The 103326-nt window shown below is 40.4% G+C and overlaps 1 protein-coding gene and 1 long non-coding RNA gene across 4 annotated transcripts; one reads left to right on the top strand and one right to left on the bottom strand.

The window, feature by feature from the left end:
* Positions 1–21050: 21050 nt before the first annotated feature.
* Positions 21051–72030, bottom strand: SAMD13 (sterile alpha motif domain containing 13). Of its 3 annotated transcripts, XM_072648864.1 has the most exons (4): positions 71947–72030; positions 65820–65904; positions 37431–37542; positions 21051–21246 (listed from the first exon to the last, which is right to left on the bottom strand). In XM_072648864.1, exons 1-4 carry the CDS (start codon positions 72002–72004, stop codon positions 21103–21105), a joined length of 399 nt encoding a protein of 132 aa, XP_072504965.1. In that variant the 5' UTR covers positions 72005–72030; the 3' UTR covers positions 21051–21102. The 3 variants fall into 3 exon arrangements, with proteins under 3 accessions (XP_072504965.1, XP_072504966.1, XP_072504964.1); XM_072648865.1 differs by lacking the exons at positions 65820–65904; positions 71947–72030 and adding an exon at positions 49370–49748; XM_072648863.1 differs by lacking the exons at positions 37431–37542; positions 65820–65904; positions 71947–72030 and adding an exon at positions 26712–27846.
* LOC140529877 (uncharacterized) lies at positions 27812–51800 on the top strand. The gene is made up of 4 exons (XR_011975714.1): positions 27812–27900; positions 38024–38087; positions 49098–49345; positions 51576–51800. It is a non-coding gene; the product is annotated as an uncharacterized lncRNA (long non-coding RNA).
* Positions 72031–103326: the final 31296 nt, after the last annotated feature.

Raw genomic sequence — 103326 nt, 5'->3', positions numbered from 1 at the left:
TGGTGAGGATTATATTTGTCTAAGTTGCTGTCTAAGCCTTCCACCATTTCCCATTTAGGTGGTGTTTTTCCTTAGCATATTGGCTACTCTAGAGAAATGAGTCGGAATGGAAGCCACATTTAAAGAGCAAAAGAGGTCTCTCTATGACCTGGGTTATCATTTGATAATCTTTTGTGCCTCAGTTTCTCCACCTAATTAATGGAGTGAAGAGAAGACAATAATATCTGTTGCCTTTCCACATTTTCCTTCATTCTGATGATCTAAAACAGGTAAAATAATTTGATCTCAGCATGAAAAAAAAGGTCATCCAGGGTCTGGGAGTTTTATATATATATATGTATATGTATATGTATATGTATATGTATATGTATATGTATATGTATATGTATATGTATATGTATATCTATCTATCTATCTATCTATCTATCTATCTATCCATATATCTGTTTTGGTCAGATCAGTGATTTCTCTGGTGGAAGAAACTCCCTGCAAAGAGCTTCTAACCAATCTGCAATTTATAGTGGTTGAGAGTTGTCTAGAGGGGGATACTGAGAGGATGCAAGTTAAGTCAAGTCAAGAAGCAATAATTAAACCCTTATTATGTGCCAGGCAGTGGATACAATCAAAGCCTTGTGGATACAATCAAAAAGAAAGACAAACTTTGTTTTCAAGGAATTTACATTCTAATGGGGAGAAGACAACTCATAAGAGGAAGCTGAAAAGGTGGATGGGATTGGTGATGAAGTCTGCAGAATGGCTGGTTTGGGCCCTTCCTCAAAATGGTGTTTCCATGAGCAGCTCCCCATTGGGAGAAAGAGGGGACCAGGGACAGAAGGAGAAGGAAAGGATAAGTGACTTGCTCAGAATGATCTGACCCCCTGGCAGGTCGTCTCCACTATATTGTATTACAATTAAGGGATAAAGGGAAGGCTTATCAGAATTTCATATTTATATTCATATTTGCTAGTTTTAAAAAGATTTATTTAAAACTTAGTAAATATCAACAGAAACGTACATATACAAAGAAAAAGTTCTAAAACGATCGCTTATAAAAACAAGCTATTATTTACAATTTGTTAGCTGGTAGACAAGGCATAATTGATAGAGTATTGATCAATCACTGAAACCCTCTGAGCCTCAGGCAACCTTTTAAGATCTACTCATTAATTTGTAGCAGGGCTGCCCTCACTATCTAGTGGAGCAAGTCCCCATATCATTGGGACAATAACAGTTCATTGATATATATTGGTATAAACTCAATTGTAAACTCCTCAAGGATAGGTATTGCTTCATTTTTGCATTTGTTTTTCCTATTTCTTAGCATCATTCTTGGCACATAGTTAGCACTTGCTTGCTTGCTGCTTGAGTCATTCCTTCCTCATAAATAACTAGCATTTGTTTCATTTATTCTAATACAATATGTCACTGTATTCTGGATGTCAATTACTCTGGATTACTTCCAGTATCCACTGAACTGAGATAGAGGAACTTGTACAATTTTACTGACTGGTAGATTGTAAATTGATGTTATCTAACTTCAACAGGGCCCTCACTGCATCAAGGCAATCTATTTAATCTTCCCTAATTGATTTTGTATTTCACTTCCCACAAAAGATCAACAACCTTTTCTTTTCTCCTCAAGCCTTTCACAACTCCCTCTTCCCTCATGTCGCTGGTTTCTTATTTTACTGAGAAAATTAAGGTCATTTGATGTGAGTTCCTGCTTCTCTCCTTCTCTTCATCTCAAAACCCCTTAGCATTATCTCCCACCCCATTTTCCTTTCTTCCCATCTTTTAAAAAGAGGTCACTGCCCTTACCAAGCCAACTTCTCTATACATTCATTTGATTAATCCACTCCTGTCTTATACAGCAGATTGCAACCTGAATCATATTCCTCGCTACCTCAAAATTTCTATCTTTCCCTACCTACTGGAATCTTCCCTTTTGCCTTTAAAGCTACCTTAGTCTCTTCTATCAAAATAAAACAACAAGGGTGCAGAGCCAAGATGGTGGAGTAGAAAGACGCACATACACTAGCTCTGAACCCACAGCCCATAGAATATCTGTAAAAAAGAACTCCCGGTGAATTCTGGAGCAGCAGAGGCCACAGAACAGTGGAGTGGAGGAGATTTCTGTTCCAGAGAGCCCTACAAACCTCTTGCAAAAGGTCCTTCACACTGCAGACATGAGCCGAGCCCAGCCCTGCCTCGGCCATGTGGCACCAAGAGGAGCGGATCCGAGTGGGCTTTGGGGACGGGATCTCCAGCAGCCACATGGGTCACTCCACCCACAGCTGACAAGGGTCAGTGAGAGGGTCTCTTTGGCGGGTCGAGAGGGGAGTGGGGTGCTCCCATAACTCAGGTCCCCTCGGGAGGCAGCAGCAGAGGCAGGAGCAGACCGGGGCTCCCCAAGCAGGAAGGAGCCCAGATCCATTGTTGAAGGTCTCTGCATAAACCCCCTGAGGGAACTGAGCCCCGTGAGGTGGCCCTGCTCCCACCTGAGCACCTGAACTTGATCTCACACTGAATAGCAGCCCCACCCCCGCCCAAAGCCCTGAGGCTGGGAAGCAGTATTTGAATCTCAGACCCCAAGCGCTGTCTGGGAGGATCTGGAGGCCAAGTGGGTGTGAAGAGAATATTCAGAAGTCAAGTCACTGGCTGGGAAAATGCCCAGAAAAGGGAAAAGAAATAAGACTATAGAAGGTTACTTTCTTGGTGAACAGGTATTCCCTCCCTTCCTTTCTGATGAGGAAGAACAATGCTTACCATCAGGGAAAGACACAGAAGTCAAGGCTTCTGTATCCCAGCCCACCCAATGGGCTCAGGCCATGGAAGAGCTCAAAAAGGATTTTGAAAATCAAGTTAGAGAGGTGGAAGAAAAGCTGGGAAGAGAAATGAGAGACATGCAGGTAAAGCATGAACAGCAGGTCAGCACCCTGCTAAAGGAGACCCAAAAAAATGCTGAAGAAAATAACACCTTGAAAAATAGGCTAACTCAACTGGCAAAAGAGGTTCAAAAAGCCAATGAGGAGAAGAATGCTTTCAAAAGCAGAATTAGCCAAATGGAAAAGGAGGTTCAAAAGCTCACTGAAGAAAATAGTTCTTTCAAAATTAGAATGGAACAGATGGAGGCTAATGACTTTATGAGAAACCAAGAAATCACAAAACAAAACCAAAAGAATGAAAAAAATGGAAGATAATGTGAAATATCTTATTGGAAAAACAACTGACCTGGAAAATAGATCCAGGAGAGACAATTTAAAAATTATGGGACTACCTGAAAGCCATGATCAAAAAAAGAGCCTAGACATCATCTTTCATGAAATTATCAAGGAAAACTGCCCTGAGATTCTAGAACCAGAGGGCAAAATAAATATTCAAGGAATCCACAGAACACCTCCTGAAAGAGATCCAAAAAGAGAAACTCCTAGGAACATTGTGGCCAAATTCCAGAGTTCCCAGGTCAAGGAGAAAATATTTCAAGCAGCTAGAAAGAAACACTTCAAGTATTGTGGAAATAAAATCAGGATAACACAAGATCTAGCAGCTTCTACATTAAGGGATCGAAGGGCATGGAATAGGGTATTCTAGAAGTCAAAGGAACTAGAACTAAAACCAAGAATCACCTACCCAGCAAAACTGAGTACAATACTTCAGGGGAAAAAAATGATCTTTCAATGAAATAGAGGACTTTCAAGCATTCTTGATGAAAAGACCAGAGCTGAAAAGAAAATTTGACTTTCAAACACAAGAATGAAGAGAACCATGAAAAGGTGAACAGCAAAGAGAAGTCATAAGGGACTTACAAAAGTTGAACTGTTTACATTCCTACATGGAAAGACAATATTTGTAACTCTTGAAACTTTTCAGTATCTGGGTACTGGGTGGGATTACACACACACACACACACACACACACACACACAGCACAGAGTGAATTGAAGAGAATGGGATCATATCTTAAAAAAATGAAATCAAGCAGTGAGAGAGAAATATATTGGGAGGAGAAAGAGAGAAATGGAATGGGGCAAATTATCTCTCATAAAAGAGGCAAGCAAAAGACTTATTAGTGGAGGGATAAAGAGGGGAGGTGAGAGAAAAACATGAAGCTTACTCTCATCACATTCCACTAAAGGAAGGAGTAAAATGCACACTCATTTTGGTGTGAAAACCTATCTTACAATACAGGAAAGTGGGGGATAAGGGGATAAGCAGGGTGGGGGGATGATGGAAGGGAGGGCATGGGGAGGAGGGAGCAATTTGAGGTCAACACTCATGGGGAGGGACAGGATCAAAAGAGAGAATAGAAGTAATGGGGAGCAGGATAGGATGGAGGGAATTATAGTTAGTCTTACACAACATGACTATTATGGAAGTCATTTGCAAAACTACACAGATTTGGCCTATATTGAATTGCTTGCCTTCCAAAGGGAAGGGGTGGGGAGGGAGGGAGGTAAAGAAGTTGGAACTCAAAGTTTTAGGAACAACTGTCGAGTACTGTTCTTGCCACTATGAAATAAGAAATACAGGTAAAGGGGTATAGAAAGTTATCTGGCACTACAGGACAAAACAGAAGATGGAGACAAGGGCAGAGAGGGATGACAGAAAAGAGAGCAGATTGGTGATAGGGGCAATTAGAATGCTTGGTGTTTTGGGGTGGGGGGAGGGGACAAAAGGGGAGAAAATTTGGAACCCAAAATTTTGTTAAAATCAATGTTAAAAGTTAAATAAATAAAAAAAAAGAAAAAAGAAAACAACAAAAAACTTTCACTGGACCCTACCATCTCCTCATGCACTTTAAACATCTTTCTCAGATGAACTCCTAGAAAAGCTATCTATGCTCTGTGGCTACTTTGTCTCTCATCTTGCTCACTCCTCATTTTGTCTTCTGACTTTATCCATTCATAAATGCTCTTTCCCCAGTTACTAGTGATCTCTCAATTGCTTAATCTGCTGGCTTCTCTCCCCCTTCCCCCCCTCCCCCCAAGTCCTCAGTCTTCTTTGCTGGACAATCATCAATATATACTGCCCAGTAACTGTGGGTGCTCTCCAAGGTTCTGCTTTATGGTTTTACTATTCTCTCTACACTCTTTTGGTGATCTCATTAGCTCTATGGGTTTCATTGTCATCTTTATACAGATGACTCCCAAATCTATCTATCCAGTCTCAGCCTCTTCCTCAAGCTTCAGTTCTACATCATCAATGGCCTATTAGGCATTTCAAACTGGCTATCAGAGAGACATCTCAAACTCAACACATCCAAAACAGAATTCGCTAACACTCCTCCAAAACCATCCCTATTCCCACACTTCTTTTTTTTTCTATCAGAGACACCACCATTTTCCTAGTCTCCATGGTTCAAAGTCTTATTATTGTTTTTGATTTTTCACTCTGCCTCACCCCATATAGCCAATCAGTTACTATTTCTACCTTCCCTGATTTCTTACATTTTTTACATCTCCCCCCTTTTCTTTCTATTCATAGAGCTGCTCCTTTAGTTTGGGCCCTTACCACCTCTTATGTAAACTATTGCAATGCCCTCCTAATTCATATCCCTGCCTTATCTCTCTCTGCCCCAATATATCATATACACTGCTGCCAAAATAATCTTCCTTAAGCATAAATTTAATTATGTCATTCTCTTGCCAAAAAAAAAAAAAAAAATCTAGTGGCTTCTATTTCTCCTAGAACAAAGGTTCTTAACACTGTTTGTTCATCTGTTTCATGAACCCCTTAGGCAATCTGATGAAACTTATAGACTTTTTAGAATAATGCTTTTAAATGAATAAAATAAAATACATGAGATTACAAAGGAAGCCAATGTAAACATATATTGAAATACAATCATCAAAATATATTCTTTAAAAAAGCAAGTTCACAGACCCCAGGTTAAAGACTCCTTCTTTAAGATTAAGCATAAATTTCTTTATTCAGAAGTTAAGGAACCATTCCAATTTATTGTTCCAACTTCATTACACATGACTCTCCTTTACATACTCTACAAATCAGCCAGACTCTTCTTCTGTCTGTTCCTTGCATGCTCCATCTTTCTTATCTCTTTTCCTTTCCACTGGCTGTCCTTCATCCCTGGAATGCCTTCCCTTTTCACCTTCCCCTCATATGATTCTTACTTCGAAATGCAGCTCAGAATCTACCTTCCACTTGAAACCTTTCATCTTCCTGGCTAATGGCACACTCCCTTTCAAACCAACCTGTATTTAACTACTTTGTATTTATCTGAATTTATTTTCTTTATATTTATTCTGTATCTACATGTCCCAGTCATCTTTCCCTGATGTCATGGTCCTCTTCGAAAACAAAGAACAAACAACAACAACTTGTCTCCCACAATAGACTGTAAGCTACTTGCAAACTGGAATTGTTTCATGCTTTCTTCTTGTATCTCTAGGTCTTGCAAAGTGTGTGGTACATAGGAGTCATTCAATAAATATTTGTTGATTGATTGATTGACTGGAGTGATTATCCTTCCTGATCTGAGTGTAATACAACTTTTCTGGCTAATGATTCCCATGCAGAACGTGCCCAAAAGGATTAAATATTTTGTTTTAATAATAATTTTCCATTCAAGAGTCAGTGTGTTTGGAAAAGGACTTGGCACATTATTGCTGGTATCCAGACTGGGTTGGATTTTAAAAAGGAGAGCATTTGGCCTTTGGGTGTCAGACTCTGCCTCTAGCCTCCCGGGATAGATGGGATTGGGTGCCTCATGCACTCTCCCAAAGGCAGACACTGCTGGTTGCCTGCTGAGTTGCACAGGGTCTGCCACACAATCTGTTTATAATTAGAACAGTTGCAGAAAAGCATTTTCAAATTACATATTTCCCAGCATATTAAGAGAGAATGCAAGCTTTCCCAAAAGGAAATGAAATGCAATTTGCTGAATGAATTTGCTACCATTAACTCTGAGGGAAGATATTTAACTTGAATGCTTCCACATGGATAATGGCAATGGAACTGAATAGCCATAAGCTGGAGTTTCTTCAGTGGATTTGTCTCATTTTCTAGAAAGCTTAAGACCTTTCACCCCAGTGACCAAGCACATAGCCTGGTGGTGTTTGGGCTCTATTCAGGACCATACATATATTCAGGACCAACTCCTGAATCTTATCAGAGCCAAGCTCAGAGACATAGACAGGAAGTATTAAACCTCAGGGCAGCACAAACCATCCCCTGGCAAATGACACACAGTATGTCCTATGTCAACTTTATAAGCCATTGAAAGGGTCTGGGGCAGAGTGTATAGCTTCCAGGGGGAGGAAAGGGGCCATCTGATAGCTTCCTATTTTAACTAATTCTATTTGCTAACAAAGTTCTATTATTTCTCTGCTGCTAAAAGACATGAATGTTTTCAGCACCTTCTAAATTTCAGACCTTGAAGCAAAGCCCTGGTGTCCCATCTCTCCATATGGCTCTAAGCAAAATGCAGCAGTCATGCTCAATGAAAAGCAAATTACTAGAAAGTCATTTAGTTAAGTAACATGGACCCTGGGCTCCTTGACTTACTTACCTCATCTTCTCTGGAATCAGAAAAAAAAAAAAACATTCCAGGGGCTCCCGAATCGTTCCTCTAGAATGAAACCTAAGTTTCTCTGCATTTCTTAGCATGACATCATCCTTCCTTTCCAATGTTTCAAGTCAACAAGCATTTATTAAGTACCTACTATGTGAAAGGCTCTGTGCTAAGTAAACACTGGGGATATGAAGGAAGGCAGGAACAGTCTCTATCTCTCTTCTCAAGGACCTCACAGATTAATAGGAGAGACAACTGTGCACAAACTAGATGTACAGAGGATAAATTGGAGATAACCTCAGAGGGAAAGCATTAGCATTAAGAGAGAATCTTCATCTGCTCATACTTTTGCTTTATGTTTTCACTGTTTGGAGGTAGTTAGGTAGTACAGGAGATAGAGCACTTGGAGGAGTTGAGTTCAAATCCACCCTCAGACATTTATTAGCTATGCAACCGTGGGCAAACCATTTAATCTCTTTGCCTTGGTTTCCCCAACTATGAAACAAGGAAAATAAGAACATCTTGCTTGCAGGGTTGTCAGAAAGACCAAGTAGGATAATAATTCTAAAGAGCTTAGTGCAGTGCCTGACACATGGTAGGACCTATGTAAATGTGTATTTCTTTCCCTTGCCCCTACTGGGTATGACTATATCTCTCTCATCTAGAGCTTGACAAGTTTCCAAGGACTTCAGGAATCAGCATGGTCCAACACAGATGATAGTTATCAAATATACTTCAATTCAGTTCAGTTCTGCTCAGTTCAGTTCAGCAAATTTTGACTAAGCTGGTATTCTGAGTGAGGTACTATGCTAGGTGCTCCAGATATAAAGACAGAAAGAAAACTTCCCCTGATTTCACCTCTGCCTCAGGGGTTCCTAAGTTATTTTTCAACTTCTGGAATCCAGAAAGACAACCTGGGCTATTTAGTCACCTAAAAAACTCCAGGGGGGTGAGCACTAACTTGTACCTCATGAGTGGGCACATTGCCTATTGCCACCTTCCCTTCCTCCCTCCTAGCTCTGTTCAAAAATAGGAATGACAAGTCTCCAACAGAGGTATCACTGAACCAAAGGTATTAGCTCTGTGAGAAGTGAACCTCATAGAATTATAGAACATTGGAGCTTGAGTCTCCTCCACGTACTCCACAATCCAGCAACACTGGTCATCTTGCTCTGGACACGCTATATTGTCTGACTTCGTGCTTTTTCACTAGCTGTGCTCCCATGCCTGGAATGATCTCCCTCCTCATCTCTTTCTCTTGGCTTTCAATCGAGATTTAGCTCAAATTCTAAACTGTGCGAAGGAGGACTTTCCTGTTCAGTGCTAACTCCTTCTATCAGAGACAAGCTCTAATCTGACATACATGTCTAGAGATAGCTAACTATGCATACACATAATGCATGTATACATATATGTGAATATGTACATATTTGAATTGTACATATATACACACAAAAATGGAGGCAATCTCAGATTGTATATACATGCACTCAAATATGCATATATACATTTATATGTAGATATATGCACACATTAAGCTATTATATACAATATACATATATGCATAAATATAGGAAAGATGTAGATGCATATCTTTCGTATGAGATATTATATATATAAACAAGTTAGATGTAATCTTAGATGTATATACACATATGGGTATATACATGTACAGATTCACATGCATTTGACTATGTACATATAAAATATATGCATATGTGTATATAGGAAAGATATAGGTGTATAGCTTTCATATGAGATATTATATATCCTACACATCAAGTGAGATGCAACCTCAGATATAAATACGCACATAGGTGTATTGTCATACAATAATAATGACCATAATAGCTGAAGACTGATAACATGGTACCTGACACTGTGCTAGGCACTTTACAATTATCTCATTCAATCTGCTGTTTCTATCCTCATTTTGCACATAGGGAAACTGAGACAAGCAGAAGTTACTTGTCCATGTCACACAGCTAGTAAGTGTATAAGGCTGGATTTGAACTCAAGTTTTCCTGATGCCAAGCCCAGGACTCCACTCACCTACTATGTGCTGGCTACCGTTTTCAGTGCTTTTTACAAATGTCTCACTGATCCTCCCAATAAGTTCAAAAGGTGGATACTATTATAATCTCTCGGCACCTGTGTTTTACAGTTGAGAAAACTGAGAGAGACCTAGCTGCCTTGTCTATCCCCTGAGCCACCAAATTAACTTTCCTAAAGTGTAGATTTGACCACGTCATCCCCTTACTCAGTAAACTAAAGTATCTCCTTATTATCACAAGGATCAACCACGAAGTCTTCTGTTTGCTTCCTCCATAGAGGCAACTGGTGGTACAGTGCACAGAGTGCTGGGCCTAGAGTCAGGAAGACCTGAGCTCAAATCCAGCCTCAAACATTAGTTTCATGACTCTGGGTGAGTCACTTTAACCTTGGTTTGCCTCAGTTTTCTCAACTATAAAATGGAGAGAATAGCAGCACCTACCTCAAAGAGTTGTCATGAGGATCAAATGAAGTACTGGTAAAAAGCACTTAACACAGGTATATAGTAGGAGCTACATAAATGCTTATTCCCTTTTCATTCCCATCCATACACCTGACAATCGAGTTACACTCAACCAATTCCCATTCCTCATGCATGACACAGTCTTTCACCTCTGTACCTTTGCAGTGGCTATATCTCTGTTCCTAAAATTTTCTGCCTCTTCACCTTTGCTTATTTTCCCAGGCTTCCTTTAAGACTCAGTTCACCCATCCTGGTCTTTCCAGCTGCTAATACCTCTCTTTTCAAGTTACCTTTCATGGACTAGATAGATATATAGATAGATAGACAGACAGACAGATAGACATATATATAGATTAGATAGACAGATAGATAGATAGATAGATGATAGAAGAAAGAAAAGCAGATTCATAGATACATAGACAGACAGATAAAAAGACATATAGACAGACAGATATATAGGTAGATGGAAAGGCAGATAGATACACAGACAGATAGACAGATAGATAGACAGACAAATAGATAGATAGACAGATAGATGGAGCCATATCTACACATAGAAAGCATGAAAGATGCATCTAACTCTATATAGACCTAGACTGATATAGATATAGCTATATAGATAGATATCTAGAAAGATTCATTTATGTGCATATGTATATGTGTGTATATACATGTATGTATATACACACATATATGGAGAGAGAGAGAGAGATCCTTGTATGTGGTAATTTACATGTTCTCTTCTCCATTAGAATGGGACCTTCCTGAGATCAGGGACTGTTTCTGCCTGTCTTTTTATCCCTGGAAATCAGCACAGTGTAAGTGCTTAATCGATGCTTGTTGGTTGATTAAAAGCAACAGAATGTAGGCTCATTCTCTGTATGCTGGCCAAATGCAACTTTGTTATAACTCCAGTAGAAGATGGAGAAGCACCATATACTGTTCCCACATGAATTTGATTTCCTTCACTAGGTCTCTACATTTTAAAGGTTTTTTTTATTCCTCATAACTTGGAGATTACAAGTATTTGGGATGGGGATATCTCTTTAAAAACATTGTTCTTATGTCTTTATGGATGCATGTTATATTTAGGTTACTTATCGTGGGCAATAATTCTGGCTGTGATACTGATATAATTTCAATCGATTGATTTCTCTAGGACAGATGTATCACATGCATAGTCTGTAGGCAACACTCATGCTGCAAGAACCAGATTAAAAGGTAGTTGGGAAATACTTAACAAATAAATACACAATAAAACATAGATAGCATCAGATTTTAAAACTAAGTCAATATGTGTCCCACAGGGAACCTTATTATGGATTAGGGGCCCCTGTTTCTATTTTAGCTTGAGACTATTGATCTAGGACATTTTGAAGTTTATATTCGTAGCAAAGAAATTTGTCATCTGTCAGTCCATACAAGATACTAAACTTCTGATGCATAACTCTAGGATTCAGGGTTGGAGAGCCTATGTCCTTGAGGGTATATGTGTCCTTCTAGGTCCTTGGGTGTGGCCATTTGATAGAGTCCAGGTTTTACCGAACAAATTCTTTTATTAAGGGGATTTGTTCTGTGAAATGTGGATTCAGTCAAAGGACCACACTTGAGGACCTAGAGGAACACACGGCCTTGAGGCCCCAGGTTCCCCACCCCTGCTCTAAGTCATGGCTTATTATGTACCAGGTAAGTGATAACTTACAGTCTATGGTGATATCTTAAATGGCTTCTACCCTTTCCTTGCACAATTTACATTGATTTAGGCTTCTTAAAGATAACCTTGCATAATTTCATATATCAATAACTAGATCCTGATTTGCGATTACAAATTCCTTCACTTCCATCAATTTTCAGATTTGAACGCAAGTCTTCCTGACTCCCAGACTGGCCCTCTATCCACTATGCCACCTCGCTGTTCCTTGGGCATTTTTACAGGTGGCTACTTTTTTGCAATTGAATAAGAATAATGAGATTTAAACTCATCTTTTATAGATTTCCTGAAAGTAAATTTGGGACAGCTCTAAAAACAGTATGACAGGGAGGACAGGTACATACCTCATCCTGTCCCCATATAATATTAATTACTCCAATCACCAAATAACAAACATTTAAGTCCTTGTTACATGTCAAGCACTACGATTATTAATTCCAATTGCCTTAGATTTTGTTTGATGCTGAGTTCATTCAGATATCTCCCATGAAGGACCTTCTAATTCTATTGTTGGATCTTAGCTCATAGACCATTTCTCATAATCTATTTGACAAATCTGAGGGTATTTACCTATTATTAACCTTAACTATAAGTTAATGAAGGGATAATGTCTGCTTATTCCAAAAGCATTTTCTGTAGGCTTTCTAAAAAAATTTTTCTCAATGTATTCTAATACTGTCTATAAATTCTCCTCCTCCTCCTTTGTGGTGACAAAGTATTAATCTTCCTTGAGCTGCTTTACTGAAATGGGACCTATGTTTTATTAATGTTACAAAGGCTTTTGTTAGGATACTTTTAAAATTTGTTATAGTTTGTTTTATAGTTCTTTAGAGTACATTAAATCTAGTATTGTGTAGGTGTTAATTGCTTTAAACATATTCTTTCTATTCAGTTTTGATTTCAAGATGCAAATAAGTCTCAATGCACTCAGCCCCATCCTTCTCTCAGTGTATCTTGTCTGGAGGAGACCAAGGCATGAGTAGATACTGCCATCAGCTATGGTTCAATGTAACTTCTTGATTCAAGTTTGAAGCTTTCAGTCTCTATATTTCTTGGACATATGTTAAGAATTGTACACTTATTAAATCCAAATGACGTATAGATATTACTGAAGAAAGATTCCATGAAATGATGAAAATAACAATAATCACAGAATCCCAAATTTTTTTAGGTAGAAGGGACCCTACCAGCCATTTAATCAACTTATCTATGAAAGGAATCTCCACTATAACATAATCAACAAGTATTTATCCAATTTCTGCTTGAAGACCTCTCATGAAGGGCAACCCAACACATCTTGAGGCATTTCAACTTTTGGACATTTCTAATTGTTAGGAAGTTTTTCCTGAAATCAATTCTAAATTTCCCTCTCTGTAGATAATCCCCATTGTTTCTGATTCTGCCTTCTTGGGCCAAACAGAGTCAGTGTAATCTCTCTTCCACATGACAATTCTTCAAATATTTTAAGATAGTGATTGTAATTGTACACCTTTCCTCCCCCCAAGTATCCTCCAAGCTAAACAGTGCTTTTGTTCCTTCAATTGATTCTGATATAACTTTTCTCATCATCCTGGATGACCTCCTCTGTTTCCTCTCTAGCTTATCAAAGCTAAACTGTGGTTCCCCAAACTGAACACAATACTCTAGCTGAAATCAGTCTGGGGCAGGGTACAGTAGCACAACCATGTCTCTATACCTGGAAGTTATGTCTCTCAATGCAGCCCTAAATCACATGAGTTTTCTGGCTGCCACATCGTACTGCCAAGCCACATTCAACTGACAATCCACTAAAATCCCTAGATCTTTTTCAGATTAAACTTCACCCCACCTCACCCCATGTAGCCATGCCTCATATTTTGTACCAGTGAAGATGATTTTTTCAATCCAAGTGTAAGACTTGACATTTATCTTATCCAATTTAGCCACATGTTCGGATCTAACCCATTAACATCCTTTGGAATCCTGACTGTTTTCCAGTGTGTTAGCTATCCCTTCCAGCTTTGTGCCATCTGTGAATTTGATGACCATATCATCTCTGCCTTTTATCCAAGATACATTGACAAAATTGTTAAACATCACAAGGTCAAGTACATGCACTTGGGTTCTCTACTAGAGATTTCTTGCCTTGTTGACTTTCAACAATTAACTCTTTGATTTCAGCTGTCCAACCAGTCCTGAATTCATTATATTACATTCAGATAGAAATTGAGTTCAGTATTGGCACGTCATTATCTTGTTATTATTCTTATATATTTAGAGGTTTTTAGACTCTCATTGTTGTTCAGTTCTTTCAATTATGACCAACTCTTCCTGCCCCTGAGAGGTTTTCTTGGCAGAGATATTGGAGTAGTCTTCCATTTCCTTCTCCAGTTCATTTGACATATGAGGAAACTCAGGCAAACAGGGTTAAGTTACCCGCCCAGGGTCACATAACTAATAAGTGTCTTGAGTCCACATTTGAACTCAGGTCTTCCGAATTTTAGGCCTGGCCTCTGACACCACCTCTCTGCCCCTTGGACCCTTCTATGGGTGGATAAAATGGCTGCTTTTTTGTAACTGAATAAAAATATTGAGATTTAAACTCATCTTCCATAGATTCACTGAAAGCAAATTTGAGACAATTCTAAAAACAGTATGATGGGGAGGACATGCACTTACCTCATCTTATTCCCACATAGTTTTAATTACTTCAATCAAGCAAACAGCAAACATTCAAGTCCTCTTTACATTCCAAGAGCTGTGTTAAGTAAGCACTAGGGATACAAAGAAAAAGTGAAAACAGTCCCTGACCTGAAGAAGCTTATGTTCTAGTGAGGAGACAGCACTTACATAGAGAGGGATGTATAAAAACTTAGGAGGATAGGAAGGGCTCCCTGCCTTTTCCTTTTGCTTTATCTTTTCATTCCTTAGAGTTTAGAGATGATAAGTATTGTGCTAATCATCTCACTTGTGCCTTGGAGGTTTTATTTTTTTCATTTTCAGATCTTTTGTCCTTGATTCCCTTTCTCTTGCCCTGATTCATGACTGCCCCACCTGACTCATCTCTGAAGAAGGCCCCATCCACGCTTTAGTCCCTGGCCACCTTCTCACTCACCTGGAGCTTCTCCTTTTTATCCTTCTTACAGTTCCGTAACTATGGTCAAATCAGCTCTGCATGGTTTCTGGAAAAGGCTTGTCAATCAACTGTTCTGTGACTTCACTCATCATGCCAGTCACTTTCCAAACCAAAGTCTCCCTCCCTGGCTATCCCTCTCTTATGCAGACTACTCAGCTTCTTGAGGAGAAGGATAGCCTTTGCTTTGGTATTTGTAATTTCAGCACTTAGCACAATGCTTATGGGAGAGCTTGGTTAGAAGATGACTCACAAGTGGGGAGTATGTATCTAATAAAACTTTGTTAAATTCATTTATTCTTAAATTTTTATAGATCAAATGTTTTTCCTGGGGAATTGGGAGCATCTGTGATGTCCATCATGATGCTCTGATTCTAATACGTTTTATTGATTGAATAATGATAGAGATAGTGACCACACTTGGCATTTCACTAATACAGGGAACTTTCTGGGTCAGGGAATCCTCCCTCTCAATGCAGGCTGACCACTTGGAGTCTTGGATCTGTTTAGAGCACTGTGTTGTGTGGTTATAGTTTGTCCTTGGTTCTCAAAGAAGACCATGACATCAGGAAGATGATGTCATGCCATGCAATTGAATTGGATCTGGGTGAGGGAGGGCTGTGCAAAATCACGTCTCACCTTCTCCTACAGAGCCACCTGGGTCCAGTAGCCAGATTCAGATCAGGACAACTGGAGATGGCAAATGAGGTGACCCATCCAGTGTCACAAAACCACTGTATGTCAGAGAAAAAACTCAAAAGTCTTCCTGGTTTCAAGTCATTATGCCCCACTTCCTCCTAGCATTTATTATATAATCCTATGCTCATGGGAGTTGTTCAATGAATTCTTTATCACAGGATAGATAATAGTGTTGGAAGGGACCTTCATGTTCCTTTTAGTCTAGTTCCCTCATTTTACAGACAAGGAAATGAAGGAAGGCCTGCAGAGGTGAATGACTCCAAGGCAACACATAGTAAGGGTCTTTCAAGGACATTTTGAGGAATGAATTTGTAGCATAGGGATACATTGTCTGTTAACCTATATAGCTATTACACAATGGATAATGAACTTCTTGCATCTAATTCTAGACATTTGATTGTGTCTTCCTAAGTAACTATCTGATGAAACCTGAAGTCATGTTTTCCCAAGTTGCCACCATTTTGTTGTATAATCTACATTGATCAATAAATCCTGGCTCTTTAAGTCTAATCCATTTGTAATTTCTAGTGGATTGACCTGATTCCCAAATGCCATCACAGACCCCTCTATTTCTATAAAGAAATCTTCCTGACTCAGACATTTGTTCTACCATCACTTCTTTATTGGTGGAGTTACTTGAGGTCATGTGGATTTCACCCATGGAGGGCCTTACTGTTCTTCTTCTTATTATTACCAAGCAACACATGATTGAAAATACTAAATAGCTCTGGGCCAGGTATTGACCTCTAAAGATCCCCATTTTATTCATTCTCTCTAACGCTGATGACGAATCACCAAGCACTATTCTTTGTGTTTGACCCTCCAAAGTCCTCAGGACTTTGGCAAATTAAATTTCTTCAAAGTTATTAAAGAAATCTAATCTAACATGATGGAAATTCTGCTTTGTATCCCCAATGGCATACTATGAAACTTAGTGCAAAAGCAACAAAACAAAGGAATTTGGCTTAGTAAGGATAGCCAATGAGAATAGAACCCAGAAACTTACACCACTCTAGGCAGCAATTATTTAAACCCTTCTTGCTCATTAGGCATCTTTAAAATGTCTCAGTTTACCATGTATTCTAACCCAATAATCTAAGTTTCTGTTTCCCCCATGGCTGAGGTTCCCATCTTTGTACTAGGATTTAACTTTTATATAATACCTATATTACATCTATAATAAAAGACCTGATAACTAATATTTACATATTGCTTTCATATTTGCAAACACATTAAATATGTAATCTCATGGAATCTTCATAACAAACCTGACATAAATGCTATTACTATTATTTTCATTTTATGGATAGAGAGATTGCCCAGGATCACATAACTAGTAGGTGCCTAAAGCAGGATTCAAACCCAGGTCCTCCTAATTTCAAGTTCTGTTCTGCCTCCAGTATACCATATCACCTATTTCTTGGTATAGATCAATTCATCAAGTCCTTGCACAGGTTCTCAAATATTAAGTGGTTCTTCTCCAAGCCCTCTCCACAGAAGATATTTTGACCAATGCATATGCCCAACCTGCTCCTGTCACTGCTGCCTTTTCTTGAATGGCTTCATTTCTTCAAGGTGCAGAGCCAGGCCTCATAAATTTATTTAAAGTTCAATGTGAGCTAAAAAAAAATCAGACTTTGCAGATTTCTACAGCTGTCTGGTAACAGGAGTCACCCGGGACACATTTCAAACATCAGCCATCCTCTGTAGCCTGTTCTGATCACAGTGTTTTTCCCCTGGTAAAGTCACAGTGAAGACAGCTTTTAATTATTGTCCAATGTGGCATTCTGATGGCTCCCTGGAGTATGCAGAGTCTGCCTGTAGCAGGCCGTTACTCAACGTTTTAGGGATCTACCTTCTGTCTCTGAGTTTTTTTGCCTCTATTAGGAAAGAGACTGCTAGAAAGGTTTCACAAGAGACCAGAAAAGTTATATAATCTTTTCTGTTTTTTTTTAAATCAGTCAGTTCAAAATTATTTTCCTTCATTTCACATCAAACACTTATTAAAAGAGCACTCCCTGTGTGCCCAGGATAACCATTATGTTTTGATCAATTAATTTACCCAATAAAATATAAGCTCCTTGAGGGCAGAAACTTTGCTTCTTATTTTATCTTTGTATCCCCTGTGCTTTTTATGCATTTAGAGGGGGTAGGGGAAGAAATCAATCCCAGAGAATTTCACCCTGGAAGGGAACTCCTGGTAACTCTTCCCCTCAATGGAAATCAACAACTCATCTGTACTGTTCACTCTTCTCATCTCCTCCTCTGGGCTTCCCTGGATTCCTTCAAGTCCCACCTAAAATCCTGCCTTCTATGGGAAACCTTTCCCAGTATCTCCTAATTGTGGGACCTCTGTTGATCATTCCCTCTTTATCCTGTATATAGCTTGTTTGCGTGTTGTTTCCCTCAATAGATTATTGTGAGCTCTATGAAGGCAGGAGTTGTCACTCTCCCTTTCTTTGTCATCCCAGCACTTATAGCACAGTGCTTGGTACATAGCGGACACTTAATGTTTATTGGTTGACTGGCATTATCTTAGTGCCTGAAATGCTGATAATTCTAAGGACTTGCCCAGGATCACAAAACTAGTGTATGTCAGAGGCAGAATTTCAACACCCATCTTCTTGACTTCAAGGATGGTTCTCTATCCATATATATCAAGTTGCCTTTCTCCTTGAGCACAGAAAGCATTTAATCAATGCTTCTTGACTTGCATTGGATTGATGTGGACTCTCTAAACAAGGGTTCCAACGTCGATACACATTTTTAGAGAGAATGAATGTGAGTGAGGACAGGAGGTAGTTACTAATGAATAATGTCAGCAGCTGTGGTGTTAAGGGAGTACAACAGCTGGAGAGCAGAATGACCACCAAATGGAGTTGAGAATAGGCAATATGCTAAAGCAGTAAGTTCTTTCTTTACAGAACCTCCTCAATGAAGTCTTCTTTGGTCACTCCAGTTCAAATTGATCTCTGCCATTTTTGGAGTCTAAGAAGGATTACGTTTATTCTATTTGGTTACAGAGGGGAGAGGATAGAAGCTGTAAAGAAAATTGCATCAGGAGAAACTTCCTAACTAGAGATGTTCCAAGGAAGAATGAGATTCAGAGTTGTGGGAGTGGTGGCAGCATGGGGTGATGAGTCTCTTCTTGCTGGGGGCTTTCAGGTAAAGGCTAGATGAGGATATGTTGTAGTGGAATTTCTTTTTCAGGTCCATGGTGGACTTGGTGATTACTGAGGTTGCTTCCAACTCTTGTCTGCATCATTCATTGGAGAATTTTATCTTTTTTGTTTAATCTCGTTTCTCCAGCTCTACCGTGTGTTCCTTAAGGAAAGAAACTGAGTGTTTCCTGCATCCACCTTTCTTAGCCTTCTGCACCCTAGCAGAATCCAGGGCACATCCAGAAAGCTTTACTGAGCATGGACTGAGAGAGCTGCGAGCTGGGAAGTGAACTTTATAGTCATCTTGGTTCAATCCCTTTCGTTTTATAGATGAGAAACCAAGGTCCAGATAGGTGATTCCCCTGTGTCATAAGTAGTAGAGCTGGAATTTGAACTAAAATTCCATGACTTCAAATTCAGCACTCTTTCCATTGCACCGTTCTGTATCTAAAGAATGACTTTTAGGATTGGAACACAAATACATATATTACTGACTTCCTTTCTTACGGGACTTATATTTTTATTCTCCATGTTCAGCCTACATGTTTTCCAGTCAAAGTACCCCCACAGAAAAATGACTAAATGAAAATAAAATGTTTTAGTGATGACCTTAGTTAGCTTGGGGCAAAAGGAAATGACTCCACATTTAGTACCATTGAAGATTTCTTCAGACTTGAAATTTCTGGTTGCCCCCCTGAACTAATTTAGCCATATTTAGCCAGTTAAAATCCTTCACAATCTGGCAGCAGCCTATCTTTCTGAATTAATTTCACCTCACTCCCCTTAAGTCAAATCAGTCTTCCTGCTGTTCTCCCCATTTACCATTCTATCTCTTGCTTTTATGCTTTTGTACAATTCACCCCCCTGCCCCACATCTGTAATACTCTCTCTCCTCACCTCTTCTTCTTGGAATGCCTAGTTCCCTTCAAAGTTCAGTTGAAGTGTCGTCTCCCAAAAAAGGTCTTTGAGACTCTTCCAGTTTTTAACATTCTCCCCCATGAAGTTATTTCTTCTATATTTCGTATTGATTAATCAATGTCCATGTTGTATCCCATGATGGAATGTAAGTTCCTTGAAGGCAGGAACTCTCCCTTGTTTGTATCCAATCCCCAGCAACATAAAGTGTTTAACAAAAAGTATATGAGTTTAGTAAATACTTGTTGAGGTAAATTGAATTAATTCCCTTATCTGTACTTTATTTGACATGATGTCATCAGGATCTGAACATTAAGTGTCTCCAGAAGACAGTCACTTCTAATTCCAAATGAAGAAGAGATAAAACAGAAAAAGCAAACATTCATTGGGAATGAACCAAAGCAACACTTTATTAGGACCACACGGCATTAATTCAACAGGGCATTGGAACAAGGAGATTGAACAAATGTCTCTTGGAACAGAGATGAGTAAGTAGCAAGCCCATTTATTCCAAGCTCTTAAAAGCAAGTTTTCAACCAGAAATTAAATAAGGAAAGCATCAGAAGATTGGGGGAAAAAAATTACACCACCATAGAAGAATATACATAAACAAAAATTCTGTGTAAGAAGCAAGCCTCTTTTTTTTTTTACAGCTGTCTGCAAAGTTCTTCAAAACACAAGTTATTATAAATATAAACCATAAAGTGGAAACATTTTCCTCCAAACAATAGAACCTATTTAGCAACTCTACACAGAAAACGTCATTACATACTCATGAAAACAAGCTGGAAGTGGATGATTAACCCAAAGACTTAACAATGCTTCACTTCTCAGCATTGCCTTCATATCTGGAATGGGCTATATGCATGTTGTCTGCTCATTCCTTTAAAACATCCTACAACAACACATGTAAACCTTAATAAGGTCAAGTAGAGAACCCTCTACAAATAAGGGTGTTGGCAATTCCACCCAAGTAACACAAAGCTACAAGGAGCAGGAATTTGAGGGAGGGAGCAGGGTTTCTTCCTTTCACCTTTCTCCCTCCCTCCCCCAAATTCCATCCACCTTTTTCTTTTTCCATCTCTCTAAGTCCGTAAGCAAAGATGTTTGTTTTCTTGTCTGATTTTTTTTTTGAGAGTTTGGGGGAAATAGCATATGAAGGAATGAAGAAATACATAAAACAAGCCTTGTCATTCAAAGCATTGTAGCCTAATTCCCTCCATGATTCTATTGATAAACCCCCAAAGGAAAACCATGCATTCCAGTGGCGCTCCTAGCTCCTGATGGATGAATCGGAGACAGTGGATTGTCTATTCTATCCAATAGGATAAAGTTTTCTTTTGGTTTAAATTCTCAACATATACATATATATGTATTCCATGTTTACAAAGTTTCATCACATGAAACTAAATTACTTAATCATTTATTATTTGAGGTCCAAGGCCCCAATTTGACTTTACTATGAGGAGTTGTTCTTTAAATGCCGTGTCTGCAGAGGTTTTACATGATATTCGTAGATTTTCAGAGCAGGACCCAATTTTAATGAAAGTCCTGTCAACACATCATTCCTTGTCATCAGCAGCAGGGATTTTCCATCAATTTCCTAAAACAGAAAACAGAAAATAAAATCAATTTTTATCTTTAGAAGCTCTAGAGAGTCTGAGAAATTTTTCTCTTCCATTTTGAAGGAAAAGATAAAGCACTGGGGGTTGTTAGCCAACCAAAAGTCCAAATCATTTTACTTCACATGGAACAAGCTGAAGAAAAATGTTTCCAAATGTCGTCTTCCCCTTAAAAAAAAGCCAGACAAACTGGGATTTGATTAAACACGACCCATATTTAGTCACAACTATCAAAATCTCAAATATTACATCTTAGTAACTGATGGTGAGGTCTATAGCTCATGACCTTAAGATGGGAAAACTGTAGCTCTCTGGATTGAAACATGACAAAGAGAAGTAAGTTACTGGTTTTTTCAAACGATGTGAAGGAAAGATTCCTAACATCAGATGCTTGGATATGCTGATAGGTAAAATAAGAGATAGGCACTCAGATTTCCTGAAGTCATATTCATATCTGACTCATTAATAGCCTTGGGAAACCTAATTTGACCTTAATTGGGTCTCAGTTTCCCTCTTAAAAACAAAGCAGTATTCCAGCCTCACACTAGCCATTAATAGTTAAAATGCATGTGTTGCAGTATCCAGTCAATCAACTAGGATCAGAAAAACAGGATTTAAAACTGGTAGGACCTTAGATACTATCTACTTTAATACTTTATTTTCAGATGGGCCTGGAGGTCAGATAAGAGGAATTATTTGCCCAAAGTCAAACAACTGGTGAGCTGCTGAACCTAACTTGAGCGACTGGAAACTGAGTCTTCTGACTCCAAATCCAGAGCAGTTTCCAGAAGAGCAGACCACCTGGAAGATCTCTAAATCAGCTGCTGATGCCATGTCCCTTCTCTGTGGTTTGCTGGGATGCCCACACAGAAAGTTGTAAGGAAAAAAAATCAAGTTCCTCTCAACCAACAATTTAACTGTCAATCAAACATGCTGTCACTTCTGCTCTGTGTTGAGCTACATAAGCAGAGACTGGATAACCACTTTCCAGAGATATTCTAAGGAAGATCCCAACTCACCTGCGAGTTATAATAGCTAACCCCTAAGATTGTAGAAGCATAAGGAGGGGCTTTATTTTTGTCTCTGTACTTCCACAGGGGTCTTAGAAATCTTTTCTTTAATGTGGATCCATGATATCATCAGCATAGAAAACTCTCAAGTGTGGAGATTTCTACAAACGGTGCACATCAGAACTCATCAGTCACTTAAAGTTTTGAAGCATTGCCTGGAGTCCCAAGATGACAAATGATTTGCCCAGGGTCATCTGGTCAGTATAGGTCAAGGGCAGAAACTGAATCCTAGTCTTCCTGACTCCAAGTCCCATTTTCTATTTACTACAACACGCTGCCTCTCATACTTTGCACACAGAGTCAGCTCATAAGGCTTTGTACATGAGTCTTATGTGCACATAAGTGCATAAGAATGTGACACTTGTTTAATCATGGACAAATCCTTTCTCTTCTCCCAGTACCTGGGACTCTAAAGAAACTTGAAGCTACAGTAGAGTTGCCCATTTGGACCAATGAAAAAAATTTCTACACGGAGAAGCGGATCCTCATACAGATAAAATCGTAGGTCAGAATCAAAATTAAAAGTTTCAGTTTCTTCAGCTGAGTAAAGGGGCATTGATGCCTGTAACTCCAGAGAATACAAGGGATGGAAAACTTAAAATTTACCACCAATCCCTCATTAAGCTTGTTCTTACTGCCTAATTGAATGGAATCTCAAGTTTGCTAGCCAACCATCCCATTCAAGCCGCTCCTAGTATGCACATGAATACATGTATAATATGAGATGCAATGCGACACAGAGGTCTGAGTGGCAGCAGCATTGGAAGGAGGAAGATCTGAGTTCAAGTCTTGCCTCTGATGGATAATTAGCCTTGTGAGCACTGGAATCCCTTAGCATCCCAGGCAGCACTCTGATACTATAAATTTCAGGTGATCTGTATCCCTATCAGTTGAAATAGTTTCCACACTGGAAGGTTCCCTACATTAATGAAATCATGGTGTGGGGGGGTGGAGTGTAGAAGGCACCGAGGATTCAAAGACAAAAGGAAAACATTCCTTGCCCACAGTGTGTTTACTTTGAAAAAAAATGGAAAGTATTCTTTCTGTCTGTCTGTCTGTGTGTGTGTGTCTCTCTCTTTCTTTCACACACACACACACACACACACACACACACACACACACACCATATATCACCTAATAACCAAGGAGACAAATATTCAGAATGGCCGGTTAAAGAGGGCAAGAGAACAGAATCTTTAAACAGCCACATGACTCAGTCTAGTGATGTACCCTCCTAGTCCCTTGATTCTTTTCTCCCCTTCTCCTTGGGCAGCTAAGTTGGGAGTTTTATAAAGATCACACAGAATGGAAAAATGCCAGTGTGGGCTCCAGACAATACATTTTTTGCCACCCAGGTGGCAGGCGCAGGTTTGAAGTCTCTGTGAAGTCACTGGCATTCAGAAGCATGAACTGATCAAGGTTTGTTTTCTAGAGACAGGTGACGTCTAATCTTTCTCTGCAGCAGTACCCTCCACTTGTTCTCATTTGGGATATTTTAAACAAATAGACCAACCTACAGGCTCATCAGCTTTGCTTTTAGTCACTCATTGAAGAAGATTCTGTATGTTCTACACAAAGATTAAGACAGATGAATCTGCCTCTGCCCTGCCCTGACAAATCAGGAGACTTCCATGGGGGCCTAGAAAGTGAAGCCTTTTCATCTCCGTTGGCATCAAGTTCTTCCATAATTCAGCACTTCTGTCAAAAGCAGAGAATGTCTGGGAAAGATGCTGAAATCTGGCTTCTACTTCAGACAAATGGAAAATCATGTTTCATGCTCGAATTTTGTTCTCCCTATGCTCAGCAGGCACACCGCTGCTCGCCTTTGACTAAGATTAGGAAAAGAAAGAGCCACATGTAATTCACAATTAAAAACAAATAAATGTATGGACTCAATGAACAAGATAAAACTGCTGACGGATGACTTTGTGTTTTGAGGGACAGGCAGGTAACAGCTGCTAGGCAGAAGTGAGCAGGTTCATCTTGACTCTCCTGCCCTCTGCCCTCTCCTCCCCTGGACACAGTTCACTGCTGAAAAGCAGACCTCTACAGAAGTAGCCCGGGTATTTTTCACTGTCAAGGCTCTGCAAACTTCCTGAGGTTAAAAGACAAACAAAAACTTTCTGTGGTATAACCACAGAGGTTGTAGGGTTGCAGTGGGGGGAGCTCCCTCTCTCAGAATAGATGATTTACAAAGCAGGACCTAATGCAAATGAATCAAAACCAGAAAAGCGTCTGATACCAGAAGGCAATATGAGATGGTAAAAACAATATTAGCCTGAAAGTCAGGTTCAAGTTGGGGACTGAGAACAATGACCTAAACTCTCCGAGCCTCAGCATCCTAATCTGTAAAATGGGAACAGGAATAGTTCTGTTGGGCGGATCAGATGAAAAGTACACAGCCCTTTTCAAAACTTAAAACTCTGACAAATGCTTGTTCTATCAAGTCACATGATGGTACAAGGTAATATTGAGCTGGGTAGATCAGGACACCTCACTTTGAGGAAATGAGATTAGGGGATGCTTAAAAGTCCTGCCCTAACATATAATTTTATGGACTCATGTGGCAAGGAAAACGAAAAGTTTCACACAAAAGGGTGCTGTTTTCACTTTTACTCTGACGGTGAATTTTTCTGACTGAAGAAAGTACTGAGGACTCCATCATCAATGTATCTCTCAAGAAAATATTGACCAAACTGGGGCTCCCTTTGCTGAGAAAGAAGGAATGTGAAACTTACAAGTTATCACTGACCAGTATCTGCCAATGACACCAACAAAGGTGAGAGGTCTTCTACACATATATGTAAATATATACACATATGCAAATATGTTTATACACAGTTAACATCCATATATATTATACACATATTACATTTATGTTTATATATCTATAAATACACACATTTTATATATTTATATACACATACAAAAATGATTATATTTTAGCCAAAAAAGACACTGAAAGGAATTAGTTAAATGATTCCTTCTTGCTATTTACATTCATCATATTAGTTAGCATGGTGGTGATGGCAATATTTGCATACATTATTTCATTTGAACCTCACAACCATGCTTGAGAAAGGTCCTGTGCATATTATTATCCCCATTTTACAGATGAGGAACCTGAAACTGAGAGAGTAATTTGCCCCCTGTCACAGTTACTAAGTCGCAAGAGGGAGGATGTAAAACCAGTTCCTCCTGACCACAATGCTCAGTCTCCAATAATGACAGTGGCTTCTATCATGTAACTCACCAGTCGTATTAATCTCATTTGCTGTTCACAAGAGCACTGTGATGTGGGTGGGGAAGATCTTACTATCACTGTACAGATGAGGAGTTTGGGATTCCAAATAAATTACTCATCAAGGCAGGTGCAAAGATTTTCTGCCCTTCTAAGTGGGACCATGTCGTTTCACCATGGAGGCAAGGTGGAATTGACCACCCACATACCAAGTATTCCCTGTAAAAATGTAAAATTTTTAAATGGGGAAAAAATGTCTGACAAGAGTTCTACTAAGTGTCCCTTCTAGGGAAGTAACATGGAGAGATGGAGAGTATCCTAGATTTAGAAGCAGAAGACCTGGGTTTGAATCCCGACTGCTGCCTATCTGTGTGACTTCAAAAATGTCACTCAGTCTCACTAGTTCTCAATTTCATCACCTGCAAAGTGAAGCAGTGAAACCAGATTCAAGTTCCCTTTCAGTCCAAAATCCATGAACCCAAATTGTAAAGACTGTGGTAACTTTCCACCTGTATTTTATATACACACACACACACACATGCTTACATACATATATATTATACATATATGTGACATTTTTTATGTATGAATTAGCATGTTATAAGGGACCTGATACAAATAACTGGTTATTTTCATGATAGCTTTTACTGATTAATCACAAATATCACAGATTAATATCTAGAAGGAATCTCAAAGATCATGTAGATTGAAACTTTCATTTTGAAGATCAGAAAACTAAAGGTCAAAAGTACTGAGTGACTTAATCTAAAGCTACACAGAAAACAAGCAAAAGATTTGAACCCAGGTCCTCTGATCCCTAACTTTCCACCATAATTTGCTGCCTCCATTGCTAAAGAAGTTCTAAATTTTTTAAAATAATAATACATTTGGTAACTTTGTCCTTCAAACTGTTTGATGTTTGTAGAAAATGAAAATCATTTAACAAAAAATAATGTAACCCAGCAAACTATATTAATAGTGCTTATCAAACTTAAAGCACTAATAAGTAGGCTACTTATTTCTTTCATTTCTATTACTATTCCATAGCCCAATGAACTAGGGTGTTCCTACCAGCCCTTCCCTGGACCAGCTTCACATATGCCTCTTGTGTACTACAGGTCTTCTCCTCCCTTACCAGTTGTAGCAGAGCAGCCTAGTGGATCATCCTCTCCTCTACTTCGATCCTCTCTCTTCCATTTTCAAAAATCCTCTTTGTTACAATTCTCCTGCCACTTACTATCTGACTGCAGGTGGTGACCAGTCTGAAGTGACCCAGGCCATTGCTCATGAATGGTATGAAGGACCAGGCAGAGCCGGTACTTCCTGAACTCAGCATCACAAAGGTGGAAAACCCTGTGTCCAAAATGGGGGCCATATCAAAAATGGAAGTATAATACCTCCCCCTGGCCCTGGGCCGACGTCGACCCCCCGCACTGCTCACACGGCTTGTAGATAAAAAATCCCCTGAAAGGAGGTCATCCTCATCAAAAACACCCTGAAAGACACTGTGCGGCCTTTGGAACTTCAGATTTTCCTCTAGCTGACTCGTCTCCCGACTGCTGTCTCCTTTCTCTTCTCTTCTGATGTAACTCTCTCTGGAACTGTCATAGTCGTCACGTTTCTTGGCATCGGACAAGACCTCGTAGGCCTCGGCCACTTGCTTGAATTTCTTTTCTGCTGCTTCCCTGTTCTCTGGGTTCTTGTCCGGATGAACCTGCAAGGCCAGCTGGTGGTAAGCCTTCTTAATGTCAGCTGACGAGGCATTCCGAGGTACCCCCAGAATTTTATAGTAATTCACCATGCTTTTTCACTGGACTCAGGAACAACATTAAGTGAACTGCTCCACTGAACAGCCTGTTGCCTGAGGAATTCCCACACACCTGTGAAGGATGGATAGCAGCTTGCTATTCTAACCAACCACAAGACCCACCCCGCTCTCTTTCCTACCACATTGTTTCCTTGGCAGAAATTTTCTTCTGGGGAAGAAACCCCACTTTGGTGTCCTCTGGAATTTCTAACCCCCTGTCCTCAGCACCTCATTGCCAGTGATGGAGTGATTGTGAGCTCAGAATTCTCAGCCAATGACTCTGAGGGCTGAGTTTTGCCTTGAGATCTTATTGGTGGAAATGTGAGGATCATGGCACAGAGAGGAAGATGAAGTATTCCAGAGGTCCTAAAAGCCAGTGCTGGGCTCACCTGGTGATGGGGTGTGTTTTCTGTTTGCCTTGGCTCAGAAAGGAGATGACCTCAGCTGAAGCAACAGTCAGAAAAAAAAGGCTTTGCATTTGTACCAGGCACAAAATCCAGTTCAGCTCATTGTGAGGGTTAGTACTTTCAGTGACCTAACAGAGTTACACATACCTGTGTTACCTAATACCTGTTGCTAGACAATGGTAGATGAGAGAGGAGTTATATTATCAGTACTCACCATATACACCTCACCCTGGGAGGAAGGATGATCTTTATTTTCACTTGTAGGGAACCTTGGGATAAAGGATGTCTTAAAAAGCAGAATAAGAACCGAAGGGTATAGATTTAAAGCTGTAAGGGGTTATTTATATATGTATGTGTCTGTGTGCGTGTGTGTGTGTGTGTATGGTGTGTGTGGTTATAAATTTAAAGCTGTAAGGGATTATATATATGTGTATGTGTGTGCGTATACATACGTACATATATATGTATATACATATATATGTGTGTATATATACATATATACATATACATATATATATATATATATGGCATCTAGGAGCCTCATGTTGGATTGACTATGGGCCTCTACTCTCTGTGCTAAGCACTTCAGTTGGGGCAAAAGGTAAAAAATGAATCGGTTCCTGTGCTAAATAAAACTCACATTCTCTCAAGATGGTCAACTTATAAGACAAACACAGGCTACTTGTAGACACATTCAATAATTTGGGGAGTACAACAATTGGGAGGTATGAAGGAGAAGACATGACCTGAGCCTTCTAATATACTATGTTGTGCTCCTAGGGTCCAACTTTTGTCCCTATCTTTCCATAACTTAGAGTCTCTCCCAAGTTGTAGATGGGTAATCAACATTTGATGAATCACTCTTGGATGAATTGGCTTCCTTTTCGTTTTTGCTTCAAGATGAGGACCTTTAAAGTCACCTTTGAACTCTCAAGTATAATATGTATTTATCCTTCATAAATTAAAACAATTGAAAAATTATGTATAAGCGTGACCAGGCTTAATGTCTAATTGCATCCAGGAAGGTCATCTAAAAAAATACCCTTTCATTGAATCACAAACGTAGCCATGTGTATTTTCTGAACAGAACAGCAAACATGAAAACAACAAATTATTAATAGTTGTGATCATAGTTGCTAGCATTTATATTTTGTTTTATGGTTTGCAAATTACATTACAAATATCTCATTAAACAAATGAGCTAAATCTTAAATAAACAACAACAGTCAGGCAACCTTACAAATGGATCTTTTTTTTCATTTATTATAAAAATTATATTGTTAAAAAATAGCTAAGTGGCCCCAGAATTGTTGGCCTGATTTTGCTATCACTCAAGTTTAATAACAAAGTGTGCAGTACATAGTGGTTTTAAGGAGCCCTAGGTTTACAGAATTATGAAAAATACAAAGCAAGCTGTGATAAGGACTTAGGAAAAGCTGAAAAGTAAAACAGGGGAGCATGCAATATTTCTTAATACTTGTATGATGGCCATAGCAGCTTTACAAATATATGGATTTGCATATACCTATATAGCTATGAAATCCCTATAGAACTTTCCCTCTGAATACCTATCATAGAATCTTTGATTCCAAGTGGATCATATTGAGATACTTTTCTTCTGGACAGAAATGAGCACTAGCCCCACCCTCCTTTCCAACTGAAAGCACTTTTTTATGCAGCTACCCCTGAAGAGATAGAATTAGGTATCTACCAACCCAATTTCCTACAAAAGAAAATTTCAACTCTTGAGCAAGATCCAGTTCCCTCACTGACTCTGACTATAAAATAGGCCAGAGAGTCTAGTTTCATGAAGCAAGGGAGTAAACGATGTTGTAGGAGAAAGGAAGAATGAACGGTGAAGCAATCACCGTTTCTAGCTATTGTGCCTGCCGAGACAGCAAAAAAGAATGCTGTTGTTGTATCTGACCCTTCATGACCCCATTTGGGGTTTTCTTGGCAAAGATACTGGAGAGGTTTGCCATTTCCTTCTCTAGCTTATTTTACAGATGAAGGAACTGATGCAAGGAGGGTTAAGTGACTTGCCCAGGGTCACACTGCTAGTAGGTTTCAGCCAGATTTGAACTCAGAAAGAGGCGTCTTCCTAACTCCAGGCCCAACACTTTATCTACTGGGCCACGTAGCTGCCCCACAAAGAAGAGTAGGGAAGAATAAACACTCTAGGAATGTCGAACAGAGACAGCCATCATCTTACAAAATGGATAAGACAAGGAATATATTGATATTTATTGATGCTGTTATCTTAAAACATCTTTAGAAGGAATTTTGGATTTCTATTCTTGTGAGTCTTCAGGTAAAACCATTTTTCTTATTGATTCATTCTGGAGGACTGAAATTCCATAGATCAGGTGACCAGACAGGGAAGAATACTTGTACTCAGTTTCTTTAAAATTCCATTTAATATTTTCCCATTTGTTGTAGGGTATTCCCAATTCAGTCAAGAATTCTAAATGCCATTTTTCTACATATTGTGTTTTCAATTACTGGCTATTTTGTTGTGTTTTATATTTGTTCTGATGAGTTTTAATTTTTTTTGCATTTGCATGCATTGAAATTCTCATCCATGACAAAAGTTCAATATTATTTTCTTCCTTTCCCATGATGCTCCTCAACACTTTAAGCTGACTGAAGTCTGAAATATCAAGGTGTCAAGGTTTCTTGAAAGCTTTCAGACTTTGGTTTTTATAGGAAAGAATACTCCTAATGGAAATAAATGTAACTTCCAGATTGGAAGGTTCTGATTTCTCTACTAATATCCACTTGTATGACCCCTGGCAACTCAATTCATCTCTCTAGCATTCTCTGATTTCTTCATCTATAAGAATGAGGGGGTTGGGTGATCTAGCCTTACAAGGGCTCTTTGATCCTATGGTCTTGATTATGGCAGAAATTCTCAAAGGCAGGCAGGATTTATCCCCACACGGGAAATGACTTCTCATTCACGGATGAACCTTACTACATTACAAAAGCTCATTAATAGTATTGACCTGCCAAGTGACACCATAATGCATAGAGTTCCTGGTCTGGAGTCAGGAGGACTCATCTTTCTGAGTTCAAACCTGACCTCAGACACTTAACTAGATCTGTGACCCTGGGTAAGCCAATTAAGTCTCCTTGCCTCAGTTTCCTCATCTGTAAAATGAGCTGAAGAAGAAAATGGCAAACCACTCTAGTATCTTTACCAAGAAAACCCCAAATGGGGTAGGGTACAACTGAAATATGGCCGAATAACAATAATTAATAGGGTTGCTAAAAGGAATGACATTTTTGGCCACAGCAGCTCAAGAAGACTGCCAGTTGTATCAAAGAAGGGTTGTGAATTCCATCAGTGGAGAATGTACGTACCCACCAAAATGGAAGACCCTTCAGAATATTTCTTTCAGAAGCCTCCCCCACTCAACAAGTGCTGCTAATTGCTTAAAGTGGCTTCCTCACTTTGCTACTGAGTTTGAGGGTAGTTGCTTGATGAGAAGCATCAAGGTGTGTTTTATTTGATTTGATTAGCTCAGCTCCAATCCACCCTCCAGAAAGGATCACAAGTCAGTGATCTGGTCATTTGGGAAAACGTCATCCTGCCTGACTTTTTCTTTTATCTCCTAAAGGGGAAAAGATGTTTCAAGTGAGCAAGTCCAATAGAAATGCTAAGTGAGTAATTATATAGAGAGAAATACTGTTCTACTCGGTGTGGGTGAGTGATGGAGTAATAGAGTGAAATTAATTCAACATCATGGGCTGTATTCTATGATGTCATAACACTGAGAAAAGAAAATTGTCTTAAGAGCAAGTAACATTTTAGGGACAGCAGTTGATGTCACTCAAGTTGTAATGACTGGAGGAGTCTACATGACAAAGACAAGAAGAGAAGGAAAGTCTTTGCTTTCTGAGCTCCAGGCAGGGATAAGTAGGCTGGGAGAGACAGGAAAAGAAGAACTCCAAAGGTAAAGGGACTTTTTCTGCTGTGACCTAGAGTTGGTATTCAATGGAAATACTGTCAATGCCACACTGGATTGAAAGACCTTCCTTTCCTGTTGATATGTGACTTCAAGCTTGGGGATGGTGATAATCAGAACCAATATAAAAAGAGTCCTAGGATTACCTTTGTTAAGTTCCAGCTAGACTTGTGAGGCTCTGGGTAAGTCACTCTTCTGTGAGCCTCGATGGCTTCATCTGCAAAGTGAAGGGGTTGGAAGCTTTGAAGTCAGCATGGGGTAGTGGAAGGGGCCTTGGCTCTGGACTTAGGGGATCTGGGTTTAAATGCCATCTCTGAGGCTGTAGGACATGGGGCAAATCACTTAGCTTTTCTGGGTCTCCGTTTCTTCCTAAGTAAAATGGAAGAGATGGACCAGATGGCTTCTGAGGCCTCTTCCAGCTCAGGTAAAGACCTGACTACCTCAGATACCTAGGAGCAAACCCCTTACCCTCTGTGTTTCAGCTTCCTCATCTATGAGATGAAGGGACAAAGGTTTCTGAGGCTGCTTCCAACTCTAAATCCATGTCCCTATGATCCAATGACATCAGGCAAAAGGCAGAGGGGCAGCACCAAGATGGTGGGAAACTAAGAGAAGATGCCATACTGTGTAAGCTCTTTGAAAGCTGCTACTGCTTTATTGATGATGTAGTGGATAGAGCACCAGGCTGGAGTCAGGAAGACTCATCTTCATGAGTTCAAGTCTGGCCTCAAACACTTACTAGCTGTGTGACCCTGGGTAAGTCACTTCACCTTGTCTGCCTCAGTTTCTCATCTATAAAATGAGCTGGAGAAGGAAAAGGCAAAGTACTCCAGTAGCTTTGCCAACAAACCCTCCCAAATGGGGTCATGAAGAGTTGGACACAACTGAAACAACTGCTTTCTTTGTTGTCTCTGTGCCGAATCCCTTCCCCCAATGCCTACCACACAACAGATGAGCAACACACTCTTGTTGGCTGCCACAAAGATCAGCTTAAAGGAAGTGGGGATGTCTGCCTGGAGAAGACAAGATTGGGCTGGGAGGAAGCATGAGCAGGGCACAAAAAGTGGTCATCAAGTATCAGAAGGACTATTTGAAAGAGCACTGATGTAGTGGGATTTAAAGTCATTTGATGGCAACAACAATCATAATAGATAATACTTATAGAACACCTACTACGTGCCAGGTGCTTTATAATTATTGTTTCATTTGGTCCTCACAATAATCCTGGGAAAGAGGTGCTTTTTTTTTTTTTACAGATTTTTTTTTTTTTACATTTTACAGATATGGAAACTGAGACAGGCAGTAATTAAGTGACTTGTCCAGGGTCACATGGCCAGTAAGTATATGAGACCAGATTTGAACCCTTGGTCTTTCTGATTCCAGGTCCAGCAATCCATCTACCGTACCAGCCTCAGTTTTCTCTGAAATGGGGATAATAATACCTGTAGAATTTATGTGCTCTCTTCACCCTCTTCTGGGCTATTGTGAGGATCAAATGAGAGAACAAGCGTAGAGCCCTTTACAAATTTTAAAGCATTATTATTACTGACATCATGAGGAAGAGGGCTGAGCTTTGCTCTGCTTGACCCCACAGGGCAGAAATAAGGATAGCAGGTGTAAGCTGCAGGGGTGGATGCCAAAGTGGAACAGGCTGCCTTGGGAGGCCTTCAGATAGTAGCTAGCTGACCCATCGGGGATGTTGTGGGAGGGATTCTTGCTCCGGTACAGCCTGTACAGAAAATACTCTGAGGTCCCTTCCAAGGCTGAGATTCTGTGGGATAATGTGTTGATCAATCAGCCCAGAATCATTCATGGAGAAACAACTCCAAGTGAATGCATTAATGGCCTGTCAATGGTCAGAGGGAGATCACATTTTCCCTTCAAGAGGTCTTTTCTGCAGATGACTCAAATCATTTTCTAGGAATTATCCAAGGCAGAAGATTGTACCCCAGACAGGCCCAGCTGTACAGAAAATGGGGAAGTAAGTGGAGGTCTCCAAATTAGTCCAGCATCCCTGCTGGACACTAGTCTACACAGTCCAGGACTGCTCCTGGCCTCCAAACAAACCACACTTAATGGCCTGACATCCTCGGAGGTGGGAAAAGGAGACAACTGAAGCTGGTTGCTATAGCAATGCCCTAGCCAATAACAGGCTATTAGCCTGGCACATGTAGAAAGACACACTTTGAAAGCTGGCAATGGTGGACCTGTTCAATGGGGAAGATGGCTGCAGTAACAAGGCAGTGAACTCCTGACCTGAATGAAGAGCTAGGCCACAGTGGTGTTGTCTTGAGTCCACTGTGGACTGAGTCCATTCTAGGCCCTGTTCTATCAAAACCACACTTTACATGAGGTGGCAAGGCAGAGTTCAGAGAGGGGATCAAGGTATACAGTACTGCTTTGGGGTCCCCCAGCTGCTATACCTGAAAGGACATGGCTAGGTCAAAAATTCCAGCCATCACTGAGGTTAGGATCCTCTTAGAGTTGGGACTTTAAGGTGAGAGTTCATTGGAATAATTAAAATGTCTTGGAACTTCCCTGTCTATTAACCAAAAATGGAAGGCCCCTGTCTTCAACTGAGGGGAGAATCAGATTACCCAAGATTCAGGTTCGCTGTCATTAGGAAAAATATGGTGACCTGTTTGTCTTGTCTCCTCAAGGGAGACAAAAGTCAGGTCAGCCCCAACTACACTAGTCTTTTGTCTATTAATCAGGGAAGGAAAGAAAAATGATGAGAATTTAGAAGTCGCCAGGAGATTCCAAATGTGTCTAGAGGATTCCTCAGTCCCATCCCTCCCCTCCTTTCTTCCATGAGAATAAGAATCCATCTGGCTGCTGGACCACACTCATACAACTCAATTCCCCAGGGATCCCATTTCTCAGGCTTCAAGGTCAGTTGGATCGACAAGACTTTATCTTTCTCCCTCAAAGCATTTCTGAATGAAAAAGCTTTAGGAAGAACCATTCTCATTTCAACTCCCAGTTTCCCTGTGCCAGACAAGCAAGGTCAGCCCTGGCAAGGCCTCTCTCCAAAGGACATCTCTGAGCTGAGCTATTTCCACTTCTGAAACTCTTCTTGGGAGTTTTGAAGAATGCTGGATGTGCCAAAAAGAATATTTATCCCCTTCTTCTAATCTGGGCTGCAGCCATCTCAATTCAGAAGCAAAGGGGCTTCAGGACAACCAGGACTCCAGCCTGTGGACATTTGTTAACTCATTTTGGCTAATCTTTTAAAATATCATTTAAATTTTTAATTTTAGAAAGGAGTTATTCAACTGCATTAATCCAATGGACACCATGCCTTTAACAACAAAGATGAAACACGTTCCAGCCCACTAGACACCTTTCAAAGCTATGATTCTTGGAGTAATCAAATAAATAGAAGGAAGAAGACAAGGATCAGGTTTGAAGGAAGCCATTACAGCTAGAGAGCAAACTGGTCAGTTCTGAAATTTACTCACATTGTGACACTGGACAAATCAAGTCATGGGACCAAAGTTTCTTCATCTTTGAAATGAGAACGATCATTGGGCCAAATGGTAAGATTCCTTCCAGCTTTGAATCCATAATTCTATGTAGGCATCTTTAGAATATTACCTGCAGCCTGTGTTAACCTCTCAGAGTCTCAGTTTCCTTATTTGTAAAATAGGGATAATAATGTTTGTACTGTCAGTGTCAGAAGACAGTTACAAGAAGCTCTTTAGAAACATGTATTCTTGCTATCAGACCAAACGAAGATCCCCATCCCTCTTACACATCTGCCTCTCTGAAACTGAGCCAAACAACCAACAGCTGGAGATAACCAGAAGCTGAATGAGGAAGGAAGTTTGGACAGAAGGATGAATTCCTTTACTCATCAACATCCTGCAGCCCAGAAGGCTTCATTTTCTTGTATTACATGTTAGGAAACCCTCCACCAAAATTTTCACTCTTCACTTCACTGTCCTGTATCTATGAACCTATATTCTCCAAAGCTCTGCAAACAGAGCCCAACCTCTGAGGGCTCCCACCTAGCTGGAAAGGTTTGAAGGATTGGTCCATTAAGGGATGATCTGCAGGTCATTCGTGCCAGACCCAGTGCAGAGGGACTCAACACCAGGCTGGCTTGAAGGGTGGTAAATTTTTCTGTTACAGACAATCCTGAAGGCCATCTATTTAAGGAAATCCTTACACCATCACATGTGTATGGTAAAGTCATCCCCACAACCGTACAAATTACAGACCCTTTCAGTATTTGTCAACTTAGAAAAGTAAATTAAGTTTGGTGGATTTCGCATATCCAGTCTCTCCATAATGATGTCTTCTTTGCTCCCAAACTGCTTCCATGCTGCTGACGCCCATTTAGCCTCCCCTATACCCCCTCAGGTGCTGGGGAGGGTGAAGCAGCACTAACCCAACAGGGCCGTGAGTGGAACCATTGATGTATCCTTGCTGGGTTAAAGATGCCTGGAGGTGGAGGTTTATAGGAGGTGATCTCCCCTTGTCCATCTCTCTGTTTCCTATCACCAACCTTTGCTCCAAGGACCTAGATAGCCCTTCTGGAAAAATGACTTAGCTTGAGACTAATAATGGTAATAGTAATAGCTAAGAGTTATCTAGTATTCTCCAGTTGTCCTAATCCATATCTGGCCATGGCACCCATGTGGCTCTGGAGGAGAGAGTGAGGCCAGTGATTTTACACAGCCCTGCCTCACTTCAATCCAATGACTTGCATGTCATGGCGTCCCCATCCTGATGCCACAGCACTACCGCCCTGATGCCATGGCGCCATGGCCCTGATGCCACTGTGTCACCTCCCTGATGCCATGGTCCTCTTTGAGAACAAAGGACAAACAGCAACAAGTGACTCTGTGCCAGGCACTGAGCTATGTGCTTCACAGTGATTATTTCATTTACTCCTCACCATAACCCTGGGAGGCAGGTGCTGTTTTGATCCCCATCAAAGAGAGGAGGAAGCTCAGGCCAACAGAGGCTAAGTGACTTGCTCATGGTCACATGGTCAAGTGTCTGAGATAGGATTTGAACTCAGATCTCCTTGAGTCTAGGCCCAGCACTCTATACACTGTGGCACTTAACTGCCTACCAACATGACAACGAATCCCTAGCCCCTGGCTAGGGTTGCTTTTGTTCTTCCTAATTTGCTCTTCTAATCATGTCTGGGCTGAGGTTATGATCATCTCTCAATCAAAAAGTCAACCAATAAGCATTTATTAAGGACCTACTCTGTGCCAGCTGAGGTGCTAACTGCTGGAGGTACAAATGCAGAGAACAAGACTTCCCTTTTTCAAGGGGCATCGATATCTCTATTGAAAAAGTGGTTGTAGGTAGGGAGGGGCTGGGTCTCAGACTGTGCATTTGGTTTACATCCTGGGGCTCTTCTCCAAGTTATCAAGTGAACAAGAGTACATTAAGTGCCTAGTGTGTGACAGGCATTCTGCAAAGTGTGGGGATGCAAGGAAAAGCCAAAATAGACCCTGCCCGGAGGAACCTCACAATCTCATGGATATCTCATTTCTCATTTTTTCCTATCATCTTTCTCATCTGATTCTCAGTCCTCAGGTGCAGTGCAGAGGACATTCCAAAGATTGTTACAGACACATCTAGTCAAACCAAACAAGTCCCACACTGGCTGTGTCCAGAAATCAATAGCTGTTTTCCCAGATAGATTTTACCTGTTCCTGAAAAGCAATGGCTTGTTCAGCGAATCCCACTGTACGGAAATAATCGACAACATCTATTACGGCCCAGTCCACAGGGTCAGGTGGTCTCCCATTCTCCTCGTCACTGAAAAATGCAAATTCAGAAAGACAGATGGTCATCATGGCTGGGCGCAAGACATGCCCAAAGCACCAAGGACAGCACTCATGACTTGGGTCCCTACTTGCAGAGCCATGGCCAACTCAGTGAGCTCTGCAAATCTTCCCTCATCTCTGAGGGCCCACGTGGTAATTAGTATGTTCTTCAGCCATCTTTCAGTACTGCTCCCTTGTGTTCTCTGTAGGCTGGCTATACATACACCAAACTCCAGAACTGGAAAACCAAAATACCCTGTCTTTATAAACTATTAGAACTTTAAGACATGAGACCCAGCCCAGCACCCAGCCTACACTAACATTTAATTAATGTGTGTGGAATGAATGAATGAGAAAAAATGTGGGATGTCATTTATCAGTGCTTATCCTAGTTAGGGCTAAGGAGTTCTGTAAGGCAAAGGGGTATATATTTTATGACCTCTGAGTTTACTTGCTGTTCTGCATTTTCATAGGGAGCATGGCAGGAGAAAAGGATGGAGGATTATCAGCAAGGAGTGCAAAGTGACCACTGGCAAGGTATGTTGATGATCCATCTGGCTTCCTTTGTAGAGTCTGTCCAACCCTGATTAGAGAGATGCACTTCTTGTATCTGAGGTCCCCAGGACCATGGATTTCAAGCTGTCAGGACTTCAGAGTTCATCTGAAGTTGGATTATTTGCATCCATACTTAGTAGAGTAGAATAAACAATGTATCTGGAGTAACAGAACCTGGACTCAAATCCCAGCTCCATCCCTTACAAGTTTCCTGGTTTCTTCATCTACAAAATAAGATAGGTGGACTTGATGACATCTAAGATCCCTTGAAGATCTAAATATCACATCAAAAAAAGAGCTCTCCTGTGATCTTGTACCTATATTGACTTTTTTGGTCTGAAATTATTAGTTGAGTCCTTTCATTTATATCCATTCATTTAGCCTTTCCTCCACGGGAGCTGTTCGCTATTGAAGTATCTTCTCTCTTGGCTAGCTAGCTAGCTTTCTTTCACCCATAGCTATTAAGACCATCCTAATTTAGGTCTATTTTCTTATCCTTAAACTTTGAAATATTTCAGCTGGGCTTACTCTGTTATTTCTGAATGAAACTGGTCTCAGACTGTAGGGACAGGGTCAAGGTAAGCATAATCCTCTCTCGCTTCTCACTAAAGCACTGCACCCTCCCTGCCACCCCAGCAGTCCAGGAGGGGCCTCTGCATCATTGTGTCTTATGTGAAAAGAACCTCACACCGGATGGAAGTTAGGCCTTGCTCTGCCCTAACTTCTGTGTGACAAGGGACACATCATAATCCCTAAGCATCTTCTCTATGAATCCCATCAAATCATCTATCAAGATGCCAGGGCTATCAAGTGTGGGTACCTTGTCACTTGCTCCCTCTTCCCCACCAGGATCAGCAAGTCTTTGGCCCTCTAGACTAGGACTCTGGCCTCCAGAATCATAGGTTTGGGAAGTTAGAAGTAACCTCAGAGGACATCTAGTCCAACCCACATATGACATGAATTCCCTTAGAAGTGACCCCCTTCTGCATTCCAGGAGAATTTGGGGCCTGGCATGGAATAGAACTGCCCTGACTGGTAAGAAAAAATTCACCTCAGTCTACTGTATCTTGGGGTCCCAGATCATGTTTTACGTCCCAAGTAGCCACATACCAGGACACCAGAGCCCGCTGAGCCATCTATCACTGTTCAGTCTTCTTTCTACCTCTTGCTGTCAAAATAATAATTAAATCAGTGCAAACTATTACTATCGGGAAGGAAATGACAAGCAACTGCCCCATGGTTCCATTCGCAATCCATCTGATGGCCCAGATCCAAACTCCCTTCCCTGGACACCATCTCTATATGTTGGAAGCTCCTTCAGGGCAGGAATGTTTCATTTTTGCCTTTTCTATACCCAGTGGTATACTACCAGCACAGAGGATAGTGCATGGAATTTGGAGTCGGGAAGACTCCAGTTCAAATCCTGCCTCAGACATTGACTTGGCTGTGTGATCTTGGGCAAGTCATTTAACTTCTCTGTATCTCAGTTTCCTCTTCTGTAAAATGGAGATAACATTAGTACCTTATCTCCCAGGGTTATTGTAAAGATCAAATGAGCTGACATACACAAAACTCTCTGCAAACCCTAGAGTGCTTTATAAATGATAGCTATTCCTATTATTACAAATTATTATAAATAATTGTTGACTGATCCTCTATTAGAACCTATGTTCTCTGAGGGCGGGGACTTTTCTAATAATATCTGCAAAGGCCAGCATAGCGCTTGGCACATCTAACAGCTTCCAGGTTAAGTGACTTGATAGACTAAAGTAACGCTTGCCCCAACCCACCTCCTGACCTCATGTAGCAGCAAGTACCCTGACACATGCAGGATGGCCGGCTAGTACAGGTCCTTAGAGTTGCTTTTCTAAAAGGAAAGCAGCTTTTGAGGGGTCAACAATCTTCTTTAATCATATATACCAACAGAGAAAATACAAACAGAGAAATAAAGACCAAGAGTTAGGGCTTCTAGCTGTCTGACCCCAAGCAATGCATACATCACAGAGCAACCGACAAATCCACCTGTCTGGCCATTACATACATACAGAGTTACCAGAGGGAGAAGGACCAACTTCTGGGTTTTCAAAGCCAGGGGGCTTCTTAACAGCCACCCAGAATCTCATCTGGCAGATGAACCTTCTTACAAAGAGTTAGCTCCAAGGCAAAACCTTACCTCAGAGTATATATACACTTTTCAGAGCCAGAGGGCATCATGACCCTTGTGACCTAATGCCTCATTAACAATTAACAGCAAGGGGGTAGCTAGGCAGTGCAGTGGATAGAACACCAGTGCAGGAGTCAGGACGACCTGAGTTCAAATCTCACCTCAGACACTTGACACTCACTAGCTCTGTGACCTTGGGCAAGTCATTTAACCCCAATTGCCTCATCCTGGGTCATCTCCAGTCATCCTGATGAATATCTGGTCACTGGATTCAGATGACTCTGGAGGAGAAGTGAGGCTGGTGACCTGCACAGCCCTCCCTCACTCAAAACAAAGTCAAGTGCAAGTAATGTTGTCATTTCTCTGATGGCATGGTCTTCTTTGGTAACAAAGGACAGACACACACAACAATTAACAAAAGATGTAGGCCTTCCTACAAAACAAGCCTCCCCTAATCAAGTTTCCCTTAATGGATTCCACCTGAGATCTATTAATGGGCAGGGAAGATCTTTACAGCACACCTCATCTACTATTTAGATCCATCAATAAATTTTTATTAAGGGCCTACAATGTGTCAGACATTGTACTAAATGCAAGAGATACAAAAAGAGATGAAAGACAGTCCTGCCCTCAAGCTGCTCAAATCTCAGGCCTGTAGGACTTTTCCCACAATAGCAAGCTGCTTCCCCACCTAAAAACTTCTCTGTCCTTTGACCACATCCACCCCCCAGCCCCATCTTCTACTCTCCCTTTATTTAAGAGGAAAAGCTCTTCACTGAGACTCTACTGTGATGAAGAAGCATTGTTTACCCTGAAAGGATAAAATCTCCTTGAGGGTGGGGGCTATATAATGTTTGTCTTTGAACGCCCAGCACCTATCACAGGGCAGGGTACATAGTAAGCGCTTATAAATGTTTGTTGATTAACCTCCTCGTATCTTCTTTTAGATCTTATCCATTGTTGATCCTCTTTCTCTCTAACATCTTTAATCTCTTCTCTTTCTCTCTTAGCTTAAAACCTCTTTTAAAATTTTTTTCTTAACCTTTCTAACCCCTCAAGCTATTGTCTCTCCTCTCTCCGATGCTTTAACGTCAAATGTCTACAAAGAATATGTTATGTTAGCTCTTTCTCCTTCCTCACCACCTACTTTAAGTCATCAATCCCTTTCAACCTGGCTCCCCTACGACCACTCTACTGAAACTACCTTGTTCAAGGTCGTCAAAAGCCTCCATTGCCAAATCAAAAGACCACTACAGTTAGCATTTCTAAAACACTTTAAGGTTTGCAAGGCACTTTCCAAACATCTCCTTTGAGTCTTCCAACAGCTACAGGAGGTAGGTGCTCTTATTATCCTCATTTTACAGATGAGGAAACTGAGGCAGAGGTGAAATGACTTGCCCAGGGCAACATTGTAAAATGTTATTAAGTAAAAAAAAAAAAAAAAGAAATGATGAGTGGTTTCAGAAAAGACCTGGCAAGACCTATATGAACTGATTCAAAGTGAGGTGAGAAGAACCAGAAGGTCTCAGTGCACAGTAACAATGTTGTAATATTGATCAACTGTGAAAGACGTGACTATCAATATAACAATCCAAGGCAATTCAAAGGACTCATGATGAAAAAATGCTGTCCACCTCCAGAGAGGGAACTGACAAACTTTGAGTGCAAATTGAAGTATGATTTTCTCACTTCCCTTATTTTTCTTGATTTTTTTTTTTTTTTTTTGCGATATGGCCAATATGGAAATAGGTTTTGTATGATTTCATATGTATAATTGTTATCGTATTACTTCCTTCTCAGTGGGTAAGGGAGAGGATTGGAGGGAGAGAATTTTGAATTAAAAATGTAAGAAGAAAAGAATGTTAAAAATAAATAATAAACTATTATTATTTTTTGGTAAAGAATTTACTAGGTGCCAGGTCCCGAGGTGCTGGGAATACACACAAAAATCATAGTCCCTGCCCTCAAGGAGCTTACTTGCATTTGGGAATATAAAAAAATATGAACGGATAATTGTCCTCATTGTCCTCTCTGGGGTGGATAAAGGAAGGCATTCCTGATTCTCAATCTCCTGGGATGTGGCATCACATGAATTATACAGGGTAGATTGTTTCCTAAGTGTCCACAAAGGGCTGAGCACCAAGAAAACAGAGCCTTTGTCAAATTCCCTAGCAGCAGGCTTCAGAAGACATAATTTCACCACAGCTGTTTATCAGTTAGAGTGGCAATGGATGTGGAATGCTTCTCTGGAAGAGGGGAGAAGGAAGAGGGCTAGAGGGAGAAATGTTGGTAATATAAAAAACAAATGACATCAATTAAAAATGTTATTTTAGAGTGGTGTTGACACTGGAACGTTCCCTTATATACAATGATCAAAAGATTAGAGCCTGAGAGTTAGAAGGGACTTTGAGTGTCTTCTGGTCTAATGTCCACCCTCATAGATGAAGAAACTGAAATTTCGTAAGGGAAGTGATTTGCCACTTACGTAAAGGCAATGCCAGGATTTGAACCTGGGTGTCCTGATGCTAGATCTAGCTTACTTTCCAGCATACCATCTTGCTTCAATGGAATGTACCAAGAGGAGACAAAATTTTATTCACCTATTTTAAAATTTAACTTTATTTTGTAAAAAATGAACAAAAATCTATTTCTCCCCCTTCTTCCTCAATTTTATCTCCCTTTTCTACCATTGAAAAGAAGAAAAAGAAAACTCATGTAACAAATATGCAAACAAATTTCTGCTTTGACCACATCTAAAACAATCTATGAGAACCAAGGTTTTGGAAACAATCCTAAAACCTACATTGGTCTACCCAAGCTTCATCCTGATAGCTAACAACTGATAGCCCAAGAACCAAATTAATCAGTACCAAGTGAAGTTAACAAGTGTTTATTAAGTGCTAACAAAATGTCAGGCACAGTGCTAATCACTGGGGGATACAAGGAAAGGCAAAAACAGAGGCTGTCCTCAAATGTCCACACTCTAATGGGTTAGACAACAGGAAAACCAACTACCTGAGTATAAGATACATACAGGACAAATTGGAGTTAATCCTAGAGAGAAGGCTGAGGAAGGTGAGTGGGAAAGAAGCCAGGGAAGCCGGAAAACAGAGATGTGGAAGGAGAACATTTCAGGCAAGGGAGGCAGCCTGGAGTGAGTGTCTCATGCGAAGATAAGCAAGACCCTTGTCACTGGATCTTACAGTACAAGGAGGAGAGTAAGGTATAAAAAAACTGGAAAGGTGAAAGGCATCAGGTTCTGAAGGGCTTTCAAAGCTAAATGGAGAATTTTATATTCTCTCCTGGAGCTGAAGTTTACTGAACAGGGAAGTGACATATCAGAGTAGAGTGCCAAAAAGGAGGGGGCTAACCTAGCTGTTCATGTTTCTGAATACCAGGCTAACCTCTGAAGTAGCTTTAGCAACAGTCTTAAGCAATCTAATCTACAAAGGACTTTGGGGGAGAGGAAGAAAGAAAAAACCAGGAAGTCAAGACCCGATATTTGGAGAATGCAGTCTAAGCTTTACCGCCTTGACAGGGCTTGCACTTTGTCCATAAAATAACCTGACCTGAGTTTCTTCAAGAGCTGACATTTAGAGGCACGCTCACGTCTTCAGTTTTACACCCCTTTAAATGCATCAATGTCTCCAGCTACTTTGCAGGCCAAGTCCTGGATCTTGAAATTCACCCTTAACATTTTGCTGCTCTTGTAAGCGGCGCCTGAGTGTCGGCTACTCGTCTTGCCCCAATAAAATGAGAGACTGTAGGTGCAGATCTTTTGAAAATACAAAGAATATGATTGGGCATTAAACTGGAATGACTTTACACACATGCAAATTCATTTAATACTCGATTCCATTTAACTAACATTTATTGGATGTATGATATATGGGATATCTTAAAGTGTTAGGGATACCTAAAAAGAGATAGAACTGGGCAGGGGGAGGGGAAGACAGAGCTTCATAGGGGAGATACCAAGCATGGACACAAAAAATTAAAATTAAAATTAGAATATTATCAATGGAAAGGGGAACCAAGCATGTAAGGCCTTCCACAGCCTGGTTAGCTGTTTCTGATATGCCTTTCTAGGCTTATTTCATAGCAGCATTCTTGTTCTTCACATCCCAGACAAAATGGACAACCAACTATTCCTCAAATTTGACATTCTATCTCCTACCTGACAGTCCTTGCAGAAGGTATTGCTTTCACCTGGGATATAGGAATATGGAGGAACTTCACCTCTCCAAACCCTTACCTTTCATCCAGGCTCAGCTCTTGTCCCCAGCCTTCCTTGTTCTCTCCATCAGACGTTGCTACTACATATGGTTTGTTTACACTTTTGTCCCTAATCTTGCATAATACTAATTTGTTGAAATGCTACTACCCTCTCCCGCAGACCCAAACCCTCTGCTTACGGCTGAATGTAAACCCCTTCAGGGTTTCTTCTTTTTTTTTTAATTCCTGGCACCTAGCATAAAGCCTCTGCATGCAGCAGGTACTTAATAAATGTTGAATTGAAGATTTCCAACTAATGGAGAGCTCAGAGGAGGAATCATTTATGTCAGGAAAGGTGACAACATTGAAAGAATTTCAATAATTGGATACTGGACCACAGGGTCACTGATTTAGAGCCAGAAGGGACTTCAGAGGCTGTTGAGTCTGACATCATCATTTTATATATGAGGAATCTGGGGATCACAGAATTTAGGTGACTTGCCCAAGGTCACACAGGGAGTAAGTAGTAAAAGTGGGACAATGAAGTCACGTTGTCTGACTCCAGAGCCAATGCTCAATCCACTAGTGGGTCAGCAGACCAGTCAATAAGCAGTTATTAAGCACCTATTATATGTCAGGCACTGTACTAAGCACTGGGGATACAAAAAAAAAAAAAGGGCAAAAGACAGTCTCTAACGAGAGACACTCAAATATGTACAAGCAAGTTATATACTAGATAAAAAGGAAATAATTAACTACAACACATATCCACCCATTTGTGAGTCAATTCTCATAATGCTTCTAAATTCATAATGTAGGTGGTGTTTGAAATACATGCAAATGAGAACATGGGAATCTTTACATGGTATAGAACACACTGTCACACTTTATGTCAGGCAGAGAAGAGTTAAATTTACTTCTGAAACCATTTTATTTTGAAGAAGCAATCTCTCAGGTCCTACATATGCTTGAGGAGAGTGTTCTCTTGGGGCAGGAAGATGCTACGGAACAAATCCTGCCTTGAGCACTTGCTAGTTCTCTGATCCTGAGCAAGTCTCCTAATCTAGTGGCTGGCACATACTAGGTGGTTAATAAATGCTTATTATTAACTTAACTTCTTCATTTGTAAAATGAGTGGGTTAGAGTCCATGATCTCTGAAGTTCCCCTAGCTCTACATCTGCGATCCTATGGCATCTGTCTACTATGTATAGACTGCTGTCATCCTTCATTTTCAAAGATGACCCATAGAGACATCACAGGGTGATGTCTTGATTTGCTTGTGAATTGGATTTATATGAAGCACAAAGTCATCAGCCTCACTCTCTTCCAGAATCACTGAAGTCCAATAGCAAGACAAAATTCAGGACAAGTGGTGATGGCGCAGTATGCAGTGGATGACCCTGGCCTGTTGGATGCCTGAGCAAGCTCCACAGTGCCTCTCTGAGCTGCTTTCATGGCCATTGGAACAATTTTTTCTCATCTCCCCATTTCACTAGGGGAAGTCTTCACATGCGTGGGGTAGACATTCCCCTAACTCACCCTTTGGCTACCCTCAACCTGACTTCACTAATCACATCACAGATAACATTGTGCTCACTAAGGGAAAAGATGACTCAAACAAATGAAAGCCATGGTTGATAACAAAACTCCATTCCCAAATATTTCCACTATCTGACAAATGGCCATCCAGTCTTTGCTTAAAGACTTGAACTTGTAATTACAAAAAATTTTTAAAATGGCAGGAGGGAGTTAGAGAGTTTCAGAGCTATGATTTGATTATTGTAGGGAATTTTATAATATGTCAATTTCCTCTCCCAATGAAGAGAAGCAACTTTCTGTCATTTGATTTGACCAAGTTCATGAAGCCAATATATGTCAGAGACAGGTCTTGAGTCTACTTCCTTTTCACTTCAAAGTTAGTTCCCTATCCAAAATGCCTCTTCCTTTACGAAATAACTCCAAAATGGTACCTGTTTTTATGCTCAGAAACTTGACCACATTGATCTGTTTTCATCCTAATAATTTATCGTAGGCTCATGTTAACCTACCCTTTGCCCTAGAATCGTATGACCCTTACTCAAAAGTTTAAAAATGTTGATTGGGACCCATTAGTGTTGATGTCTGTCCCCCATGGCATATGTAAAAGGTCACCCTGGGCTCGATTTGCCTTCTTTCTGCCCCCCCCCCCTTTCTTTGCTAAGAAGCAATTCATTGGCCCCAAATGTGGGTATAACAGGGAGAAAGGAGAATCAAGGACTCTCAACAAGGCATTTAGACTCTATTTCATCAATATTAGGAACATTATTCATTGATCCTAATACATTCCAAAGAGAAGCCTGAATCCTACCCAGGGAAGGCTCCATCTTCAAACCAAAAGCTATCTATTTTTTCTGAAAATTCTCAGGTTTTCTATCACATTCTAATTGGCATCTTTGTTATTTGCAGCTCTTGTCTCTCTAGAACCAAGTTTCTCAATTCCTTGAGGGCACCCACAATATCTTATTTACTAAAGCTCTGTGCCATACATAGGAGAGAGGTCAATGTTTGAACTGAATTAAAACCACAAGCCTTCAAAGACCTCTCTACCAGCCTGTTCTAGAGCAGAACTGCAAATAAACAGAAATGGGCAATGGTTCCTTTCTGTATGGTTGAAATCAACAGTAGGCCTTCTTCCAGGCGACTGAGGACTCAGGGGTTTTTCTATCCACCCTGCAGCTGGGCTCTTTTAAATGTTGTCACCCTCAATTAGAGTACAGAGTTCCTTGAGAACAATAACTGTCTTGATCTTTCTATTTGTATCCCCAGCACTTAGCATAGTGTTTGACAAAAAGCATTTAGTAAATACTTATTCATTCATTACTTCATTCATTCAAATCCCAGCAACATATCCTCACTTCTGCGCAGATGTTGTATATGTTTTCTTTTTTGAGACTGAGTCTCCCTATCTCACCCAGGCTGGAAGGGCAGAGGCCACTATTTAAAGCAGGCTTCAACCGACATTTTTAAAAGATGCAGTGTTAAAAACAACAGTTCTCCACTGCAGGAAAGGCACTTCCATTTACTAGGGTGGAAAAGGCCTGTCACCAAGGTCAGACACCAACCTTGTACAACATTGGTGAAGAGCCAGTCCAGGGCTCAGCAGACAGCTGATGGATTTCCATGCAAGGTACCAGTTGTTTGAATGGAAATCTTCTCTTAGTGGTCAGCAGGGCTGACCACTTCATACCTTGGTGGTAGCAAACCCACCAAGGCAGTTGAGTATCCTGCTATTTAATTTCTTTACTCTAATTGGACTATTTTTAACTGGACAGGTAGCTTTCATTTCTATACCAGGATGGGATTTCTTTTAAAGAGATGAGCAAATAATTAAAGTTGCCAGGTAGAGGATGCTAATTCAACATGCCAGACAAAATGCCAACAGGTTGTAGCTATAGCAACTGGTGGTATGGGACCAAATGCAACCACGGACCTCCACCATGCTCCCTTAGAGTTTATGTAGAAACACAGAATTAAAATTTCCAAATGCTGCCACTTCATGGGTGATTTTTTCTTTTTAATTCCATCCCAATGGTTTCCTCCATCTACAGTGAGGTCTATACCCAGGGGAATAAATAAGGATCCTTTAAATCTAAGGAAATCACCTTGGCCAGGGAAGAGAAGGTTAGAAGAAGATGCATTAAAGGAGGTTGGAATCTGCAGGGAGTGAAGTATAAACCATGGTCAGTGCTGACTTAGTCATTTTCAGGAATGAAGGCATCTTCCCTGAATAAGAGGAACATTTCATTTTCAGGAGCTATGAATATTTTAGTGTATTCTTTTGTGTTTGCATGTACATGATGTCCTTTTGGTTCACTTCAAGAAAAAAGGACACTTTATGTGGGGCATGGGGACTCAGGTCAGCTGTTCCTGAGGCAGAGGATGGTGGACTGCTTAAACCTGGGAGTTCTGAGGTGAAGTAAAACTCAAGCCAATCAGGTGTCCTCATGAAGTAGGACACCAATATGGAGGGACTTCAGGAAGCTGAGGTCGAGAAAATAGAGTAGGCTGAAACCTACTTTAAGTAGTGGCCTCTGCCCTTCCAGGCTGGGTGAGATAGGGAGACTGAGTCTCAAAAAATAAAACATATACATCTATGCATCAATGCATTTAAATGATGGCTCTGTAAGAATAGTTAAAGGTCAAAGTGCTGAAAGGGACCTTATGAGTCATGGAATCTAAGCTCCTCAGTTTTATAGGTGAAGAAACTAAGGCCCAGTGAGACTAGGTGACCTGTCCAAGGTCTCACAGGTCGGCCCTGTCAAAGGCAGGATTCAGAAAACCCATCTTCTGACTCCAAATCCAATGCTATTATTTTGTACTTTACAGTTATCATACCTTACTTCTAAACCTCTCTCCTTCTCCCCTTCCCCCCACCCAGTATGCCCTAACCTCAGAAGAACTGTAGCTTGCCAGGAAAAACTGGATAAACAAGCTCATTAAATCAGTAACTTAAATTTGACATACAATTCCAAGTCACTAGACTCTGGCCTGATGCTGACCTTCTCTCCTGTCATGTAAAACGTATAAGCTTTTAATTTTAAGACTCCTATTTTTTTCCCTCACTGCACAAAAGTCTTTTTCAGATTTTCAAAATCACTTAAAAACAGAAAACTCCTTTGGAGGTCATCAAGTCCAACCCTCTCAGTTGACACATGAGGAAATTGAGGCCCAGAGAGAGAAATAAGTTGTCCAAGGACTGCTAACTAGGGCAGAGCTGGAACTCATATTGAATCTTCTGTCTTCACATCCAATGAGTTTCTCCACAACACCATGCTTACTCCTCCACTAAGACAGCCCGATAGAGAAAAATCTCAATGCTCGGTAAGTGTAGATGTTAATACTTACTTCATAGATCTTGGTTTCATCAGTGTGGGGGCTTCCTTCTATTCAAAGTGATGACAGCCTCTCTGACTTGGTAGATTGCTCGAGATTGTGGCCTCCTGAAAATTTGTCTTCTGGTGGCCAATGACCTAGTGAAGAGCCTCTCCATTCTCTGCTCCTCTTTCCCTTTAACTATAACCACAAAGCATGGCCTATTCCCAAAGCCTTTTCATGCTGCAATTTTCAGGTTCCCAGTCATTGTTTTTCATAGTCTCAGTCCAGGCACCTTCGGCCACAATAAGCTGTCAGAGAAAGACTTCAGGGGAGGAAGTGGAGTATTACCAAATACCAAAAAAAGAAGTCTTCAGCTCAGGAAACCAGATAATGAAACACCTATCTCTCCCTCTTTACAAAGAAGAGGTAGGAGATGACTAAGGACAGAATTGTCAGATACAGTCACTACATTGATGTCTTTGCTTAATTTTGATTGTCACTGAGTGTTCAGTCTGGAGGGGAGAGGAAGTTCCCCTCCAACCCAGAAATGACAGGATATAAAGACAAAAGGCATTGATAAAACTTTTTTAAAATGAAGATCTTTAGGAGAAACACTAAGCCATGTTGCACTTAAATAGAGGGTGATGATTATTTTAAACATAGCTGATATTTATAAGCACTTTTAAAAAGTTTACAATATGGTTTACAGATTATTTTCCATAGGTGTTATTTCCCCATTAGAATGTAAGCTCCTTAGGGAATATCTTTTATTATATCTCCAGTCCTTAGCATAGTGCTTTGTACATAGTAAGTGCTTAATAAATGCTTTATTTATTTCATTATCTCATTTGATCTTCACATGAAACAGATGAGAACACAGAAGTTCAGGGAGATTGTGGCTTACCCAGTCATTCAATTTGTACCTAAGTCATCCTGATTTTATTTACTAGGCCACACTACCTCTGAAGGGTAGATTTCTCCATGTGAAATCCTCATTTAGAAGCAAGAGTGAAGTAGACAACAGAATGACAGAATCTCAGATTTGGCATCTGGGAGACCATTTCATCCCACCCATCCTTGAACAAGACTCCCCTCTATAATATACTCAACAAGTGCCCTTTGAAAACATTTCATGAGGAGGAACCCATTACCACTGGGGTAGTCAACTGCCATTTTGGATACCATGAATTGCCATAAATCTTTAATTACATTGAGACCAAATTTTCGTCTTTGTAATACCTACCCACTGTTCCTTCAATCCAAGATTACGTTACAATCTAAGATAGAAATTTGTTGTTGTTTATGCTAGACCAATCATTTCTAGGGAACTCCCAGTGAGGAAATATCCAGTGGGGCCAAACAGAATAAATCTTCTCCCTCTTCTCCATTATAGCACATCAGATACTTGAAGACAGCTATTATGTCCCTCCTAATAACAAGAAAATTAGAAACATTTGCAACTGAATGATTTGTAAAGAATTAAATGAGTTAGCTGATGAGAGTTAAGACATACCATATGGAAGCCCCATTGAGAAAACATGGGACTCTGGAATTGTACTCATTTGATCAACCCACGAATCAAGATCAACCTCAGTCCTAGTACTCAACTCTGTGTTCCCAACGGCCCCTTTGCCAGGACAAAGAACTTTGCTGGTCACCTGCCTTTCACCTATCACTACTAATAAAATTCCCCCAATTAATGAGAAAAATAGTGCTGCCGGAAAGGAGAATCCATCAAAGTAGCATGGCCTTTATTGATCAGGGCAAGAAAATCACTAAGAAATGCCCCAAAACAAAATGATAAATATTAATACTATGGAAAAGCAGTCCTAAGACTGCCGGGGGGAGCCTTGTAGACCCTGGGAACTTCTCAAGAAAAAGGATTAAAGAAACTTTCCCCATCTTCCAGTCACAATGGGCTGGGCTAGGCTGGGTTTGAGAGAGGCTCAGGTATTGCTCTGAATCTAATCTAAGTAGTCTTGTTTTAAGGAAACAGAAAAGGAAAACAAATATTCTCTAGAATATGGTGGATGTAAACACTATTTAAATACTTTGGGTTTATTAGTTTGTAAAAGATATATGGTTTAGATATCTGTATACTGAAGGCACCACTTACAATTTTTTTCCTAATTGCTTTCATGTTTAAAATTTGACCATTCTCTCAGCTGATATTATGGATTTTACTCTCTTAAACTTTGTACTTATATCTATATATAAATATCATGTTCAATTGTAGCCTGGGGTGCAAGCGAAAAGGAAGAGGGGGGAAAAGCGTACAGCAGAGAACAAAAGAAAACCTAAAAGAAAACAACCACAAAAAAGATGTACAGCTCTCAACACAGTGCGTAGTATTTGATATAAAGGCTTGCTTGAAATGGAAATTTTTTGCTGTATATTTTGAATCCTCTGATGTTCTGCTGAGCACAATGTTTTTTCTTCTCTTATTTTATATTTAAGTTTTAATATGTGAGTTTATAATGTTTCTTTTGCTTATATATTTAAGTTTTAACACAAAAGTTTAAGAAACAACTTTATACTTGTTTTGAAAGGGGAGACACGTGCAATGACAAAGGGATGGGGGGTATACTATCTTTTAAATCAAGATACTAAACATCATAAGTGCTCTTCCTCCCAGTTTTTACTTAAGTTACAAAGATGGACAAAGAGGCAACTCGGTGGAAGGTGTAGTATTTACACATTAGTAGAAACAGGTATCTAGCAAAATGTTCAGGGCTGAAATCTGTGCTGCTAAGACAACGTTGTCAAAGTTTCCGATGCATATTTTCATTCATCTCCACGATGTGTATTTAATTAGCTATGGTTTTAAGAAACTGAATGCTGTATAATTATAATGATCATGAAGCTTAGCCCCAGAGAAGAGCTCAGAAAATAACTCCCCCCACTCCCTCCCCACCATCTTTGCCAGGGTGGGACACTATGGGTAGGGAATAGTACATCTACTGGCATATAGATGAGGTATTAACTAGTTCTGATAAACTGATTTTCTCTTCACAGGCAGCTAGAGGCTAAGGGTTGGAAGAGCCCCACCTTCAAAAAACTTCCAACGGGGGACGAAAATACATAAAAAGATGGGAGTGGGGGAGAGGGGGAGGACGTCCCCAGCTCAGGGACAGAGAAGGCCCAGAGAGTCAGGAGTACAGCCTAGTGAATGAAGATATGGCTAGCCTGGGTGTCCTCCTTAAAACTGAGGTTCTGGAGGAACCAGCTAATCATGGAGCCAAGAGGGAGGGTTACAAGCATTTATACAGAACTTACTTAGTGCCAAGCACTGGGCTAAGCCCTGCACATTTCATTGGATCCTCACAACAACTTTGTGAAGTAGGAGCAATTATTATCCCCATTTTCAGGCAAACAGAGCTTAAGGTGTAAGTTGCTCAGTCACATACAGCTAGTGTCTTTAGCTAAATTTGAACTTGGGTCTCCCTGACTCCAAGCATAGTGCTTTATCCACTGCACCACCCAGGTGTCTCTTGAGGCAGGCACAGGGGCAAAGGGGTATGGGGATTTCCAATGTGCGAAGTCTAGAGTGAATCGTAAGCTTCCAGGATGAAGAAGTATCTATGGCAGGAGAATCCAGAAACTCTGTGGTGGTCGACATATGGCACCATGTTTGTAGATAGGAAAATGGTTCCAAGGCCAGAGGACAAAAGTGAGAAGATTCCCTTGATACAAAAATTCTCGGCAAGGGCCCTAGCCTTCTGCAGCCCCTGTTCACCTCCCTGAAATCACCTGGTTCACTTGGACAAAAATAACCTCCTTAGCTTTTAACATGTTGTTGAATATATACATTCAATTATACAAGACATTATGACAGATGAACACACGACAGGATTATGCAAGTAGCTCTGCTCAGGGATCTCTTGCATGCTGACATCAAGCCAGATGCTGAATGCAGAGACGTGCTCCCCCTACAACGGAAAGCTGCAGAAGAGGTCCCACCCCCTGACAAAAGGAGAGGGGATGGTTCTCCCAAAGGTCCAGTCTTTGGGGGACAATATACTGACTACCCAGAAATTCCTCAGCAAAATCTCTAAGAGTGTGGGAAAAATCGGTCTAACCAGCCATACCAGAGAAACAAAAGAAAACCACATCCTGTCCAGACCATGGAAGGCAACTGGAGCCATTCAGATGAGACCCTTTCCCTACATGCTCTGCTGTTTGTTTGGTTTTACTGTGGTGGTTTTGGCTTTGCTTTTTTTTTTTTTTTTTAACTATACCTGTGTTTTCTTTGAGGCAGCTAGATAGTACAGTGGATGGAGAGTCCAGCCTGGAGTCAGGAGGACCAGAGTCATGAGACACTTAATAGTTGTGTGATCTTGGGTAGGTCTCTTACCCTCTGCCTGCCTCAGTTTCCTCGTCTCTAAAATGGGGATAATAAGAGTACCTCCCTCCCAGGGTTGTTGTGAGGATAAAACAAACTAATATTTGTAAAGTGTTTTGCATGCCTTAAAGTGCTTCATAAATAAACGTTAGCCTTTATGATTGTTGTTGTAGGTGTTAGTATTAGGAAAAGGAACTTCCAGTGAGAAAGCTCCTTCTAGCAATGCAAATTCTCATTGGTTCTTAGAGAATTGTCTAGAGTCCTTAGAATTTAAGGGACTTGCCCAGGGTAACAAAGTCTATAAATGTCAAAGATAAAATTTAAACATAAGTCTTGCTAACTATACACTACGGCATGCTGCATCCATATATCTACTTATGAGAGTGTGTGCATATACATACACACACACACACACACATATATATATTTATACATGTTCCCTTTGATATATATAGTACACTTAGTACATAGAGTATATATGTATACATACATAATAAGCATACATGTGTATGTGTGTATAGGGGCAGTTTGGTGGCTTAGAGGATACAGTGCCTGGCCTGAAGTCAGGAAGACTCATCTTTCCCAAGTTCAAATCTGGCCTCAAACACTTATTAGCTGTGTGACTCTGGGCAAGTCACTTAACCCTGTTTTCCTGTTTCCTCATATGCAAAATGAGCTAAGAAAGAAACTACTCCAGGATCTTCAAATGGAGTCACAAATAGTTGGATATGACAGAAATGACTGTATAACATATATGTGTGTGTATGTATGTGCGAATACACAGTTGCATATACACATGTGTATATATGTGTATATATGATCTCTTCCAAGTTTGCTATTAACTATAATTAGTAGTAAATAGCTAGTCATTTTCTTCTGTACCTGGAGGGGGGAGAGAGAGAAAAGAGGAGAGAAGAAATTATCTATCTATCTATCTATCTATCTATCTATCTATGGTGTGTGTATCTATATCAGAAGCACAGATATATAATATATATATAATCCTATTTGAGCTTCACACAACCCAGCAAATATATATGTGTGTGCATGCGTATATATGTATGCATTATATATAGATATAGATGTGCACATACAGAAGGAAATACCCACAACTGTTAATTACTGTTTGTTAAGATAAATGGAAAAAGTAGTCAGATCAATTTGAAACATCTTATCAGAACTGCTAAGTATTTGAAAATATGAATCTTTCAAAAATTAATACTGTTAAGAAGCTATCATATCAATTGATGCTATAACTAATGAGTTGTTCTTTTTATTATTTTGACACACAGAGATGTCTTCATCTCTTTCCTCTTCTTTCATTATACACAGAGATGTTTAATACATACCCCTAGACTCACAGGCATAATTTGAGGAGAGTCATGTACTGGATAGAGAGCTGACCTCACTACCAGGAAGGCTTGAGTCCTCCTCCTCTGGCACGTAGTGGTTCTGTGACTCTGGGCAAGTCACTTAGTCTCTATCAATCCAGGAAACTGTGCAAGACCATAACCTGCAGACCAGGTATGAAACTGCATTGATAGAGGGAGTTTCTTCATTGGGAGTTCAAAACACCAGAGGGAAAAACAATAACAAAAAAAGGGTATTCTAGTGAAAAGTAGAGAGCTTAGAGGGCAAGCTGCACACTCTAGTCTGGGCACAATGTGCTTTTCTTCCATTTTGTTTGTCACTGTGGATGGTGAAATCATTCTCCCCTCCCCCATTCACACATTCTGCTACAGATTTCACCAAAGAGGCTCTCTGCAGTTAGTACAATACATATATTACAGGCATTACAAATGGAAAACAGGTTGGCTCTAGGACTGAATAGGGCTCTCTGTAAGGTAGTCTGATGTCAATATACAGGTTGTCCCAAAAGTCTTAGTGCAGTTTTAGGCTTCAATTTCTTAATACTGCACTAAAACTTTTGGGACACCCTGCATAACAGGTATTATCAATGAACAGCAAGTTGGCTCCAGAACAGAACAGGGCTCTCTGTAGTTAGCATCATGTAAATATATAGGTTGTCCCAAAAGCCTCGGTCCAGTTTTAGGCTTCAATATCTTAAAACTGCACTAAGACTTTTGGGACACCCTATATAACAGGCATCACAAATGGACAGTGAGTCGTCTCCAGAATTGGATAGGAGGAAGCTCTTAGGCTGCATCACAATTGGGAAACTGCATGGTGTTTTCAGATGGCTCTCTTCCCCAAAAGCTTATCTCTGTAACATCAATATTCTTCCCCGATGAAGCTGTGTGGCTGCCACTGATGGAACACGGTGAACTTGGAGAAAAACAAAATTACAAGTAATTTAAAAGGCAATGGAAAAAACTCATGGTGGGTGTAAGTGGGCTGGAGCGCACTTGGAATGATGACTTACTCATGAGAAGCAGAAGAAAAAAAAAACATTAAGAACACATATGAACCCGGAAGCAGGCAGGTTGGCCCATGGTGGGAATGAGATAATGGATGGACGAGCTGAGCACAAGCTGCGAGGTATTTCAGAATCCCCAAGAGGAAGGCTCCCAGGAACTGAGCAGATCTTCCACGGGAGATTTAGGAGAAGGCAGAGCTACAATTTACCCAGAATAAGAATGGATAAAGGAGGCTGCAATTTGCATCTTTTGTCTCATCACGAAAAAAACACGCCAATAACATTTCAAGAAGGGGGGAAAAAGTCTTGCTTTTGAGTCATGATGAAGCGTATGAAAATCAGGAAGAAGAGGGATATTGTCACAAGTCACGAACATTAGAGTGGGAAAGTCTATTTTCAAAGCCACTGGAGAACAATGCAGTTGTGAACCCTGTATCTTCTAACAGCAGTTAATGTGTGTATATTCCTCCTACACACATATTAATAATGTTATTAATGATTAAAAATAATAATGATAGTATTTACATAGTGGCTTTAAAGTTTGCAAAGCACTGTACAAATATTATCTCATTTGATCCTCATTACAGTCTTGGGAGGTAAGTGCTATTATCATATCCATTTTATAGAAGTGGAAACTGAGGCAGAGAGAGTGTTAACTGATTTGCTCAGGGTCACACAGTTAATAAGAGTCTAGGGTTCGATTTGAACTTAGAGCTTCCTAAATTCCAGTCTGGCATTCTGTGCTGGATCACATGGGTGTGGTCTACTAAAATGATTGTAATAAGAATACTTTATTCTGGCCATTTGTAATGAAGAGTCATCTAATTTCTTATTTTGTGTCCTTTGGGTGGGTGGGTGGGGTGGAGGAATGGAAAAAGGAAAAGAAATTCAACTCAATCATGAAGAAAATGGAACAGAAAGGTAAATATGAATAAAATGATTCCCCATTCAAGACACAGTGAAAAAATACTGGGTTTGGAATGAGAAGACTAGGGTCAACTTCCAGCTCTGTTACTCTGTGACCCCAGAGCGTTCATTTAACATCTCTGGGACTCAGTTTCTTCTTCTGTAAATCGAGAGGGCTAGACTAGATAGCCTCTACAGTCCCTTCCATATCCCAAACCTATGAACACCCGTGTCTTGTTTTGCTCACATAAACATACACACAGATGGACAAACACACAAAATGGCAGAAATTTAATACAATCATGAATAAATACGCTAATAATTACAGTACAGACTGCATTCATTTCTAACCAATCTGGCTAGACATATTATATATACATATACACACATTATGATTGGACCTGTGATTTCATTAGTCTAGGGATCTCCTGGTGAAGAAATTCCCTCTGCCAATACAGAGCTGCATCTGCTTTTACCATTTATGTCCCAGAGAGTAATCTTAGAGAATGATTAAGTAACTTCTACAAGAATCACAAAGCAGTGTCAATCAGCCAGTCAGTCAATAAATATTAATTAAGCACCTACTATGTGCTAGGCATGGTACTAAATTCATAAAGAAAGGCAAAAGGTAATCCCTATCTTCAAGGTACTTATAATTTGATGGGGGAACATGAAACATAAAAAGATGCTGAGAAGGGGAGAGGGGTACGTACCTAGCTGAAAGAGAATAGCTGGCTAGGAAATGATGAGATGGGCCTTGGGTACCTTCTTTAAATGGAGGATCTGGTAGAAACTCTCTAAAGTCTACTTTTCACCCTCTCCAGTCAGAAGGAGGGAAGGGTCCCAGGGGCAGGGAGAAGGTGTGAGGTTGAGAGTTGATGTGATTTGCAAGACAATGAGTTTCTGGAGACCATGATAAAGTCCAAGAATGGAGCAAAAGGTGTGTATCAATGTGTGTCAAAGTCTACACTCTTTATTTCTGTTCCCTCTTTTATCACTTCTCAACACTATGCAATCTGGTCCAACTTTATCACTTTAATGAAATTGCTGTCTCAAGTTAACAGTAATCTAGTTAATAAACATGAGAGCTTTTTCTCATTCTCCCTTCTTAATTTCTCTGAAGTACCTGAAACCACTGCTTTCTTTTTCTTTTTGGATACTGTTTCTTTGGGTTTCCATGACACTACTGTTCCTATCTGGTCACTCTTTTACCTGATCATCATCTGAATCACATCTCCTAAGCAAGCCCTCTGTAGACATTGTTGATCATTACATGGAATGGAGATCTCAACTCTTTCAAAGTAGTTTTTAACCTTAAAAATTTGATTTTCCTTGTGTAAATTGTTCTTACTGCTCTGCACACTTCAGTCTTAGTTTATACTATCCAGAATTTTCTGAAATAACCTATTTTATCATTTCTTACAGCACAATAATATTCCATTATGCTCATACGCCACAATTGGTCTGACCACTCCCCAGCTGTCTAAGGAAGCAATCTAAGGCATTCTCTTCCCCTTTCCCCAATCTTCACGATTAGAAAGTCTGTGTTGCTTATGACTATTTCTTCTCTGGTTTTATCCTTTCTTTCAGCCCTCCTCCCTGACATCTCATCTCCATTTCATCCCCTATCATTCAGTCAGCCAATACACATTTATTAAGTGCCTATGATGTGAGGCAAAAGACACTCCCTCTCCTCAAGGAACTTGCTGTCTATTGGGGGACACAACTCTATCAAGCTCAGTGCATGCGTGTGTGTGTGTGTGTGTGTGTGTGTGTGTGTGTTCAACATTCCTTTGTCCAATTCAGATAAGAACGAGGCTTGGCTAATGCCCACTCTCCTCCAATCTTGCCTTCCATGTTTGTGTATTCTTCTCATACATCCCAATTATGAGAAATAGCAAGTTTCACTCCCTTCTAGGTCCTTTTATCTTTTCTTCTAGCCTTCTTCAAACCTGTGACCCCCCCCCCCCAGGTCCTCTATTATTCTTATTCATTTCCCTCAGTACATTAAGGTACCAAACAAACATTTGGTTCTTCTGCTGTATCAGAAAAGTAGCACTGCATCAACATCTAGCATCTAGTTCCTTCCAATTGTTCAAATAAATTTACTTTTCTAGGTTTCCCTGGACACTTGGGTTTATCTTTCAAAATCCCCACTCAGCTCTGATCTTTTCGTCAGAAATGCACAAAGTCTTTTATTCCATCAAAGAGCCTATTTTTTCCCCCGGTAAGATTACTTTTGGCTTTGTGGGTTGTTATTTGTGGTTATACACCTATGTATTTTGTCTCTGGGAATTTTGCATTCCAAGATCTCTTCTCATTTCTAGCTGTCACTGACAGGTCTTGTGTCATACTAACTGTGGTTCCTTGGTATTTGAACCACATTTTTTCCCTTGGATGTTTGCAGTATTTTTCCTTTGATGCAGAGGCTATGATTCCCCTTGATCTATTTTTCCCTTGGGGGGAGGGGTTCCTTTCAGGAGGTGATTTCAAGAATCTTTCAGTCTTTACTTTGTCCTCTGATTCTAACAGATCTCAGTAACTGTCATGTATGATTTCTTGAAATAAAATATGCAGGATGTCTTTTTAAAACCAATGTACTCTCAGGGAGTCAAATAATTCTCATTGGATTTCTTCATCATTTTTTGATCTGTTATGAATCTTATGAATTTACTGATGTTAATATGTGAAAGATGGATGGTCTATACCCCCATCAAGAGAGCCATCTTTTTTTTCCAGAAGTCCCTTCTCACCACTTCTCATATACAGTACTCCTCCTGTTTCTCTGACTGGATCCTGGCTGTTTCCCATGCCTAAAATGTACTTCCTTCTCATCTCCAAGTCTTAGCATCTTTGATCAACTTGAGACTTAGCTCAATCTTCTCTGTAAAGCCTTTTCTGATAGCTTCTAGAACCTCCCCACTTCAAAACAAAAATTACCCTTCATTTACTTTATATATATTTTGCATATGCCCTATAGATGCTAGCTTTCCAAAGGAATATTAAGTACCCATATATTTTATATATATATGTATATACAATATATTATATATATATATATATATATATCCCTGTGGATATTAAGGTCCTCCAGATACTTCTTTTTACTGATGAAATTATCCTGATTGCATTAAGCTCTAGAACATTACTAAGTATTCAGGAAGAAATCCATACCCCACTCAAGGGAGTTTGGCCTGACCATTCACAGTACAAAGAGCAAGTGGATGAAAATTGTCTATTGTTGAGGTTTTAACATGAATTTGTATGGATGACTTACAGAGCATGACCTTCCATAATAAGACAGAAAGGGCAGAGGGTAAACAAGTTGGATCCAGAGCTGAACAAGAAGAAAGCAGGCTCTCTTGCCTTCAGGAAACTGCAAAGCTCCAAACTTCACAGGAAAGTAAAGGCCTTTTTAAAAGCACCATTCTACTGGTGGTCCTATATGAGAGACATGAATGAATTTTTTAAAATGATCATTATAAAAGAGCAAAAGAAAGGTACACAATGTAACCAACCAAGGGACCTCTAATGAAGAAGAAGAGTCAAAGAGAACTTCAAGGAATTAATTGTACCATAAGAGGGGGAGATGGTCTGATCATGTGGCAAAAGTGGGATATGACAGATGGATGTCCAGAGTGTTTCACTAGCACCCTCACAAAGCCAGGATGAAGCAAGGAAGGACTTCAGCATGGTGGATAAACCCAAGCGGCAAACTTATGGGAAGACATGAGCAAGACTCCCTGAGGGTAGTCAGGTATGGATAGGTTGTGTCCATATGTGTATGGGGTTGCATCCCTGGACGGAGTTTCTGAATCAGTAAATTCACAGATCTTACTGGAGTATCGAAAAATTCCCAGTGCCTGGCACATAGTAGGTACTTAATGAATACTTGTTCACTAATTAATTCCTGTGAAGCTGGCTCTCTCTTCATCACAAAAAATTCAGAATTATTCATTCAGGGATACTTCCTCATGATTACCATAGGCAAGGAAGTGAAGCAACACACAGCTCAAACTACTTACCAAAGCTTTATAGCCCAGGACATTTGGGGTAAAATTAACCATCCATATCATTTTAGGATGGGTTCAAGTATTACTCCCATTCTTGCTAATTAGCACATCAAGACTGTGTGGGCATATAGCAAATCACAGAAGAAGGTCATGACTTGAGCAGTCTAAGGGCTACATTAAGGGAGGTATGATGTCCAAAAGAAAGGAGACAGTATTCCTATCATAATGTACCCTAGTGCTATGTTTAGTGGCCTCACCATTCAAAGAGCATTGGCAAACTGGAGTATGTTCAAAGGAGGGCAACCAGGAGTGTGGGAGAACTAGAAATTATGCCATGTGAAAATTGATTCAAGACCTGGAGACGGTTAACTCATAAAAGATTTTGGGAACCAGGAGCCAGAGATAGGGGTTGGGAGGCTGATAGCTATTGTCTTCAAGTATTTGAGGGATTAAGAGTATTTGAAGGGCCGGGAAGCTAGATGGTACAGTGGATAGAGCACTGGGCCTAGAGGCAGGAAGACCTGAGTTCAAATTCAACCTCAGACACTTAGTAGCTGTGTGACCCTGGGCAAGTCACTTAACACCATTTGCCTCAGTTTCCTCATCTATGAGTTGAAGAAGGAAATGGCAAACCATTCCAGTATCTTTGCCAAATGGGGTCAGTGAGAGTTGGACGCAGTTGAATAACCACAAAAATTTTAAATGGTATTGTGTTAACAAAAATGTTATTCTGCCTTGGTTTTGATAAGTAAAACTAGGTACCATGGGTAGAAGTTGAGGGAAGTAGATTGTTTCAATGACAGGAAAAAACTTCCTAACAAATAGAGCTATCTCAGAATACAATGGGCAGAGGTTGAATGACTACTTGCCAGAGATGATGTAGAAGAGACCCTGGTTCAAGTGAGAGTCAGACTAAATTATCTCTGGAGTCATGTCCATGCCTATGAATAAATGGATGGATGGATGGAGCGACGAATAGAGAGAAGGCACCCATCTTCACTGCAGTAGAAGATCTAGTTGCCTTCCAGATTATTCCTTTCACTCACTGATATCAGATCCACCCTCCCACCTTAAAAAGCAGAGAGCTAATAACATAGCCTTGATCTTATATGATTTTTTTTTTAATGACAGAAATGACCCCAGTGGGAAACATCTTGGTATATTGGTTTTGTAGCCATGGGAGCTGAATTCAGATCCCTGATTCTAATACTTTCGAATCATGGACAAGTGATTTCAATTCTCTGAATCTGTTTACCCATTTGTAAAATGGGGATAATATGACCTGTACCACCCACTGGGCATAGTTTTGGGAAGGGAAGTCATTTTATAAATCATACATGGGCTTGTCAGTAGCAATATCCTTTTGATATATGAGCCAGGGTATGAGTGAGAGTTTGAGTGACCAGGGCGCTATTCTTTTCCTTCTAGGGACAATTAAAAACCCACCTCAGAAGACCCAGCAGTAGGACTGGTCAGCATCAGGTCCACTCCAGGATGTGTCAGAGAAACACACTTCCCATTTCCATCTGACATCTGGTTAGAATTTTTACAGGCACTAAATAGGCTTTATCTTGGACATGCTAACTGAGGTTGCATAGTTCCCTCTAATTATGGACAAGCTGTGAATTCCCAGCATCAGCCCAGCAAGGATGTACACTTTGTAAATTCACTCTGTGCATTTGGCATATGGGTATTAGATTAACTCCTAATTCATTTTGGCAGCTAGCTATTCCATAAAAGGCAGCATGGTATAAGGGACAGAAAGCCAGTTGGGAAGATCTGAGTTCAGTTCCTGCCTTTGAAACTTATGACTGTGTGACCCTGGCAAAGTCACTCAACTTCTGAGTGGTTTCAGTGGTATCAAATTCAAATAGAAAGTTATTCTTTTAGACTGCATGTTAACTGAAAACCACAAATAAACATTATCTAGGCCTTACTGTAATTTTTTTTATTTTGTCAAACATTTCCCAATTACATTTTAATTTGTTTCCTGTGGAGTTTGACACCTCTGCTCTAGGAAGCTCTCTAAAAGTACAGGGTGTAGAAAAGGTACAATTCTGAAGGAATTTACTCAACTGGGAGTTCCTCATACCACTGAAATCACAGGTCTAGTCCTTTCTTCTATCCCAACTCCCCTAACCATTATGTCTCTAGATGGGGCTAAAGAGAAGATAAGTGAAGGAAACCTTGGAGCCAAGTTTGAAAAACTGCAAAAATAGGTGGCAGAGTAGAACATGTATTGGCTCTCAAGCCTGAGGACCTGGATTCGAATCTTGCCTCCAATACAAACTACCTGTGTGATCTCGGAGAGGTTGCTTAACCTCCTTGGGTTTCAGTTTCCTGTGCTGTAAAATTAATGTACTAGATGGCCTCTGGAGTCCCATCAGACTCTAGATCTCAAAACCTAAAATCCTATGACATAAATCATAATTCTGCTTCAGTCTCTACTCTGGCCAGACCATATCTGGCCACAGAAAATATTGTATTTAGTCCCAGGCTCCACATTTTAGGAAAGTCATTGATAAGTTAGTGTACAACCAGAATGGTAAAGAGCTTTGAGTTCAATGAAAGGACCCGGGAAAGATCAACATGGATGACCACTTATCTTTCAGGCCTAAGTTGGACCAGACAACTTCAGCTCTAAAATTCTGTGACTACCTTAGTTTCATCTGAAGCAGAGATAACTCAGTGCATTTGGCACATGTAAGCTAATTTATAATGCGCTGGTACTGCCCCTTCAAACTAGTTTCCAAGGGTGTTTAGATTAGATCCTATAGTTGTTTAGAGAAGAACTATAGGATACCATCTTGATTAGAAATATTCATTTTAGGGGAAAGCAACTCTTCCCTTGATGACTTCAGTCACATTTTAATTTTCGCCTCTCTCTTAAAATGGCTAAAGAAATGAATGGACCAACCTTTCCAATATCCCAGAGCCTCGGGCAGTGAGAATTCCTAGAGCTAGAATGGATTAGGAGGGCCCTTTAAAAGTCAGGCCTTAACAGAGGCTTTTTGGGTAGGGACCCCTGGTTACTCCAAAAGGAAGTGGCCACATTCTTCCTTTTGGATGACTTGGTAAGCTTCGAATGACCTGTTACCATGATCCAGACAGTAAGTCAAAATTGTATCTGCTGATTATCCTCCCCCTAACATTTCTCAAGTGTCTGATCTCAAGGAAAGGAGTGAGAGGGAGGGTTGCCCTAATATAGAAATGAACAGGGTGCTAAAGAAACAGCATTTATTAAGCTTATTTTTTATGGAACTTCTCTGTGGAGTAAAATGTGCCTTCTGTGCAGACATCCATAGCACTGTGTGTCTTCATTTAGAAGTCACAGCTTCTATTACATTTAATTACTTTTCTCTGAAGCTTTAACTCAAGGGCAAGTTTTAACAGAATCCACAGGGAAAAGAAATGAAAACAAGGCTACCCTCCCAGAGCTTACTGTCAGAAGCCTGACTGTATCTGAAGCTTAATTTTTAAATGAAGACATTCAGTCTAGTTAGCCCAAACCCTTAATCCCCCCCGTCTTGGGGAGATTTTATTTTTGAGTATATTATGCAACATAATGTAGATTTTTTTTTAAAAAGCATCATATCTATAGACATATATCTTACATAAGAAACAGGAATTTAACGTGAGACAAAAAAGATAACAGGTGCTTTCAATCAATCAACAAACATTTACTAAACAGCTACTATGTGCTAAGACACTGTGCTAGGCAATGTAAAAAACCAAAAACGAAAACAACCAACCAAGTGGACAGTTCCCATCCTCAAAAAGCTAACATTTTTGTCAAGGGAAACAATATGGGCACACAAGAGAAATATAAAACACAGACAAAGGAAAGACAAAGGAAAGACCTGGGCTGAAATTCCATCTCTGGCACTCACCTCTGCAGCCTTGGACAAATCACTTAACCCTCTGGTCCTCAGTTAGCTCACCTGTCAAAGGAGGGGGCTGGACTATATGGCCTCTGGGGTCCCTTCCAGCTCTACAGCTAGGGTTCCGTGGATTTTGGAGGGGCCATTATCAGCTGGGGGATCAGGAAAGGTCTCATGTGGGAGGTGGTATTTTGAGCAGAGCCTTGAAGGAAATGAGGAATTCTAAGAGGCAGAGGTGAGGAGGGAGTGAATTCCAGGCAGGGGGGCATGACCTAGGCAAAGGCATGGAGACAGAAGATGAAATGACCTGTGTGAGGAATAGGAAATAGACCAGTTTTGTTGGAGCATAGAATGTGTGAAGGACAGTAATGTGGATGGAGGGGTGGGGTGGGAAGCCTGGAAAGGTAGGCTGGAGTTTTCAAAGTGCTAAGTAAAACACTGTATCCAGTATCCAGTAACAGGTCTATGTTTTCTAAAGCCAGTTAAAGAAATTTCAGACAAATAAACCAGAGCACTTTTAAAGAATTTTTTCTGTAGCTTTTTTCTTCCCTCTTGATGACCACACTTTCAGCTCCAAGAGTTATGAAGCGGTCAGTTTCATAAAGACTCCTTTCCTCCTTCCCTCTATCTATCCTGACCCCCATAAATCTTCCCAACTGGGTGGTTCCTGCACAGCTTCTTTGGGTAGGATGCTTATGTTTGATAAGCAGGCTGCAGGGATGAAATGCTCCAGCAGTCTTGGCATCCTTGTGTCCCAATGCCAGATACCCAGTTTAGTAAATCTGGGGAATCTCTGTCTTGGGGCTGGACTATAGAGTAGGGACTGCAAGTTGGGCCTGTTGGAAGGCCAAAGAAGTCGACCACCACAATGTGCTTTCTGGACACTGTGCAGCAGGCACCAGAAGGGAAACCCTGACTGTCCCTCCACTGCTGGCACAAAATCCAGGAGTTACTCACTTACTCTGGGACACCAAGAGAGCCATTTTCTTTGTTTTCCACGTCATCTGGGAACATTGGAAAGCCTCTGTCTTCTCTTACTCCAACAACTAATCAATAAAGTAGGGGGTGGGGATGGGAGAGGAGAAGGGGAGAGAAAAAAGTCAACAAGAGCCTATGTTAATACCTAGAAAGTGAGGAAGGACAGCATTTATCTAGCATCAGGAACATCTAGCTGTTGTCTGTTGTGAAGATAAATTTCATACCAGCTGAAGTGCTTATGGAAATCCCCACTTTTCTCAAAACTGGAGGGAGCTGATTAAAGTCCAGCACAGAGGTGAATCTGCTTATCAATGCTTCTATATGGAATAGCATTCCTTGCTTTGGACCTTGGCATACCTCTAGCAAACATATCATGCCCCAAACCACAAATATGTGCCATGCTAATGGGTAAAGGCTTCATCCTGTGGGTACCAGGGCCACATCAATGAGTTATTCCCCCCATTTCCATCCCCCTCCCCCTGACATCATGGTGTTTTAATTCACTATAACTGCCTTGCTCCTCCCAAGGGGCTCTTCTCCCACCCCTTCTCCTAGCAATGCAAAAAACGTCCCTTTAAGCTTCAGTCAGCAAACATTCTTCAAGAAAGCCTGAAGTGCCTATGTGTGAGATAGCCATGCTGAGGAGGGAACTGTGAGCCCACAAAAATGTCAGGGAGTCCTCAACAGGTTATGGGAAGGGGCTTAGCCTCTGACCACAGCTGACCACAACAACCTCAGAGACTCATCACTATTCAGTGAGGGTAGATAAAGGGAGACTGGGAGAATCAGAATCAGTCAGTAACGAGTCAATTAAAAAAAAACACAGTAAAACTGCTAGAAATTGACCTAGAAAGATTTTTCTCTCTTCTCTAGTGGATCAATTTGCTTAAATAAAATTCCACTCCAATTGCTTTATACTTGGCTCCCCTTCTGGGAGGGAAGGGGTGGTGGTATGGGTAGGGGGTCCACCTCATTTGACAAGTACATCCTTTAGAGGAGATTCATAAGATGCCATTAGCAGAGAAGCCTTGTCAGAGGCCCCCTCCCTCCCCCAACCAATGGCATAGCAAATCCTGCTATAAGTGTGGGGTCTTCTCCGTTCTATGCATGTGAACACGCACACACACACACGCACACACACACAAACATATACACAACTTTCAGTTAGTAACACTCCTCTGATCATTTTGTGTTGTCTATTAATACACATACACTTCAATATAGAAAAGCCCAAAAGAGATCTGGCTGCTTGGCCAATCTCAGAAGGATGATTTCATTTCATCTGGAAACTGATTATACAGTTACCATTTTCATATCTTTAGGAAAGAAGGGATGGGCTGCCTGGGGGTGGGGGTGGGGGCGGTGGTAGGACGGAAGGCGGGCTTTTTGTATTGTTTTTTTAAGTATCACTCACTGTGGTCCAACTATCCAAAATGCCCCACTATACTGTCATTTCTCTGGGGGAATTTTTTTAAAGGTCAAAAAGCAACCATACCTAGAAGCAACTAAAATGGATCATTTAAAAAAATAAGCTTATCACTATCAGTTCAAGGAACCCCAAATGTTTTCTTTCATAAAGTGGGCTGGCAAAGGAATTCAATAAGGAGGCACCATTTGCCACAGTGAGAGGAAAGCTGACTGGCCCTGAGCCAAAGTGACGTTGGGGCTCACACACAAGGGCTGCACCAACTGCCTTCAGTCTCATGGCTGACTTTTTAAAGATACAGCATGCAGGGTGCCCACTCACTTGGGCTCACTACCCCTCGCAGCATCCTGGGATGGAAGTCTGGGAGCTACAGAGGCTTTTTTTTTTTTTTTTTGCACCTCTCTCAGAAAAGGAAAACACACACTGCACTGATGAGTTTCATTTTCCCCCTCCCTCCCTTCCCACTCTGTACTGTGTCACTATCTCCCTCAAAACATCCTTTGGCTACTGTTCCCCTGGACTCCAAAATGAGGTTTCTGGCTCTTTTGTACCTGGGTGAAAGCAAGAGAGAGATCTTGTGGGGGAGCCTTGGGATGTGCCAGCTTTCACCAAGAAGGAGTCTCTCCTTGAACCTAGTCCTTGAACAAAGTTCCCAGGGCTGGGGGTGCACCAGTGTCTCTCTATGGTTAGGGTATGGTCAATTAGCAAACCCCTTACATGATGATGCAGGAAAGTGATAGGCAACCATACAGTCACCACTGTCCTCTTAGAAATGCCCAAGCTTTATGCTGCTTCTCTCTCTCTCCCTTTCTCTCACTTTTCTCTCCCTCTTTCCTCCTTTCTTCTCTTCCCCCCCTCTCTCTCACCCTTTCTGTCTGTCTTTTTCTCTCCAACTCTCTCTCTGTCTCTCTCTTCCTTTCTTTCTCTCCTCCCTCTCTCTCTCTCCCTCCCTCCTTTCTCTGTCTCTGTCCCTTGCCCTTTTTCTGTCTCTCTCCACCTTTCTCTTTTCCCATCTCCACCACTCCTGTCCCCCAAAAAAAGATTCTTTGAACTCCATTCTGCAAGATACAACTCTCACAGTCTCAAGTAGGGAAACATATGAACTTGTTACAGAAATGGAAACTATTAGTTATTGCTATCTATTTAACCCTTTCCTCACAGACACCCAAGACATGATATACACACTTCACACAACCTAAGCCCAGGCATTGCCATTATAAATGACTAGGGCCAGGCTGAATTGCCACTGATGGATGTTCAGAAGGCAAAAATATATTTTTAGGCAGTGTCCTGGATAAAGAGGTTGAATTACCCCCAGACCACTGAAGAGACTCTGGAGGTAAAAATCGCATCCAAAAAAAATGGGCAGACTTGTTTTCTGTCTACCAGTAGCTAAGGCCACCAGGAGCTCTTCAAAGGCTACCAAAACTCAGTACCTGGATTTCAGGGCCCTGATAGAGCCCTCTTTCCCCTCACCTTTTGTAGAATGGTCCTCAGGAGGGGAAGTCGCTGGTTCTCAAAAGAAAACTGTCAGTGCATCACATTTAGGAAACCTTCCCTTATCCCCTTCCCCATGTTCCCTTCCCCAAAGCCCACCATAATTCAGCAACAGGAGATCTCACATGGCGATGAGTCCATGACCACCTTGGAGCCCCTATTCTAAGCTCTCTGAGGTAGAAGTTTCTCCTGAGCACTGCTTAGCCTCCAATTAGCCTTGGCCTGATCGGAATATCTGCAACCTTCTCCAACTAAATCCAGCTGTTGTGGGTTGTAGAATTTTGATTGGGGCTTTAAATTCTGACAGATGACAGATGGGGCTGATACCTCCAACTCACATAAACCCAGCCTAGTGCCCGGAATGGAAAAAAAAACACTTCTGAGTACTCAATGGCACACATACTACATAAGGAAAAGAGATGAAGAGACAAAGTTCTAGACACACACACACAAACACACACTCACACATATATACTCACATACACACACATACATACATGTGTCTTCATTTTAAGTACTGGGAGGTTAAGTTGAATAGCAGTTGGAAGAAGTAAGCAATTTGGGTGGGCAGGCTACAAGCTATTTGTATTCTGAAATGTCAGCTCATCACCAAAGTTAGAAACCAGCTGATTCAGAAGACTTCAAATTGTTCTCATTTAGATTTCATTTACTTTTTAAAAATTAAATGAAATTTGTTTCCTGTTAAACAGTCGGAAATCTGTGCTTTCTTTTCCTTTTATTAGTATGGATATTTTATTTATACGCATCAATAGTTTTCCAATAAACAACTCCTCCCCTTCCATAGAGATTTCACATAAAACAAAATGAAAAAGTGCTGAGATAGGTATAGACAGATTCTGCACTCTCATTCACAACTCAAAACCTGATCATTTATGTGTCGCTAAAGTCATTTCTGGGACTCATCAGTTCATAAGAGGCGTTCCTGGGTGCAGAATTAGGTGGGAAAAGTACTTTTATTCACCTGAGTAAAAAGCACAGGATGTTGCCGCCCCCCCTCCCCCCCCTTTCACCTCCACATTAAAAAGCCTTTTTTCCAGGCAGGGGAAGGACTGTACCAGAAAAGAATAAGGGAAAAGTACTTTTTTCCCCACCTAAGTGAAAAGTACCAGGACCTTGATGACTTTCTTTTCTTCTCTCCTGTCATATTCTCTCTCTCTCTCTCTCTCTCTCTCTCTCTCTCTCTCTCTCTCTCTCTCTCTCTCTCTCTCTCTCTCTCTCGTCTTTTCCTAGGCAGGGGAAGGACTGTATCAGAAAAGAATCAAGAGAAAGTTCTTTTTTTTTTTCTTCACCTGAGTGAAAAGTACAGGACATTGGTGACTTTCTTTTCCTTTTTCTTTCTATCTCTGTCTGCGTGCGTGTGTGTGTGTGTGTGTGTGTGTGTGTGTGTGAAAAATCTTTTTCCAGGCAGAGGAAGGATTACATCAGAAAAAAATCAGGGGAAAGTACTTTTTTTTTTTTCACCTAAGTAAAAATGACAGGACATTGGTGACTTTCTTTTCCTCTCTCTCTTTCTTTTTTCCTCTATCTCTGCCTCTGTCTGTCTTTCTGCCTCTTTCTCTCTTTGTCTCTACCTCTCAGAAGTCTTTTCCCAGGCAGGCAAAACATTGTACCAGAAAAGAATCTGGGGAAAGTGCTTTTTTTTACCTCAGTGAAAAGTACAGGACATTGACGAGTCTGTCTGTCTGTCTGTCTCTCTCTCCCTCTCTGTGTGTGTCTTTCTCTCAAAAGTCTTTTTCTAGGAAGGATTATATCAGGAAAGAATCAGGGGAAAGTATTTTTTTTTTTCACTGAAGAGAAAAGTACAGGACATTGGTGACTTTCTTTTCCTCTCTTTTTTTTCTCTCTCTGCTCTCTCTGTCTCTATTTATCTCCATCTCTCAAAAGTCTTTTCCCAGGCTGGGGAAACACTGTATCAGAAAAGAATCAGGGAAAAGTACTTTTTTTTTAACCTCAGTGAAAAGTACAGTGCATTGGTGAGTCTCTCTCTCTCTCTCTCTCTCTCTCTCTCTCTCTCTCTCTCTCTCTCTCTCTCTCTCTGTCTCTCCCTCCCTCCCTCCCTCCCTCTTTGTGTGTGTCTATCTCTCAAAAGTCTTTTTCTAGGCAGGGGAAGGATTATATCAAGAAAGAATCAGGGGAAAGTACTTTTTTTCACCTAAGTGAAAAGAACAGAACATTGGGGATTTTCTTTTCCTCTCTTTGTCTCTGTCTCTTTGCCTCTCTCTCTCTCTCAAAAGTCTTTTCCCAGGCAGGGGAAACACTATATCAGAAAAGAATCAGGGAAAAGTACCTTTTTTTTTTAACCTAAGTGAAAGGTACAGGACACAGGTGAGTCATTCTCTGTCTCTGTCTCTGTCTCTCTCATCTTTTCTCAGGCAGGGGAAGGGCCATATCAGAAAAGAATCAGGGAAGACCCCTTCCAAGCCCAGGGCCAGTCCCACACCTGCCATCCGCCTTAAATTCATTCAGACCCCACTTCCAGCTCTCGGAGATGGCCCCATCGCCCCAAAGTTGGTCAAGTGACCTTTGGTCGAGAACGACAGATGTCCTCTCAAGGGGTGTCGCTAGAGTGGGGGGTTGGGGGTCAAGGGCACAGGGAAAGAAATCCGAAAAGCAGGGAAGGTGGCAAGAGTGGGGTGGGAAAGAGGTGGCATAGCGAAGGAAAAAAATGGTAAGAGAAAAGTCAACTGGTCCTCAACTTTAGCCTGATGATTTACTTCTGCACTGACAGCGCATGGGGGAGGAGGGGGATGAGAAAGAAACTTGGCGCTAGGACACTCCAAAGAAGCTTGGAGTTTTCTGCTGGAGTTCCGCACGAAGAGAATAAGAGGAGGTGGGGTGGGGTGGAGGGGGTGAGCAGGATAGCAAAGGCACCTCGAACTGATCCAAAGCACTTTGTCAAACTAACTCTGCCACTGTCCTCCCCCTCCCATCTCCGCCCGCCACACTCCTGATCTTCTCAGGAGCCTCCCCCAGGTGCAGCATCTCTCCACTGTACAAGTTCCTGCCCTGGATCCCTCTCTCCCGGGGCTGGAGAGTGCATGGGGTGTAGGGGTGGGACGGGCAGAGTGGCTTTGGTTTGTTTGGCTCTGCTTTGCCTTGGGGGGGCTGGGAGTGGGGAGGGGGCCGGGCTCCCCCCCGGAAGCCCGAGGGTCCAGGGAGCACTTACCTCTCCTCACAGCCCGCGGAGCGAGTGCTCCCCTCTCCGCGCACACACACACACACATACACACACAGTGCAGCAGCAGCCCAGGAGCAGCAGCAGCCACATGTCCAGCTCCAAATACAATTCCCTCTGCCCAATCAGCCGCGACCTGCTCGGGAGCGAGGCACGCTGGGACTTGTAGTCCCGGGGGAGCCCAGGGCTGGGTCCGGAGCGGGGAGTCCGAAAGGAGTGGGGGCAGGGGAGAGGAGGGAGGGAAGGGGCAGGACCAGGGAGTGGGGGAGGGGAGGCTGGGGAGGTGTGCTGCAGAGGGGGCGTGGCCAATGGGAGGGTATGCAAAAAGAGGGGAGGAGAGCAGTGACAAGTCCAATAGAAGCCCCCCTACATGTTGGTGGGGGGACACCCCCCCACTCCAACACACACACACACACACACACACACACACACACACACACACACACACACACACACACACACACACACACACACACACACACACACACACACTGGTAGGTTAGGGCCATCAGCCAAGTGTCCTTTCCTTCTTGGCATCTCTGCAGCCAATGCTTTTTGCAAAAGTAGGAGCGGGTCTTGGACAGCAATCAGAGCAGAATTGGTCCCAGGGCATCGAAGGCTAGTACACATAATACATAGTAATGCTGATGACTGTCACCAGCTGCTGACGACCAAGGGCAGATGGCTTTTCTTTATTCATATTTTCTTTTATATTCTTTTCTTTTCTTTTTATATCCTTTACTATTTTTTAAATCAATACACTGCGATCTTTATCTCATATATGCTGCTGGATTTGGAATGGAGGGGCACCGGGGTTCCGATGCCAACTGTGCTTACCTGTGAACTCCAGAGTTTCTTCATCTGGAACGCAAGGGCACTGGTACTGAGTGATTGCTAAAGCCCCTTTGAAGTCTTAAATTCTTAACTCCCTTCGAATCTCAGAAGCCCTCCTCCTCTTGCCTCCCCCCACACTTTGTTAGCCCCCTCAAAAATGATTTTGCATTTACTTTGCGTATGTGTTGTACTCAATCGTTGTTTACTCAGCAGAATTGACGACAGGAACGGGCTCGAGTTTGTCCTCATGTCTCTAGCACCTTGCAATGCTTTAGTGATTTAGTGCTTAAATAATATTTGTTGTAGTTAGGTTTTCAATTATGCTGTCCCCTTCTCTCCCCTCTCCTCCTCCCCTACCTTTTTTCTTTTCACTTCCCTCCCTGCCCCCATGACATACAGCTGGTCGGATTCTGTATCAATTTCCTTTTCATCTGCATCTATGTAAACTCATATTCTGGTGCAGACACAATCCCAGTTCTTTAAATCTCAGTTCCAGAACCATTCACTCTCTTCCACCTCAAAGCCACCACTGAGAAAATATGGAAGCCTTAGCAACTCCCTGAAGTTCATTTAATTCAATGAAATTGAAATTTGAGTTTGATGAACTGAAATGGAAATGAAATTCAATGAAAAATATTGCAAAGAACCCTACTAGGTGAAAGGATCCGTGCTAGACAGCAAAGGATGGGCTAGGGTCAAAAATGAAAGACAGGTTCTTACAGTTTCTTCAATTTAACAAATGTTTCTTAAGCACTCTATGTTCCAGCCGCCATGGTTTCCTTTTGGAGACATTTCCTAGAGAGTTTGAGAGAGTTGCCTGGAAGGCATTGAAAGGGATAGTGTCATTTTCTAGGGTGGACTTCCATCCAGTAAATCATTTTCCCTCACCCTGGAGGGGCAATGATAAAACCAAAATTATGTCTGCCCTTGAGGAGTTTCCAATTCATTAAAGGTATACAGCCCATATAGATATAAGTGAATACAAGGTCATTCCAGAAGGGATAGAATAGTAACCACAGAAGGGGATGAAGCAGAAAGTAGCTGACATTTATCTATTATTGTTTTAAGGTTTACAAAGTATATTACATACATAATGAGGGACCCAGGACAGCTGGACCACACAAATCCATTCCATTGATTTGAGCCTCATGACAACCATGTGAGATAGACATCCTGGGTATTTTTATCCCTATTTTGCAGTGCAGGAAAATGAGGCTTAGAGAAATAATTTGAATTCCCCCATGATCACCACCAGTAAGGATAGGAAGAGAGGTTCAACCCCCAGACCTTTCCTGACTCCACTAACTCTGCAGGCTTTCTCTTTGTACAATGATATTTTTCAGAGTTTAGTACTGGGGATGATATGAACACACATAACCAGCATTTTTTTTTCTAAAAGCCTTTTTGCCAATGTGAGTTATTACTATTCTCATGAAAAGAATGAGGGGAGGGAGGGTGGCGAGGAGAGGTGGAGGAGGGAATTTGTCATTTCAAAAGTTTTTAAAATAATTCATTTTAAATGACTTTAAAAGCCAGGAAGACAAGGGAAGATGAGTTGAGTTTATGACTCAGAGTGTGTACTGAGCAAATCGTGACACCAGACTCAACTTCAGATGTAAAACATGTGAGAGATTCCCTGAATATGTTTGTTATTGTTTTTATTATTGCCGGAGCTGCTGTTATCATGGTTGATTTGTGGGAGCTCACCCCTAAAACTGGTGAGGGGAGAATTAAAGGAGAGAACTGTAATAATAATAATAGCACCCATTTATTAAATTTCACAGATATGTTCACATATGATCCTCACAGAGACACCAAGAAGTAGAGTTAAGTGGTGGGGAGCAGTTGAGTAGGTAGACCAGATCACTTCTGAATTCCTTCCAGCTCACTTGATGATCCTACCAAGACTTACCCAGAATCCCCTGGCTGGTAAGTTTCTGAGATGGATCTGAATCTGGGTCCTTCTGTTCCCAGGTCCAGCGCTTTATCCTTCTGCAATTAGATAATAAAGATAACAAAATAAAAATGTCACCTGACATTGTTGGGATGCGCATTTCTTGTATTTTCGCCATAAGTTTGTCTAACAATTAAAAACACAAAAAGTAAAATGAAATGTGTGTTCTTGGATAGTTTGCTGGGGCTTTGTTTTGGTTCTTTTTGGTGGAGATCTGTGATTCCACCCATGTAAGGATCTCTGCATTGATGCATGTCAGCAACAACTCTGAAATTTATAGTCTTAGAAAATTGCCTGAGGCATCGATGTTAAGTGACTTGAATGAATGAATGGATGAATGAATGAACTTATTAAACGTCTACGATGGGTCAAGTTCTAGGGACACAAACAGAAAAGGTGAGATAGCCTTTCTCTCATGGAGCTCCTACTCGTTGGAGTGAGACCACCAAGAAGCAGGGGCATCTGGCTAGTACCTGCCAAAATAAATACTTGAACTCAGATCTTCCTGACTCCCAGACCATCCCACAATCTGCTACTCCATAGTATGCCTTTGTTGGCTGATGCATTAGTTGTAGTTAATACATTAATTGTAATTAATAATAATTCACATTTAGGGTACACATTAAAATTTATAAAGTGCTTCCTAGAAACTACCCTATGTTGGGTGGAATTATACTCACCATTCAAAAATGCAAAAAACTGAAACTCAAAGGGATTAGGTGATGGATTCATGCTTACCAAGGTCTTGTGTCAGTGTCAGAATTAAAATCCAATTCTCTTTTCTCCAAATCAGTCCACCCCATTTTTGTACTCTATCCGTATCTGTTGTTTACTGATGCATTTGTCTGGGTTTACCAGCTGAAGAAAAAGGACCACAGCTAATTACAATGGAAGGCATCTAATGCTATCCCATTTTCCTCTCATTTCATACTACTCCCATATGCTTCTCTGGGCCTGAACCAGAACGAACTGCTTACAGTCTTCACTGATTGCCCCAACCTCTGCTCGTCTCCTCACCTTGAAGGCACTGTTCCTTTTGTCTCAGATAGGTCCCGGCTTCTGGCTCTTCAACTGTTGAATTCTCACCTGCCTTCAGTTCAAATGGTACCTCCTCTAGAAAGACTCCCATGATTGCCCCTTCCTCTACTAGGTAATGAATTTCCTCCCCCAAGATCTCACATACAACTAACTCTTTGCTTACACCTCTTTTTATGCATATGCTTAAATGGACTTGAGTATAGGATGTTCCTTCCAATAAGGCACATCACAATCTACCCATCCTGACTGCCCTGTGTAACTATTGTTCATGGCTGTAATAATTTTACACCGGGGTCAACCCAACACTGGGGGCAGGGTGTTCCTGACTTTCCCCAGGCATCACCAAGGTACCAGTCCAGCCCCTAGGCTGTCCATTGATTGGCTCTTGCTGTCTACAGGTGACCAGCCCATCTTTTTCAATCACACAATCCTCTGTTGACATCCTTTACTCCAGTTTCTTCATTTGTTATGTTCTACAGCCTTAAAACACCCACCTATGCCTCCCCATCCTCTGAGTAATACTCATTTTTCAATTCTCCAGAGGTTGTAGGGTTCTGTGAGTCACCATAATGTAACAATGCCATTATAATTGTCAGGGCAAAAAGACAGGGCTTTTGTTTCTGGGAGTTTTTTGATGCCATTAAAGAATCTTTGCAATTTCTTAAAGGCAGCTCAGCCCATCTTCATCCTCTTGTTTAACTCTGAGCTACCCAATTCATCTATTTGTACTATCTTTTCTATGCATATGTTTGTGTACACACGTTTATATTTTATAGACTTTGTCTGTGAAAGATCTATGTATGTATGTTTGTATACATACAAATATGTAAAACACAAACACACACACATATATATATAAAAGAGAGAGAGAGATTTTTTTTCTTGACAAAGATCCTAGAGTGATTTAACATTTCCTTTACAGACAAGGAAACTGAGGCAAACAGGGTTAAGTGACTTGCCCAGAGTCACACAGCTCGTAAGTGTCTGAGACCAGGTCTGAACTTAGGTCTTCCTGACTCTAGACTCAGTGGTCTATCTATTGTGTCAATAGCTGACCTTATATGTGCGCATACACATATATATATTTTATAGACTTCTGCATTGTCTATGAAAAATGTGTATTTATATGCATATGTATTTTTGTACATACATATATGGATATACATCTTTATATTTTAGGCATTTGCATTGTCTATGGAAGAGATATATATATAGTGTTTGTGTACAAATGTATGTATTTTGCACTATCTGTGAAAGATGTATATATGTATGCATACATGTGCGTATATTTTACAAACATTTGCATTATCTGTGAAAGATATGTACGATTAAGTATTATGTTGTATATGTAACCATAAGATAATATTATACATATAAATATACAATATAATACACATCACTATTATGTGCATTTTATATTTATATAAGTATAAAATATTTATATATAAAATTTATATTTATGCACACATTGCATTATTTATTTATATTGTGTATAACATAATATATATTATTTATTACGTATCATATAAATGTATATTTGTATACAATATATGTATTTTATGTTTTTATATGTTTACGTTGAACTACTTGTTGCCCGTGCATTTCTCACAGAGATATACATACAGGTTTGCATCTTCTACCCACAGCTACACATGTATGTGCTCTTACTGATGGACCAGATCTACAGGTTATCTAACCAACTGCATGCCACCATCTGGACAACAGGAGTTCTTTATCCACTTGGTTTTTCTGATGTGGATGTTTAGGTCAAACTTATTTGACTGGTTGTGAATAAGGCTCTACAACGTTCTGAGGTTTGTCACAACCAACTTCATTGCTTCATAGTTTCTTTGTGTGTGTTAAAAATTACTTACAAGATTATAAGTCTCAAGAGGGCAGAAAAGATGCGTTTAAACCTTTCATCTCTTCCAGAGGTTGACTGTGCTCTGAACAGTCATTGCTTAATAGCTTTCTGTTGAATAATTGTCCCAAGAGAGTTGCGTGCAAAGGACTATGGGAATTCAGAGAAACTAGAAGGAGCAAGGGTTTTCACATTTCAAATGAAGTGTATATGTGTACTGAGGGTCTGGAGCATGTGCAGATCCCATCAGTTTGGAGAACATCCTCAGGGAGGATTCTAGGGAGCTGCTTCCAGCGGAATTGTGACATAACCAGAGTGTGTTCATTTCTCTCCGGGCTGTACATCTGCCTTTCTCTATCATGTACCTGTGTCTTCATCTCTCCTCCTCCCTCTTTCAGCTTAGTTTTATGTGCCATCTTCTTCCATTTGAAAGTAAACTCCTTGAAGGCAGGCACTCTTATGTTTTTACTTGCATTTTCATTCTTAGGGCTTAGCAAAACGTCTGGCACATAGTAAGTGTTTATTAAATGCTTGTTGACTATAGGCTGACTGATGTTCAGTAACTGAACTACCACACAGCTGAGAGAAACCTTTTTCCCATTGATTGTGTTGCTAGGTATATTGATGTCTTCTACGAAAAGGCCTGAGTCAGCCCTAACCACCTCTTTTTGCTACATTCGCATCTGGAGGAACGAGGAGATCCCTTTCACTCACAACCAGTGGGACATGTGGTAAGAGGGAGTCATGATAAGGGACTCCTTCTCCTCACTCCACTCTCCTCCCCTGATGGGCTACAGGCTCTGGGAGCCCCATTGAACTCCCCTTGAATCTTTCCACTTAATCTGGTGTTTGCTTGAGGCCATAAGTCTTTAAGCCTCATAATGTGTTTATATGGGGTACAGGAGCCCCCTTGAACTCCCTTTGAACTTTCCCTCATAATCTTTGTGTTTGCTTGAAGTCATAAACCTCACTATGCCCAAATCTGTCACCCTTAACCTAGCCTAACCCTCCATTGTCTGTTACCTCTGGATTGTCTCCAGCTGCTTCCCATCCTTGATCCTATCAAAATCCCATTTTCTTGGTTCTAACCCCAGTCCCATTAAACTCCTTCTGAGACTCCCATCAAGACCCTCCCTGGACTTCTCCTCCAGTTACCTCAGACTACTAGACTACCCCTAGATCTGTCTTGCCTCCATTGAATGTGCTTAGAGTCATTCTGGACCGCTTGTCAGTATAAACTTCACAAATGCTCAGATTCCTTAAGAGTCTACCCAATATAGTGGATCTTAAATAAATGTTGTTTTCCTTTGGCTCAAAGAAGGCTTGAGTCAAATTCATTTGGGCAGGACCTGGCTAGTCAATATTTTCAGGTCTCAGGCACCCCCAAATTCAACACCCCCACTGAGGACATTTAGCTCCAGAGACCTAGGTCCTTGACCTCTATGTTCATTCTTTTCCATATTAAGTACAGGGAATGGAGTCTTCTACCTTGAGAAACAGCTTTGGACATGAACTTGGTGGGATCCATGCTTTATTGGAATTGGGCTGTTAAGCAGAATTGACACTTTTGAATTGTGGTGCTTGAGAGGACTTTTGAGAGTCCTTTCGACAGTAAGGAGATCAAATCAGTTAATATTTAAAGAAATTAATTCAGGCTATTTACTAGAAGGTCAAGTACTGAAGCTGAAGTTTAAATACTTTGGCCACATAATGAAAAGACAGGACTCATTGGAAAAGGTCCTGATGTTGGGAAAGTTTGAAGACAAAAGGAAAAGTAGACAACAGAAAATGAAATGGATAGATAATGTCATGGAAACAATGAATGTGAACTTGGACAAACTCTGAGAGATAGTGGAGGATAGAAGGGCTTGGGGTACTGTGGTCCATGGCGTCAAAAAGATATTGAAATGGATGAACGACAATAATTATGAGCCCAATCCTTGGTGGTGTGGGACAAGATTCTGTGCTACCTCTTCATCAGACGTAGGGGGAAATGTTGTAGTTTGTTTTTACTAGGTCTGTGAAGTAAATACCCCTTTTAAAAAGCTATTTGGTTTTTAAGCAGCTAAATGGAATTAAGATTCTAGCTACTAGCCCCTTAATCATAAAGGGAACATAGCCAGTGAATCTATGGTGGAAGAAAGAGACAGATATAAACTCCTTTAAGTATCGTAGAACCCTGAGAGATAGATGTAACGTGTTTGTTTAGACCTGAGAGACTAGGACCAGAGCATTCTCATTGCATATGTTTATGTTATACACATATGTATGTATGTGTTACATACATGTGCAAAAAGAGTCATAGGATTTAGAACCAGAAGGGACTTCAGAGCTCATCTATTTCAGACTTATGTACTACTTTCATTCTCCAGATGAGTAAGCTGAAACCTAGAGAAATAAGGTGATTTGTCCAAGGTCACTCAGGTAAGGAGAGCTTCATTTACATAGCTTTAAGGTTTGCAAAAGACTTTAAACAGCAGAACCAGAATTTGGATGGAGGTCCTCCAAATCTAGCACCTTTGAGTTCAATTCAATCCAAAAATTAAATCAATTAAATCAATCCACTTACTAAAGACCTCCACTCTACTAGGTGCTCAGGGCACACAATGTCCAAAAATCAAGCCTGTCTTCAGGGAGCTGACATTGTACTTCACCTTCTTTCTGGTTTGCCAGTTCCTTCTCTATAAAACCCTATAAAAATGTGACCTATGGAAGAGATGACATTCCAGCTGGTCCTGGAAGGAGGGATAAGACAGCAAGAGAATTGTGGGAGGATTCCAGAAAGAAGGCGTGCTACAGATAAAGGCACAGAGCTGAGAGAATAGAAGGTGTGGTTGAGTAATACAGGTAGCTTAGTGTGGTTGGAGTAGAAGCTACATGGAAAGGTAGAATAGGGATAGATTATGGTGGACTTTGAATTTACGTATTAGGAAGTAGCCAAAGGAGAACCATTTAACTTTCCTGAGCAGGGGGATTATGTAAGTAGAACAGCTTTGCAAAAGGATGGTTATTATTGTCCTTTGTCCTTGACCATGACAGCAGGAAAGTGATGCCATGACTTGCAAGTGGATTGGATTTAAGTGAGGAAGGGTTAGGCAAAGTCACCAGCCTCACTTTCTTCTCCTGAGCCATCTGAGTCCAGTGTCAAGATATAGATCAGACTACTGGAGATGGCCCTGGATGAAGTGGGAGACCTTATCCTTTTTAAGTTAAAGTCTTTTCTTGGTCTCAATTTGACTGAGGTAATACCCATTTAGTGATTAAGGATAAGTAAGAAATGAGACAAAGAATGACCTCTTTCACCTAGTTTAAAAAAAAAAATCATTCTGGGATGGGAAGAACCTCAGGGTTTCTGGCCAAAACAAAAACAATTGCTATTTATTAGAAAAAAGAATGACAATACATGCAAAAGAAGAAAAGTCGAAACAACGTGGAAAGCTCAGAAGTGTGCTAAATGCCCTGCTCGTCACAGGATCATGGATTTTAAAGTAGAAGAGACCTGAAGAGCAATGTGGTAGAATCACCTTATTTTATGCTTGGGGAAACTGAGGTGACTTACTCAGAATCACCAAGGGTTTTAAGTCTCAGAGGCAGGACATGAACCCAAATCAAGTTGCGTTAAAAGTCAAGTCAATACAAGAGGATTAAGTGGTGTTTGAAAGAAGACATGATAGTAAGTAGCACAAGATGGTAGCAGGGTCAAGAGAAGGCTTGTATTTTTTAGGATATGGGAGAACTTAGCATACTGTAATGAGAATTAAAGATTTTCCCTGTCCCTGGAGCCCATTAAGGGAAACTTGATTAAAGGAAGCTTATTTTGTAGGAAGGTCCACACCTTTGGTTAATTTCTAATGAGGCACTGGGTCATGAGGGTCATGATGCCCTCTGGCTCTAAAAAGTATATATACTCTGAGGTGAGGTTTTGCTTTGGGGGCATGTGCCAGATGAGACGCTGGGTAGCACCCCTACCCCCCACACACCCCTGCCTTTGAAAACCCAGATGTTGGTACTTCTCTCTCTGGTAACTATGTATATATGTCAGACAGTTGGACCTATCTATTGATCTATGATGTATGTATTACTTCTGGTCAGACAGCTAGAAGCCCTGTCTCTGTTCTTTATTTCTCTACTTGTATTTTCTCTGTTGCTGAATGTAACTAAAGAAGAATGTTGACCCCTCAAAAGTTGCTTTCCTTTTAGAAAAGCAGATCTAAGAAGCTGTATAGCAGGCCTTCCTGTGTATGCTGGGGTGCTTGCTGCTACGTGTATTTTTTGGGTAGAGAAGACAGGAAGAAGCAAAAAGGGACCTGCAGAAAGCATCTGGGTATTGGATCAAAATTATAGGTTAAGAGGTTAGCCTTGAAAAGGTGAGGATGCCTCATCTCCGTCAAATAGAGCGTTAGATCATCACAGGAGGTTCTGTTGGGTTTTCTTCTTTGTACTTCCCAGCACCTAGCACAGTGCCTGGCATACAGTTGCCATTAATGATTGTTTGTTAAATCAGTTTGAATTGACTCTTCTTGAAATAGGAGATCCAGAGACAGAAGTCTAAGAGCTCATTGTCGAAGAAGTCAATGGAAGGCAGAAGTTGTAGAAAGAAAGATCAAGAACAAGATAGAGGGAAAAAAAAGAAGAAATGTGAAGAAGGAAAGTCAAATCATGTTGGTTGACATAAAATAGGATGCAAATTCTGAGACAGACTCTCACTATGGGTATGATGGGATCACAGGAAGAACACATTACATTGGGAGTCAGGGGTCTGATTGCTGGTCCCAGCTTTGTGATAACTAGTTATTCTTTCTGGGATATTACTTAACCTCTCCAAGCCCCAGTTTTTTTTTCTACTGTAAAGAGTTTGGTCCATTTGAGAGGGATTGTGGTATATAGAGTTTTGGATTTAGAGTCAGGGAACTTGGGTTCAAACACTGTGTTTGCCACTCTATCTGTGATGTTCCTCCTTTATGAAAAAGAGATTTTGATTCAGATGACCTTTAAGGTTGATATCTATAATCTTTGGTGATCTCTGAGATCCTTTGTAGTTATAACATGCTATGATTCCAGAGGTATACTAATTTCTTTCTATGACCAAAAAATATAAAAGTAAAATATCGGACATCATTAATAAAGTTTTTGGAAACAAATCCAACCCACAGTTATCAAGCATTTATCTCCACTGTACCATAGGTGCTGGACCTCTGAGTTATGGGGCAGCAGGACTGCTTTGGGAGAATAACTCGGTTCATGCCTACTGTTTATTCCCAGTCAAATTTTAAGTGCTCATCAGAAAATCCTGATTTTTCTTTTTCTAGCATTTCAGAGGAGTGCCTTAGTAGGACTCCCATCTTCCCTTAGGGCTACAAATTAGACTATTCATACTGTAAGATTTACTTTGCATATCTCTTTGTATTTTGAATGATTGGACTTGAACTTTTAATACTCTACTTCTCAAGTTCTATTGTTTGTTTGTAAAACTAAAACAGTATAGAGTCTTCACCTATCAACAAAGGAAGGGTTGGCTTAACAGTAACACTTTTTCTGTTTTCCTTATTGGCTCCCTCAGATTATTAATCAACCAATCTATCAACAAACATTTATTCATCAACTACTGTGTGCTTGCAATAGGTCCTAGAAATAGACAAATATGGACAAGTTCTTGTCCATAATGAACTTATGGTCTTTGAAAATTCAATAGGCAAATACTTTTTCTTTTCAAGTAGTTAGATTACCTTAACCTTATTTAATAGTATATATCTTGCAAAGTTGGTGAAGAATTTTGGGCTACACTATGCAAATGAGGACTCCCCTCCCTTAATTACAACCTGCACAAATGAATGGAAGCCCCTTTCTTCCTCTCTTGCCTACTTAAGTAGGATTTATTAAGTTAATAGTTAACAAGCATTTATTAAGCATTTACCATATACCAGTAGCTAGGTGGTACAGTGGATAGAGTGTTGGGCCTGGAGACAGGATTACTCATCTTTATGAGTTCAAATCTGGTCTCAGATGCTCACTAGCTATGTGACCTTGGGCAAGTCACTTAACCCTCTTTGCCTCAGTTTCCTCATCTATAAAATGAGCTGGAGAAGGAAATGGCAAACCACTCCAGTATCTCTGCCAAAAAACAAGAACAAACCCAAATGGGGGTTATGAAGAGTCACACACAACTCTAAACAACTAAACAACATCCAATTCTTGTGGTTAAACATGTGCAGTTCCTTTAGCTTATATTTATATGGCATGGACCTGAAGTCTTTTACCATCCTGACTGCTCTTCTATTGGTGCTCTCCATGGCACTGATATCCTTCATCAAGTATGGTACCTAGGACTGAGCACAATATTCTAAATGTGGTTTGACCATCATCAGATATGGGACAATGGGATTTTCTCTCCCAGACCAAGACATTATGGCTTCTTCAAGTAGGCCTATAATTACTCCAGCTTTCTTGGCTGTGATATCACATTATTGTATAAAATTGAGTTTGTAGACCCCTAAAACCCCTAGGTCTTCTTCAGACTGACTGCCATGAAGTCATAATCCATCAAGCACAGACCCTTGGGCCTCTCTACTAGGGATTTCCTTCCAAGCTTTCATTGCACCATTAAGCGCCACTGTTTGGGTCTAGTCATTTAGGCAGTTCTGAATCTCTATAGTTGAACTGGGGTTTACTACATCCAGAAGAGCTGTAATCATGCTCCATTCTATCCCCCAGCTAGCTCCTTGCCAGCTTCCTTGCAACTGTGCATGTAGCCTTCATACTTCTCTCTCTACCCCCCACATTCCCTTTGCTGCTAGAAAGAGTGTGTCCGTATACTCCTCTCTGACTTCATTCACTAGCCACAAGTCATTGTGGTCAAGTAATATTTGTATGGATCTTGAACTGATTGGTTTTTGTAATTGAATTGCAAAGGGATTATATTGCAATCTCCGAAAACTGAAAACAAAAATAAAACCAACAACCTTTTATGTTGGCCTTTCACAGCAATCTGCCCAACCTCATCCTTACCCTAAATTCTAAAAGTACCTCCAAATGCTATAGCAAGCACCAGTTTCATTTCAGCAAAAGTACCTGGTATTATTTTTTGTTTACAAATACTATAGACTCCATATTGTGTACAACACAAGTACACAATATGACCATTCACCAATCCAGCTTCTGCTCATGTACCCTTCCCCCATGTCTGAATCCCACACAGTTGGAAATACACCCAGGCCACATAGCCTCAAAGAAAAGATTATGATGAAGAGGAAATATTGGCGTATTTTGAGCATTGAATTCAGTCAAAGCCATGGTGTTCTCAGGATCTTCTCTCCAATAGTGGTGGGGAAGTTGGGGGGAAGGAAGAGGATAAGAAAAAATGTGGCACCAAGAAGAAGTCATGGGGGTGAAAGGTGGGGACTTTGTTCTCTATACCCACCAGGACTTATGGACCTCTCCACTGACCGCAAGTCCCAATTCACTATCAGTACTTGCAGAAGCATCTACAACATGTTCCACATTCCAGATTCCCACTTTACCGAGGAGGTCTACACAGACAAAGAATCACCTTGTTCTCTAGCCAAATACCCCCAGTGGGAGTGCCAACAATGGAAAACCCATTCCAAATGGAGAAGGAAACAAGGAATCATCCCTGGACAGAGAAGATGGCAGAAATACTTTTTCCCTCACCCTAACCTTGACTTCTCCCACCACCGGCCCCCACTCCAAAGTCTGGTCTCTTTCTCCTGCAGGATCTGGGATCTAGGTGCTCTCTCATGATCCCTACCTGTCTTGAATAACAGCTCGCTAGTAATTATTTTTGCTCTAGTTTTCCAGTGAAAAGGTCTTTTTCTGGGGTCAAGAAAAAAGAAGTAAACTAAAACTCTGGTGAATCTGACCTCTCTCCATCATCATTTATCACCATTTGACTCACTCTGAGCAATAGTCCCAGCTTTTATTTAACCCTCCTCCCTTTCTCAAAACATTGATAAGTTCAAAAACCTGTGATGTCATGGATATGGGAGTTCCTGGGGATTCAAGGGAATTCCTTCTCCTGATACTAAATCCAATAGGTTTATAATTTGTAGTCTTAGAGAGTTGCCAGGAGTTCAGAGTTTAAATGACTGGCCCATGACCACACAGCTACTAAGGGTCAAAGAACAGATTTGAAATCAAGTTTTCCTGATGCCCAATCAAGCACTCTATCCACTGTACCAAGGATACCCTTTCTTTCTTTCCTTAATATTACTTAATATAATGTTGTTATCTCATATTTTCTACTTAGGCTGTAAGTTCATTCAGAACATTAACAATTTTTACCATTCTCAAAAGGCCATTCTATGTTTTTATTGCTTCCATCTTCAGTACATTTTGGTCTGGATCACATTAATTTAAAGGGGATTCCTCATGAGAAAACTCCCTCCATGAATAAGATCAGAGCCTGTACTACCAGCTTGTATTCTCTTCTGTCTTTTGGGACTTGTCTGGGGCAAGGTAAACGGCTTAGAGAATTTAATAAACTTGTGAGAGATCATAAAGCCAGTTGAAACAAAGGCTAGATTTGAACTCAGTTCATCTTGACTCCAAGGCTGACACATTTAAGCTACTAAATGTGAATGCCTCTCACCATCTCTGAAATGATATATGTATATATGTGAATAATGTATGGAAAGTGCTTTTATAACCTTTCTCTTCAGTTGTGCCCAACTCTTCATGACCCCATTAAGAGTTTTCTTGGCAAAGATACCAGAATGATTTGCTATTTCTTTCTCTAGCTCATTTTCATTATTTATTTATTTATAGCATTATTATGGTGAATGATCATATTGTGTACTTGTGTTGTGGTCAAATATTTATTTTATTGTTTTATTTTTGTCATTTATTTATTATTATTAGATGAAGAAACTGAGGAAAACAAAATTAAGTGACTTGCCCAAGGTAAAACATCAAATTAGTATCTGGAACCAGATTTGAACTCAGGAAGATGAGTCTTCCTGACTCCAGACCTGGTATCCTATCCACTGTGCCATCTAGCTGCCCCTTTGAATCCTTAAAATGATATAAAGACATTAGCTATTGTGATTTATTATATCTTTTTAAATCAAAGTTGGGTAATGAGTTCCTGCTACGTCAATATTGGTCTCTTTGGATAAGTTTCTCTTTTCCATCTCCTCTTCATCAAACTGATTTCTCTTTATGTCTTCAAAATTTCGTTAATGAGAGCTTTACATCCCCACCCCCCTGCCAACTTCCTTTTAAATTACAATATTACAGTGGCTCAGCAATCAGTCAGTATGCTGATAAAAGGTTTAATAACTGACTCTCTGGAGGAAAAATATATACACATATACAATACACTTGGGTTTAATCTTCCTTGTTAACATTTACTTCATTATTTCCTTAAATATAGACAATCAACCATACAATAAATCAAGTTTTCATTGGAAGTTTGTCCCAATTTCCAAGGTGTAAATGCTCATATTAAAATTGAACAGTTTCCCAAGTCCTTTCCACTGTTTATGGAACTGTCCTTTCTCTCCTTGAAAACTGCTTGGCTAAAGTCTAGAGTGCTAGACCATTTCCAACTTTTATTTCCTTCTTTTTGACACATTCTAGATCTGGGATGAGAATTATCCCTTCCCCACAAGGTTCCCGCTATTTCCACATTAGTAACCAGTTCCTCCTCTTTGGTGAGAACAGAGCCAGAGTTTAATTTCCCCTTGTTAGTTCCCCTGCCTTTTGAAGTTTAAAACTGTCATTAAGGAAAGTGAAGAAATGGATTGCTGCTCTATTTTTGGCAGTGAGAGAGTTCCAGCGGATGTCTGGCTAATTGAAGTCCCTCATCACTGCTACATCCGTCTTTTGTGCCAAGAATGTGATCTGTTTCCTAAATCCTTCATCTACTTTCTCTTTCTTTCTAGGTGCTTCTTAATAAACTCTAATGACAACATTACCTCTGCCTCTTCCTTTGCTGCTGTTCCAAATGCTTTCTATGTGACATGCTCCTCTCAGATTCCTAGATTTCCTCACATGAGTTATTCTTCTTAGTATAAAATATGACTTCCTCTCTGGCCCCATTTTTACATTTTTTTTTTTTTTACTATTTTTGAATAAGATCTGTTTATCCCAAACCATATTTCAGTCATGTGTTTTACCCCAATGGCCTTCTAACCTGCTCATTAGCCATGTTGTGATCATTTATATGCAGACATTGAAGACCATGGGTTTTAATACTGACACCTTTCTTGTATTTTACCTCTTGTGAATTTCTGGGTATTTCTATCACCATTCTTCATTCATTGTAGCTACTTTCTATGATATCTAGCTTGGTAGATAAACAAAAGCTATTTTCTTCCCCTCTCTATCCGCCTTCTCTTTCGATTTAAAGACTTTTTAATTAGATTTGTAAGACTCAAGGTAATTAAACATTTTGTATACCTTAAATTATTATATTCAAGCTATTGTTATCATCTTCTTGGTCTCATATTTTGATGATGTTTAAAGAAAAAACAGTCCTATGACAAATTATTCCTTTATATTTAATGTTCAATTGAACCATGGCATAGATAAAAGAGATGCATTTTGTAGTTGAATGCAAGTGATAATCATAATTAAATTATTATGAAAATAATTAGTGATAAAAGTAAGCTCATCCTCTGTAGGTTCATTGAAATTATTGCCAGTACAGAAGAGGTAGGATAGACCTCATCCTCTTCCCCTATGATTTTGATCTCCTTTACTAGATATTTACATTTTGAAATTTCTAGTACAATATATTGGTTGAGTTCTCTGGGATATTTTGAGATCAGTATCTGTAACTTGGGGGATTGTCATGTCATTCTGTGAAAGATAGCAGGTTTTTGATGTACAGTTCTACCGAGAAAGGTCATGTCTTACTAAGTGCTTGATAGGGGCTATTTTTTTTCATAGCCTGCCCTAATGCTGCACAGTTTCTACCACTTCCTTGCATAATCTACATTGATCATGAAGTCCAACCACCAGAAGAAAGACCTCCCTGTAATTTCTTGTGTGAGTAACCTGCCCTTGAATTGTCAGCAGAAACCCTACTGAAGAAAGAAAAAGTCTGCATGACTCAGCCATTATTGGCGTTTCTTTGTCAACATATTGTGGACTAAGTTCATGCGGTTCTTGCCTTTGGAGGACCTTTTGATCTCACCCTTGGATTTTTGTCATTCTCTCAGTTCCTTCAGGATGTTAGCCACCGTCTTTATGTTAGGCAAATCCAGTGGTGAGTATTTGTTAGCAGTCTTTACTATAACTTGACAAAGTGATGGCTTTCTGTTCCAAAAGTGTTTCTGAAGGTTTTTGACATGCTTGTTATCTCCTCTAAGAGTATCTATCAATCCTCTGCCTCCTTGGCAAAGAAGTATTATTCTATAACTACTTTAGAGTAATAGGCCCTATGTTTCATTCATTTTCTGTGTATTTTTGTTAGAATAATTTTCAAATCTGTTATGGCCCAATTTATAGTTCTTAGAGTATATATAGGAAGCAATATTATATAGGTGTTAATTGCTTTAAACATTTTTCCCACAAAGCTCTGATTTCAAGAATCCAATAAGCTTCAACATACTCAGCCATACACTTTTTGATAACTCGATGCTTAATGTATCTTGTCTGGGGGAGACCACGGTATTTTTACATAGTGTCTTTATCCCTTGGTTCAATGTGACCTCTAGATTCAAGTCTGAAGCCTTCAGGCTATATTTTCCTGGCATATGTTGAGAATTTTATACACATTGACTCAAAATAACATTTGGATATCACTGAAAAAAAAATCCTTGAAATGAATGAGCTGTTTAACATGTTTTTTGGTAGAGTGATGTAGTATGGAATCATACATGTAAATAAAGTGATTAATGATGTTTTCCTTATTAATTAGTCTACTTTTGTGTTTTAGATGAGATTCAGATAGAAATAGTAGTTGGAAAAATTAATGTCATGCTTTTATTCTTTTATATTTAATATTTTATGGGCCATTTCACAAGAGGATAAAATAACTCTTTTTTGTAGTTGAATACGTATTGGGATGTGAGCTCATTGTCTATAGTTTCGCTAAAAGTCTTGGTAAAATTCCACTAGCAAATGGGATTTCTGATGACATGTACCTTTTCCTGTTTCTACAAGTAGCACATGCTCCTTAGTGACTATCCCAGTTCCCACTCCCACTACCAAGTTGGGTACCCTTAGGGATCTAGGAGTAGTCCTGAGATATTGGCAAGTTCTTTCTATTTTATGTAGCTTACAAGCTTCCACCAGTATATGTGTCATCATGATTATCAGTTAAGAATTATTTAGTCAGCTGGATTTAAGTAGCTTTAAAGAAAGAGAATTTACTATACAGTACAGTAAAAACTGTTGGCATAAGACACCTCACCAGATGCCTGTGACATGTTCTCCCACAAGTTCATAAGGGTCCAGAGGAAAGTAGGCTCAAAAGCTTGAAGAATCATAGCACCAAACACCTTGACCCTTCCAGGATGACCTGCTAGCACAGATTCTTAGATCTGCTTTTCTTAAAGGAAAGCAGCTTTTGAGGGGTCAACAATCTTCTTTAATCTCATGTACCAATGGAGAAAATATAAGCAGAGAAATAAAGGCAGCACTTCTAATTGTCTGACCATAAATAATACACACATCACAGATCAATAGACAGTCTAACTCTCTGACCATTACATACGTAGTTTCCAGAGAGAAGCACCGACATCTGGGTTTTCAAAGGGGGGTCCTTAACGGCTGCCCAAAGTCTCATCAGGCAGATTGAACCTTCTTCCAAAGAGGAAGCCCCAAAAACAAAACCTCACTTCAGAGTATATATAAGTTTTCAGAGCCAGAGGGTATCACAACCCTGGTGACCCAGTGCCTCACTAATTAACAAAAAGTGTGGACCTTCCTACAAAACAAGCCTCCCCTAATCAAGCTTCTCTTAATGGGCTCCAAGTGAGGTCTCTTAATGGTGGTGGTGGTGGAGGGAAGATCTTTAATTGTCATTACAAGAATATATGGGGCAAAGGGATACTCATAACTCCTGGAAGTCCCTTTGCCACAGTCCTCAAAATATTCCCCTTAAGTATGGAGTAGTTTTTGGATGGGCCCTTTGTAGAACTATGAATCTGGGTACAATCTTTCCTTAGTTCTATATGCAGTTACCATCTCCAGTTGTTCTGTGAAGACACATATAGGTAGATGGAAATCCTTTGGGCCTCCCAAGTTCCACAAGATCTTACTCTAGGCTAATGTGGGCAGTGGAGGTCAAGACAAAAGCTTCCCTCCCCAAACAACTCCTTCTCAAAGACAGTTTGTTCTCTCTCGTTCTCTCTCTCTCTCTCTCTCTCTCTCTCTCTCTCTCTCTCTCTCTCTCTCTCTCTCTCTCTCTCTCTCTCTCTCTCTTTCTCCCTGTCTCTCTCCCTCTCTCTCTGTCTGTCTGTCTCTGTCTCTGTCTCTGTCTCTCCTCTTTGCTGCTGCTCACCTGACTTCAAAATTTTCTTGGCTCAAAGAAGCTTCCTATTTTATAGATGACTCCTAGAGTATGACCAAATTTTCTCAGTTAATCCAAACACTTCTCCTGTGCAGTGTCAACTCCAGTTCATTCAATCAACCTGAATTCCCACATGGTTAAGCTACCAGCAGTGGAGTGTTTTATCACTTATTTTGTAGTGGGATGTGAATGAGTACTCTAGTTTTCAGTGCTTGTTGGTCCATTAGAGATGACTGGCTACATTATGGCATTTGGGGATGATTGAGTCATGACTGTAGCTCTGAAGCTAGAAAAGGGAGCAGAAATTGTTGAGCAGAAAAAAATAGAAACTAGAGCTGAGTAGAGGCAGAGAGCAGAACTGAAGACACTGCTTAGCCATACAGGACCCCTGGGAATCCCTCACCCTGAGACAGGCAGTGACAGATCAGGGAACGACTTCACAGAGAAGAAAGGAAGCCAGTGGCCCTAGTAAGGGAAGCAACCACATGAGCAATGAGAACTACCACTGAGAAATGAACACTGCCAGAAGAAGTGGTGAAATGGTAAGAACTCTTTAACCAAGTTTGACCCATCCTTCTGGGAGATGTCTGTCAGTCAGTTATTGTTCTAAGCCCAAAGGATACAAAGAAAGAATACAAGAAAAATCACTTTGGTGACTTAGTGGAAGATGCATTGGAACTAGAATAGTTGAGGCAGGGGCACTGATATGAAGATTATTGCCATACAAAGACAGTTCCTGGCCCCAGTTTACTGAAAGGAGGACACAAGTGTCAAGGACCTCTATGGTCCTTCAAACTTACAGTACTTTCCGGTGTTTTGCAGCTTTCTTAGACAAGCAATACATTTGAGGTTGTGCGGTACTATCAGATTTGCAGAATCCATGTAACTTATAATAGAAAGGGAGAGCCAGTTCTGGTTTTACTAGTCTTTGTTAAGACTCTGTCACTTTATTTTTACTCTTTTAGCAAGTGTTTTGACCATTTCTGATCTTGGTTAGGAATGTTTTGTGGTTTTGATTTTGTGTGTATGCTGAGGGGCATTTCATAGTTCCTAGAGGGACATCCTTTAGTTAGTAGACATTTTTAGCCTGGGTACTTGCACAGGGTATCCTGAGGGCCTTTTTCTTTTAAGCTTTTCTATAAAGACTCAGACATGAACCAAATTCCGGGTTTTCTAAGGAAAACTCTTAAACCAAAGGAAAACATAAACCAAAAATTATTTTTGGGTAGTTCCTCAAGAAAATACCATCTGTTTAGAACTGGGGTTCTAAACCTGAACTTGCTTTATCATTTTGCCTTGTGCTGGCCCTATACTGCTCTGTAAGCCATGAATTTCCTTTGGATCCCAATACCACATGGATTACATGTTCTGTTTTTCAGTCTCTTAAAGAAAATCTTGCCAATGAAAATATCTTGATGGGTTTCCCTGGAGCTGGCTGATGAGCCACCTTAAGTCCCTGGGGGTTTAATCATCAGTCTGTAGAAATTATGTTAACTGATGTGTGGATTGTAATTTTTGGCAGTCTCCTTGAGACAATGTTATTCAAGGACTCAGTGATCAACATTCAACAGTGTGTGAATATTGGTCTCAAACACTTCTGGAGACATTCACTCCTCATGAGCTGGATATTTCCCAAAGCACTGGAAAGACGTGAGCATCAGACGTGGTGATCCATTTCTACATCTTCTAGTGTATGTATGAGAATGAATCAAATAAGTATTTATTATAATATAAACTTTCCACTGAAGTTCCTCTCCAGCACCTCATTAAATCAAGTCCTCTCAAAGCAGAAAGACTTGAAAATGGAGCCTAAAGCCTGTTTTATGAGCACCATTCTAAGTAAGTTTGGACATGAGTCTTTTGACCAAAAGTAATTCTTGAAGACCTTGTACCAAGCATAGAAGGCTTGTAATCTGCATCAGTGGAAGGAGTACGTACGCCAATGAAATCACATTTCTTAGAAATATTAAAATGATAATTACAAATAGAAAAGAAAGCTCTGGGGCTGGAATACTTCTGAATATGAATTAGTAATGTAGCTCTCTTTTTTTTTTCCTGGACCAGACCTGTGATTTCATTAGCATACTAAACTTACAAAGAAGAAAATCACCCTCTCAGTGCAGATCCATAGACACTCTGCAACTTAAGATTGAATACTCTTAAGACAATTGACTGGTGTACTAATGGGTTAAATGACTAGCTCAGGGTCACATAGTCAGCCAATGTTAAGATGTGAATCTAGACTCAAGTATTCCTGCCTTTGAGGCCAACTTTCTGTTCACTATAGTAGGCTCTCTCTCAAAGTAGTTCTGCTGCTTAAATTTAATCCTAACCTAGAAGAATGACATTATGGTCTGATCACTCACAAGAAAAGTTTCATGAAAGACAGAATTGCATGGTAGATAGAACACTGGTCTTGTAGTCAGGAAGATCTTGGTCCAAAGCCTGTCTCAGATGCTTACTAGTTGCATTCTCCTGGGCAAGTCATTTAACCTCGTTTCTCAGTTGTATCATCTGAAGAAAGGGCAAAGGGCCTCTAAGGTCCCTTTGAACTCTAAATCTATAAGCCTATGAACTATAGCATGATTATTCTAGAAGGCAGATGTGAGTCCCATCCTAAACACGAGAAAGAGGCTGCTGTACATGTAGCATGCAGTGGAGTCTAGGAAGCAGAAAAAGAGAAGTGACCGTTGTAGCCATTGCATTTGGACAGCTAGGTGGCACAGCGGAACTGGACTTGGAAACAGAAAAGCTCATCTTCAAATGAGTTTTGACCTTGGATCTGACTTCAGACACTTACTAGCTGTGTGACCTTGGACAAGTCACTAAAGTCTGATTGTCTCAGCTTCCTCATCTGTAAAATGAGCTGCAGAAGGAAATGACAAAGCACTCTAGTATCTTTACCACAAAAACCCCAAAATGGGGTAATGAAAGTCAAACATGATTCAACAAAAACAACAAAGCCCCTTATTAGGTTCCTATTTCTGGCTTCTACGATTTAAGAGTATCCTAAATTAGAGGAACAACTTTGGTGAAATGGAAAGAGAATTAGACCAAGAGTGGTTTAATTAGAAAATTAGCTTGGGGAACAGTCCTACTTCTGCCAACAATCAACTTGGGGAACCTTGGGAAGATGATTTCTCCTTTTCTGTGCTCCTGTTCCCTCCTTTGCAACATAGGCAGCTGGGTGTTGCAGTGGAGAGAATGTTACACTAGGAGTCAGGAGACCTGAGTTCAAATCCTATCTCAAACACTTATTAGCCAGGTGACCTTGGGCAAGTCACTTAACCTCTGTCAGTTTCCTTATCCGTAAAATCTTCATATTATTGGAAGGACCAGATGCGACAACATTGGAAAGTACTTTGCAAACCTTAAGAAACCATATGAATACTTTGCATAGATCAGGGTTGGATTGTCTGATCTCTCAAGTCCCTTCCAATTTAAAATTCTAGGGTTTTATGATTCTTTAGCTTGGAGAAAGTCAAGTGGAGAAAAATACGCAAAATTAAAAGATGGAGAACTCAAACTATGAGAAAAAAATTTTGATTATTTCAGCTGAAAGAGAGGCTTAAGGAGAAATGAACTTACTACCTGGGCTCAGAAATAAAGCACACAGTAGGTTAAACTGTAGTAGAGGAATTCAGGTTAGTCAGAAAGAATGACTTTACTACCAGCAGAAGCTGCTAAGTACTCACCCCAAAAGGGATGCTCCTAGTTCTTTGAGGGCAGGGATTGTTACTTATTTTTCTTCATATCTCCAGTGCCTGCTACATAGTAGAAGCTTCATAAATGATCACTGGTTGATGGTAAGTCAAATAACTAACACTTTAAAATTTGGAAAGCATCTTACCAGCATTATCTCATTAGATTTTCCCAACAATCCTATGAGACGAGGTACTAATGATGGGGTACTAATAATGGACCCCTAACAGATATTGCACTTTCCCACATGGCCCAGGTCCCTAGTATTCACCTGGGGTACCCAGCCTGTCCCAGTTAATAATTCTTTCAATTGCCATTCCATTGTAGCCTTCATTGTCTACACCTGGCCCCACCAGAGACCACCCCTCCTTAATTCCATCTAGATCCCTTCTCTCTTTCCTCCAGGTCACCTCAGAACTACTTGGCCACTCCTAGATCACATCCAGATTGCTCCATCTTACCTCCATTAAAATGCTCAGATTCTTAAAATCTGGTTAATAGCACAGACTCACTAGAAATCTCGCCCACCCCAACCAGTGTTTTAAAAAACTTTGTCTCTGACTGAAAGAAGACTTGAGTCGAATTCTTTAGAGGCAGGACTTGTCTTTTGCCCTTGAATTTCGGGGTTCCAAGCACCCCTAGATTGCAATACTACAGGCATTATTATCCTCAAAGGACAGATAAGGAAATTAAGTTAGAGAGTTCAAGTGACTTGCCCATGGTCACTATCGTAATGGTAAATGTCAGAGGTGGGCTTCGAATCCAGGTTTTCCCAACTCCAAGAACTCTTCTCATTTGCCTAAAATGGTTTAAATTATTACCTTGCCTGGATGAGACTGTCACCACTACTCCCAAGACACCATAATCAAAGGTTTAATGAACTCATAGTTAATAGTCCAGTATTGGACTGTGGGCTGGAAGCCTTTGGTTTGATGATCTTCTAGCCTGAAAGTAACAGGACATTTATAAACCAGGAGCAAGGTCAGGAATCCAGGAAAACATTGAAAGGGTCAAATAAACTTTTTCCATCTCAGTAAGCCATATAGAGACCTTGATGCATTGGTCACACATTGGGAACATTTCTCCCTTAACCCCAGGATTTATTTTCTGTTTGTGCTCTCACTTTTAAAATGTGAAGAACTGTTCTTAACCACTGCAAAGAAAAACATCAATTGCTTGTTTCTCTTAAGAATCTTCCACCTCTGTTCCTTAGCCAGATGGTTTTTCTGGCTTAAGGAGCAAAGGAAGAGAAAGTTTCACCAGAGCTGAGTTTTCTATGAGAAGGGAAAAGAGTGAGTGAGAGGAAGATGCTGTGAGGAGAATCTTGGTTTTTTCAAAAGGTGGGTTCTTCAAAGCTAAACAGATTAGTATGGGAGTAGGTACCAGCCATTTCTAGGTGTAAGGCAGTTTGAAATCTTCTTAAGCCAAGGCTTCACTGCTGTTTTCAAGAGGAGCTTGAGGAAATACGAAGTAACTAATAGCTCCCCAGATGGCACCTTAGTGTCTCCATGACGCAAATGAAGATTTGACATCTGGATGTCAGCATCTTCACAGACTCAAGATAAAGAATTCAGGTATTCTCCTCCAGGCAGGAAAACTATCCCTACTTCTTTGAGCAGGTTTGGTCAAGACTAATTGGACGGAGTTGCTGGGGGGAAGAAAAATAACAGGTCTAAGAATAATTGTTTTTTCCCCTTGAAATGAATGCTATAAAGGGAGAGATAACTGAAGATGATGGATCTTGACAGGCTGAGTTACTGAAAAGGATGGCTAAATTTTCTCATCGTATGTTGGTTTCTAGACTATTGAGGCTGACTGAAACCAAAAGATGGGGGAATGGATGGTTTGTCAAGAGACAGGACGTCTCTTTTTATCAAACCAGTCTCTCACTTCCATAGAAGACAGCAAAAGGAGGACTGAGAAAGTCCATTTTGTTTACCAAACTCCATCCAATTTTATTCCTTTCTGCCATGTAGGACCAAACTGGAATTCTTGTTCTAAAATCTTGACTTTGCTGCATGTCTCACTCATGACCATTTCTAGACCACCTCATCAATTCTGCCCCTCCCCTTTAAGGAATTTTATCTCTGGGACTTCTTTATAGTTTCACCTTCTTTAACAAATCTTTCATTTTTTAAGGATCTCTGCAGGGATGTGACTTTTCTTGCAGTATAAAAGACCCAGGAGAGTATAAGCTCATTGAGGGTAGGGACATTTTTGGTTCTATCTTTGTGTTCTTAGCACCTCTGGCAAATAGTAGGTGCTTAATAAAATGTTATCAGTCCGTCAATAAACATTTATTAAATACCTCCTATGCACTAGGCACTGTGGTAGGCTATTGGAAATAGAAAAAGAGGCAAAACTTACAGTCTTATTGAAGTGAACCTATTCCCTTAGGTGGATAAAATTCAAGTGGAAATCTATGCTAGACCCAAGGTAGATGGTGGGGCATGGGGATTGCGCCTGTGAATTTACTGTTATAAGGAAAGGAACCGCTTTTGAAGAGGAGTTTTACTTACCTTATTTACTTAAAAATGTAAAAACCATTTTTCTTATTAAGAACACCATGGAGAAAAAGTGGCTAAGGGGGTTGGATTTGACCCTCAGTTTGCCAACCTCTGCTCTAGAGCACTGAGTGACTTGCCCAGGGTCATATAGCCAGTCTGGTTAAGAGGTGGAATTTAAACCCAACTTCCCTGGATTCAAGGTCAACCACAAAATCCCAAATAGCTTCACAAAGAGTCGAATTTGACTTAAATGACCAACATCCACCACAAGAACCAGAAATGACCAAATAACAACATCCACCACACCTCAACTCCCTCTGTAAGAGGAGACAAATAATCAATAGTCCATGTCCTCAAGACTTACATTCTTATACAAAATTAATTTAATTTTAAATAATTTTATTGTTCCTTTTTGTTTATATGTCACCTTCATTTCTGAAGATACTTCCTGCCTACCTCCCTCTCCCCTCCCAGAGGCATTACTTGTAACAAAGAATAAAAATGCAATTCAGTAAGACTAACCAACACACCAACAGAGTTCTAGACCCATAGTCTAGAGCCTCCTCTTCAAAGAAGGAAGGCAGGTGCTTTAATTTTCTCAGTTCTTCTTAGGAGTCACCCTAACTAAACGATGTTCAGACTTGTGTTTTGAACATTCTATTGGGCGGGGAGCAACATGTACACATGTTCCTGGGTGTTGTAGGGTTCATCAAATCACTCTAAATCACCCCAAAGTTGGATACTGTGGAACTCTACCATCTGCTAGTTACAGACTCTGGACCCTAGTATATTTTCCCATAATAAAGTGGACTTCACTGGATTCCAAGTAAATTGTAGAGAGCAGGTGCTTGGTATATAATTGTTGAATTGAACTGAACTGAATTATCCTGAATTGGATCAGATTCAATTGAATAAGATTCTTAATAAGAAGATAATAACAGAGTACCTGAATGCCCTGGAGGAATTCAAGTCACTGGGTCCAGATGAACTATATTTGTGGAGACTGAAACAACTGTGGGATGGAATTGCTGAGTCATTAGCATTGATATCTAAAAGATTGAGGAAACAGGAGAAGTCCCTAGGTAGAGAAGGGAAAATTCTTATTTTCTAAAGATGTAAGAGAATAGTCAGAAACCATAGACCAGTGAGCCAGACTTCAATTTCTGGAAAAATTCTAGAATGTATTATTTAAGAAATGGTTGGTGAATATCTTTGTAAAGATTTAGTCAATCAATCAGTCAATCACTCCACCCCACTTAAAGTACCTAACAAGATATTCTAGCCTACAGACCTTTATCAGGTGAAAACACCTTTATTGATTAAATCAATTAGATGCCTCAAATACTTGAACTCCTATAAATTAGCTGACCAGATGGGTACCTCAAGATTATTCCAGTGTTGAGCTAGGAGAGAGCAGTTTAAGCTAGGGAGAGCTGTTTAAGGATAAGAGACACAGGAGGAGTATGAAAAGCATCTTAGCCTCATCCTCATCCCATCTTGGTCAATTTCAGAGGGTTGGGTTTTTCATTAGAATCCTAGCAGCATCCCCACAAGAGCAGGCACACCATACTTCAGATGAACTTGAAGTAGACTCTAGAAAGGAAGAAAATAACTTCTAGGACCTGTGAGTTACACCTTCTCGGACACATATATTCTAAACTAGTTCCCACTTTCCCTGGGACTCTATATGTAGTTGTGGGAGAGTGTGGCATAGACTCTGCAGAGGGGATTGTCTGTGTCAACTCTTCTTTCTTCTAGTACCTTAGTAGTATAATATGTGTAGTATTATATCTACCTTAGTAGATATAATGAATATCTACCTTAGTAAGTATTCATTTCAAAATGGCAACTAGGTGGTGCAGCGGGTAGAACCCTAGACCTGAAGTCAGCAAAATAGGAGTTTAAATCCTGGTTCACATACTTACTGGTTAAGTGACCCAGGACAAGAAACAACTTTTGAGCATCTCAATTGCCTTATCTGTAAGATGGGCAAAATAACACATAAATGAGATAATGTTTTTAAAGTTCTGTGCAAAACTCAAATCATTATGTCAATATGAGCTATTATTATTACCCAATTAAATCCACTTAGCTAATGGATAACAATTCCTGATCACTGAGGAAAGTGTAACAGTGGGAGATATGAGTTATCTCATTAGTAAGGTTGGTTGGCTGTTGTCCCTTCTTCAAGAGGACTGAAATAACATCGCTACGTTGGGGTCAAGGTATAGTATAGTGTATCCTACTGTGACTGATCAGAGCAGTGTGAGCTTGGAAGACTACCACAGATTGGGCACAAATACTCCATGTGAACACTTTGGAGATGTCTCTAAATTTGCACATCTCACATTTCTTCTGAGCTACTGCAATTCTGCCTTGCCCATAGAGTACAACACTTTCTTTGATATAGGCATGCCATGCTGGGCAGTCCTGTGCTAGTGTCTCTCATGTCTCACAATCTATTCCAAAGCTCTTCAGAGAGTGATTGTCCTTGCATCTCTTCTGAGTTCTGTGTGAGTGCTTGCGTTTTTGTGAATTCTCTGTAAAATTGTCTTTTAGGCAAGCATTGGTTTGGCATTTGGACAGTGTGGCCAGCCCGTTGGAGTTGCACTGTCTGCAGTAGCTTGAATGTTTGGCAATTCAGCTTGAAACAGTACCTGGGTGTCTGGTACCTTATCCTGCCAGGTGATCTTCAGAATCTTCTTAAGACAATTCAAATGGAATCAATTCCGTTTCCTGGCATGGTGGTAGTATACTGTCCAGGTTTCACAGGCACATAGTAATGAAGCTAGCACAACAGCTCAGTTTGGCAGACAGTCTGATACCTCTTCTCTCCCACACTTTCCTTTGGAGCCTCCCAAACATGGAGCTAGCTCTGGCAATGAATGTATCAAACTCATTGTCAATGTGTACATCCCTGGAAAATACACTGCCAAGGTTAGTGAACTTATCCACAGCATTCAAAATTTCCCCATTTACCATAACTAAGAGATACCCCCTGCTGTTGTTATTTGTCCTTTGTACTTGAAGAGGATTAAAATGACATTACTATGTCACAGTCAAGGTCAGTTCAACTCTGACTGATTAGCCCAATACGAGCTGGGGTAGGCTCCACCACAGGTCAGGCATAAATAGTCAGTGTGAACATTTGGGATGTGTGTATCTCTAGATTTGCACCTCTCACATTTCCTCTCTGCTACTTCAATTCTTCTTTCCTCGTACACCACAGTGTCTTCTTTGATATGAGCATGCCATGCTGGATAGTCCAGTGCCAGTGTGTCCCATGTTTTATAATTTATATTAAAGTTCTTCAGAGAGACCTTGAGAGTGTCCTTGTACCACTTCTCACCTCCATGTGAGAGCTTGCTTTGTTGGTATTCTTTGTAAAATAGTCTTGTAGCTAAACACATACTTGGCATCCAGGATAGAAAAGGAGAAGAACCAGCCTTGCTCTGGGACTCAGAGAGTAGCTCCAGAGTCTAGAAAAAGAATCCTTAATCACAAAAAAGCCAGTGTATCTTCCTTGAAAATAGGTTATGCCTGAAAGATTTCATTCCCTTTTGGACAGAGTTTTTTAGCTGGATAGATCAGGGTAAAAATATCTATGCATCTTTATCATATTTTAGTTAAAAATTTAATAAAGCAACAATGGAGATATATGGGCCAGATGAAAGAGAACACATTCCATGCTCCAAAAGTCCCTCTCTCCTCTGAGCTTTCCCACCAACTCACATTTATAGCTTTAGGTCCTCAGGAGGACAGACAGCTATATGATAAGGTCTGAGCTCACAAACCTCCACTGGTCTACTTATGTACCTTTAACAGTCAATCAATCCTTCTCATAATTTTACCCTTTGGTTCTGATTCTTCTTTCACAACATGTGGAAATATACTTAATATGATTATACATGTATAGCTATATCAGATTGCATGCTATCTTGGGGAAGGGATAGGGGAGAGAGAAAGTTTAGAACTCAATCTTATAAAAGTGAATGAAAACTAAAAATATATAAATTTAATTAAAAAAAACCTTAAAAATAGTCAATTAATTAACATTTATTAAGCACCTACTCTGTGTCAGACAGGCAGCTGGGTAGCACAGTGACTAGAGCCTGGAGTCAGGAAGACCTGAGTTTAAGTCTAGTCTCTGACACACTGGCTATGTGACCCCAGACCCTTTGCCTCAGTTTCCACATCTGCAAAATGAACTGGAGAAGGAAATGGCAAACTACTCCAATGTTATTTGCCAAGAAAACCCCAAAAGGAGTCATGAAGAGTTGATGAAGTGACTGAACAGCAACAACATATGTCGGGCACTGTGTCAAGCTCTGGTGATACAAAAAGAGGCAAAAGACAATCCCTGCACTAGAAGAGCTCACAATCTAATAGTCATCCAGAGCACACAATTATCTCAAAGCAGAAGCATTGACTAGGAATGCATGTGCCCAAGGCAATTCATTCTTTTGCTGTCACAAGACCCAGGGTTCTTTCTCTTTGCCTGTCCTCTTGATTCTCCTCACATGGGCACAGTGTCTCTTTGGGCAGCATATTCGCATGGCTTACCTTGGACTATGACTCTCTACAGATCAGTGCTGAGGGAATTATTGTTATTTTTTAAGGGAGGCAAACCAAACAAAAAACAGGAAATTTTTAATTTACTCAAACATATGTAAATTGCTTAATATGAAATGTATGAGTAAATTATACATGTAAATACAAGGGAAATGGTTTGGTTTTATTTTTAAAGGTGTGAAATGATCAATTTGTACATAATACAATCAATGCATTTGACAAGTCAGTGTAGTCAATGACACACTTAACAAAAACACAAATCAAATCTGGACTACCAAGACTAATTCTCCCTTGGATCCATAGTTTCTTTCTCTGCTGCCAGGAGTCGTGCTCCTCAATTCTCTCTCCTGCCTTGATTCCCCTTTCTTCTAGGTACAATGTCTCCTACTAGGAGAGTAATCCTACTTCAAGATTCAAATGAGGCAAGGGGTAATACAGTCTTAAGAGCTATAATCTTTCTCCATAGATGGCTCTCTTCTCTACTGCCAGGGGTCACTTTCCTCAGAACTGCCTTGATTAACTGATTCTGTACTCCTCCTTCCCCCTAGAGTATATCCATCTTCATCAAAGAGCACAGGGGGTGTGTCTGAGCTTTAACCTCTGATAGCTTGTCCTCTAATTCTATCTAGAAAAAATCTTCATACTTTGTAAAACAGTAATATATCTTGAGATCTTCATACTTTTTGCCTTTATTGGCTGTTCCTTATTTGCTTTGATATATCTTTTGGACTAGGGGAAATCAATTAATCAGGGGTATCCTGATTATCTCTCCCCTCCTCCCCACAATATAATTAGATGGTTAAATGGAAGGTCTTAAGGATTAGTCATTAATTGTTTAATACCACTTTGGAAATAGATGTCCAGTGAAGAACCCCAGGGATCTGTGATGTTTCCTGTGCTGTTTTAACTTTCTTATCAGTGATTTAGAGAAAGGCTTGGATGTTATCCATATCAATTGCTCAAATGACATAATGCTGGCAGAGATAGCAAGCACTCTGGATCACAGATTCAGGATTCCAAAGGATCTTGACAGGGTAGAACATTGAGATGAATCTACTATGATGAAATTGAATAGGGATAAATATAGTCTTTTACTTGAGTTCAAGAAAAAGACTTCACAAATAGAAGATGGGGAGTCATGGTTAGACAGCAGTTTGTTTGCAAAAAGATCTTAAGGTATCTCTGGACTTGAAAAACAGTTGGATATGGCAGCCAAAAACATTGTATGACCTTGGATTACATTAATAAAAGTATAACCTCCAGAAATAAAGAGGTAAGAATGCTTTTGTACTTTTCCTTGCTAAGAAAACATTTGGATTATTGTGAGTCTTCAGTTTAGGTGCTGTAATTTTTAAGAAAGACATTGATAAACTGGGGAATATCCAGAGGAGTGTAACCAGAATGGTGAAAAGCCTTGAGCCCATGC

The sequence above is a fragment of the Notamacropus eugenii genome, chromosome 2 (genome assembly GCF_028372415.1).
Source record: "Notamacropus eugenii isolate mMacEug1 chromosome 2, mMacEug1.pri_v2, whole genome shotgun sequence".
Lineage (NCBI taxonomy): Eukaryota > Metazoa > Chordata > Mammalia > Diprotodontia > Macropodidae > Notamacropus > Notamacropus eugenii.
This window is presented reverse-complemented; position numbering and strand designations above follow the sequence as displayed.

Bases quoted from the DNA above. Each gene is read 5' to 3' on its own strand.
- SAMD13 (XM_072648863.1), bottom strand. From the start codon at position 27,377: ATGGTGAATTACTATAAAATTCTGGGGGTACCTCGGAATGCCTCGTCA.